General features: G+C 31.3%; 6 protein-coding genes and 3 non-coding genes across 12 annotated transcripts in view; 4 read left to right on the top strand and 5 right to left on the bottom strand.

Annotated features, from left to right (window-relative positions):
* Positions 1–5,457: 5,457 nt before the first annotated feature.
* On the bottom strand, positions 5,458–39,920 carry LOC139527033 (clustered mitochondria protein homolog). 2 transcript variants are annotated; one of them, XR_011665244.1, is made up of 36 exons: positions 39,615–39,920; positions 34,260–34,507; positions 31,749–31,920; positions 31,198–31,341; positions 30,557–30,669; positions 30,117–30,186; positions 29,705–29,789; positions 28,991–29,069; positions 28,636–28,786; positions 26,702–26,838; positions 26,351–26,442; positions 25,753–25,855; positions 25,271–25,391; positions 24,886–24,977; positions 24,536–24,576; positions 23,966–24,020; positions 22,306–22,384; positions 20,467–20,572; positions 19,673–19,763; positions 18,890–19,052; positions 18,279–18,406; positions 17,772–17,849; positions 17,227–17,297; positions 16,507–16,579; positions 15,724–15,885; positions 15,055–15,118; positions 14,139–14,229; positions 13,393–13,579; positions 12,749–12,940; positions 12,113–12,193; positions 11,485–11,610; positions 10,870–10,955; positions 10,324–10,453; positions 9,307–9,515; positions 8,374–8,875; positions 5,458–8,211 (listed from the first exon to the last, which is right to left on the bottom strand). XR_011665244.1 is itself a non-coding variant. In XM_071322280.1 (35 exons), exons 1-35 carry the CDS (start codon positions 39,718–39,720, stop codon positions 8,686–8,688), a joined length of 4,116 nt encoding a protein of 1,371 aa, XP_071178381.1. In that variant the 5' UTR covers positions 39,721–39,920; the 3' UTR covers positions 5,458–8,685. The 2 variants fall into 2 exon arrangements, 1 of the variants encoding a protein (XP_071178381.1); XM_071322280.1 differs by having other exon boundaries at positions 5,458–8,875.
* On the bottom strand, positions 15,429–15,502 carry LOC139529173 (small nucleolar RNA SNORD59). The gene has a single exon (XR_011665796.1). It is a non-coding gene; the product is annotated as a small nucleolar RNA SNORD59 (small nucleolar RNA).
* On the bottom strand, positions 21,968–22,041 carry LOC139529175 (small nucleolar RNA SNORD59). The gene has a single exon (XR_011665797.1). It is a non-coding gene; the product is annotated as a small nucleolar RNA SNORD59 (small nucleolar RNA).
* LOC139529172 (small nucleolar RNA SNORD59) lies at positions 22,617–22,690 on the bottom strand. The gene has a single exon (XR_011665795.1). It is a non-coding gene; the product is annotated as a small nucleolar RNA SNORD59 (small nucleolar RNA).
* Positions 39,921–44,384: 4,464 nt separating the features above from the next.
* On the top strand, positions 44,385–56,887 carry LOC139527032 (AH receptor-interacting protein-like). The gene is made up of 6 exons (XM_071322279.1): positions 44,385–44,537; positions 51,616–51,795; positions 52,939–53,119; positions 53,752–53,938; positions 54,733–54,875; positions 55,245–56,887. Exons 1-6 carry the CDS (start codon positions 44,439–44,441, stop codon positions 55,445–55,447), a joined length of 993 nt encoding a protein of 330 aa, XP_071178380.1. The 5' UTR covers positions 44,385–44,438; the 3' UTR covers positions 55,448–56,887.
* Positions 56,888–59,317: 2,430 nt separating this feature from the next.
* Positions 59,318–81,946, bottom strand: LOC139527028 (ras-related protein Rab-35-like). The gene is made up of 6 exons (XM_071322274.1): positions 81,814–81,946; positions 78,667–78,717; positions 77,802–77,925; positions 72,447–72,571; positions 70,888–71,012; positions 59,318–65,454 (listed from the first exon to the last, which is right to left on the bottom strand). The coding sequence occupies exons 1-6, from the start codon at positions 81,863–81,865 to the stop codon at positions 65,323–65,325; spliced, it is 609 nt and encodes a 202-aa protein (XP_071178375.1). The 5' UTR covers positions 81,866–81,946; the 3' UTR covers positions 59,318–65,322.
* Positions 81,943–92,294, top strand: LOC139527026 (sn-1-specific diacylglycerol lipase ABHD11-like). 2 transcript variants are annotated; one of them, XM_071322271.1, is made up of 6 exons: positions 81,943–82,121; positions 84,048–84,195; positions 85,061–85,234; positions 85,767–85,949; positions 91,154–91,338; positions 91,944–92,294. In XM_071322271.1, exons 2-6 carry the CDS (start codon positions 84,136–84,138, stop codon positions 92,086–92,088), a joined length of 747 nt encoding a protein of 248 aa, XP_071178372.1. In that variant the 5' UTR covers positions 81,943–82,121; positions 84,048–84,135; the 3' UTR covers positions 92,089–92,294. The 2 variants fall into 2 exon arrangements, with proteins under 2 accessions (XP_071178372.1, XP_071178371.1); XM_071322270.1 differs by having other exon boundaries at positions 82,035–82,217.
* An 8,048-nt stretch (positions 92,295–100,342) lies between these two features.
* On the top strand, positions 100,343–109,420 carry LOC139527006 (uncharacterized). 2 transcript variants are annotated; one of them, XM_071322222.1, is made up of 7 exons: positions 100,343–100,511; positions 103,532–103,843; positions 104,368–104,527; positions 105,849–105,955; positions 107,401–107,490; positions 108,014–108,056; positions 108,589–109,420. In XM_071322222.1, the coding sequence occupies exons 1-7, from the start codon at positions 100,448–100,450 to the stop codon at positions 108,638–108,640; spliced, it is 828 nt and encodes a 275-aa protein (XP_071178323.1). In that variant the 5' UTR covers positions 100,343–100,447; the 3' UTR covers positions 108,641–109,420. The 2 variants fall into 2 exon arrangements, with proteins under 2 accessions (XP_071178323.1, XP_071178322.1); XM_071322221.1 differs by having other exon boundaries at positions 104,368–104,532; positions 105,848–105,955.
* A 2,036-nt stretch (positions 109,421–111,456) lies between these two features.
* The window catches only part of LOC139527029 (uncharacterized), a 7,382-nt gene continuing 4,166 nt past the window's right edge, over positions 111,457–114,672 (top strand). The window contains exon 1 of the mRNA XM_071322275.1: positions 111,457–111,606. Coding sequence (XP_071178376.1) covers positions 111,543–111,606 — 64 coding nt within the window. The 5' untranslated portion in view covers positions 111,457–111,542. The remainder of the gene's footprint in view (positions 111,607–114,672) is intronic.

Here is a 114,672-nt window from a genome sequence, read left to right as displayed (position 1 = left end):
CCAAACTGTGTCATGACTGTTTTTGTGGTTACACAAGTTTTGTTACATAGGAACAGACAAATGTACATTGTAATGGATTATGTCCTGTTTGGTTATTAGTTGTATCCTTCACAATTTTAATCTTTTTTTTTCAAATTCTAAGAAATCAAGAAATTACAACTTATTTTTTGGTAATGAAGATACCAATATCCATAGCTAAAGAAATAGCTCAAATTTAATACTTAGGAGCTAAAAATATAACATTAATAGAATTGAGAGTAAATGGAAATGGGGAATATGTCAATTAGTCAGCAACCCGACCAAAAAGCAGATAAAAGCCAAAGGCCTTCCATGGGCTTCAGTGCAGCGAGAAAATCTTCACCCATGGATGGGCCTCAACTGACCCCTAAATAAAAATGAGTACTAGTTCAGTGAAAATGGATGTTATACTAAACTCCAAAACATATAAATGAACTTAATCTAAAAGTTTTAAGGTTCATCTTTTATTTAAATTAATTATGTAATTTTATAGTGACAACATTTTAGCCTTTTCAAGGACTATTCTTACAGTAGTACATTTGTTTTGTTCCAATAATGTTGCTAATGCTTGTTATTTAATTGTGGTTCAAAATGTGATATAAACAATTTGTGAATCTGCAATAAAAATAAATCTGTACTCTGTTTTTAATTTTTTAAGCCAATGTAACAAAGAATTAGGAGTTTTGATGCCATGAAAATAAGTTTAGGCTAAATCTGCTAAACAGAGGTATAAAAGTAAGGGTGCATTTGAAATATGTTATATAGTGCCAAAAAAAAAATGTTTGGTATAGGACGATTAAACATCAACCCGACAACACAATTAAGAAGCAGAAACATCTTGATTTAACAAGAGTGCACAAGCTTAATTTATTTGTCATTATTAAATTTCATATCACAAATATATTATTAAGACTATTTCTTATAGTTTCTGAGAAATAGACATAAATTTTGAACATTGAACAATGAACCATACAAATGAGGTCAAGGTCAGATGAATCCTTTAAACCAGCATGAACATCATGTGATCATTCTATAAATTAAATTTAGTTGACCCATTGCTTATAGTATCTGAAAGACATTGCCATAAAAATTGAACGTTGACTTAAAACCATAAAAATGAGGTTAAAGGTCAGACAAACCTTGCCAGACAATCATTCCATACACTGAGTATACTTGATTTTTATTTATAGTATCCAATGAACAGACAAAACTGTGAAGACGGAACACCAATGAACCATAAGGAGATCAACTGTCAATGTCGTATAATATCTGCCAGATCATTTCATTCACTAAATTAAGTTGCCAAATTTTTTTCACCAAATACCTGTATTAAGTTAGGAATATGAAAGTTGTTTTTAACTTGCTCAGTTGATTCATAGTTTTTGTCAGTTTTTAAGGACTTCCCAATTTTGACCTTGGAGTTTTGTATTTTTGCTTTACGTTTTGGCTGATAGTATCTGAGAAATAGACAAAATTGGAAAAATTAAACATTGCAAAAGAACCATGAAATAGGTCAAGTTCATATGAAACCTACCAGACAGACACATAGATCTTGCTTTCATTCTTTCAACCAATACAGCTGATACATGTATATTGTTACAAGTATCCAAGAAACAGACCAAGCCACAAATATGAACATCGACAAATGGACCATGAAAATAAAATCAAGACATGTACACCTTACAATAATTCCACACTAAATACAGTTGACCTATAATTACTTCTTGTATACTTGACCATGAAAACTTGACATTGTGATGCAAGAAATCAGGTCTAGCATTTCCATACACCAAATAAAGTAGATCTATAGCTAATGGTATCTTATATATGAACATGACAATGAAACTTAACCTTGTCCACTTGACAATCAAATGAGATCAAGGTCAGAAGAAAACTGTCTGAGGGGCATTCATGGTATGCACACACGAAATATTTTTATCCTTTCACTCAAAATAAAAGATGCATATGAGGGACAGTAACTTACTAACATAAAAACATCTACATACAAAGTATGAAGCATCCAGGTCGTCTACCTTCTAAAATATTGAGTTTTTTTTAATTAACGCTGCCGTCAGATCACTGTCCCTATGTCGAATGCAGGATAAGAGCCAGTGTGATGCATTTTCTCATTCATTGCTGGTCAACTTCTTGTTAATTTATAGTCTTACACATTAAATCTATGTATGAAATTTTCATCCCATTTTTCTCATTTTTGGCATCAAGTTTCAGGTGAGCATGTCCTACAGTGTGATGCAAATTCAACAGCAATCGGTTAAAACTTGATTGGTTCAACTATTGCAGACTGTACATTTTGAATGATTAAACGGACAACACAGATATGTCACTTTTTAGCTCACCTGGCCCGAAGGGCCAAGTGAGCTTTTCCCATCACTTTGCGTCCGTCAGCGTTAACTTTTACAAAAATCTTCTCCTCTAAAACTACTGGGCCAAATTAAACCAAACTTGGCCACAATCATCAATGGGGTATCTAGTTTAAAAAATGTGTCTGGTGACCCTGCCAACTAACAAAGATGGCCGCCATGGCTTAAAATAGAACATAGGGGTAAAATGCAGATTTTGGCTTAAAACTCAAAAACCAAAGCATTTAGAGCAAATCTGACACGGGGTTTAAATTGATTATCAAGTCAATTTCTATCTTCCCACAAATTTTCAGATGAATCGGACAACCCGTTGTTGGGTTGCTGCCCCTGAATTGGTAATTTTAAGGAAATTTTACTGTTTTTGGTTATTATCTTGAATACATGTATTATTATAGATAGAGATAAACTGTTATCAGCAATAATGTTCAGCAAAGTAAGATTTACAAATAAGTCAACATGACCGAAATGGTCAGTTGACCCCCTTTAGGAGTTATTGCCCTTTATAGTCAATTTTTAACCATTTTTCGTAAATCTTTGTAATCTTTTACAAAAATCTTCTCCTCTGAAACAACTGGGCTAAATTAAACCAAACTTGGCCACAATCATCTTTGGGGTATTTAGTTTAACAAATGTGTCGGGTGACCCAGCCATCCAACCAAAATGGCCACCACACCTAAAAATAGAACATAGGGGTAAAATGCAGATTTTGGCTTATAACTCAAAAACCAAAGCCTTTAGCGCAAATCTGACATGAGGTTAAATTGATTATCAGGTCAAGACCTATCTGCCCTAAAATTTTTAGATGAATCGGACAACCCGTTGTTGGGTTGCTGCCCCTAAATTGGTAATTTTAAGGAAATTTTGCTGTTTTTGGTTATTATCTTGAATATTATTATAGATAGATATAAACTGTAAACAGCAATAATGTTCAGCAAAGTAAGATTTACAAACAAGTCAACATGACCGAAATGGTCAATTGACCCCCTAAGGAGTTATTGTCCTTTATATTCAATTTTTAACAATTTTCATAAAATTTGTAAATTTTTACTAAGATTTTCAACTGAAACTACTGGGCCAAGTTCATTATAGATAGAGATCATTGTAAGCAGCAAGAATTTTCAGTAAAGTTAGATGTACAAACACATCACCATCACCAAAACACAATTGTGTCATGAATCCATCTGTGTCCTTTGTTTAATATTCACATAGACCAAGGTGAGTGACACAGGCTCTTTAGAGCCTCTAGTTTGTTATCTTGATAGTAAAATACAATTGTGGAAGTTACAACAGCAACACTTAAACATGTTGGTTAACATTCAGTCAATGAACCACGACTGAAGGCACAGACCAAACAATATCCATTGAAACCTGCTACCATATAGTAGGTTATTTTCGTGTGGTTTAAATTTTTGCTTAATTTCACAGAAAGAAAAAAATCCCCAAAATAAATTCATCCAATTTAAAAGTACACATCCAAAGGTATTGATAAAGTTTTGAATTCGCCAAAATAATAACCACCATAATATTCCATTAACCTTATTCAATGAATATATTCTCTATACAGTATTACAACTGCATACCAAATATCATTGACCCATCACTAGGTGTTGCCAAAAACTAATACGGTATTACAACAGCATACCAAATATCATTGACCCATCACTAGGTGTTGCCAAAAACTAATACGGTATTACAACAGCATACCAAATATCATTGACCCATCACTAGGTGTTGCCAAAAACTAATACGGTATTACAAAAGCATACCAAATATCATTGACCCATCACTAGGTGTTGCCAAAAACTAATACGGTATTACAACAGCATACCAAATATCATTGACCCATCACTAGGTGTTGCCAAAAACTAATACGGTATTACAACAGCATACCAAATATCATTGACCCATCACTAGGTGTTTCCAAAAACTAATACGGCATTACAACAGCATACCAAATATCATTGACCCATCACTAGGTGTTGCCAAAAACTAATACGGCATTACAACAGCATACCAAATATCATTGACCCATCACTAGGTGTTTCCAAAAACTAACCTAACCATAAACAGAAATAGCATACCTGTCTTCCTCTTCAACTATAAACAACCAAAACAAAATCTCATACTTTTTATATCTTTATTATTAAAAATCATATCCACTGAAGGATTTATTTAATTAGTGTCACAACAAATATGACAGAAATATAACAGAATCAGTCGACATTGTTGGGAAGCTTTGACAGTTTTCTTGTCCTGTATCTGTTTGGCTCTCAGAGACAATGGTGACAGATACCTTTGTGTTATAAAGGAGAAAACTAAACATTTATGTTTGATTTATTGGAAACTGAAAATTCTCTGGTCTACTTTCTGTTCTAACAACCTTTCGGGATCCTCATGTTTTATCAAAATGATACACACCTTCAAAAATTTGAAGGCAGAAATTTCATTGGTTGATATAAAAAAAATTTAGAACAGAAAGTAGGACAGAGTGTTATCAGGTCCTTGTAATTGAAGCTTGGGGCACAGGATCTGTATTTTAATCGGACTGCTTCATACTTAAACTAGCCTTCTTTCAAATTTACTGGGGTTTTGACAAAAATGAAAAGCTCATTCTGGTTATAAGTGTGAGTACATAAACTGAAGTCTCTTCTTAAGAGGGGGACTTCTAACAGTGTTAGACCTAGTTCAGGCCTATTTGAGTAAAAAAATAAATGTGAGAGGGTTGAGAAGTAACTTTTAAAGTCCCCCCATTTAATGATCATAATGATAGTATGCATAAATCTTTTGAGCATTGAATGCAAAAAGATCAAATACAACACATGCAAGAACTAGGAAGTTGAAATGGAATATCAAGCCCTTGTAAGGATACCATCACTCATTATCCAAGGAGGCGGAGGCAAGTGAATGTAATGGTTTATATAGAGATATATTTCTTTTGCTCTATTTTTTTTTTTTTTAAATTGTATTGATATATATATATTTTTTTTTTTCTTTTAATTATGCAATTGCATTTGTTTCATTTTCATTTAAATTTTTTAGCAATGCATAATTTATTTGATTTTTTTTTTATAATTCAATTTTTTTTTATTTTTTTTTTTATTATTCTTTTTTTATAAATATTTTTGTTTGTTTTTGGGGGACTCTAGTTTATGATTCTATAAAAAGAAATAATATCCATCTATAAAGTAACAGATACAATGATTACAAACAGAGTTATCTTCCCAATCAACCTCGACTGATTTATTTATATTTCCGTCCTCATTAACTATAATATCAAACAAACAAAAAAATTGTCAACTAATGTTGTTCTATCACACACGAATAACAAAACAATATTTACATATATACTAAATAGTGTATTTCTTGTTCTGTCTAAAATATGGATAATTGGCACAAAATGAAAAAATAATTGGCAAAACTATTTCACTTGCATTCATAATACTAGAATAATCACACACAGTAACATATATATTACATCTTAAAAGCAAAGACAAGTTTTCAGTATAAACAAAAAATAATTTAAGAAGCTGTTTTCTTTTTAAGTTTGTTATTGTTGTTATATATAAATTAAATATTTATCCGTTCTTTATGAGTCTCCTGCGTTTAATGCCAAAAAATGATCTGGTAAAAAAATACAATTCATGTAAATTCATCGCAGATGACCCCTCAGCAATTTATATGTCAACACTCGTGGTTTTTTTAATTGCTCTTGCTATTTTCTTAAAAATTACAAAATAAAAGTAAACTGGTTATCAGGTAAAACAGTCTTTGCTATAAAATAACTTGACTTTCTTTCTTCATAGTATTGCTATTTATAATGTTTTGTTTATATAAATAAATAATATTTGTTATGAAGATATTCTACAGCAACATCTTACCCTTTATGATGATCTATAATGATACATATATATTTTCCTCAGTACACCAGTTTTAATACATATATTTTCCTCATTAAATACTGAAGCTCAATATAATATAAATATTAAATTCTCAACTCGAGATCAAAGAAAGATATCGATAACAACAAAAACAAAACAAAAAATCAAATGCTTTGCTGAGCGCAGCATGATATCACCACAGATTTTTTTTGTGGTCGTATAAAAAGTTCAATGTGGCCTTTAAAACAGAATTTTTAAAACTATCTTATTTGCGGGTTGTTTGACAAAATGTTATCCCCAACAATGAATATAGAATATGAATCCCTGATGACATAAATGAATTGAACAAATCAGAAATTATATGAAACAGAATTTAATACAAATGCATGATTTTCCTGTATGAAAAAGAAATAAAATTTAATCACAAAACTTCTCATTCAAATCATCTCCCCTGAAAACTGAGTGACCTCCCCTTAATGATATTATATACATGCACACAAAGGAACATTGGGAGCACCAAACTGGGAATTCTGGGAATTCTGGAATGGAGGAATCTACACTACAGATCTACTAGATAAACACTAAATGGAATGAAGCAACACTTTAGCACTAATATCGCTTGGAATGTTTCATAAAGACATAATTAAATATAATGTCATCTATGAATTTGATTGGACGACTGGGTAAAATACACAACTAAAAATAATATAAATATGCACCATATTTGACAACACTTATTTTAAACAGATAATTAACTTTGTCTTAACAAGTTAAGTAGCAAAGTTATTGTATATATAATGATCATTTTATGGTTTATTTTTTCTTCAAGACACATTTTTATTCTGCTTTTTTCCATCAATTTCTTATTTACTGTGGTTAAAACTAATTATTCTTAACAAAATAATTTTGAAAAAAAACAGCATAAAAAATTGTAAGCTCCTTGCTTGAATATGATATTTTATCATAAAAAAAAGTTTGATTATAACTCCACAAATAGAGTTGAAATGATTAGAAATTAACCTATTATTCCATCATGTGTCCTATTGTTGCAATGATCATTATAACTCTCAACTATTGATCCAGTGGCAAGTAATTCATGCACAATACATTATTTCAGACTATTGTAAAAAAAATCTACAAGCTTTAATCATGCAACTATGCCTTGGAATAAAACTAATTAATGGTATATACATGCTTGGAAAGTTATTTACATATTTACATACTGTTTGAATTTTAAATGGTATTTGTGATTTATACTTCATGCACGATTTTGTTTAAGATGACGAACTTGATAATTGTATTAATGTTTATTGATAAAAAAAAGTGTATACAGGTCATTTGAATATCATACTACAAGTTACTTTATCTTGTATAATTTTAGGAAAATTCATTATTATTCTTTCTGATCTTCAGAAAATTGTACAATTCCAATATATTATATCTGGTTAAGCTCACAATGTATATCTGGAAACTTGTTTTAAGACAAATCTTAATGGCATGGATTTTATCAACTCTTAAAAGTTGGGTAGCATGTACTTTTTTTATTATAAGTTTAAATACAACAGCCATGAAGGTTTTTACTCCTTAATAGTTCAAAAATGTTTACAACTGATGTTTAAACTTTAGAAAGCTTCATTTCAATTCAATGGAGCATACATATACTTTATGTGAAATAAACCTTGAAATTTCAGTGTAAATAAAAAAAATTGTATGATATAGAAATGCAAAAGGACAAACATTTTCAGACATACTAAATTCAAAAACAAATACTTCATATATATCATAAATAAATCAAAATCATAATTCATTAATTAAATTGGACATCATACACATATATATTCATACACACTTCTAAAAAATCACAGCTATATGTATTAAATTTGACAACTCTCGTAGATAAATGAAAAAAACTTAACAAACCACACTTCTAAATACTGTAAATTCAGAAATTGATGCGATGTTTTTATTATTGCAAAAAATGCAATAATCACAATAATTAAATCGTATTTTGAATTTTTTTATATGAATTCAAACAATATTTTTCTGAATATCACAAAAATCAAAATAATAAATGCATGCATTAGTTTTGGGTTTACAGTAATAGCTAGTCATTTCTACTTCCTAAATGCTACTGTATACATTATTATCAAGTTATACAGCTTGCCAAAGTCTGATTAGTGGCAGTAAAAATGTTCAATATCTGTTTTTTTCTCAATATAAAACAACCGATCAGTTTTTAATGGAACAGCGGAACTGATCAGCCACAAATCTATGAACTGGTACATCATATTGTTTTTACACTTCACTGAACACGAATACATGACCAAGTTTGCACATTAATGTTCTCTGCATTTATTTTGATTAAATGCTTGCATATATGGCCACACCTTTCATTTGATCTCTGATCTTCAATCTAAGGGCAGAGCCATTTCACTATTGTTTGTTTCTAAACTGCCATTGGTCATTGTTCCATTTGGTAACTCCTCCTTCACTTCTTTGATTGACAGTTTGTCCTCCAGTTCTTTTGGTTCTAGTTCATTGTCCTTCTCAACTGATTTAAGAGCCATTTGTTTCTTGAATCTTTCAATATCTTCAGGACTGAAAAAAACAATCCAACAAGTCTTTATTTTACGTTCACTGAATTTTAATAAGTCTTTTAACAAGAGGTTTTGGATTTTAAGATTACATCACTCTTTTTGAAGTAGCAGTACAATTTCATTCGTTCAAATTGAGAATTTGGAAAAAATACAAACCATTGCAACAGCTAGCATGTTTAAAACATATGTGTCATAGTAAAATTATTCTGTAATATGTATACAATAAAAAATATTATGTATACAATGTACTAAATTATTGACTTCAATATCAAAATTTTCTCATACTGATATTTAATAACCAAGTTGTTTTGACATGGGCAATTCCTTTTTTTTGTTGTTGCAAGCTTTCAAATGGAAATACAGCTACCTTAACTAGAACAATTGCATCATGGATTAAATATTGGAGAAAGGGAGATAACCTAAGATAATTACCTGATTTGTACAAAGACGATTCCATTAACAACATTTAATGTTTCTAACACACTGCCAATAGATGGTGTTTGAATCTGTAATGGAGGGAATGTAATGGATTTTTCTCCTTTATAAATCTCGTTCATTTTCTTTTGAAAGACAACAGCCTGCTGTGTGAGATGCTTCAAACATTCTGAACTCTCCTTTGTTCTGTCATGTTCTTCTCCAAGCTATAAAGACAAAAAACTCAATCATATATACCGAGAGAATAACAGGTGTCTTTGTACCCAATTTGCCAGGTACTCGAATCTCGAGTGAAAAACAATTGAGGCAAATAGGTGAGTGTGACTCAATAAAACTATACTGTTCATTGCAGTACAACTTATAGAAAAATTCCGGTCAACTTTCATTATTGATTTTGGACTTTTGCTCAGTTTTTAGTTTTATATGATGCATTTTTTGGACTTGTAATGTTTTATGTTGCTTTTTTTATTTTTACTTATGACATTGTCAGTTTCTCTTTCACTTTTTAAGTTTTGAATATCTTCAGAGTGTCGAATCAAAGGACTGAAAATTGGATACAATTAACAAACTGCTTACACTAAAGTTAAATTTAATTTTCACACAATTTAAAAGTAGTTCCTTGGTTTATAACTGCTCCAAATAATAGTAATGGCAAGAACCTGTTATCAAAAGTTTGTCTTTCAGAAATAATTTCCACTGTCAAATTATTGTTTTTCAAGAATTCCGTTTGAATTTTGAATTATCAATCTGATCTCAACTATGTTCAGTCTGCACTTCATTCACATCTACATGTTGTTTAAATGTGCTATGCATACATAATTTTTTAGGCCCATTATGGCTTGCTGTTCGATGTGAGCCAAGGCTGTATTCTATGTTGAAGACCCTACTTTAACCTTTAAAGGTTTACTTTTAACTTTTATAAATTGTGACTTGGATGGAATAGTTGTCTCATTGGCACTCATATCACATCTTCTTTATTTTTTTTTAAATTATCTGACTAAAAGTAAACATTACCATATGTTTATAGATGGTGAAAGCTTCTTTTTCACTCTGTAAGGCTGCCCTGAAATCTCCCCTACAGGAATGTGTCCTGGCTACCAAGTGGTAATTCATAGCAACCTTTAAACTTTTAGCACCATGGAATCTAAGAAGAAGAGAGAAATTTAATATAGAACCAATTAAAAAATATCTCAATTTCAACTATGTTATGTCTATTTTCATGCAACTGAGAGAAAAAAATCTCTAAATTGTATGTTTGCATGCACAATTTTAGACCATCAATTGTGGAATTGATGCCCTAAAATCTGTGGCATTATCCAATACCCAATCAGCATGAATTTTACAAACAATGCTGTATTATACATTTTTTATTTTTCTTAAATTCAATAAACCATGCAATACTTTACAATCAAGATTTGTAAGTCTGCACATTTTTTCTTACAAGAGAATTAAATAGACATAAAATATTAAGTGGAGACTTTGAAACTGCATTCAATTATAATTTAACTATAAAGAATTATTGAATATTAAATTAAACCTAAAAATATGATAAAAACTTACTTAGAGTTTATTTGTAGAGCATTTTCTAAGAATCTCAATGATAGATCATATTCTTCTGCTGCATGTAAGATCAAACCTATATTACTCTGAAATCACAAAAAAGTATTCAGATTAAAAGGAATGTTGTCAAAGTTATCTAATAACTTTCCTATATCTGTACAGTTTATCATAAATTAATGGGTGGTTTTTTTAACAAATTGTTGTAATTCACACATTTGTTTTTGAGATTTGTATTAAAACAGGTAGTCTGTTGTGGAAATTATCTCATAACTATCCATATTTTATTATTTAGTGGTTTTTTGGTTTTTTTTTATAAATTAATGTTTTTTTTACGAAACACAAGAGATTACAGTTACTGCTGTATTTCTCACAAATTGTTTAAATGGTTTTGACTAAAAACAGCTATGAAATTTCAAGAAGTTCAAGCTGAAAAAAAGATAAGTTTTTGTCTTAAACTTTTGATATAAATACGACAGTTTGAACAGGTGTTGTATTAATTTGGTATTTCATTTATAAGTACTTTTAATCAATTAAGACTGACAAATTTAACTGTTTCTTAACCCTTGCTGCACTCTCATTACAATGTGTGTGTTAATTCAGTATAAATGTACTTACATCTATAAGAGCTACTTCTGGATGATTGTCTCCGTGACATAACAAGGCAAGATATCGTGTTCTGTACATTAGTCGTAAGGCAATAGACACCTGACTGTTGGCAAAGCAATACAAGGCAAGGTGTGCCTGAAAGTATACACAGGTAATATATAAAAGAGTTTGGACTGTTGGCAAAACTGTGCTGATAAACATGATTAATATAAAGGGATAAAAGTCGGTCCCTAGTGCTAAAATTAAGCAATAATTCTTGGAAGCCATAGATTTGTTGAAAATTAAGCAATAATTCTTGGAAGCCTTAGATTTGTTGAAAATTTACACATGGCCTAGTATTCAAATTTTATCCAAAGCAAGAGTGAAAATGTAAGGCCTCAAAGCTGATTACTTAGTAATGATTGACCTTACAAAATACAAATTATACTTCAGCAATTGAAAGATGTGAATCCAGGAAGGATGTATATCCAGCAAATTCTATTCCTATACAATAATTTGGAGTCCTAAAGAGGCTAAAATAACTGATTCCATAAAATCGGAGTAAAAGAAAACATAGCTTTTGACATTTTTTTTAAACTTTAATATGAATGTTACAAAATTTCTATTGACTGCTTTAGTACAAAATACTAATACTTACATATTCTGTAATAGTATTTGGATGATCTATACCAAGTACTCTCTCACTCATTAGTACTGCCCTTTGTTGGTATGACATAGCCTGAAATAAAAATTTAGCTATGAAATTTTCTTGCTTTTAAATTATGATCAAGATTAGACACACACATGTATTGTCATATTGAGAACAAACTGGGTTTTGAAATCATTCATTCGTCATTTTCAAAGCAATCAAGGGCCTTAACTCTTGAATGGCAAAATTGAAAATCATTACTTGATTAAAATTGTAATAAAATATGTAGAAAATTTGCAAAAAATTTGTACACGGATTATAAAATTAATGCAATTCCATAATGATTGGTATACTAATATACTGGTATTCTGTAAACTCAGAAATTATTGTGTGCATTTATTATTGTGATTTTTGAAGAATGGACAAAATAAGAGATTAATTATTGCGAAATTTACATACAGATATATTTATAAGATATCAGAATGCAAGTTCTTATTAATGCTATACTAACCTAGTTGCATTATTCGCATTAATAGAAACCTCGCAATAATTTCTGAATTTACAGTAAATGTGTCTTATTTAAAGATAACAATGTGTCAACTTTTTTTCAATTGTGAATTTTTTTTTCTATTCTTTTACACTCACCTCTCCATATTCTCCCATGATATAATTAAGTCTGGCCAGTAATCGTAGACAGGCAGCAATCTCAGCATGCATGGGTCCGTAGACATTGTTAAGTAAGTTCAAGGCTTCACTGATCAGTTCATAACCTTCCCGTAATAATCCTTGTTGTATCTTTGTTTGACCACTTGTGAAAAAGTGGTAAGCATCTGTGGCCTGCAACAAATATACATAGCAAATTATATCCAGTGTACATAAATAACACATGAAGAAACGATTTCTTTATAAATTTCACTTTTTAATGTAAAATGATCCAGCACTTGAAATTTTTGTACTTCACACTGTCCAAATGAATCATGATTCAAATAGATTTTTTTTTCTCTTCAGGTTACAAGCTATTATGTTTATTCTTCAACAATTTATTGGAGAATTTTTTGCAGAGTTTGAGTTGAAGGTCTATTTATGAAGTTTTCATTCACATCTTAAATGTCATTTTCAATTTTAGCAGATCAAACCAAGCACAAAACAAGAATATCTTCTTTAAAATGACCCAAAGAATGTTTTCACAGCATTATGTTTATGTTAGCTCTTGATACAATTTAAAATATATTTTATATAATCAGTTTCAACACACTGAACCAACAATTTTCTAGGCTAGTACAACATACCTTCGGATGAACATTTTTAACAATAGGAAAGACATTAATGATATCATCTTCATAGAACACTTGTTTATTTTTGGCATCCAAATTATACTCCTTCAATAAGATCTGAATTCCAACCTTCAGACAGAACTGTCTCAGCAGGGATACTCTCTGTAAGTTATACCTTTCTAAGGCACTATCTATAGAATCACTGAAAGGGGAGAAAAAAACAATGTATGGCTTATAAACAGATGTCATAGTACTCATCATAAAACTTACCAGTCTAATCTAAAATGATGATAATAATCCTTAATCTTACAACAAGTTTAGGTTGTAAACAGATGAAATAGTACTGATGTTATAATTTACCCCCATAAGAGTAAAATATACGAAAATAATCTTGAACTCCATCAAATATGTTAGGATTAGAAATAGATGGAAAAGTACTGATGATAATCTTGAACTTCATCCAACGAATGTTTGAGTTATAATGACAATAATCTTGGACTTCCTTCATCTTACCCAAGTATGGGTTTATAACAGATGGAATAATACTGATGTTATAATTTACCCCCATAAGAGTAAAATATACGAAAATAATCTTGAACTCCATCAAATATGTTAGGATTAGAAATAGATGGAAAAGTACTGATGATAATCTTGAACTTCATCCAACGAATGTTTGAGTTATAACAATAATCTTGAACTTCCTTCATCTTACCCAAGTATGGGTTTATAACAGATGGAATAATACTGACAAGAAAACTTACCAGTCTAATGTGTATTGGAAATAATCTTGAACTTCATCCACAACTTTCTTCCAAATTGTTTTGGGTGTATCATTGACCCATTCTGTGTTATCTGATAATAAAGGGACACAATAAATATATGACAAAACCTTAGAAGTTCCATGTAAATATAAGGTAAAGGGTATAAGTATATGCCTAATACTTCTATAGGCTTTCCAAGAAATGACATAGTTTTAGTTTAAACAATATTTATTCAGATAAATCAACATTAAACATATTATACAATGAAATAATTTTAAGGATTCAGAAACAAGCAATTTGCTTTTACAAATCGGTCTCCCTATAGTTTTGGAAGTGGTGGTCAGAAGGCACTTCTATAAAAATATTAATTAAGCGATAGGTAGTTTTGGTCCAGCATAGAAAATATTACAGAAAAAGTCCTTAAATTTGATCAATGATGGGGTTGAAGAAAATGTGCCTGATGACCTCAATGCAATTATTTCTGGAATACCTAATGGATAGTTGAGTGACTTGGGTCTAATTGGCGATCCTATCTCATCTCCTTACATAGATTACAGTGATTGCTTGTGAGAGAATACAGTATGAAATTTGCAATTGTTGAAGGCAGTATGGTGACCTTAGTTGTTAACCTCCTTTGGTCTCTGGTGGCTAGTTGATATTAGTCTTAACTGGTAGAATGTGCAATTTCAGGGTCTACTTAAAGCAACACAAATAGTATTCATAAAATATAAACATTAAGAGGATATTATACAAATTATTTGTTTTCTCTACAAGAATAGGAATCAACAGTATTTTTCTTTTGATGATTTTCCAAAGGTAGTATTGTTTCTACATATTTTTCTAAAAATTAAGTGAAGTCTTTTTTTCTGTAAAGCAGTCCTTGAACCACAAATGTGCAATCTACTTCAAAACTTACCTATACTGACTAATACAGCTTTATTTTTTCTGTTGTTCTTTCTTCTAGTTTTCTTACTCTGTAACTTTAAAAACATACAAATCACAATTAATGAGAAAAAATAGTGCAATATAATATTTAATTTTTATCTTCTTTTGAATAACTTAATCATATTCCAGAAAAAATGCTCAAGAGTTAGAGGGCATTTTTTTTTTATATAATTCATGGATAATGAGTAAGAACCATTTTCACTATACAAATACTTATTGATTTTTTTTTTTAAATGTAAGGATGGTACATGTGTGTCTTGCCTTTCAAGTCTTAGAAAATTCCATTTCATTTGTGCTAATAAATTAAATCAATCTCTCTTTTTACAGATGGTATAAATATATAGGTCCATTCAGAATCAAAATTGTCTTCATACCAAATCAGAAGAACGAAAGTCTTGATTTGTACTCATCATAATAGACCAATGAATTTTGATACATTTATATACTTTTTCACAGCTGTATTCAACATGTTCAATCAAATATTTCCAAATACAACAAAAACTTACAATAGTATCCTTGGTTAGATATCGATCTGACAGCAAAAACTTTCGTTACTACAAATTTTTCAAAGAATTTTGTAGCTGAGAATAAACAAATATACTCTTCTTCAATATCATAACTGTATACCAGTCAACCTTACCTCCTCAGCAGTTATCTGAGCATGTGGAGATGGGAAAGATCCCAGGAAACAGTTTAGAAAATGACTGACAGCAGACGACAGGCTCATCATGTCAACTCCCTGCATATAAATCTTAAACAGACGTTTAGCTGCCCTTGTAATTAATTCTGCTACAACAATATCCTGAAAAAGAAACCAAACATTTAAAAAAAAATTATTGTTTAAACCTACAACACACATTTTCTTCATAAATTCATCTCAAGCTTATTTTGTTGACTGGTTGTTAGCAACTTAATTCAACCATACTGGCTTCCTTCTTATATATTGAGTATGTTCAATTGCATAATTTTCATTCAAGTAAATGTGCAAAAAGGTAGCAAGAATAAAACACTAATTCATTTATCCAGCTATGACTTATGTCAGAAATACTGAATTGCATGCCTTACATTAGGACTACAGAAAAGCAGATAAAACATTCAGGTCCATTCAGAAATCAAAAATCGTCTTCACAACAATTCAGAAGACATTTGGTTATTTAAACTCATCATTATGGACATGAATTTGGATCTTTGGTGTACTAAGAACATGTGAAGTTTTTTAAAATAAATAGATATAAGAAGATGTGGTATTAGTGCCAATGAGACAACTCTCCATTCAAGTCACTATTTGTAAAAGTAAACAATTAAAGGTCAAAAGTATGGTCTTCAACACAGAGCCTTAGCTAACATCCAACAGCAAGCTTTAAGGAATATGCAATTTTTTCTTATCACTACATCAAAGTAGTTAGCCCGACTACATACTTACATATACATATGAAACAGATGAGTATTTGGACATGACATCGGCAACTTTACCAAGGTATCTCATATTTATACCCCTACAAATAAACAATTTGTTAAAATTTAACATGAAAAAGTGTCCACTGTAACAAACATTATATGCTAAATGCATTTTGCTGATTCAAAAAGAATCTCAAAACAATTTTGTTTGTATTCATTCAATTATGTTGCATGATTATAAAAAAGAAAATGTAAACAGTTTGGTTGAATTATAGCATGATAAAAGAACAAAGTTTCAAAGACCCCCATAATAAACATTTTTTGTCTGTTCAAGGGCATTTCGTGATGGCTAGTTTCTATTGAAAACTGAAAATCCTTGGCAAGTAAGGTTGGAGTTGAGTGCAGCTGCATGAGCAGGGTTCAAACTCACAACCTAGTGATTACAGTAGTTACTACACTAGACCACTTGGCCATGGAAGCCGTTAAACTGTTTTTATTATGGTATGTATTTGTAATAGGTACTGTTGTACATTAAAATATCCTTCATATACAAGTTTAACTTTTTAACAAGTCCATTCAGATAAAAAACATTAAAACATCAGATAAACAAAAGTCATTTACATATTTTTCATCACTATGGACAAATAAATTTTTTCAATATTAAGTAAAAATTGGTATTCCATGAATAACAATGATTACAGTTGGTGACTGCATAACAATCTCTATGGATTATGTTCCGACTTACTTGTTATGCATTGCTTCTGTCAAGGTCAGACCATCAATAGGAGAGGACGTATGATCCATACAGTCATTCACCTGTAGATTATAATATGTACTAATATAAAATTGATTGTACTTACATGTGTATAACATTTAAAATAAACTTAATACACAAGTTAAAACTTTTAACCATCCAATTTACAAAGTTAAGTTAGTTGGGAAATATCTCAATAATATCACAACACAAGTCCATTCAGAATAAAAAGATCATCAAGGATCAGAAGAACGAAAGTCATTTGTGTATTTTTCATCACTATGGACATGAGTGTATTTGTATTAAAAGTAAGCTCATCTAAACTTCAGTTAAATATAAACACTGTGATTGAGTTTTTTAAAATGCATATGAATATCAATGTGTTTTACCATTAAAAATATAGCACTAGTAGAGTCCTTACGATAAACTTTTTTTAATTTACATGCCTGAAGCTGGAACAAAAAATAGATTATATTGGTTGGTAGAATGCTGAGCCCTTGTAGTGATATCTGGCAATGATTACATGTTCAACTTACCAATGAAGGAATCTGATGAAGCACTAAAAATTCAGCTGCATCTTTGACTAGTTTCTTTTCTTTCTTGAACGTCTCACCCTAGTAAAAAAAAAAGCTATTTGGTGACATACCGACTAATCAAAGAAAACAAATAATTAACATACAAAATTTGAAATTATTTAATCAACTATGTCAGCCATGTAGTTGTGAGGAAAAATAAAGAACTGAAGAAGGCCAATGGCCAAAACATCTCAAAAAATTGGTTTATTGATACAATTATAATCAACTGTGCCTTAAATATCTTTAATTGTAGGAATAAAAAAAAAATGCAAATTAGAAATACTACACATTTTGTATAAGGGTGAAATATTTTGTGGTTAAGTTTTCTATGATCATGCAAGATTACAGGAAAATAAGTAGCCCAGCTAACATTCTCACAGAATTAGTTACATTTTGAATCCCTTTGATTGATCAAGCATAACTTTATTAAATTTCAATATTTACACAATTAAATAATCCATTATTTACCTCTGGTTCAGCATGTTTGACATGTGACTGAAATACATCGGGGTTAAAGGTTATACTGAATTCTGTATCACTAAGAGAACCAACAGCTTGAGCAGCTTTCTTCACTATATCTTTACTATTTTCTTCAACTGAAAAAAGAATCATTTCATAATGTTTATTGGTCATATTTTCCACAAGTTTTTAAGCAATTTCTTTTCTTTATCTTTTAAATTTTAAATCAAACCATTTTCCTGAAAATAAGAAACACTGTACACAATCACATATTTTTCTTACATTAAGAATGAAAATAATATTGTTTGACCTTTTTCAGCTCATCAAAAGCGATAGAAATTCTCTCCAGTTCTAGACTGAAACTTTTCAAAATTGAAAATTATTCAATGTTATCAAATACAAGTCCATTCAGAATAAAAAGATCATCAAGGATCAGAAGAACGAAAGTCATTTTATGTATTTCTCATCATTATGAACTTGTGCGTTTGTTCAATAGCATGCATTACAATACAAGTAAATTCTATATACTGATGATTGATTTTTTTTTTAGATATACATGGCTTTGTAGTTACATAAAGTTTACAAATTTTTGGTTTCAAGAATATATAAACTAAACTTACATGTTTGTCCATCACCAGCTGTAAGAGCTTCTACAATTTTCTTGGCCTCATCAGTTTCTATATCTTCGTCTTTATCTTCTGAGTCACATGTCTCACTATGTCCATTCGTCAAAGCCTTAGGTTCTATTGACTTCATGTCTTTAGTTTCTTCTTTCTTTGATTCCTAACAAGAATACATTTTTTTTTTTTACAATTTTGAATTTCAAAAACTTACTCTCTGAACCTACTGCAAAGAATTTCCCTGATCCTGCTTTTTAATTAACCATTTAAGAATTAAAAGCATTCTGATTTATATTTTCAAAAGTTTACAGCCAACCTTTGTGATTGGCTTACAACATTCTTAACCATGGAATTCACTCAGGGCTATTCCAGAAAAAAATGTAGGGGGGGGGTTTGGAAGGCAGTTTTGGTCAGCACCCGCCACCCAGACAATTGTAATTGAGAATTATAGTGCATTATAGTGTGAAAAGTTGCTCTGATACCCATCACCCATGTATTATTAATATAATGTGCCTTCCAACCCCCCAGTACATTTTTTTCTAGAATAGCCCTCAATAAAATGACATTTTTATCTTCCATTTCCATTTCATGTGGAACAGTACATATTTGCTTATAATTTTAGGATCCATAAAATTGTTTGACCCCAGTTTTTGCTTCTTCTAACAAATGAAATTTCAAGGTTTTTTATGAACATATGGTTTACTTTTATAAATTGTGACTTGGATGAAGAGACTTCTCATTGGCACTCATACCACATCTTCCTATATCAATAAATAAACTCACTGTTTGATCATCTGCTTTTTTGTTTTGTCTCTGTAACTGTAACTGCTGGAACTGGTAGGCTGCATGTCGTACAAAGGCTACATATCTAGTTCTATAAATAAATATTCAATGAATGAGATAAGTTTTTATAAGAAACAATTTTTCTGGGTTTTGTGAAAAATTGGTCAACCATGAGTTAAATTATTTAACAAAATATTAGTTTTCTTTAGTCTAGATTTATTTATTTTTTTCTATTTTTTCAGGTCTTGCCTATTAAACTGTCATTCCTTTCAAATAACAAATACTTTCTTAACCCACAAAATTAACAGTAACCTTCTCAAATTTCAAGCATATTTTCAAAGTATAAACAGTGGGAAATATCTCAATGTTATCAGAACACACAAGTCCATTCAGAATAATGTGATCATCAAGGATCAGAAGAACGAAAGTCATTTATGTATTTTTTCATCACTATGGACATGAGTGTATTTGTTTTAAAAGTAAGATTTTCAACTTATCACGTCTAGTTTCAGAGTAGTTAATAAAATTTGACATCTTCAGTTTAAAAGCAAATTAGGGAGACATTTTTGTCATCATTAAATTTGTTTTATAAGATTCATTTTAAACTTTACAAGTTGCACAAACTTCTCTGTGAACCAGCCATCTTTACCCAATCAATAAATTCCCAAAACTGTTACGATGTGCTAAACAGGAAGTAAATAGAAAATAGTATTTCTTTACTTGAAATATCACAATGATCAATTGTATACCTATATGATACACTTTTAATTCTTTGAATAAAAGACAACACTTACTCTACAAATGTTTCTATTAATTCTTGTCGTAGACAGGCTAATTTGTGTCTGAACTGACGTGGGAATCCCATCTCTGTCATTGTTTTACTTAATTCTTCATCTTCAACTGTAATATAAATACAACAGGTTATAATCAGAATAACTAATAATACACAATGTAAAATACACAAATGATGAGGACATCATGTTCAAAGAGTGTGTTCATTCAGTATACAAGTACACATCTATTGGTCATGAATGAAACTGAGAATTTAAGTCTGGAATATTTATTGAACAGTTCCATAATAGCAGGTGCACAACTTCAATATGTGTGCAATGTTTTGTGAAGTTTCAGGGATCTCTTTTACAAACTATCATGACTATAGGAGGAATTGATAATACAAAATAGGAATCCCCCTTTTTACTGGTTCTGACTTTATTCAACCCTGTTAGGACTAACTTATGACAATATAACTGATATATAGGTACATTCAGAATCTAAATGGTCTTCATAATAATTCAGAAGACATTTGGTTATTTGGACTCATCATAATGGACCAATAAATTATTGTGACCTTGGTATAAAGAAAATGAAAATATACATTGTGGACTCATTAACCCTTTCGCTGACGAGTCCCGGTTTACCGGGATTCACGCTTCAGACAGCTGACGATGAGTCCCGTTTTACCGGGATCGGAATACCTCTTTTATGTTTCCCGCTCAAACAGTGCAAACGTGGGTTATCTTTCTTTGATGGATAACCCGGATGAAAGTGTAATCATGGCGGTTCCGTTTGTTGAAAACCGTGTCAAATTCAGAGGAAATTTACGGAATTTACGAGAATTTGAAATGAGGGAACATTTTTTTTGAAAGAATATGGAAGAATTGAAGCCAAACTAGTATACTTTTTTGACATAAAAAGTCGTTTTATGTACAAAACAGTTGGAATGGACATCGATCAGTGTGAGGAATTTGTACAGCCTCATAAAATTTTTCAAAATTTTGCCGTTTTGGGTTAAAAAATTACGATTTGGGGTGAAAGAGTCGAATTTTGAGAATTTCACCTTGATAATGACGAAAATTTGAAAATTGAGTAGCTTCTGTCTGGGCAGCAATCGGTGAAAGGGTTAATATTTGTAGGATACTGATTTTCAAGAATTCTTTTGGTACCTACTAAATATAGCTTTATATATTATTTTTTCTGTTGTTCTTTATTCTGGCTTTCTTTCTCTCAGGTTTAGTATACATATCTCAATTAATGAAAAAAAGATGCAACAAAATATGTAATGTTTGGGTCTTTTTTTTGCTTTCCATTTTAAAGGAAGGCAAAGTTTTTTCCAACCCCCAACCCCTTGATTTCCTGAATTCAATCAATTTGTTAGCTTGATTTCCTATACAAAGTATAAAACATGTAAACTGTTTGTCTGGGGATATTTAAATCAAGTCTGCTTAAATTTAATCTTATAAATTCAAATAAATCTCTTTATTTTCGGTGCATTTAATAAAAAAAAATATATTAAGGTCCATTCAGAATCAAAATTGTCCTCATTATAACTCAGAAGAACGAAAGTCTTGATTTGTACTCATCATAATAGACCAATGAATAACGTAACCTAGGTTTTCTTTACTTATGAAAATATATACTGTACTGATTTTTCTAGATTTTGATGAAATTAATTTAACCTTTCAACAAATTTCTAATAGGCTTGATGTATCAATCAATCAAAAAAGATGTATCCACAAAAAGTATTGAATTCATAAGTAGATGTTATATGAATGCAAATATAGGTAACTGTATAGCCTTCAACAATGAGAAAAAACCATACCATAGTTTTTCTCTCAAAACAAGTTTAGACTTACATTTAAGATAGTTTGGATCTGGAGGAAAAGTTCTGAGCAAATCTAAAATATAATGTCGCTGGTCATTTCCAACAATACCCTATAAAAGAAAAAAAAAACATTTTCAGCATAATTTCAGGAAACAGAATTGTTTAAAATTAAAACTTTTGACCAGACTATTTACAGAAATTACATTAGTTTCACAGTAAATTATTAATATCAGCAAAGTTTAAAGGTGAGAGAACTACCGAATTGCTCCTTTTGTCCAATTTCAGAAATAAGTCAAAATATTCAAACTAAAACATAAATTAGACTTAAGAAAAATATTTAGGTCCATTCAGAATCAAAATTGTCTTCATTGAATCTCAGAAGAACGAAAGTCTTGATTTGTACTCATCATAATGGACCACTGAATTGTATTCTCTAGGTATTCTATGTGAATTTCAATATAATACCTTTTTTATATAACATGTATAATATATCTATTTAATATTAGCAACAGATAATAACAATGTGTTCTCATTTAGGTTCACAATTTCATACATGGTTACATTAACTTTGTGTGTCGATAAAACAAACAAGGATATTTGTCCAAGTTACACAATGCCCTGTTGAACAATGTTCAGTAATTTGTGAAATATAATCAAAACCATAATTTCGCTTAAAATTTTTAAAGTTCACATAATTAACCCTTACCATGCTGAATTGTTTTTAAAAAATGTCTAATTTTCGTTTATTTGCAAAAATATGCAAATTATATGCAAATGAGCTTAGCCCTGTTGCTGTAGCATATTGATTCCTTTAAATCTAATGTAGGTGATCAAGGGGTGGGCTGGCGGGGGTGATGAGGCAGGAATTTGCCCCAAAGTTGGTCATCAGGTGCAAAAAGCGTCAATTTTGCTGATTTTTCGTCCTTTCTCTTGACCCAGAAGACCCAGGAATGCTGGTACAGGTATCCAGCTGTAGCCTGCATGTAGAGTGGACCCTAGTAAACAAATTGACCCCAACAGTTGTTAGGTGGGAGTGAATCTGATCTTGGTTCAGAAGTCTTCAGAAGATCATTTGGACCAAAAATACGGAATTTACGATTTTTTACTTCAAATGGACGCAAAACCGGAAGTAGTCGTTTCCTATGTGTATTTCAATAATCTTACGATCAGTAGTTATATGGCCGTGGGTTTGCACTATTATCGCAAGTTTTATGCCTCTGAACTTCCTTTGTCAGATGTGAAGCCCACCCCTCCAGAAAACCGAGTTTAAGCCGATTTCAATTTTCCAAGTCCGTAGTTGTGCTCAAAATGCAACTTATACATAAGAAACATGAATATGGATAGCCTCAGGTTGACGGAACATTCATAACTTTTAAAATAAGTATCATAAAGTGGACTTCTAAAAGTATGGAACGCCATTGGAGCCAAATAACGGTGGTCTGAGTACGTCCGTCATATGACGGTCACCGCATGGTAAGGGTCAAGATGATCAATTTTAAGTTGATGATGTTATGGCCCCAAATTTATGTTGAACTTTTTTCAAACAAAAATTTTACCTGATACAGGACTAGAAAACAATTTGCAGAAGGACAAAGACACTGATTGATACACAGTGTTTCCCCTACTATTGTATCAATGTGTTGAAATGTATTTGGAACAACCTATCTATATTTAATACTAAAATTACAAACCTTGCACTCCAGTGATGAATATAACTCTACTGCCTCACTCTTTTCATTCAAAACACTACAAGGACAAAAATCAGTTAATTAAAATGAAAGAAAGTCAAACACAAATCAAGACTGTGCAATACTATAACTCTACTCATGTTTTAATCAGGGCTATTCCAGAAAAAAATGTATGGGGGTGTTGGAAGGCAGTTTTTGTCAGCACCCGCCACCCAGACAATTGTATTTGAAAATTATAGTGCATTATAGTGTGAAAAGTTGCTCTGATACCCATCACCCATGTATTATTAATATAATGTGCCTTCCAACCCCCCCCCCCCCCCCCCCCCCCCCCCCATACATTTTTTTGTGGAATAGCCCTCAGTTTTTCACTGCTGTTTCTTTTTTTAATCATTTGTTTTGCCCTGAAATTTATTATTGATTATGAAGTGGTTTTTACGACTCTTTTTTTGCAAGTTTTATTAAAACATTTTCTCTTACAATATGCAAATACAACCATTAGCATATATGTACAATTTTCATTCAATAATGCATTAATCAATTCACTTTAACAAAATGTAAATTTAAACTTACTTGTGAGGTCTTATTTTTAATTGACTAGATGTTTTCTTCAACTGAAAAGAGAACAGATAAAACTGTAAGCTATTTTTTTTATATCTGAATGAAACAACGCAATTAACAGAATAACAAGTAATTGCTGTGGTTAATTAATAATTTAACTGCAGCTTATCAATATTGCTGAATTAGAAATATCTTCAGGACTAATATTCACAAATTCTAAACTTGATAGTTGACACTGAAAGAAAAAAATAATTTGTAATTGTAAAGGATGATCTAGGACAGAATTTGTATTTACCACAATTAAATATTGATCAAATCCAATATATCGTTATCAAACACAGATTGAATACAAAAATACCTACCAGTTCTTTATATTTGTCACTGGTTACGACAGTTTTACCAAAGTCTATAGATCCATACACTACAGACTGCTCTTGTTCTCGCTCTAAAATACCTGTCAAAAAGAGTCAATATTTTTATTTACAACTTCTAAATTCTGTAAAAATGTTAACACTGGTAAAATCTCTTAAATCGTTATTTGAAATTTTTCGCAAAATTGGGAAATATCTTCCTTGAATTATAACCTGTACCTCAATTAAGTGTGATCATAGGGTTTGTCCCTGAAAATTGATAGGTATATAAAATCAAACACTCAAAATATTTTTGTGAATTACCTCAAACACAGCTAAACATTTCTGTTAAAAAGAGCTAGATGTAGCACACAATTACACTCAGGGGAATAACTACCTGGAATAATACTCTGAGCAGTGACCCTGTAACCTCTGTAGTCCACAACAACAGTTCCCAGGGTGTAAAGTCCTTCATTATCAACACTGAAGTAAGCTCTTACTCCCTGCAAGTCATTACCCTGAAAAATATCAATCAATAGAAATTTAAATTTACACATTATTTTCTATTAATAGGAACCACATTATAATAAAGTGTTTATGTTCACTTTTGAAAATAAGTAAATTATATAGTTGGAGGGAATAAGACAAACATTTTCTGACTAGTCAGGCTCAACCAGTCACAATATGAGATTAATGAAAGCACTATGGTCATTTTCATAAAAGTTTTAGGGGCCCCAACCCAATTTTCAGCAGCATTCCCTATTCAGTTGGTCAGAAAAAAAATTGACCTGTGATTTATATCATACATAAAACTTAACATGCAATACATTATAATCATTTATATCATTGTTAAAGTTATATATATAAATGTATACATACAGGGGCTGTATATGCAGCAGCATCACCACCAAAATCTTTGTAATGATCTCTGACATCAAATCCAAGACTGAAGAAAATGTTGTTCCAGATAAACATCTGCATTCTGAAATGTAGAAATTACAACGGTAAACAAGTATGCAAGCAATCAATTGGATTTCATACATATGAAATGAAGAACAAATTTGACTGCTGTTAAATAAAAGTATCAATACTTGGTAAGAGGTTAATAAAATTTCAATTTATTATGTCAAGAAATTACAAAATACTGTATTCATGATGTTTATTTGTTCGACATTTGATCTAGGATTTTAAACTTTACAACAATTACACCATCCCTTCACATATTAAAATAAAACTTGGGTTGCACTTTTTTCTATTCTTTCATGCACAATTTTTTTCTCTCTATTTTTCTTATTATTGTTCGGACAGACAATCCTGAAATAATCATAACCTTTGAAATAATAAGTGACAACTGACTCCCCATACAATCAAAGCTGTAAAAGCTCTTTGCCATTGACACCCAATATTTCATCTGAACAAATAAAAATAAAAATCTGTTCTTGACTTTAATGCCAATTCAATATCTATCAGGACTTACTTTGCCTCTTCCCCAGGATTAATTGCCATGACATTACCATCTATAACAGCTGTAGCACCTCTGGTGGCAGCACCAACAAAGTCACTGTGAACCTAAAATATAAACAACATATATTTATGAAAGACGTTTAGATATGAATCATTAAAGTAGTTTTCCAGTAAAGTTTGATCAACAAATAATGTATTGAAATATTTATTTTTCTAAACTTGTGTAAAAACAAACAATTTATGGATGCCTCTTCATTTACAAAGTGGTTCCCAAAGCATTAGATGGATAAAATAATGGTTACCGATATAAAAGGATTTGTTTCTAAGCATTAAATGAACAATATTGGGTTTGCGGTGTACTAACCTTAAATATTGCTCTTTCTCGTATCAGCCTTTCTGGAAGTGTTTTCCGTGGCAGTTCTCTAGTTGTTTGTATTTCTTCATTCCAATCTCTGGTTTGACCAGGAATATGTTCTTCATATCCTAACCTTGTGGAGAATGCTGTAAATAATGTACATAATCATTAGATGCATGCAATAGTACAAATCTGCAATCTGCCAAATGTTGTACAAATAACAGGTACACAAATAAATTTTTTCCTTAATTTGTACTAGTACAAATAAATTCTCCTGTTACCCCTCTTCCATATTAAGAAAGCAGTAATGTGGAAATTTTTTCTAGTGTACCAGTTAATTTTTGGGTCCTCTACGCGGTCCACGTTTTAACTATGTCTCCTATTTCTTTGAAAATTAGAGACAATGATAAAGATTTTAACAACTTAAGTTTTGATTTCTTTTTATCTAACTCCGGATTTGTTCTTTGTTAATGTATAGATGATTAATAATATCATTGTAAATTAATTATAACAGTTCCCTAAAATTAATTTGTACTAACAGGAAAAAACAATAGTTCTTTTGTAGATTCCTTGAATATTTGTTTATGTATGCATTTTCATTTGGTTTCAATTACCGTAGATACTCGCTTATAAGTCGGAAGTTTGGGAGTAAAATTCAGAATCCAGAGAGGGGTACCGACTTATAAGCGAGATCCAGCGACCAGAGGGAAAATCCAAGCTCGAGAAAAGTGGTCAGGAGTGAATTTCCTGGTCAAAACTACGTCGGTGATTGCCAAACCTACATAAATCCTTAAATTAAAAGTTTTGGTTGAAAATAAATGACTACAATACTGTCTTTATGTTTTATTTGTTCTCTGTTAACCCTTTTCTGTCAAATTATTTGTGTTGAATTTCCGACTGTTTCCGGTTTGTGTATTGATTTTCATGGTCAAATGGTTTGTGCATAAACCCAAAAGAAATAACCAAGAACCAAAAATGAAAACGAGATAACAATGTACCAACTATATGTAAAAGGATGTATTCAGCGGAGTTATTGTGTCATTATTGTGATATCATGGTATCAATTCAATACTTATAAATCATACAATAATCAAAAATAATTTTAATATTCATTCCCAAGATCAAAATATTATTCATTAAAATGTCTCAGGTAAACACAAAGATTACAAAATTGATTGGCAAGCCAACATAATCCATTGATAGCCCCTAATTAAGAGACAAAGAGTTGTATTCACTAAAGGTGTGAAAATATCAGTGATAGGTGAACAGATGACACTAATGAGTTGGGAGTTATTTTAATATAAAGTTGATTGGCTTCACTTAATTTTTTTAATCCTTTAATCATCACAATATAATAAGAATTATGAAGTGTACATGCTCCTTTAACACTGAGTTATGTGTGCTGTGAAAAATATTGATTGACTTTAAAAAAAAATTCAGGTTCATATTGGTTTATGTTCGCTTTTCTAAAACAATAGGTTGTTAGTCATACCCTACAAAATCATTGATGCATTACGTAAACAACACATGGCTAATCTGTAATCAAACAGTGAACAAAAAAACAGGAATACATACTTTTTTTATTATTAACAGCTATATAAATTATCATAATCAACATCAAATAAATTCAAACCAAACAAACATTCATGCAGAAAATGAATGTAATTCCTGGATTTGCATTGGTTTTACCGGCGTTCAGTAACTGTCAGCTGCAAAAAAAATGTCCAAATTTTGTCCGACTTATACGAGGGTCAAGACTAAATCCTCAGAATTTGGAGCTGAAAAGGGCATCCGACTTATAGTCGGATCGACTAATAGGCGAGTATCTACGGTACAGTATTCTGTCCATCGGTTTTGTTTTAGTTTGTGTTTATGTTTTTTGTTTTTTTTGTATACAAATGGTAGGTCCTTAAATATGGATGGAATTAACTAATAATACAAACCATCTTCAGCCCTGATATAATCTACACTATGTTCAGGCATAGGAGCCATCCAACTATACACTTGGTATGGTGTTGTCATTCTTTCAAATGGATGTTTATTGGCCCTCTTCTTTAACAATACATTGAAATTCTTTTTGAAAGCTGGACTAATCTGAAAATACAATGCAGAGAATGCTTTATTGCTTATATATATATCATGAATTTACCAGTAATTATCATTTTTTTATTATTTTAACGATAGATTATGGGAACACAGATTGCATGATATACTCAACATTTCAAATATAGTGTAAACTTTAATGCAAAAATTTGCTAAATAAAATAAAAGTAATTAAGACTAAATATTTGCTCCTACCTGACTAAGGAGATCTATGAGAGAATGTGATAAATATTTCTGTTGAGCTGATCTTGGATTAAATTCATCTTCTGTAGATCTGAAATATTGAGAATTCAGACTAAGCATTTTAAATCATATAAAAATAGACCAAATTTAATAATATTTTTTCACAATTCCAATTACAATTTCTATGGAGATTGATAAGTAGTTGTTGAAGTTTTATTATGGATAAAATCAGATGTTGACATCATTGTCATAGGCTCTTACTAAATCAGATAGGTTTACTGGGAATATAGTTATCATACTTCCGAAACTTCACTCACTAAAAATTAGTCAATAATAAAAGAATCTTCAAAAAGGGCCGGTCTCTAGACTGTAACTGTTCATTGTTAAAGGCCATAAAATCAACGTTTGAACACATAAAACCATAAATACTAACATCGTTTGAATAATAACAATGAAAATAATTAAAAATCAATGAATTTGATATCGTTTGTAGTTCTATTATATGAAATATCTGCACTTTAAACAGCCAAAATCAATCAATGAAACAGCACCATGTGTTATAGTTTTCCAATTTTCTCACTAAACAGTGTGATTTTTCACCAGTAAAAAATGTAAATTAAGATAACAGATTTACTTGTCAATCCCATATAACAAAAGATAAGCTATAAAGGGTAAAATATTAATTGTGCCATTAAAACTCACAACCCGTGATTGTCAATTACTTACTGATTTACATAAAATCCTCGAGTGGATGCAGTTATGTGGTACTTTTTTTCTTCTAATGTGAGAACATATAAATACAACAAATCACCTGAAATAAAAAAACAAAAAACATTGGAACTTATTAAATGCAAATAAAAATAAAATTGGAAGTTCAGTTTCACTTATCGTGTCTTAGTAAAACATCTGCTTTTTTCTTACTTATGTTTAATAATACTATATATAATTCAAAATTAACTATTTAACCCATGATGTCTCATGCATGGTACTTCATTTATCCCCTTTGCTCCATGAGACCAGACTCATTTAAAATGAAACAGATAAACAGACTTACAAAGGAGGAGAATTGCAGTAGGTCCTCTTGAACTTAAAATCACCAACAAACACTATTGTGATATCAGACAGAAATATAACTTACCATGCATTTTTCTGTTGCCTGGTGGTGGATTCCATCCACTGTAAGTCAATACTTTAATACACTGTGGACCCTGAAAACAAATTAATTAAAAATATTGTTATATTAGTGATTTTCTTACGAGTTATTTCCCCTTTCTTTACAATAATAACATAATAGGGGGATATGGCATGATTGCCAATGAGACAACTATCCATCAAAGTTTAAATATCAGCAATTTTAGGCAACCTTATTGAATAATCATCAATGTATCTACTTTCAGTTCTTGTGTAAAAGTCTTGGACCAAGGAAACTGTCATGAGGCAACTTCAGGGGTTTTTGTGTGTTTTGCTTCTTTTTTTTACTACACAAAAGTCAATATGAATGCTTTTAACTATAAATAATTTGAGAACAAAAGACAAGTATATAGACAAAAATAATTAATCATGTAGGAAGTATCTAACCTTAAGTTCCTTGATATTAGGATGTAGAGGTAACAGGGGCCTCTCTTTACTATTTGGCATGATAAAATCTGGTGGCGTACAGTCAATGGATTCTGGCTTTGTTCTTTTCTTATCTGAAAACAAGACAGTTACAATCTGGTCATAGTTTGAAAATATTTTTCATTACTTTTCGTGCATGTTTTTTTTTTAATTTAAAAAGTCTCACTTAAATCTTATTTTTATCTGAAATAGTACTAAAGTGAAGTTTGTTAATTTGTATATATCAATTCTACATGTTTTTTTCTGTTATGGTAACTGCGGACTTTAAAACCCTTGTGCATGTTGTGCGAATTAATTCATTTTATTTTTGATTTTACGTCTGTTTTACGGACCATTTTGCTCTATGAAAATTAAACTAGAGATATTTTCTAAGAATTTACATCCTCAAAATATTACATTTCAAAAACTAAATAGTGTTATTTCTTTCTTTTAATAAGATATTTCTTATAAATCGAATATCAGTTAAATATCATTAAAGAGATAAATTGTTCCACCCAGTTATTTTTTAAACTATCAAAGTGCAATTCTCTTAGAAAACCCCTGGGGTACAATCTTTAAGAAACATTAAGCTATTTCTATTTTGACAGATGTAATCTCCTTACCTAGAATGTCCCCAGATGTGACCACATTTAAGAAGGACATGGAGTTACAGTCTACACCATTGTAAGCATCAGCTGGGTCTATAGATTTCAGCAGATCTCTAATATGCCGGACATGGATTCTGGCTTCTCTTACTGTGTATGGCTCTAAAAGTTAAAAGGTTAAAATAAGCCATTTATTACATGTAAGAAGTAGGATTTCAATTACTAGAATATTTTTGAGACAACACACATTTCCACTTATGCACATTAAAACAAACTATATAGAACTTGCTAAAACATTAATAAAAGGAAAGCTGGTGATAATCAGAAAATTGTCTTAAATTTCATGAAGAAAATCAAAATTTGACATACATAAATATAAAAAGATGTGGTATGAGTGCCAATGAGACGTTACATACATTTCAACTTTTTTCTTTAACTCATTAAAACTTTAACATGCCTCAAAATTGATCAATGTAAATCATCACTATTACTGAACTTATTTTCATCACACCAAAAAAATATCTTGCTAAAAAAACTGAAGCACAAAAAATATTTTTTTTTTTTTATACCTTCAACAACTTTAATGATGGATCCTTCCTTCAAACTTTCAATACTTTTCAGTTCAGCAAAATTATCTAGCGTGGTTCCATCGAGCTGTATCGAGAAACATGTTCTGTGACAAGTATCTTCCCTGTCCATAAGAACTTGGTGGATTTCTTGTACCAGCTCCATAGAACTCACCTAGAAAATAAAACCGTCAAGTCAGCATAATTTACAGAAAGAAACTTAATAGGACCATTCCATTTAAAGGAAACCAGGGAGATAGTATTAATTTTATTCATCAAATATTTTTATGATTTGTTAATAACTACAGAGAACTAATTACAACTGGGCTGTTCCACTGTTAAAAAAAAAGAGTATTTACAAATTCAAATTTCAGTCTGCACGGTTAGCTTCTAGTCCGATGCCCCAGACTAGTAAAATTTCATTCGGACTAGTAATGTTTTTGGCCCAATAAGAAAAATGTCAATATTGGTCTTCGGACTAGTCGTTGTAAAAGTTTTTGGTGCAGACAGAATTCTTTTTGACTACTTTCAGTACTATTGTGCTTTTTTATGGTGGTCTAATAGAAGAAGTCAGAGTGCCTGGACTTATGTCAATGAGACAATAAAGCAAAAACACAAAAATAGAATATCTAGGCCTACATTTTGTAGTAGGAATGCTTTATTTAATGCACATATTTTCTTTGGCCTGCATTTAAATTTCTCTATAGCATTTCAACACAAAGAATTTTTCTTCTTAACATCTGATCTGATTAAAAATACATTTTTAAAATATTTTTAAGTGCATAGAGCAAACAAGCTACATTGTACCTAGTTACAAATGAGAAAACTTCTCATAACACTTTTCTTTGCTTTCATCAAAAAGAGTGCATAGGTTAACTAAACATAGTTATCAGTAAAATGATTGATCAGACTGATAACATCAACTTCACATAATACTTTGTTAGGGTCATTACCTATAACAGGTAAACACCAATCCCCAAGAGGTCACATCACACTTTTGTATGAAGTGACTAGTCATGCTAGTAAAATGACGAAAACTACATGTACTAAATAAGGTTGATACTTTACAAATTTAAGGAAACTAACATGTGGATGCATTTATTTTCATGGATACCATTTTTTTGTGGTTAAAAAAAAGTACTTTCATGGAAATTTGATTTCATAATTTTGCAAAAGTATGCATACAAGCATAGAGAAAATGTGTCAATGTACTTTGTTCAGCATTTCAATTGTTTTAAATCTATCCACAAAAAAATTGGTGTCCCATGAATAACAATATATCCACAGTATTGCATTTTACTCAAAGAGCACTCAGCTATATGTCTTAATGTTACTGAATAAATGAAATACAAATTTTAAAATGGTATTAAAAAATATTAATGAATTTAAATAACAGAATGCAAATAATTTGATTGGGCCCATCTGATCTATTTTTTTTAATAAAATTATGTCATTTTTTTTCCAGTGTAGTGAATCACATTTTAAAAGTTTAATTTGGTTAAATAAACAATTGCATAATAAGTACTTTTGATATCAAATAATGACCCAGGATCCTGACGTGACATATTATTCTCACTAAGCATCTTATTGAACGTCATTCCTCTTTATTTATAAAGAGGGCTTACACGGCAGGGTATCCCATAATACCTAAAATCATCGACTTAACATCACTGTGTATTTAATAAAAAATGTTTGATGTACCATAATAGACTAAAAAGTAAAGAGCTGTATTTCATAGATAAATGCTTGAATCAAATGAAGAAAAAAAAATCGGAATTAAAACATGTGACCTCAAGTTAATCTGGATTAAACGAGAATAACTAAATATCAAGTTTAGCTGGTGGTTCTTATATTTTATGTTAATCTTTTTTTTAAAAGATATGACCTTACTGGCTTACATGTGCGTCTGGACAAAATAGTTGGTAATTTATTATTGCATATCAGAGTAATCCTTGGAATTTATTTCCTTTGGTTTTACCTGTATTAAAATTTGTATTCACAAGTACACTAGTTTATTTCTTTTTAATTTACATCTGTTGTGTCAATCTGTTAGTCGGAATGATGTATAAGTATATGCGTTTACTGTACCCCTACCTACCCTTATTTTTATCCCCTACCCTAAAGTTTTTTGACATTTTTTTTTATTAAGTCACAATGTTGCTCCCATAGACTAAATGTATTAAATCCCTACCTACCTACCCCGTTTTTTTTATCAGCATGTGACAGTTAACACACATACCTTTTTTTGGGCCTAAATAGAATTTTCTTTCTAAGTAGGCCCTTGCCCAGTGGTATTAAAAACCAATGAGACCTGACAAAATATATTTCATAGGGTCCTTTCCCTTCTATTTTTGCTTTTTACTTCATTAAATTTATGCTAAAATTAAATTGATCATTTTCATCAGACTCTCTTCTAGTTAGTATCAGTAAAATGTCTGCCAACTTCAATAACAAATTGTCAGAAAAAAATCTAAAAATAATTTTAATATCAAACCTTAAACCATGAATACTCACTGGTAATTCTATGCTTTCGCTCATCCCAGGGACAACTATTTTGACATTAAATCCTGTATCTTGAATCAGAACCATCTCTTGTTCTTCCTTTTCTTCTTTCTTTGCATCATCCTCTGCATCTTTGTCTGTTTTTTCTTCTTTCTCTTTGACTGGGCTCTCGTCTCCTGATGAGGACGATGAAGTGGACTCATCACTCAGTCCGTTCATCACAGGACTACTTGGAGCCTGATCACTGTCCATTGTATCTCCTACAATAGTAAAGACCAATATATATAGACGGTCGGTAAAAATCAAAGAGGTTGAAAGCACTTAAAGAAAGACTGTATTCAAAACCAATTACCTTGTTCTACACATAGTGAAAGCATGAAAATCTCCTAAAAAGAAATGATTTTTTTAAAAGGTCCCCATTGTGACAGGACACGACAGGTCATTCATTGACTGTACTTCATGTACTTGTACATCCAGCAGTCAGAGAAGCCCCACTTTTGCCAGAGTTTTATTGCTGGTCAGACGAAGACCAACGGAACAATATTTCTATTCACCAGTCACCCTTGTGGTCGTAACTCCTGGAGAGTTCATTAAATTTCACAAAAACATATATTTTGGTCACTTTGAGATGTAAATGTCATTGTTTTTATTTGTACAAATTTCTCAACATGTATATTTAATATTTGGGGTAAAAAAAGACCATAACACACTTAGACCTTAAAACAAGCCACATAATGGACCTTTAAACTGGTTCAGAAAAAAGTTGCAAGGGATCCATTGGGTTTTCGTTTTTAATAAATCAAACAAGTATGAATTGGGGAGATATAGAACAGATAAACAGACTGGAAAACATGCTAAACCCTTCTTGCTTAGGCAGGACATAAAATGTCAGTGAAAGATGCAAGAAAGTAGAGCCAAGGTGTCATGGCCAAAAATATTTGCCCTTTTGGCCTATTCTGCATGTTTTCTAAATTATTTTATTTTAACACTGTTGCTGCCAAGTTTATGTATTAGCAAGGACAGAAAAACATGATATTTACAATCATATCCTATTTTCAGTGTACAAAATTACATTGGAGAAACTGGATAAAATTTTAACTTGGCAGTCCTCGTTACTTGTATGAAATATTCCAATATCATTTTCAAATCTAAAACGTGGTCACTTGAAGTAACAAAAGTACATCCTATCAAATATTTTCTGTAATAATACAATGAAAAGAAATAACTAGTTAAAAGTTTATTTTCATTTTTACGGAAATTTACACAAATTTGATCAACCATAATTTGCATCCTTCAAAGTTTAATATGTAAATATCCTGTTGTACAATTAATCAATAGTGCATTCAACTTTTTTAAGTTTTGAGTGACTCAGAAAAATTGTATAAAAATTCATTTAAAAAAAAAAAAAAAAACACAAAAAGAAGAATTCAAATCATGAAAAAAATCTACAATGTTACAAAAAAATCAGATAACATGTTACAATTTCTATGACACAAATCGTACAAACAAAAACAAAATTGTCAAGTTTCACAAGAAAACAATTAATTCATCACCTATCTTGTGGGATCATCTCTAAAATCACAAGCGACAAATTTTACCACCGAACTTCTGTGTCTGGCTCGTTACATTAAACAATGACCATATTTTGAAAAACCGTTACATTCCACCGATAACTTAATTGTCCCATTAAATCTTTTGTATAATATTGTATTGTGAGCTTCACACCTGTAATTAACTGGCCATCATGTGAATACTTTATAGCGTTTTAAATGAAATACAATATACTAAGTAACAACAGGTGTGTTCTTCAATGTAAGATATTAGGCCTAAAATTAATTATTGTTTGATTCCCCAATCCGACCAACCTTCAAAAAAGGTCCGACCCACAAAATTTTATTGTCAAAACTAAGTCAAATATTATTTTATTCATTTCCAATTTGCAAACTTGCTGGATTGACCAATATTGTTCCAGCTTTTAGGAAAAAATAAAATAGTTTCCCTACCTACCTACCCACACCTAGCTTGACAGGGTCTGGATTAGGGAAACAAACAATAAATTAATTTAGAAACAATGTAAGATAATAAAGCGGGTACAAAAACATTTGATGTCGTTTTTCAAGTTCTATTTTGGTCTGCTTGAATTTAAAGCATGTGAAGTAACCTTGTGATTTTTAACGGTATCTTTATAAGTTCTCCAAGTGTTCTTAGCATGAGGGTCCAAATGAAGGGGTCGAGGAGGATGAACTGAAATATTTGATACCAACCAGTGAAAAAATGACTGCTCTAAACATGCTAAAGTTTCGTCTAAGTCCCATCAATGTTAAAGATACAAAATCCTTGAAGGTGTAATAAATAAGATGTATAAATGACTGTTTTTAACAGGACATGATGGGGTTGTCTGACAGTGAGACAGCAATCCATCAACATGTACAAAACATCAAGACATTTGATTTCCTGTTTATTTATCAATAATGGTCTGTTCAAGTTTCAAGAGAAATCTGTTTCAATATATAATACTGACAGCTTTCCCAAATATTCTAAAGATGATTGTTCCTATATCTGTATATTATATATCATCAAATCATTATAGTCAATATGACTGCAAATAAACTGTTGAAGACGGATAATGCTGGAAAATCATCCTCACTGATATAAAAGAACAATAAAAGCACTTATCTTTGCTTTCAGTTTTTTCAAGTGCATGTATGAATTGTGTCTAAAGTTAATACAGAATATATCTAGTATACAAGTACATTTGTACCCAGCTGTCACCATTTTCAACCTCTCAAAGGTTCAGAGTTTGGGACACTTGTCCAATTAGTCAAAACCAATAAAATGCTTGTCTGACAAGTTAAATCACATTCTTCAATCATCAAATGTATAATTAAACATTAAAACATTTTTTATTACATAATTAAAAATTTCTTTGGTGAAATTTATCAGGCAAGTAAGTTGTTATTTTTCACTAAACTGAATGTCCAGTAAGCAGTCAACATGATCAAGCAACGTTCTAACCTTTCCAGGGTTATTGAAACAGATTAATGACAGTTATATATAGCAAATAAATGTTTCGAGTTCAAAATAGTAGTCCATCGTCATACAAGTGATGTTGAAATTTGGTACATGGTATATAATGACATCATACAATTACAAGTTTTATCATTAGACTCATTTTTATGAAGTTATCTAGCATACTTGCTTTATATGAAGCAGGCAAATTGTCAAGCAAATACGTATTAGTGTCTCAACGATGCAGAGATTAAAGTCTATTCGGGGGCAGAATTTCTTGCTGTGTTGAAGACCCTTGTGTGCCCATTGCTGTTTTCTGCTCTTTGGTCGGGTTGTTGTCTCTTTGACATATTCCCCATTTCTATTCTCAATTTTACCACGGTACTTGTCATCTTCGCTAGCCAAGATTAAGGATCTGTGTCGCTCCCAGTCATCCTTTGCAGGTTAAGTTTGATTTTGGGATCCAGAAGGTAATAATTTTTTTTAGAGCCAGTTGTTAGTTGCTGCATCCAATCAATAAGTGCCTTAAAGATGATCATGTGGAAATGTGGAAAATGTAAAACAATTGTCACATAATGTTCAACACTTCTATACCCTCCCCCCCTCCCCAAGACATTTGCGATACTTTGAAAGTTCTTCCTAAAATTGAAGATTTACATGAAGGCTTGCTCCTCATGAATACAAATGTAGGAATATTAACATAAATGTTATATGCTTTTTTCTGCTTCACACAATTTGTACACTGGATACAGACTTTTTACACCTCTAAACTAAAGAGTATTTTAAAAAGTACTATATATCACTGGTGAATTACAATGTATGATGTAGTAGAAAGTAAAATCACAAAAATACTGAACTTTGAGGAAAATTCAATCGGGAAGTCCCTAATCACATGGCAAAATCAAATGACAAAACACATCAAACGAATGGACAACAACTGTCATATTCCTGACTTGGTACAGACATTTTCAAATGTAGAAAATGGTGGATTGAACCTGGTTTTACAGCACTAAATGGTAGATGTGGTCGTGAATTCTTTCTGTCGCTAGATGGCACTAACCTATATAAGTTCTGACTTAATCTTCCCAGGGTGATGAAGAGTGGATCAAAACCCTTGGCTAGCAATCTAAGAGTACAAATGTGACTTTCAACCACAACTTGACTTTACAAAAATAAACTGACCAACTACCAAACTACCAAAATCAGATTTTTAAGACAATAATTACACAAGACAGCAACCCAAACACAAAAATGGAGGGCAACATACAGTTAATCATCAAACTCAAAATTGTCACAAGACAAGGCTATGAAATACTCACTGGGAAAGAAACAATCAACAAGTTAAGTGCCCATTCATGATCAGTACCCTGTAATTGTTTTAACATCTGTGTCTGTTGGTCTCAACTCTCATAAATTTGCAATCATATTAAATCTCCCTACTTTTAATATATAAACATGAAAAAACTCAACAACTGAGGTTATAGTTGGGTTTTTTTATGATCTCAAACCTCCCTTTCAATCATTATAAACAACCACAATGTTGACACTCACTGACAGTTGCATAATAGTGCAACATTGACAAATATGAAATAAACAAATATGTTGCACATTGTGTAATTTCTTGTCTGGAATAATTGTATTGCATTATTTCAAGTATTTAATGTTAAAAACACACAAGTCTATTTATTTGTTTTTGTAAAATAAACAACCCAATGGAGACCCCAACTCTTTTGAAAGCACATGGTAAATTTCATCATTAAAAATATTTTTTCATCAATGAAAAATGTTGCAATTATTACATCACTGTATCTAATAAATGTTTTATGAATAAAATAAACAAATTGACCACAATGTTGTTTCTCCAGCATTAAATTAAAGCTACAGATTTATTGACCTAGGTTATCAGCTGTTTATGGAAATGGGGTCACCAGTGGGGAGTAAATAGTTTTCGACCCTTACGACCTTGAACATAACCACACAAAACAATGAATGTCTACTGCAATAAATTGTGTTTTGCATGTGTAAACAATTCTAAACAATTTAAAATTTCAATACTGTAGACCTTAATGCCGGAATCTTTCGACTGACTTTAGAAATTACATAAAAAAAAGTTTCATAATGCTCATAAAAAGGGGGAAGCAACTTTCTGACATTCGGTTCCAATGTTTGAGTTGTCAATGCAGAAGTAGTACCAATAAAAAGATAGCACAAAGAACAGATCTTAGCAATATTAAGAAACAGAACTTGCTGTGAGTGTTTTTAAATGCAAATCGTCAATAAATGAAACGTTTTACACATGCGTCGTCTGCCCTTGATGTCACTTCTCAATTTCAACTGTTAATATTGCGATTTGCTTACCGTGTCCGTTAATGACTCTTTCTTTTTTTAATTCCGTTACTTTCTTTCTTTCTTGAGCACTATCAACATTATTTTCTCCATCCGTAACATCAGATATTCCAGCCATCAAACTACGATTTTACAACTCAACACGTGTGTTCAGTAGCAACTGTGTTCTATATTTGGAACTTGTAATCTCTAAATTAAAAGGTGACTTTGAAATCAACAAAATTGTATTACATCACACAAATGCATATACATAAAGATGATAAAGACTATTATTTTGTAAATTGCTGTTGATCTGTAGATATGATGAAATCCGTTTACAAGGATAATTCAAGATTAATATCCTGTTTATAGAGTATGCAGTTTTATTGGGGTTCGATATGGGGTTTTATCAGGGTTAAAAAAAAGTAAAAAAATACCGAACTCCTAGGAAAAGTTAAAACGGGGAAAAAAATATGAAAATACAAAATAAGAACAAAAAATGAAAACAACATGTTATAATTGAATGTGCCCGAAATACTTTTCTGGATTTACCTTCATCATAAACGTTTAAAGCCGAATACTTGAGCACGGATGTATAGTCTTCTGATAATACAGCTGAGGATCGTTGAAGAGGCAGCAGTCCTTTTGCGCCAATTACTGTTTTTCAGGGGTATCATTTGCGCCAAATTTTGTTTTTCAAATGTATCAATTGCGCCAATATTCGGAACTCATTTGCGCCAATTCACTTGTACACATATCTATCATAAATATTAATGACTGATATATTTTATTCTCATTTTTGGGCTTAAAAAGTATCATATGTTCGGCCGATATTTCACTATGAAGATGAGCATGTGGAGAGAAATGACTTGAAATGCATCAGACAGTCCGTGTACAGAGAGAGAATAATACTAATTGCTTTGCTGAATATTTAATAAAGATATACCAATAGAGAAAAAAATAGAAGTTTTTGCTGATCATGTTTTAGTCACATATGTTGATTACACAGTGTTTTGGACCCACCATGCGTATAGGCTTTGTTATTATTAGGAATTATTATGAACTGTTTTATGCATTTCAACCTTTAATTTTGTGTTTTTGGACAGTAAAGTGAAGTTACAAGCTACTACATATATTCAATTGGGAATTACCCATGCAGCAGTAGTAAAAGGAAGATGTGTTTCAGAAAAGGAAACATTTGCCTTGTAAACTGCCGGTTCCAAGTCCGAATAAAGGAGTAGGGAAGTCATTTTTCTTCTAATTGGCGCAATCGTATGTTTTATTTTTGGCGCAAATGATACCATGTAATTTTAAAACATGTGGCGCAAACGTGGCATGCATTGGAAAAAAAAGTTGTGACGCAAAAGGACGCATTTTTGGCGCAAACGGATTTCTCCCGTTGAGGAGCTATATTTCCAGTTTTGTATTTCTTTTTTACATGCACAATTAGTGTAATGCCTCTATTAAAGTGCATGCACAGTTTTACAATTATTTGTTTTTCACAATTCTGCAATGATTCAAGGATTTGTATAGTACAAATCCTTGAATGATTTACATGAGTCAGAAGTGCACAGATTTACAATTATTTACACAGTTCTAAAATGATTTCGTTCAGGTGCACAGTTTTACAATCATTTGCATAATTCTGCAATGACTTAATTTAACACTTTGTTGTTTTTTGTTTTGTTTTTTTCTACACCTATGTTCAATTAGAAGGAAGGATCTGTGCCAACAAATATATCAACACACCTGTTTCTTATGTATGTCCAAAGCCCGGGAACACGTTATTCGATGGTTGACATGTCAGTTGACTTATGTGTGTTTTTGAATTTGTTAATTGCTGTTGTATTACGCGGGCTATTTCAGTTGTGTTCTCATCTGTATTATTATTTTTTTTTAATTCAAATCTCGCATGTGGCAGGTGCGTTCGGACTCCCATCTCAATTTACTCGAATTGTTCAAGTAGTTTTCCTAACCGGCAGTCTGATTAAAAACCCCTTGACGTTGTGTACGATTGGAAGGTTGGTGGTGTTCTCTGGCTTCCTCTATTTATAAAAATTGACCACCACGAAAAAGCACAATAATTAGTGATGAAAGTAGCGTTAAACACTAATTAACCAATCAATCAATGTATTGTTTCAGAACGTGTTGTCTTACCAGGACCTTTTATAGAAAAAAACAAAATAACACTTTCTCTAAATATATTTAGTCCAAATTACTTTCCTGGTATTACGTTCATCAGTGATGGATCCAAAAGGGGGGAGGGTGAGGGATTGGAACCCCCGGCTAGTTTTTTTTTTATCAATGCATTTGAATGTGCACTAATGGTTGGACCTCGCCCGCCCCCCAACACAATATTGACTAAATTGTGAGAAAAAAAAACAACAGTTGAACGTGAGATTGAGATAAAAACTCCAATTTGGAATTAGAATTAGAATAATCATATTAAAGGGAGCACGTAGAACTAGGAAGATCACATACGTGTACTTAGTTTCAAGTTGATTGGGCTTCTTCAAACTATTTCAAATAGTGAGTTTTGAAAATTATGTCAGTAAAATTGAAATTTATAGAATCGGAGGGAAAAAGAGCGCTGAGCCAGGAAGACATATATACATTGCCTGAAATAGTTTGAAGAAGATTAATAAATTTATTAATGTTTTGAATGAACATGCACCACTGAAATCTCGAAGCCAGAGACAAACTTTTCCCACACATTCATAGGAAATTGAGGAACGACATTGAGAATTAAAAAGGGGAATGTCGAAGTTCAAAAAGACAACAACCACGTCTGAAGAGCAGAAAACAGCCAAGGACCATCAATGGGTCTTTAATACAGTGACATGATTCAGCGTCCGGAGGCGTGCTTTAATTGGCCCCTAAACAAAACTGTATACTAGAACATAAGAATGCTGTATATAGAAAATATCTGCTGTATTTTCAGTTTAAAAATAAAAAAGATAAAAATTGAGATAAATACAGGCAGCAGAGAAATTTTTGAATTAAAAAAAAAAATTAATGATGCTTACAGTTGTATAACATCTTTTATTCGACATCACATCCATATATATATATGCTTTTAGAAAGGTTCGTGAATGTCTGACTACACTGCTCAGATTATACTTGAAGACTAGCATCCAGCTTTAGATAAAAATCAATAAGATTGGATAAAAATAAAACAACATTTATTGTAGCTGTACTTATTGACCTTTCAAATGCATTTGATTATTTACCTCCTGACATTTTACTGAACAAATCATTAACGAGGGGGGATAGGAGGGGTCCTGATCCCGAAATCCCGGACTTAAAAAAACGAATTCCCGAGGTCCCGAATTTAAATAAAGTAAATCCCGATGTCCCGAAATCCGAAAAAAACGATTCCCGGATCCCGAAAGGGTCAATCCCGAAATCCCGAGCTTAAAAACACCCGATCCCGGAGTCCCGATAAAGGTCCTATCCCCCCTCATTAACTTATGGTGTATTTGTACATTAAATGTCCCTCTCGCATTCTTTAACTTTCTAACAGAAAATAACATATCAGCTAGGGTCACTTATGTTCTGAGCAATTAAGCTGACTTCTAGAAAGATATACACCCAAGGTTTAATTTTAAGCCCTCTGTTATTTATTGTTTTCATAAATGATATTTTTTACTGTGTGAGTTCTATATATAGTTATGCTGATTATAAAACCTTGTCTTTCATCAGTTCAGATTGCGATTTAATTATATACGTGGTGGAATCTAAAGTTCGAGTCTTTATTGACTGGTTCAAGATAAACAAAAGGAAGACAATCCAGACAAGTTTCATGTTATTGCTGTCGGAAAGAAACCTTTGCAAAAAGTCCAAACATTCAAATGCACGATACTGTTTTTTTTCTCTCTTGTGAGGAAACCGTCAAGCTGCTACGTATCGATATCGATTATCAGGGTTGAGTTCAATAGCGGCTATCAATATCTATGTAACAACTAGTCTATAGCTACACGTTCAATAGTCAAAATCTACGTAGCACTATGTAGCTGCTACGATACTGAACGCGGCCCAGCTGTGCCGAGAAAGTATACTAAATATAAGCAACTGAATATTATTAAATGTAAAATGATATTAATTGAGACCGATAAACTGAACATATTTCATACTTTTAAGCTTTAAGTAACTTTAATCTTTGTCCTCTAGGCTCAGTGACACTTCTGCATATATAGACACTGAAAATTGCTGAAAGTTTAGTTTATCCAAAATCGATTTTACATTTATCCATATTGGTCAATAATTTTTTTCCCACATTAAGTTAAGAGGGGGGAGGGTTGGGGTCAGTGAAAAAACTATTTGAATTAAGTTTTTTTTCTATCCTGCATTGAACTTTTGATGTCGTTCCTTAGTGTTTTTTCAGTTTCGATTTCCTGTAAATAAATCTATGGTCTGGATACAATAGTTCAGTACATTTTGATTAAACTTCAAGTTAGCTTGATGCCGCTGAGATTGCCGATCACTTAGTTTAAACACTCATGCTTCATTTTTTTTTTTTATTTGTAAAGTGACTTCGCGGATTATTCAATGTGAAGAGTCAAAAATTAGTTTTATGGTTCAATAAATTCAAAATAGATCTAATAGCCATTCATTAAATGTTTTAAATTATTTTTTTCTAGTACTGTCATATCTCAAGTGGCATTTTGCTGTGAAGTTAATAGTTTGCCACATCTCGCAAATTTGCTTCACGAAAACATGACAGCTATTTAAGACTTTTAAAAAATATGAATATCACAATTTATACATTTTTACCAGAGTCCCCATGGGAACCTCGGAGAGCAAATTTGGCAGGGGGAGTAACTGTAACCTAACTTCCGTCGACAGTGTAAACAAATCATGACAGATTTGATCGCAAAGTTATACGAACAAGGCATTGCCAAAAAACTTTTAGGTTGTGGCAAAGGTGACTTGCCTGAATATGCAGACGGAACAAAGGTTACTATAGGTCAAATGTAACCGGTTAAATAATTGATCCCAAACCTACAAACAGACAAACGGGGGACATTTTCTCAAATGATGATACAATCATTCAAGGTTAGGGACTGGTTATTTTATTCATTTGGGGAACCTGGCAGAGAAGTTCCCACCTGAAAAATATATCCTATTGAAAACTCCCATCAAGATATACCCCCCCCCCCCCAAAAAAAAAACCCCAACCCAAATTGCGGAGGGAGGCACAGGCATGGAACTTTAAGTTTATAATAATAATAATAATAAATTCTTTATTTAAAGAGGGAACCTCAATTAGAAATAGTATAATTTTCATTGAGGCCCTCAAACAAAATACATGCATACAGTTAACATTCATACATTCATACATTAAATTACAATATATATTACTAGTATATACACAATTCAATCATTGAAATATACAAAGGGTAATAAATGACAATATTTGATATTACACAGGCACTTGTTTCTATCCATTGGAAGACCCACTATTAAGGTATATTTACGAGAAACAAGTGCCTGCGGTTCATCATAACAAATGGACAAATATGGCCGTATTTTCACCTCAAAAACCACTCTGTGTATAGACTTACCTGTGCTGTTTGGAAAGTTTTAATGCCTAGCATCCACTAGATATATAAAGTTAAATGCATTTTGTGTATAAGAAAAATCTTTCTTGGTTTTTGATGGCATTTTTTTCCTTTCTGCAGAAGGTGCAAAATAAAACAAACACCTAAATTACTTTGATACTGTCCACTCACAGCTGACTCAGATAAACTCTTTAACTCACCTATAGTTGTGAAGATACCTCTTGTCCATGTCAATTAAGGACAATCAAAACAATAGAATAGAATAGAATATTTTTATTTCCCAAATTACAGGGCCCATAAAGGGCATAAAATCAGATACAATTGAATTTACATAATTGGTAACAAAACAATAATGGAGGCATATATACGTATATATTTGGAATATAAGCATTGGTCAGAATCAAGCTAAAAACCACATATATATTGTGAATAAACGAATAATAAAATTACATTATACATGTATATGTATTTATTCTCATATTATTTACTTGACTTAGTGTCAGTGTTCATACCTGATCTCCTTAATTCAAAACTGTCACAAATATAACAGCCCAGTTTTTCCATAAGAGTAACATTTTCTTGGGTCAAGAGCCATAAAAATTTAGAAGATTTAAATTTATAAAATTATAACAATTGTTAGAAATATCTTGAAAAAAATCATCCCTTTGAATATCATAAAGAGGGCATTCTAATAAAAAATGAAGCTCATCTTCAACTTTACCAAGTGAGCAATTTGAACAAAGATGCTCAGATCTTTCTATATGTTTTTTTGAATATCTGTCTGTCTCAATTTTTAAAGAGTTAGCGCTTATTCTTAATTTACAAATTGACTGTCTTTTTTTGAAGTCCTGTAATTCTAAATATTTTTCTTTTTTTAAAGAAAAATAAGTACCAAGCTTCCATTTTTCTTCAGTTTATTCCAAAATGTTAAATAACTTTTACATAGTTTATTTTTAACATGCTGACATAAAGAACCAATTGATGGGTCAAAATTTGGTAATTCAATCTCTCTGTGAATATAATCTATACTAGAATACCATGTATTTACATTAGAACTATGTAACTGCTTACAACATATACAAAATGTATAAATGCATCAAATAATAATCCTTTTTTCAAACGTTCCAGTCTACATGGTCTATGACAATATTTTAACATTGATAAAATTATAGTAAAATACATAGGAAATCTACCAAGCTCTGACATTACATGTACAGCTATATTACTTGACTTTCTGTTTACACCAAGAATATATTTCATAAATTTATATGAGCTTTTTCAGAAGAATTCGGACCAATTTTTTTTCTAATATATAATCATTATCTTTTTTACATGCAGCTAAATCAGTTCTAAACATTCCCCATATTTCACTGCCATATAATAGCATGGGTTTAATTGTATGATCATGAAGATGTAAAAAAAGTGGCAATACTAGGGTTAGATGATGACAAGCATCTCTGTAGCTTAAACATGCTTTTAAAGATTTGTTGTATAATTCATCTTTACACTGCTTGAATATACCACTAGATGTAAATGTGATTCCAAGATATCTGTATAATTTTGCACTTTCAATCTCTTAACCTCCAAAATGTAAACAGCATTTTAAAAATTTTCCTGGGTTGTTAAAAATTATACTTTTTGTCTTTTTTAAATTAACATCAAAACACCATTTTAAACAATATTCATGTAACATATTAATTCTCTTTTGCAAGTCTTCCTGTGTTTCTGAAAAAATTACTACATCATCATCATACATAAGACAGTCTACTCTATGGTTATTAATATTTACTGGATCAGGACAAGATAAAAACTTGTCAGGTAGATCATTGATAAATATTTAAAAAATATTTGGGCTTAAAACATCACCTTGTCTAACCCCTATAAATGATTTAAAACATGGAGTCATTTTATTATCAATTTTAACACAGAGGTCACTTTTATTATACATATCTTTAATGATAGAATAAAACTTTCCAGTAATATTATTTGTTAAAAGCTTATATCTGATACCCTCATGGATCACTTTATCAAAAGCCTGTTTAAAATCTACAAAACAGGCAAATAGTTTACCCCCTTTTTACTAATATATTTATCAATAATGGTTTTTAAAACAAAAACATGATCAGATGGTCTACTTTTTTTTTGAAAATCCAATTTGACATGGATTAATCACTGATTCTTTTACCAAAAGATTATCTAGTCTGTTATTCAAAACAGAGTTAAACAATTTACTAACACAAGAGTTAATGGCAATGCAACGATAATTATCTGTTTTACTTGGATCACCAGACTTAAAAACAGCAGATGAATAAACTGATGACCACTGCATTGGATATATATACCAGATGAAAATACATGGTTAAACAGTTTCTAAATTAAAGGATTTAGAACTAAACCTCCTGCCTTTAGCATCTCATTAGGTATACCATCCAGACCTGAGGCTTTACCACTTTTGACTTTAGATATTGATTCAAATATTTCTTTAGTAGAGAATCTATAATCTAATTCACAGAAAGATTTATTTTTTTCCATATTTTCTATTTTATAATTAATTTCTTTAATTCTTGCATTTGTCTCACTAATTGAAGGAGATTTATTCAAATCTGATAAATGATTAAACCAGACTTCTGGTTCTACTGACTTTCCTTTACTATCATCTGTAGACTCCTTTAAAAAATTAATGAGTTTCCAGTATTGTTTTGGATCAGAATCTCTTAAATTGTCAAGGCTATTCAGAATTGACTGTTTAAATGTGCGCATTTTATATTTACTCAATTTATTAAACTCTCTGTAGCGTTTATAATAATATGAACCTCTGATAATAGGATATGCCGATCATACGGAAATTTTGACAATAATTCTCCTTAAGATACCATAAGAATTTTCCTCTTTACACCTAAATCAGAATCAAACCATTTACAATTAGGTTTTCTTTTTTTAGATGATTTATGACGAAAAATATTTGCCTTTGTAGCAGCAACGTTTATTATGTTAAAAAAATCAGGAACTGCTCTCTCTAAATCTTCATTGTCATATTCACGATTCATAAAATTATTTAAAAGAGATTTGCAAACAGGGTGGCAAATTGCATCTTGAAATTTACTTGTTGATGATTTTGTCCACTTATAAATAACCACCTGGAAATGCATTCATTTTAAATTTATTAATAGATAAATTTGAAGAATAAGTTGCTAAAATTCCAAAAGACAGCTTACAATGACAATCTAAAAAATTTGGGATGAAACCTGATATTTTGAAAGATAAATTTTTAGGTAAAAGTGCCTCTGAAACAATAACATTATCTACTACACTAGATCCTGTGGGTTTATGGCATGTTAATTTACCATACAAATCTCCCAATACACTAGCTTCCATTTAAAATTCTCATTTTTGTCGAGCCTGCAACTTTTGTTGCAGAAAGCTCGACATAGGGATAGTGATCCGGCGGCAGCTATGGCGGCGGCGGTGTTAGCTCACTTCTTAAAAGCTTTATATTTTAAAAGGTGGAAGACCTGGATGCTTCATACTTTGTATATAGATGCCTCATGTTACGAAGTTTCCGTCAGTCACATGTCCAATGTCCTTGACCTCATTTTCATGGTTCAGTGACCACTTGAAAAAAAAGTTCAGATTTTTTGTAATGTTGAATTCTCTCTTATTATGAGTAATAGGATAACTATATTTGGTATGATGTGCATACCTTGCAAGGTCCTCATGCCCTTTAGACAGTTTTCACTTGACCTCGACCTCATTTCATGGCTCAGTGAACAAGGTTAAGTTTTGGTGGTCAAGTCCATATCTCAGATACTATAAGCAATAGGGCTAGTATATTCGGTGTATGGAAGGACTGTAAGGTGTACATGTCAAACTGGCAGGTGTCATCTGACCTTGACCTCATTTTCATGGTTCAGTGGTTATAGTTAAGTTTTTGTGTTTTGGTCTGTTTTTCTCATACTTTATGCAATAGGTCTACTATATTTGTTGTATGGAATGATTGTAAGGTGAACATGTCTAACGGACAGATGTCATCTGACCTTGACCTCATTTTCATGGTTCAGTGGTCAAAGTTAAGTTTTTCAGTTTTGGTCTTTTTATCTGATACTATACGCCATAGGTCAACTATATTTAGTGTATGGAAATATTTTATGATTAACATATTAGTCGCACAGGTTTTATTTGACCGTGACCTCATTTTCACGGTTCATTGCTCAGTGTTAAGTTTTTGTGTTTTGATCTATTTTTCTTAAACTACATTTATAAGTATTAAGTCAACTATATTTGTTTTATGGAAGCATTGTTAGCCGTACATGTCAGCCTGGCATGGTTCATCTGACCTTGACCTCATTTTCATGGTTCATTGGTCTTTGTTTAGTTATCTTGGTTAATGTAACGTTTATGTGACAGTTGTATAAATAAAGCTTTATACTTAGGACTATCAACATAATATCAATGATTAGTAAAGAAGGCGAGACATTTCAGTGTGTGCACTCTTGTTGTAGATATACATAAATCTAATAACTGTTTACCTCTAACATCAACCTTACTATCATAACTATGTCTTACATCTTGAAAAGTATCACAATCATAATCATTATATATAGGTAAATGAGTATCATAAACATCATTTTGTATAAAATCTGGCTTTGATCCTGACCAAGCATTCAAATCACCACATAATATAATACTATACAAACTGTTTTTTTACCTGAGGGTGCATCTCATAGTTGAACCACAACTTAGTTAATTTTCACACCTTTTGCATGAAGGAAAAAAATGCCCACATCAAAATCCAAAAGAGATTTTATCTTTCTGAAACACAAAATGCATTTAACTTTATTATATCTAGTGGATGCCAGGCATTAAAACTTTTCCAAGTTCACAGGTAAGTCTGTACTCAGAGTAATTTTTGGCATGTAAATACAGCCATATTTTTCTGTTTGTTATAATGAACCTTAAGACTTTGGCGATTGTAGCCCACAGCTTAGATTTGTAGCCCACATATATAGTCCTATACAAGAAAAGCAGGAGTCAATTTCACAAAATAACTTACGACCAAGATTTGTCTTAAGTCATGAACAATTCAGTATAAGTTATGATCAATCTTAGTCTTAAATATTTTTGAGAAATCGACTCCAGAAATTTAAGTTGACCACACCAAATTTTAGGGGCCATTGGCAAGTGGACCCCTTCTAATTTCAAACCCTGGAGGCGTGAAAAAAAGTTGTTTTTCAGGTTCACAATATACTTAACTCACATGTAGGTAAACCTTAACATATATTTTGTCCCCATCGTCACATGTTGGGAGACATTGAAATACTGGGTGTCTTTCTGTCGTCTGTCCATGTGTCTGTCTGGTCTTGTTAGCACTATCACAGGTATAATTCTTGCCAGATATTTTACCATAGCTGAATATAAGCAATATCTCTGATAAGTTCTCTAATGGTTGCTGATGACTTTTCCAAAAGAGTTATGTCCCTTGCAGTGTCATACACCAAAGAATAAAGATGTTTTCTGCTCTATGGTTTTGGGGGGGGGGGGGGGGGTTGTCTCTTTGACACATTTCCCATTTCCATTCTCACTTTTATATTTACAGTAGATTGCATTAAGTGTGTAGAGAAAGGTAAAATATTTGTTTAGCTTGCTTTTAGCTGATCCATGAAGTCAATATAAGGTTAAATGTAGGTAACCTACCCTTCTTTAAGACTAGACTAGTCCGACATAAAACCGATCTATATGTCTGTAAGACTAGACTACTTCGATAGAAGTACATGTATACTTTATCTGCTCTATGGTCGGGTTGTTGTTGCTTTGACACATTCTCCATTTCCTTTCTCAATTTTATTTACCTTATAATGACTTCACAGTTCAGCTACATGTAACAAGCAAACTAATCAAGTATTCTACAATGTACCTTTCCCTACACACTCAATGCAATCGGCTGTAACTGTAGAAATTGTAATTGTTTTTACACTTGTTGTAAACAGATATCTCCAAGAAAAAAAGAAAATCGGTTGTTGTTGATTAATTTATAAACGTTGTATATGTTAATTGACCTTGACCTACAAATACAATTTTCATTATTGTTTCATTTTTCATCATTCTTGATACATGTACATTTGCTAAAACCTTCATCTTAAAGACCACACGTATTATTTAGTTTTGATAAACTTTATGCTGGGAAGACATTTATATGTGGTATGAATGCCAATGAGATTATCCACCAAAGTTTAAATAAAACAGATATAAGCAATTTTTCGTGGATTGATGAAAACTTGTATTTTTCGTGGACATTTAATTTTGTGGTTTTGCCCAAGTCTGCATACACCCTTATATAAATTTTGTTATTCTTTGACCATTTAAAATCATGGGTTCACCTGTACCCATGAAATCCATGAAAACTTGTATCCAAATGAATCCACATCAATATGCAATATATTATATAAATTTATTAATATTTATATTTTTTTCCTCAGATTATCTTTCACTACAGAACCACAAAATGTGATGACGAGAAGACTGTTATTGATGACAGTAGAAAACATGAGAAGCCCATGGAACTGATTATTGGTAAAAAGTTTAAACTGGAAGTATGGGAAGACTGTCTAAAAACCATGAGAGATAAAGAAAGGGCGTTGTTCATTGCAGATACAAAAGTGAGTCACTGTAACCTACTTAACTCTCCTGTGTTAACTCTACAGTTTTAGTGATAGTTTATGTATATATCTATATACCAGTTTTAACCGTGTTTGCCATTGATTAAAATTAAACTATTTTCTATGACACTTTTAGGTAAACACTTTGATGTCACAGTCCAATATAGGAGTTTGTATTCAAACATTTCAAGGTCACCCATCTCAAAATTGATATCATGGATATCAGCCATAGAAAATTTCTGTAATAAACAAATTTCTATAACAAATTATATTTAATTTTTATTCAACTCAGAATTGATTGATATAAAGAAAAAAGATTTCAAATAATGGTCCTCTATAGGTAGTTTTTACAAATAATGGTCCTCTATAGGTAGTTTTTACAAATAATGGTCCTCTATAGGTAGTTTTTACAAATAATGGTCCTCTATAGGTAGTTTTTACAAATAATGGTCCTCTATAGGTAGTTTGTACAAATAATGGTCCTCTATAGGTAGTTTGTACAAATAATGGTCCTCTATAGGTAGTTTTTACAAATAATGGTCCTCTATAGGTAGTTTTTACAAAATTTATCATTTGTGTACAGGTGTAAATAGATGTGGTATGAACATTTGGTATGAGTGCCAATGTGATAACTTTCCATCCAAGTAACAATTTATAAAAGTAAACCATTATAGGTGCAAGGTACAGCCTTCAACACAGAGCCTTTGCTCTCACTGAACAGCAAGCTATAAAGGGCCCCAAAAATACTGGTGTATATATCAAACGGTGTCCTATTTGTTTTTAATTTTTATTTGAAATTGAATATTCTGTTTTAAACAGGACAGCTAAAGTTTTTAAGATGAAAGCAGCAAATTAAAGCATTTTTGTCACTTATATTTTTTGGGGGCCTTGATGACTGAGTGGTCCAAGTAGTTACTACATTATGTACTGTAATCACTAGCCAGTTAACAATGGGGTTGTGAGTTTGAACCCCCTCATGCAGGTGCACTCATCTCCAATCTTAATTGACTAGGATTGTCAGTTTTTCTCTAGAAGGTCAGTGGTTTTCTCTGGGCACTGGCTTTCTTCACCAATAACTGGCCACCACGAAATAGCCTAAGTGGCATTAAAAAATCAAAATAAAAAATCACTTATATTTTGCAGCATGTAATGGGATATCCTCATGTATCCAAGAGTTTAAGAGGAATCTTCGGGAAGGATAAAAACCATGAACATCATGAGGGTGGCCATTGTTGTGGCATGATGGCAATGGCAGAACAAGGCTTAGGTTATCCAGATCTTGACGATCTTGTTAAAAATCCTCAACCTCTTGAATTTACATTAGGTATGTCAGGGATTTGCTGCTATTCGTTCACTATGTACAACATGTTACTAATGTAATTAACTTTACCTATGGTTTGCCAAAACTTTTGTACAAGTAACATTACCTTACAAGTGCACAACTAAGATTTACATCAATGTGATTTGTATGAAACACATATCTTAACAGTCAAACCAAAGTAGTAACCTCAACCTTCATTATTTTGGTGCCGTGACCAGGATTTAAACCTTGGTTGAACTTTGTAAACTTAACCTGAGCAGCCATGGCTGTAATAAAGACATAATTAATTGTAGGAAAAAGAATCTGTAAATCATTAAGTTCATTGCATTGTTTTGATGAAATTACTTTTAAAATGATAAGAAATTAGTTCATATATCATTATGTACTATCCATCAAATATAATCTTAATGAATCAAAGAAGATGTAAGGTAAATGTCAATGAAACAGCAACTATTTTTAGTGATTAAAGTCATGATTTCAATTCTCAGTATACCAGAATGTTATTCAAAATTCATAAGTTAGGACAACACTGGAATGAAGTAATCCTTAGATCTAGTAAAATTAGGAACAGAACAAGCTTCATAAACAATAAATGAGCAATTATTTATTAAATTTAATCGCATTTTAATTTTTAGAAATTTTAAATGTGCAAACACCCAATGGTTATGAGAAAGACACATGGGCCATGTCAGAGGAGGAAAGAACAGACAGAATACCAGTTCTGAAAGAGGAAGGAAATGCTTTGTATGCAGAAAAAAAATATGGCGAGGCTGCTGAAAAATACGGGGAAGCTTTAGGATTGCTAGAACAGAAAGTTTTAAAGTAATTTAATTGTTATAAGTTGTATAAAACTTGTATAAAGAATAGATTGAGGTTTGAATTATCAAAAAAATATAAGAGAGTTATGAAAAAAAGAAGATGTGGTATGATTGCCAATGTGACAACTCTCCAGAAGAGACCAAAATAACACAGAAATTAACAACTATAGGTCACCGTATGGCCTTCGACAATGCTAAGTAGTTAAATAAAAAGTATGTAGAGTGATTTGGCTTGATTCAATAAAAGCTTTTTCTAGAAAATAGAAAATCATTTGTACAATTTTTTCAATAGAAAAAAAATTGATCGTTATACCCATTAAATAGATTTAAAGTACAATAGAATATATTATATCATAAGACCATAAAAATTAATAGAAAGAAACATGTGAATAAAAACATGAAAAATATGGATGACAAAAAAAATCATGATTTATAGAATAACTATAACATATATAAATCAAAGAATTCAAATAGAGAAAAATATTCAACTAGTGAGGGATACATTAATTCATGAATGCACATAGCACATGAGTCAATTATCAGTGTTGTTTGGTCACAAGTTATTCTTTTTATTACGTTGGGGAAGGGCTTTTTTATGCAATTTAAGTAGGAAATGCGTTTTTCTTTGCATTCATAATTTGTTTTGACTTAGGCATTATCATTGTTTTAACAATGCTTATTGTTGTATGATGTCAGTGTGAAATATCAGTTTTATTTCCCTAGAAAATCATTGTTATTCATTGCAACCAATGCAATAGTTTATTATGTCATTAAATCCATGCTTTATGTTACTTTTAGAGAAAAACCAGGTGATACAGAATGGGAAAAACTTGAGGACATGAAAAAACCATTTTTACTTAATTTTTCTCAGTGTAAAATAAATCTACAGGAATACTACCCTGCTGTAGAACATCTCTCTACAGTACTGAAAAGAGATCCGGGTAAGTCTGAAACCCTAATAACTGAAGAAATACTACCCTGCTTTAGAACATCTCTCTACAGTACTGAAAAGGGATCCAGGTGGTTATAGTTTATGTGTGGCTGGAATCTGTATATAAAAAAAATATTAACTTGATAAATGAATCAATATTTTGTTTAAGTCTTTTTTCAGTCCGAAGTTGTGTTGCTAAACCTCTTGTCATCAGTTTGACAGATTAACAGGGGATACGTTTCACAGCAATGCCTTACTGGTAAATGGGTTTAAAGCAATAATAGTGGATATGAGAGAATCTCATAATGCTCTGTAATATCTATAGTACTGGTGCTTACATTTTAAGCAAAACTATGTAAATATTTGTATTCTTTTTCAGACAATGTAAAAGCATTATTTAGAAGAGGAAGAGCACATGTTGGAGCTTGGAATCCAGTGGAAGCTCGAGAAGATTTCAACAGAGTTATAGAACTTGATTCCACTTTATCTGGTGCAGTGAAAAAAGAAATTAAGATTTTAGATGACAAACAAAAATTAAAAGACGAAAATGATAAACAAAAATTAAAAGGTTTATTTAGTTGATGATATTAGAAAATTAGAGTTATCTCCCATGTATTGTATTCAACTGGTTATTTCCAGATTTATCATAAGCTTAGGAAACCATCTTGGCTTTTTGATATGCTTTATTACAAATTGGATTGCGTGTAAGGTGAAGATACACATGCAGTGTTCACATTAATGTTAAAACCACAGAAAGCATAATAAAATTCCAGACAAATGATTTTACATCCACAATATTTATCATTAAGTTTTTATTTCAAGATGTTGTTGGATTTTTGTACTCAACAATGACAAACATATAATACTCTGATCAGGCTGTCTGTCTGTACATTTATTGTGAAAGCCACACCAAAGCTCAAGTTTGTATATTATTATTTTAAAAAAAACCCACACTGTTTGGTTTTATGTATGAAAGCTGCATTATGATTTTGACAGATGAATAGAAATGAGACTTTAGTAACTTTTTTTAACTGATTTTTTTTTCTTGATAATTCAAATTTATTTCCTTGGATCTTTCTGATTTTGATGAATTGTTTGTTTTTAAGAGTATTTACAATTTTATAGTTTGTAGAAGGCCTCATGATTTTTCTTTGGATTTTTCAACAATTTTCAACAATGTTTGGTTCTCTTTTCTGATTTTGATAGTTTTTTTGACTTTTTGTTTCGAAAGGCCTAACCTTTATTTGTGAAACTATTTGACATTTATTTTGTCAAATTTCTTTCACCAATTCAATTTTATAACATAATAACCAGTAAAGGCTACCTCCTTTGTTATTTAATTTTTCATATTGATAGATTTGTTGATCTGTAGTCATTGGTATATCATGCTCAAATGGCACACCTGTTATTTTACACTTTTTCATTACATAGTTTGAAATACTTGAAATATATATCATTTTCTACTCTCCTTTTCTGATTTTGAGCTTTCAACCCAATCCTTAGGTCGTTGACACACCTTGAAGACTTTTTCTTTTTAGTGTAAAACAAAATATATTAAATAGCAATGACTAGATCATATTTATTTATTAGTTGTTGTGCATGTCCAGCAGTTCCATCTTAAATTGGTAGAGTGACTGAGTCATAGTAATTTGCGTGAAGAAAAAGAGATTATAAGGACAATTGTAGCTAATTTTTGGTGTTTTTTTTTTATCCCATTTCATAAAATGCTTTCCAAATTATTTTTGTTTTCTAGAAGCTTACAATATCTAAAACTAGTAAAATTTTTCAAGAAATTGCGAGTTCAAGATAACATTTATTTAAAATTCTTAATTTTGATTTCATGTTTGAACACATAGGATACCAAATCAAAAAGCAAAATATCCAAGATGGCAGCCCTATTAATGTTCAGTTGAACTCGTATTTTATCTTACTTAAATTTAATTGGCCGATTTATAGGTGCTTATAGTTTTATTATTGAATATGTTTTAAGTTTTTGAAATAAAGTTTAGTTAAAAATATCAACATTGTCTGTTTTGTTATTGTTATTTATTAATAATCAAAGGTGACAAGTCAATTGAAAGCTTTCCATTTTATATAGAGGTCATTTGGTTTGTCCGATTGATTGAACTAAGAGACATTGAATATAATTTGAGAGATCAGTGTGTGAGAAATTCCAGATGATTCAACAAAGATTTGGAACAGTTAGTTCTACATAGATATAAGAAGATGTGGTATGAGTGCCAATGAGAAAACTCTACATTCAAGTCACATTTTGTAAAAGTAAACCATTATAGGTCAAAGTACGGACTTCAGCACGGTGCCTTTACTCACACCGAACCGAAAGCTATAAATGGCCCAAAAAAATGACTACTGTAAAACCATTCAAACAGAAAAAACAAGCGGCAACCACTGAACATCAGGTTCCTGACTTAGATAATTAATTGAGCAGTTTACATCTGTAAGCATTAAAAGAGAGGCGAAAGATTCCAATCGGACATACATGCTATGAAAAAAGACCAACGAACTAACAACAGTACACAAAACAGAACATAGAAACTGAGGAATAATAACACATAGTTGTCAATATAATGGAATTTTATGCAACTTTTATACAAGTGAGAGGTTTAGCTAGCTATAAAATCCAGTTTAACACACCATTTGCCTGTACCAGAGACATATAATATGTATTATATGTCTCTGCCTGTACCAAGCCAGGAATATGGTGGTTGTAATCCATTTGTGTCAAAGCATTTTTTTGATTTGCCATTTGCTTATGGACCTTCTGTTTAGAACTTGTTATGTTTTTGTTATCTTACTTTTTACATAAATGAGGATCACTTGTTTGTCCAAATCACCGAACTGTGATCTTCAGGACTATGCCACCAGACCTAATAATTTTAAAGGAAATTTTTGAAAATTGGCCAATCAGAACTGAAGTTTACACCTGGCTGCTATGTGTCTCATCCATCAAAAGGATACTGTTTGACTAGGAACGATGCTACAACAATCCTGTCAAATAGTTTAGAGAAGCAATAAAAATGTGTTTCCTATAAGGTTATGATGGAAACTGATTCAATGAAACAATGTTGAAAAACATTACTAGCAAATGAGGATGGTTTGAAGAAGCATCCTACTGAGATTCAAGACATTTTGCCCTGCTTGTTTTAAATTTGCCCAGTGGTATTACAATAGAAGATGTACATGTGAGTTTGCAGATTACAGACTATGATGACAGACTGTGCATAGCTCACATGGCTTTTCAGGTCAGCTGTGCTAAAAGGACACTGACTTTAGTTTAGTGTGTTCTAGTATACTTCTGGAGGTATATTTTAATAATAGACTAAGAAGTATGATGATTTTAGCATGAAGTTCCTGGTCATTTTAGTTTTCTCAAGGATTTGTATAGTATGATCTTACTATACAAATCCTTGGTTTTCTCAACAACCAATTTGGTACAATTTATCAACAGGATCTGCTTTCCCTTCCGGAGCACCTGAGATCACTCCAAAGTTTTTGTTTGGTTAGTGTTGCTCTCTCTTAAGTTTTTATGTTGTGTTTTGTATACCACTGTTTCTTTGTCTTTCTTTATTAGCCATGGTATAGACAGTTTATTTCCATGGCATAGACAGTTTATTTCCATGGCATAGACAGTTTATTAGCCATGGCATAGAGTTTATTAGCCATGGCATAGACAGTTTATTAGCCATAGCATAGACAGTTTATTAGCCATGGTATAGACAGTTTATTAGCCATGGCATAGAGTTTATTAGCCATCGATAGACAGTTTATTAGCCATCGATAGACAGTTTATTAGCCATGGCATAGACAGTTTATTAGCCATGGCATAGAGTTTATTAGCCATGGCATAGACAGTTTATTAGCCATGGCATAGACAGTTTATTAGCCATGGCATAGACAGTTTATTTCCATGACATAGACAGTTTATTTTTGACTACTGAATGTCCTTTCGGTATCTTTCTCCTATATTATGTGGTGATAAGTGCTAACTGCTTACCCTTCCTTATTACCAATGTTTATCCCTGTTTTTTGGCGAGTTCATGTTGCTCACTTATTAGTTTTATTGGCTGTGACTGTAACTATGTTATATCTTATGTGATGGCAAGGATTTTGTCAATTTTCCTCAACTATATATCTTAAAATATTTCTTGAACCGTATCTTTATTTTAATTGGATTTTTTGTCTATACATCATACCTTCCAAAACAGGTGGACAACTATTGCTTCCCAAAGAAATATAACATTTTCAAAAATGTAGATATAACCTTCTGGGAAAAAAGAAGTTGTAACCAGAAAGGTGTTTGCCATAAATTAGAAATATCCTTTGTTGTCTCATTGGTAATTATACTGCACCTTCTGTAATAACTTTATATTTGTGAAATAAGAAATTAAATCCAGAATGGCCACTTTTTGTTACTGTAAACAAAAAACAATATAAAAATGTCAATTTTTCTTTATTCATTTTTTTTCTATAAACATTGACATGATTAAGCCTATATATAGATTTTATCTAAAAATTATTATTGCTTAACAATAAATTTACAATACTTAATTTGTATACAATTTACAGATTATTTACACGGACATAACATCAACAAGGACCATAATGCCCTTTGGTTGTTTATAACTATAATATCTTACACTGTGAAAAATTGTTGCCTAGGAGGCCACACATACTGTAATTTCAGAAATTATTGCAAGGTTTTAATTATTGCGAATGATGCGACAGGGTTGTAAACACAATAATTAAAACTCGCATTTTGTAATATTTTATCTGAATTAAGCAGGATTTTTTTCAAAATTGTAAAAATTAAAATTGCATTTAAGTTTAGAATTACATAATCGTAATAATAAATGCACGCAATAATTTCTGAATTTACAGAATAGAATATTGTGGATTCATTATTTGTTGTTCGGTACTAATTTTTGTGGACTTCAGGGATTCTGGTGAACCAGGAAATAAAATATTCAATGACTTACAAATTTTACATAAGGTTTATGCAGACTTTGGCAAAAAGACGAAATTATATATCCACGAACATACAAGTTTTCATCAATCCACGAAAATTGGTACCCACAAATAAATCAATCCACAGCAAGGTTTTACATTTTTGCACAAGAAAATGATAACAGTCTCTACAAAATGATTAACATTAGAAAAGATGGATGGATAGGTAGGAGTTTGACGTCCAGCAGCAAGTATTACATACATATTCATGAACAAATACTTATGTTAGTTTTTGGTTTGACCAGGCCTGGGATTAGAACCACCGCCTCCTACACTAGTTGAGCGTGTTACCTTAAGACCACCATGGCTGCTCAAAAGAAAGCAGCCGTTTGTATTCCTATAGAAGTTCATCATTCAATGTATATGATACTCAGATTTTTTTTACCAAAATAATGTGTTTCTTTTTTAAATTAAAAAATATTAGAGGAATGTTTGAGCTAATTCATGCATATTTATGGTCAATTTCAATTCTAGTGATCACTACAAAATGAAGTAATCTAAGAAGTATAGCTACAACAGAGTGGTCTACAGTTTCTGGAGAATTAACTTCCATTAGCCATAAAAAAAAAAAAGAAGGATGTCTTCCTCAAACCACACAATGACTTTATAAAAGAAACAGTTAAACACAGTGTTACATAGATAGGACTAGGATGTGTTGTTAAACATTTGGTTTAATTCCAGAGTTTTCTGTACTAATACTGATTCCTAGTAGATTGTTGTTTCTTATAAGTCAGCTGAGGTCAATAAATAAGTACAAGATTTTTAAATAGTTGAAAGTTGGTATCACACAAATGTAATAAATCCATAGTATATGTTGGCTAGACGCTTATTTTATATATCTTGTGAAGTTAATGCAAGCTATTCCCCATTTCCATTCTCAATTTTATAGTTTAATTTTCAAAGAACAATTGTTTACACTTTTTTTCAGCCTTTCCCTTGATTACAATCGAGCAATGTTTATTTATTTACTTATTGAGGTATAATTTTGTTCAATTGGTTTTTTGTTTAGTTTCCTCAAAAAGAATATGATGAATTTCAATGTACAGTTTCACAAAAGTCTGGATTTCAACAAATTGTAAAATTCTTTCTTAAGTTTAAGAAAACAGAGTTATAGATTCCAAGTTTAAAATGATTGGTAGATGCATGACTCTTCAGGTCAACTAGATAAAATACACATTGACTTGTTTAGAAACAAATTTGAAAGCAAGCCAAGTAAGATATATTTTGCATGGAAAAATTCCATATTTTCTGATAAAATAATAATGTTTTTTTTCATTTTTTCTCACTTTATTTTACTGGTAAATTCTATGTTTAAGAGAATAATTACTGGGCATGCTCAAACTCTACAACAAAAATGTCCAAGGAGAATATGCATGATTATATTGTACATGTGACATAAAATGTAATATTCAACAAAATTCCTTCAAATACAAAATAATGAGCAATTATTACAATTATTTATGGCAATATAGTATAAAAAGACAAAAGAACAAACAAAATAAATAACACACATCATGTGATCATAGTTTTAGTGTAATGTAATTGTTATATTGAATGAACTACTCCATAAACTGGACTACCATGCATGTATGATTTTCTTTCTTTCTTCACTGGAAACTAATTACAGTTTATTTTTGGAAAAGACATCATAGTATATTGTTATATTTTTTCTTCATATAAATACCAGTGAAATGAAATTGTGTATGGTAGTAGATAGAGCAGGGTTTCCAAAGAATCCCTATTTTTAGTTTCTACATAAAAGAAAATCTTCCTAAAACTTCTACATAATTATGTTATTCTGAGTAAAAATACTTAAATTGATCACCAAAACCATTAAACAAATTTGCATAAAGTATAAAATAATATAAGTAAAAAAATAATTTAGAACAAAATATTAAAAAACTCAAATTCCAATCCATCTGCAACCGTCAACATTATCCTTTCCAAGCTATGGCAAATTTTGTTTCAAAATCAACATTTAAAAATTAGCAAAAATCTTTGCAAAAGGCATAAAAATGAAAATATATCAATAAATTACAGCATCTTGTATTATAATACTCTTCTTCAGTAATTGGCGGTTATATAGTTACATGTAGTACTGGTAATCATAAAATTACAAATTGTCTGTTGGGGCATTAAATTAATCAATAATGTCTGTCTACTTATGTTAAATGTGGGTATAACTCTTTGAAAGTCTAGATAATATGTTCAAGTCCCTTTCAGAAGATAGGAGCCAGGTTCATAGTGGTGGGTCTAGGGGATGTTTTAGGGTTAGAACCCAACCTTTTTTTTCTAAAAAAGTTATGGGAAAGTGTCATGGAGTTTAGGGTTTGGAACCAAGCTTTGGGTTAAAGACTGTCTTTTGTCATATCTTAACATGTTTTTTTCTTTGTTTACTTACAAATTGTTAAATCTACTTACTACTTGTAAGGGTGATGGACCTTTTAAGGTAATTTGGGTTTGGCCCATTTAATTTGTGGACAATCAAAAATAGTCAAATATAACAGGGGGATTTCAGAAATTTGGGATTTAATTATATTGTGAGATGAAAACAGATACACTTTTTTCACAAAAAAATCATAAATTGACATTTAAATTCAGGAGGAGACTGTCTCCTACCGTCTACTTAAGTTGACAGGATACATTTAGTGCATAATACATTGTATAGGCGCACATTGTGCATGGCTATTATGGTATAGGGTTTACAATTGATTTGGTTTATTTTGCATGGAGTCTTGTTGTCATTTTCCAAATATATACGTTTATTCCTATCTAAATCAGAAATAATAAGATATTTTGGAATGTAATCAGAAAATGTTTAATTAATATGCCTAGTAATAACACAAACAAACGCTCCATAGAGAAACAAGTGATATATGAGTATTTAAAGGTGACTCGCATCAATACTGAGATAGCACTAGATGTTTCATAGTAAAAGTATTCAAAATAAGCCAACACCAGGAACTCTTTATTCCATTAAAAGTATTATGCCATTAACAAGCACTTTTCAAAATATTCTTTGGATGAAATTAAGAAGTTACTAAATATCATAAAATGGGACTTTCTCATAAACTACACAAAAATATATAAGTGTCTATGAATGAATATATCCTAGCAGATTTACCATAACAAAAGTCATGTAAGAATAAAATGGTTGATACATATGAAATTTAGGAAATTACCTTTCATGAAGAATGTATGGTATGAATTGTATTTTAGATATTATACGTTTCAGAGTTAAGTGTGTCATGCATTTTTATTTAACTAGTACACATTTTTTAAAGGGCCAGCTGAAGCCAGCCTCTGGAGGCGGGATTTATTGATGTGTTGAAGAACCAATGGTGATGTTGGGCTGTTTTCTGCTCTATGACACATTCCCTATTTCTATTCTCAAGTTTAACCTCCTACTGCCCTGTATTTTGTCAAAGTAGGATACAGGAATGTGTCCCCAAACTTTTTCATCAGCCCTGATAATTATACAACCTTACTTTTATTGTTACCTTTTCTTACTGTGATTTTTTAAAATTTTTGTTTTACACTTATTTTAAGTAATTCTATACGGAGAGATTGTAGTATTAACAATAAAAAATATTTTAATTTCTAAAATATCAAACTTCAATATCTTAGAAATAATTTTTTTTTAATTCTAAGCTTTAAACAAATTGCATAAAAGCAGTGCTATGTATATAGTCTACACACTTAACCATAAATCCTATGGCCCAGGCTTGTAAAATTCTTCTCTACAAGCCAACAGAATCCAAGAGAATTTATTTGAATACTTTCTGTTAAGAGGTAACAAACAGAGTCATTTTAAATTGAAAATCAAAAAGAAAAAGAGAGAATACCAGTGAATACCAAAAGAAGGCAGTTTAAAATATTATACAGCAGTTAAAATTAAAGACAAATAATATTTGCAAAAATATCTGAGAACAATAAAGGATGTAAGACATTTTAATATGTGGGATAAAAGTACTAACTTGACATGGATTTCACACATAGCAACTCTGAATTAGAAATATGGCAAAAAATATTTCACATTCTTCAATTAAATCAGGAAAATTTATCTGTACTAACAATAGTATACACACATGGTACATGTTGTCAATCATTATAGGTTATTGTCGCTGGGCTTCCAAAATGTTGCATGTGACTTTTTTGTCAAATACTGTTTTTTGACACAAACCGTCTTTGGGGAAGGAAATCTTTGATATTCCAAAATAGAATACAATAAGATCAATCAAAACATTTCAAATAAGACAAGTTACAATATTGCCAATACCATGTTTGAAAAGGTTGCTACCAATATGTTGAAAATAGATTAGGGAATCAAATTCTTGTACATTTCTTTATTTTTTTGTGAAAAATAAATGAAGTTTTTAGGTAATCCAGAAATGTCAAAGTTTTTATTTCACTGCCATTGAAAAAAATGTTCAATTTCACATTTAACATTTTACAAGCTTTCATTTCGACCAAATTCTTAAAGTCTGTTTGTGACATATTTTTTTTGTTGAAAAATAAGTAATTTACAACATTTTGGAAGCCCAGCAACATTAACTATGTTTATACAATATGCCTTTATAAAATGAACCAGTCAATGTAAATGTATGAAGTGAAATTTGTTACATATGTCAACATTATATTTCTTCACCGAGAATGAGGATCAGCATTGAGAAGTTCTCCGTCCAAATCTTACTTTCAACTAAGTGATGATTATATATATCTCAAGACAACAAATTTGCTTTTTTAATTTTTCTAATTTTATTGATGAAACACATATATTATGAAATTCTTATATTTAATAATTTAAAAAAAATACATTGGAATGCAATCCATTCCTGCTGTCAAGGGCAATAACCTACACGTAAAAAATATCAATACTAAAAATATTCCCATTTACTTATATGAACCAGCATAAAGCAAGTCTAATTTTATAAACTCATGCACATTCAGCATGTTCAATGCTGTTTGCCATCATTTCTTTTATATTTTTGTAACCTATCTGGATTTTAATTTTTAGACTTTGTGCACACAACTATCATTGTAATTTTTAAATACCAAAAATTATCTTTTACTTTAAAAAATAAATTATCTATCTGGTAATATTTTGAGTAACAGACACAGAGTACAATTGTATAGAATGTTCGCAAATAATCATCAAATGATAAGTCTAACACTCAAGCATAATACATTACAGTATTCAATGCAAATAATTCTTTTAAATTTTTACATTGCATGATTTCACATCTGTTTTTTTACTCCAGAGCTGTTCCCCTTTATAAACAAGATAATTCTCATTTACTCTAGAGTTGTTCCCCTTTAAAAACAAGATAGTTCCCATTTACTCTAGAGTTGTTCCCTTTTGTAAACAGGTGCTTTCCCTTTAGACAGATTGCAGATACATTACAACAATAAAATACAATAGACTACCAACATCAACAACATTTTTTTGTCCGTTTGTCTTTCGATCTTCCATTAATTTTAATTGCATCTGATGGTTGATCTGCCTGCTTTTTCATTTGTTCTTTTTTGGACTGTAATACTAATTTTGTTATTGCAAGAAACATCTGAAATATAAGAAAAGATTATCAAAATAAAGAAAAAAAATAATAACAATGTTTTGGTGCTATAATTTGTATGAAGATGCTTCCATTGATATAATAAGATTGCAGTGTAAGATTGATTGATTGATTGGTGTTCAAAGCCACTTTCAGCACTATTGCACATTAGACAGTTTTCACCAGAGATAACTGTAGTGACCAGGAAGACCACAAACCTTTGGTTGAAAAAAAACGACAATCCTAGTTTTAAAATAAAGATTGGAGTTGAGCACACTTGCCAGGTGGGGGTTTCCAACTCTGACACCTCAATGTTGCATTGAAGACACATTTTACCGTATTTCAACTACATTTTTTTACTTATCTTATTTGCACTCACAAAAAGATAGCAAACTTCAGTACACAAAATGAATTTGAAATCTTTAAGATTCCTGTTAAATTAACAGTGTTAATAGACTGTCATGGTGGACTTCACTGATAAATGGGGACATAATCTAGGTGACATGTCACGATCATTTAATTGTGTCCATCAGGGATTTTCTTGAAGTTAAATTTATGTTCATCATGAAATCGAGGAATACACGTTTCCATTGCTGCAGTGTACTTATTGTTGCATAAGTAACAATTTTATAATGTAATTCTATATTATCTACATTTTATCGAAATCATGAAATAGCCCAAAAGTGGCACTTAAAAATGGTGTTAAAAGACCGAAAATCAATCAATCAATGATACAGTATATCCATGACTTAGACCACTCAGCCACTGATGACTCTTGCAATTTAATAACTGTATTACCTATCGATGCATTAATAACAATTTTATAATGTACTTCTGTATTATGTACATTTTAAACACTGTAACAATCAATAAGATTAATTTTTAAACATAAAACTAAATATGTAATCCTTTCCAGTACACTAACAAAAATGGATCAAATATAGATTAAACATTTTAATTTTATAATCTTTGAAGCTTAATTCAATAATAAATAAACACGAATCAAAACAATCTGATTTAAATGAATGTATAAAGACAAAAATGAATTGGAAAATTTGAATAAATCTCCCAAAGAAACATGTAAGTTGATAGTTTTTACATTTTATAATTTTTAACATTAATCAGTTTGGTCTCATTTGAATTGGTTTCACATTTTGAATGACTAAATAATTTATTCCAAATATATTATGTTTGTTAAAAATATTGATGAACCTGAAATTGATAGAAAAGCTGCTGAAATTTTTTTATCTAAAGAATTTTTATATATACACTATAAATTATAAGTATGAAAATTCATCAGATGCATAAGAAATATTGACAAAATAGCAAAACATCTCTTTATATAAATTTTTATTTAGACTAAGAGATTAAGATTTATATATTTTTTTAGGTTTGATGCCGTAGGTATGGTAGGATATTTTGCTAGTTGGAGTTATCTCTTTGGTACATCAGACGATGATTGGATAGACAGAATTAACCATATTTGGACTGTAACCTTATTAGGACTTTTTTCCATTGCTATAACCTCTGGTCAGTATATATTAGGGAACCCGATACAATGTTGGACCCCTGCTGAATTAAAAGAACAATTTATCCTTTATACTCACTCAACGTGTTGGATATCCAACACTTATTATGTTCCTATCTATGAAGAAATTCCGGATGATATTTCTGAGAGGCAAGAAGCTGAAATGACTTATTATCAATGGGTACCAATCATTTTATTATTTCAAGCCCTATTGTTTAAGATTCCAAATATTACTTGGAGACTTTTAAGTGGATACTCAGGTATAAGAATGGATAAAATGACCGCTTTAGCAGAAGACACAGTGATGTCACCGCCAGATGACAGGGAAAAGAAAATCAAACTAATGGCAAAATACATCGACTGCTGGATATTAACACAACAGAATTACAAACACAACCTAGTGGTTCATCTCCGCCATAAAATTTCTAGCATCTGCTGTTTTTGCTTTGGAAAACGTGAAGGCACTTTTCTGACTGGTTACTACCTGTTTATAAAGTTTCTCTATTGTGTAAACGTGATCGGACAATTTTTTCTATTGAATGAGTTCATGGCTATGGATTATAATAACTTTGGGTTTGAGATTATCCAGTATTATATCAAACATGGAGAATGGAGCGAGTCACCACGGTTTCCAAGGGTTACATTGTGTGATTTTATAATTCGACAAATAACCAATCAACAGAGATATACCGTACAATGTGTTATGCCCCTCAATCTACTGAACGAGAAAATATTTGTGTTCCAATGGTTCTGGCTGTTCATTCTAGCAACCCTGACGTGTCTGAATTTCGTATCGTGGATATATTACGTCAGTAGTCAAGAAAATAACTTCTGGTACATCAAGAAACATTTAAAGATATGCAAAGAGATACATTCTCGTAATGATGTACTATTGGCAAGAATGTTCACACAGGAACATCTACGAGATGATGGAGTCTTTGTTTTAAGGGTACTTGAAAAGAACTCCTCAACCTTTATCACATCAGATTTAATACTGAATTTGTGGACTATATTCAGACAGAGACATTATGAAAAACTTAAAATGATTACACAAACTGAAAATGCTGACCTAGGGGTTGATATCGGAGATTCAATTTAAATATATATGTATGCAAAACATAGATAAAACATTTAAAACAGTGAATCAAGTATCTTGGAGCTGTTTCATTAAAAGGAGTAGGTCCGGTAAGGACCGATTTTGGCCTCAAATTTCAGTTTCATCTGACGAAAGATTTTGACCACTTTTTAAACACTTAAGTGTCTATTTCATATGATGCAATTAATTTATGTGAAAGATTTTAACTTATTTAGTCATTAAAAACGATCCGATTCAGGCTCAAATATGAGAAATCTACCAAATATGCGAAAAAATGTCAATCTTTATATATGTTATGTATTATCATCAAATACAACTTCCATTTCAATATTTTGGATGAACACGAATGTGGCCACTTTCGTTTTACACGGAAACCGTCTAAAATTTAACTAAAATGCTGGAATTGTGAAGATTTCAGTAATTTAGCATGAATTAATGGTGCTAGTTCTCAATATATGTGCATTGTATTGTCAAAAAGAGCCCATATTTATGTAACAGAACCTTTCTACTATCCAATAAATGACTAAAAGTTTACATTTTAACAATGTTGTAAAACTGCTATATTTTGGGGCCAAAAAGGGGTCTTACTGAACCTACTCCTTTGCATGGTACCCAGAGAGTTTGAAAATGGGCAGGGGTAACCATCTATTCTGTACAAAACACAAACCCATAGATAAGATTTCAATGTGCATTGAATGGATTCCATAAAAATAAAAAGATGTACGATTTCCATTTAAGAAAATGTAGATCACTGAACAGCCTTCAACAATGATCAAAAGTTTAAACTCATACCACATAAAAGGCCTCAAAATGACACAGCAAGAACAGCATGATTTGTCATGTTTATGTACAAAACAATTCAAGACAAACAAATATGATAAACAGCAACAAACAACAATTACTTAATAGAATTAGGATGTAACTGTGTTCTTTTTTTAAGCTCGGCCTTCGTAAAACATAGATTTTACTGTCGCAAATTGAGTTTACTTAGCGATGCGGAGCAGAGCTAGGTAAACAGATATTTGCGACAGTAAAATCAAGGTTTACGAAGGCCGAGCTTAAAATACAACACAGTTACATACTAATTCTATATGTCTTTAGCATCTAAACAATGTGTCATCATACGTACCTTTGTATACTCACAATATCAAACATAAACACTAGAGCCATATTTATACCTTTCGTATGTTTCAGAATTATCTCAACTTTGACAAAATATTGAGGCTCAAAATGTGACTTTCATGTTTATCTTATGAGAAATTATATATCCTTGTTTTCAAATTATATACACAAAAAAAATCAGTTTTCAAAATGGTGGCTTTCTTAGTTACAGACTGGTAGAATGTGGAATTTACCCCTTTAAAATATTTGTCAACATCCAATGAAAAATATTGTTACAAATGAATTACATTAGAATGCATGTTTTCATAGAACAGTTTTATGATCAAGTTACAGAAGATGTGTCATGTCACAGATTAAAGGATGTTTGCTTCTCTTGGTTTTTAATTTTTGCCAGATTTTGGAATCCTCTGGTTTTATTCATTCAGTGCCATTAAAAAAAATCCCAGCTAACAACTATTTTTCTTTTCATAATTTTATTACATACAGTTTAAAAATCCATATTTGAAAATTCTATAAAATTCTTGTTACTTTTTTATAATTTCATAAAAAGGGTGCCAATGTTAAATTTATGAATAATATAGCAGTCTGCACTAAAAACTTTTTCAACTACTAGTCCGAAGACCAATATTCTGACATTTTTCTTATTGGTCCAAACAAAGTTTTGCAAAAACTCACTAGTCCTAATGAAATTTTACTAGTCTGGGGCATCAGACTAGTGGCTAACCCTGCAGACTGTGATAATGATTATAATATAGAGAGATTATTTCACGCCAAATATCCAATGTCTTATATTTCAAAAACAAGCCTCAGACCCTTCATTTTTCCTTCTTAACATTTTTAGTTCCTTTATTTGAATACTATCAGTTTATAACAGTCTTTATTTAAAGAAGCTTGTAATTTTTAAAAAGAGTATCAAACATCCTTAATCAAGTTTTGCAAATAATACAAAAAACAAATTCAGTGATCCATCCTGCTATTATTTTACATCACTTACACAAAATTTATGTTTTAACAACATATCAATTTTGAAAGAAAAATCTAAACAATTGGTAATTTGGAAGTTGATGATTTTCAGTGCTTTCTATACAATTGTTTATATATTTTTAGTAAATTATTCAATGATATTTACAAAACAAAAATGATTTTCAATTCCAGTTTTGCATGCAAAACATATCAAAGTTTTATGCAAACTTTTAGCAATTCTTCGACACAGCCCATTTACGTATCCTTGATCTTAATTCTTTCTCTGACACTTTTACAATACAATGCCCCTTACAAATAAAAACCGACCCGAGGAAAGTAGAGGAAGATTAATCCATATAATTGTAAGATTGATCTTTATAATGTTATAACTGTAACTGTCTTGAATTGTTTGTATACAAAAGCAAATAAATGTCAGATTGTACATTAAGGTTTATTTCAACTGATACAGTCGTCTATGAAAGCTTGAATTTTAAATACTCATACCAATGTATGAGGACAGTGAAGAATCAAATCTGACAGTTCTTATTTCTTAACATGCATATTTTTCTCATGGACTTTTTTTCATAATTTCACAACTTAGAAAGGTTTGTGTGAGTAAAACACTGTGGTATTATGGCAAATATTATAATTTCCATGTTCAAAGTAATACTTTACTAAATGGATATCACCTTAAAAGTTAGTTTTTTTCAAGGTCTGTTATATAACTACTTACTTCTTCTACATTTTTATTTTCTTTAGCACTTGTTTCATATAACTGTATTCCCATTTGTTCAGCAAATCTTTGTGCATCTTGTGTTAAAACAACCTTACGATCGGGATCGTCATCTTTGTTTCCAACTGAAAAAGTCAGACAATGTAAGACACATATGTTTGATTCATTGTTGGGTGCTGAAATTCAAGTGACAATCATTTTACATATATTTAAGTTGATGTGTATGGCTGTATGCTCTTTACAAGAGAATTACAAACAGTTTATATTTTCTTAGTATGCCATATCAGATGATCTATCCAGTCAGATTTGACAGATATACTATGGATTTATTTTCATGGGTACCAATTTTTGTGGATTTAGGAAATATTGTATTTTCATAGATATTTGATTTTGTTTGTATGTTGGCCAACTTTTTGTACTCAATATACTAAGTGATACATCTACAAGTTAGTGCTTGAAATCGACTCATGTTTTTTGTACCAATGTGTTCATCAATTCTTAAGCTTTGAATAACATTCATTGTCCAAATTTCTTGAAATTTGAGCAGTGTTCTAGCTACAACATTTGAACAGGGCGCAGTGCCCGCCCTTTTTTATTGACGTCCGTGCTATTTTTCTGTTGTTCCTCCAGCGCCCTACTGTTTTTATCACCGAAAAATCAACTTTAAAATGCCTAAAAATACTGGTAAATTTGTAATTATTCTATGAACAGGGTGTTCAGCTACTTGTTCAAGCTGTCATTTTAAGTGACCCATTAAGTTTATGGCTTTACCTGACGGCTTTGGTGTCAAACACATTGCATGTTAATTAACACCAATTACCTTAGCTTTAGGTCATAAATAATTTGTGAATTCCAAAAAAGTTTGACAAACAATTTGATTACTTCCCCTTATTTATCACATGTTCACAATATATTACTTAAATTTATGTTTCTTTTCGTAAAAAGATTAAATATAAAACAAATTGAATGCAAATGCTTATTAGAATATCAATTTAAATTATTTTCACTTGAATACACTTCAATGTGACACTGTGATTTCAGATCATGGACCCCAACTAGTACTTGGCCAAGTTCGGATGGATATCTGGAGTAGATGAAATTGACATGGTCATATATAACACCTGTTATGATTGGATATAGCTTTCCCGCCATTAACACTCGAGGAACCCTGGATTGTGGCAGGGTTCCTAGAGATCGACTCGATATCCTGGATGTTATGACGTCAATCCAATCAAATTTGAATGTAAACATATTCAGAGTAGGGGCCTTGTACTTCCGGTAATCTAGAGACCTTACTCTTCAAAATTATTTACTGTTCATATGGAACTCTAGTCAGAACTCTAGTTCCATCCGAACTTGGCCCTTGTTAAATATTTCATGCCCATCCAACAATCAATCTCTAAATTGTCAAAAGATAATGTTGTGATCAAACACGAAGTTTTGAATGAAAAAAATTATCAGTAAGGAAAAAGAAATAAATCTGATTAGATTAGGTTCAATATCGTTGTGTGATGACATCATATACACCTGATTTATGTGTGGAATACATGTACACTTACCTAAAATTCTATTAACTACATCACAATTCTGATCAATTTCATGAAGCCATCGTTTTACATTAGCAAATGATTCACCACTTGTCACATCATACACAACAATTACCCCATGTGTACCTCTGTAATATCTGAAAAATATAACACAACGCTTGTCATATATCATACACAACAATTACCCCATGTGTACCTCTGTAATATCTGAAAAATACAACACACACCACTTGTCACATTATACACAACAATTACCCCATGTGTACCTCTGTAATATCTGAAAAATACAACACACACCACTTGTCACATCATACACAACATTTACCCTACATGTGTGTCAATAATAATTGAAAATATAAGAGACATTGTTCACTTGTCACATCATACACAACAATTAATCTATGTGTACACCTGTAATATCTGAAATACTAATGCAACTAGTGTATATCAATGATTCTGATTGGTTAAGGACTCTAAATCGACCTAACTAAGAGAAGCTGGCATTCAAAATTCAGCAATGTCATGACATGTTATTCCTCAATTATAAATAAAAATCTCACATTTTTCTGAGTCAAATTTCTGAAGGTTTGTAACAAGAAGTCTTAAAACACACTATATTTAGGTTTTACACGAAAAGTGTAAATTATGAGCCTCAAGAAAAGAAACATCATTCAGAAGAATTTTTTTTTTATAAAAACTTCTCATTGAAAAATATTTATTGAATATGCATTAAAACTAAGAACTATCGTATATTTGACTGGGCCTACACAAAAAATGGGTTTTTGAGGGGTAAAATTCTGTTTAACATATATATATATGTAGCCCTGCTATGCATCACTATATGAACTCAATTCATGAAGGCCAAGCTCATACTATACAGTTATCTCCTAAATATAGAATTTCTCAGAATAGCTTTATTCTGAAAAGAACAAGCATTTTGTGAGTATTGCATGGAAATACCATGAATACATTGTCCCCTTGATCTTGAACTTGATCTATAACTTGTCATGATGTAAACTATATACATGTAAAAAATACAAAGTCGATATCTTCAAGCATGACGGAAAAAGTGTTGAAAACTGATTATTTAAGTGATTTTTACAAGTCCAAGGACTTTAACTCTAAACAAAATCATATGCAGTGTTCTCCCCAGGCCGTTTTAGCGTCGCGGTACCGCGACGCTATATTTTTTCACCGTGATGCTATAATAATTCCCGCGACGCTATAATTATTTTGAAGATGCTATTTTACTGGTCCTCAATTTTGAACTTTCATCTATTATCGATTATGATCATAAAAGTTATATCACCTTTAATTGTAATCCCTTTAAGTCGGACACTTAAGGCCAGTGGCGGATCCAGAGCGGTGGTTCCGGGGGTCAGCACCCCCCTTTATTTTAGCCGATCAATGCATTTGAATCGGGACATATGTTTGCACCCCCCCTTTGCCCTGGGCTAGCACCCCCCCCTTTCGAAAATTCCTGCATCCGCCACTGAAGGCAATTAAGAGATTATATAGCTAGTTGTTAATTGCCCTCAGGGTGATAACTGTAAAAGTCTTTGGATGCGAATTTCCCAATTTAAGCTCTTGTGACATGACTAATACCACGTGTCTGCAATCACCGATATCGACATGGAAAAATGCAATCACAAAACAAATCGAAATCAACGTTTTGTATTACGAAATTTCAGAGATTGAAACGATTTTTATTTTTTTTAAAAAGGTCTTTTATTTGTGCAACTCTCCAAAAATTACTTTCTTTCTCTTCCGGTAATACGAGAGCGAGAATTTTGGTTTAGAGCTAAAATAAGTTTAATACTTCTTTAAAAAGTTATCATAATTGGCTTAAGTTTATGTTTAATCCATTTAATGCATTAAAAGCGTCTTATTCATTCACAATCTCTTGTCAAACAATGTTTATTCTCGGACTCATTTTCGTAAATTTTACTACGGCCGCCATTGCACATTTTTGTGTAAACTACGGATCGGAACCGGACCAGATATGACAAAAATCCGCATTTTCACGATAATGACAACAGATGGACAGTAGACAGAAAAATTAAACCAAGAGAGAAAACTACGCATTAACAGACTATTTGTTAGATAACTTTGTTAAAAATACATATGATTTTGATGTAAAGATAAGAAACAACTGGGACTAATTCATTGAGTGGCATGAATTTCATAAACATGATAAAATCAAAGAGCTGATAGCTCTGAAGTGGAAGAAGGTGAATAAAAGGTAACTTGAATTACCATAAAAGCAGCCCCACTTACCCAGGCTGCTTTGTTCCATTATCGTTAAAATGTATTTTTTTTCTTCAAACAAGAAAAGGTCATAAGTACATGGATTTCCCATCCGTACAATCATTTTCTATGTTCAGTTGACTATGAAAATTAGGTAAAATCTTTAATTTGGCAGTAATTAAGAAGATCATATCAAGAGGAACACATGTGTACTAAGTTTCAAGTTGATTGGATTTCAACTTCATCAAAAACTACCTCGACCATAAACTTTATAACCAGAAGCAGGACGGACGGACAGACTAGAAAACATATTGCCCATAAATGGAGCATAAAAATAGTAAGACTTGTTACATACCTGCCAACTTTTGAAAGTTCCCATATGGGTTTTTACTGCACAACAACAATTTTAAAGGTTACAATTTTTAGCGACGTATTTTGCAAGATCTGGATTGTCTAGAAAAAGTGTCATATTTGTATGATGAATTTACATGCCTTTTCCTTAAGTCTGTTTGCATGATTCTAGTTATATATTAAATAGGTAGAAAAAATATACATGAAGCTAGCAGACCAGGGTTTATTTTCCAGATTAAGAATATTAGATGCTTGTTGAAATTTCCAATTTTGAATTATGCACAAAGATGGACCTTTAACAACACTCCAAATGAGGGTAACCTAACTGGAAGATCATCACAACCCACTGTAAAAAATGAGCACAAAAAAAGTCATTTATATTCATATTATTTGATGAAACTTTTCCCCAAGAACTATGCATCTATTAAGTACTGAATGGTCAAAACATCATGTTTTTTATCGACATAAATTTTGTCGTAAATGTAACCAAATGATGTAGAAATTGTGTTTTTTCTTCAAATTTCCATCAAATTGTAATGTTTATAGTCCCTTATTGCCTCTCTATTTGAATAAAATAAAATAATAAGAAGAATCTATTTCTTGTTTTGTTTTGTTTTGTTTTGTTTTTGACAAATGATTGTTCACTGCTTGCAAATGAATCATTATATTTATATATCTATTTCTGTATATATTTTTGTTCATGTCTCCATATCCTTATCATTTGTAAGTGTATAGACAAATAAGAAAGAAATAAGCTCCACATTTGCAACATCGTAAATTAATTAAAAAAATAACATACACTAACACTAGTACTGCATGGATTTTAAGCATTATAAAAGTCATATTTGTAGAAAGCTTAAAAAGACTTAAAAACAGTGTAAAATGTCTTGCTATTTCTTAGCTTTCACAATGAAATCTAAAATATACTAACATTTACAAATTTAAATTTCAAGATTTTACTAGGAATTAATCTAACTACTAGACCTTTTATTAGTCTAGTTGCACATATTGTATATTGACTTCTAATCAGTTATAAACAAATTTATGATATAAACTTCAATTTAATCATTGAAAGGAGGTCTAGATTGCTAAAATAATTTATAAATTTTAATTTTTTTATTTGTCCAAAATCATTTAAATTCATTTAATCAACATCCTTTTATGATTATTTGATTAAAATATTAATCATTTATAGTCTTTTTACAATTTACATTTTTAAGAGCAAAATAACTGAAAACAGGATAAAACAAAGGGAAGTAACAAAAAAGTATTTCAATATTCCCATTACACATCGTTTTGATAACACAACGGCAGTTAGCCGGAGGTAAACATCGTTGATTACCAGTATGTTTGACACCCAAGCTGTCAAGTGAAGCCATATAATTATACATCTTCTTTGATGTTCAGGTAAAATTTAACACAGGTATCAATTACACCCGTACAGTAGTAAGAAATGATCAAATATGGCGTCTGAAAAATTTCATACACAAGAGTTTTTTCTCCTAAACGGGAGGTTCACATGTATGTTACGAAGGGCATCTTATTCACATGACACAGGAAAACCATGAATAAAGACAACACTTTATATATCCTTTTTATTTATATAAAAACAAAATCATCTTGTCTGCAGGATTGCAAATTCGTAACTTCAAGGGCGAACTTGTAAACAGGACGAGTTGTCCCGATACCAAATTCACGCATGCGTAATACAAATATCTACAGTAAAAACATCCTGTTACAAGTAAACAAATAACGTTCATGTGGATGAGATGAAATCTAATAATTTACATAAATAAAAGGGTCATATTTACGATAGTGATTGTTTAACAATCTTAATTTACAAATTAAATGATTCAGATGCCTAATCATGTGTAAAAATCGGTTTCAGGAATCTAAGTTGTTTTGAAATTGTAATACACGAAATGAATGCGGCATACGGAGACTCAATGCCAATGGTCAGCCCCTTAAGTCTTCAGAAGACTTGACGTCTTTTTCCACTAAAAAAGTTTTTAAATTGATTTTTTTTTGCTTCTTTTGCTACTTTATCTTTACTTGATATAATATAAAAAGTAGTTAATTTTGTGTACTAGATAATTTAGTTTTGTATAAATACAGGTTGCACTGTAATGAACCATTCATTCATTTGACTTATTGTTGGGTAACTGAAACCACATATTTATTTTTATTTGGCACAAGAGGAAAAAAATAACTCTGTAACTATAAATGAATAAAGAAGACATAAACTGAAACAACTGTTTTTGTGGTTATAGTTTAATTGTATTCTCAGTTATGAATTGAATAATATAAACTAAAACATATAAAGGAAATAGAGCATCAACGCGACGCAACAAACAACATTAAAAAAAATACAGTTATTTTTTTTTACGCAAAATGTGATGCTATCCAAAATTTCTGGGGAGAACACTGATATGACCAGAAGAAAATTTGATCTTGATCTGTAACTTGTCATGATTAAACTATATATCAATTTTCAAATCAATTTCTTCAAGCTTTCCACACATTTCTTCAAGCTTGAAGATATTGATTTGATATTTGGTGTATTGTTTTATCAAGACAAGCTATAGATTGAGTTTAAATTTTGAGTCAAACATACTTGCCATATGCAGAGTTCAAACTCAAACTTCAGTGTTGACACTTTAGTAATGCAGAAGATGAACTTCTTAGACATTGATAAAATGATAGAAACCTTTCTCGATCTGTAATATTTTTTTGTGTGTATAATTTCAGTAGGTGGGTTGCTATACTTACGTAGATGTGATTGTACGGAATCTCTCTTGACCTGCTGTATCCCAGATCTGTAATTTAACTTTCTCACCAGCAACATCTACTGTTCTTATTTTAAAATCTACACCAATTGTTGTTATATAGGTTCCTGAAACATTTATATCATTATCATACAATGACATTTCTATGGTATCTTATGATTATAACAATAATAAATGCTACAGACTGATCTTCTATACTGTGGATTCATTAATTTTCGTGGATTGAAGGAAATTGGCCTTTTCATCATGGATATGTGATTTTATGGTTTTGAGAAAGTCTGCATACAACCTGATAGAAAATTTGTAATTCGTTAAACATTTAAATTGATGGTTCACCTGTTCACATGAAAACCTTGAAAATTGATAACCAATTATGAATTATAATGAATCCACAGTTTTTCACCGGCACCATCAAGAAGAAAAATTTCAAACAAATTTCTTTGTTTTCTTCTGATTGTATTCATAGGAATTTTCTTGAGTAGAAAACCTTATCATGACTGTGTGTGACTGCTTTCAATTCCAGTCATCAGCATTATAACCAGACCTAATTTTGTTTTCGTTTAACTGTAAACAATAAAGCAATATATTTAAACTTACTTTTAAAATGATTTTATTTAATATACTAGCGAGCAGAGCAACAACAACAGAAATGTCAACGTTGGATCTTCAGCGTTGTTCTAAATACAACTGACGTTGCAATTTCCATTGCGAGGTCAATCATGTGCAGCCCATGTTTTATTGAAATTAGAACATGGCTTTGTTTCCAAAGCGAAAGAAGGACATCATATTAAATCATGTTTATAACCTTTCATTTCACTATTTAAATCTAATTTTGATCCAGTACTTACCAGCAAATGTATTATCTGAAAACCGTAACAATAAGCTGCTTTTTCCTACACCTGAAATGACAACAAAATTATGTAATTCATTATTCAGTACAAATCATTTTGAATTGTTAAAAAAATCAGCAACCATTGTATATTATGTACATGTATCTAGAATCACTCACATACTAGTGTCAAAGTATGACATGAGTATGGTATGAGTCTTAAGTAGTTTGTATGGGTCTGAAAGAATAAATACTACTGGGAGAACTGATCGCCATTAAACTTGTTGTTGACCACTTTTTAATATCAGAAAACAGACAAAACACAGCCTCAATTACACTTTTTTCAGATAGTCAGACCTCAATTGGAATTTTAACTTTAAACTGGAAATCAGAGAATTACACCAAAGTCATAAGAGAAATTAAGAAAAACATGAAAGTATTAAAGATGAATGGAATTCCATTAAATTTTGAATGGACACCTGGTCATGCTGATATCCAAGGAAATGACATTGCTGATTCACTGGCCAAAAAAGGAGCTAAAGAAGCTGAAAAAATAGAAGAACCATCAGAAGTAACCAGGCAGGATATAAAACGTGCAGCAAGAGAAAGTGTTTTAAGAAAATGGCAGAACCAATGGGAATCAAGTCAACGTGGCAGAAATTATTACAACTATCATCAAAAAGTCTGTCAGAAAATACCAAAAGATTTACCATCCAAATGGTCGTTTTCAATTACTACTAGTTTGAGAACAGGTTATTGTGATTTAAATGATTATAAATCCAAAATCATACCATCATCAGACAAAAACTGTTCCTGTGGAGAGCCAGAAACTGTAGAACACTACCTTTTACATTGTTCTAACTATGAGGAGGCTAGAGAGAGGATGAGAACATCTATTTACTTTATTACAGGAAATATACAAATGGATTTAGACACCTTATTAGGAATCGATGAAGAAGACATTAATAGAGACAATCGAAATGAGATATTGTGCCATCTGGAAAATTATTTAACGGAGTCTGGTAGATTCAAAAACACTATACAGCAAAAAACACTATAAATCTATATCAAAATTAAGTCAAAATTTTTTAACAGCAGCCACAATTTCAATTAAGTACATGAGTGAACATTACATATGTGAAGAAACTACAAAAGAGGAAACGTACACAAGTGTTTACAGTGTCATTTGGGACACTTACTAAAGACTAAAGTTGTCTTGTACTTGTATCAGATTGTGTGAGTATATCTGTCGCGTATATGGCTACAATATGATGTATGATTTTGTAGAAGATGATGCAAGTTTTTATTCGCCTTTTCTCAAGAGTTGCCCAATTTAGTGTTTGCAGCATTTCAGTGACTGAGCTGGTGTAATGGTATCAGTTGCATGTGTACATGTACCTTGCTGCTCTGTGCTGGACCATCTCAAGTTGGTGTGTTTGTGATTTGGTATGTGGGTCCCAGCTATTCTAGCTTTGGTCTTACTAGTGCTATGTATGCTTTTTTTAAAACTGTAACCTTTAAATTTCTTTTAATGAAGTTCAGCTTTTATGTGGCTGCAGCTGTGATGTTGTTTACAGGTTTGTGACAGCAGATTGACTGTTAAAATTTTGGGACAACATGCAAAACGTCACTCATAACTTTAAAAATCAAAGAGCTGAATAGCTCTGAGGGGAAAGACGGCCCTTGTTTCTATTTAATTATTTTTTTTGGAAGGAAGGGGGGGGGGTATCTTTTGATAGTCTTCATATAAAGAATGAAAAAGAGAACAGCTAGAACATGTAGAAAGGTTGACAATATTGAAATTAACTGTTGTTTATGTAATTTCATTTCCTTAGTTTAGGATTCAATTAGAACCAATGGAAGAGATCTGCATCTTCTAAATCTAAACATTTGATTTAAGTTGATAGTTAATTATCTAAAATTCAACTGAATTCTGTCATTTCACAACAACTACAATATTTTTTTAAATCTTGATTGTGTACCAATGAACTGCAGGCTAGGGCCATTTTCCATTTTTTGTGACAGTACTCTTGGATTTTAAAGTTTTTTCTTGAGAAAGTGTGGACTGAAAAATCTATTCAGTTTTAAATTTCCATTGATTGTAGGAGTTCCCAGTTACAACTCTCATCAGGTACTGATAAAAAAAAACACCAATATGATTGATGTAAACTGTGTGAAGCTTGTTTCCACATCCTAAATTTGAAATATTTGTGAATTTCATGAATAAATAGGTTTAAACTACAAAATGCAATTTTTTTTTTCTTTTTTTTCCCCCATTACAATGATTGTGTTGGTACACAAAAATTTAGTTATAATGGAAGACTACTAATCCAATGAAATGTCACATTTTAAGTATTTAAATACATTAACTTTTATTTTAGTGGATAATATTACTTATCAATTGAGGTGCTCCTGAATTGGAGGAAGATTCTCAAAACAGAACTTTTACAGAAAAAAAATAATAAAATCGTTTCTCTCCCCTATCTCATGTAACCCCACGATCTTTGTTTACTTTGAAAGCTGGTGACCTACAAATTAAAGTATTGCATGTTAATGTTTGAATCATCTACAGCAGACATTATTATGTTTAGATTTAACAAATACCAATTTCTAATTAGTGCACGATCTCTGAGAATGATATAAATAACCAGTGAAGGATATCCCTGATTCTGCGTAGTGTGGCATTCCAAGAATGACGTCACTATTAAATACAATGTATGTTGGATATATTTAGAATATCTCGTCATACTGATTTTTCCGGATTGTAAAAGAAACGTAAATAGTGGAAAGGAGAGCTCAAAATACGATAATTTCGTGAGAAACAGAAGGGAAATGTGTAAAAAAGTGTTTAAAGTCAAACTATTCATTTCTGGGTCTCCTTCTCTTCAATCTAAGTAAGATTTGTTGGGGGGTTTTCCACACTATAAAAACAAAATGAATGATGTGAGGGAATGTCACTCTGGTCAACCCCATAGGGGATTGACGGCTTGAAGCCGTCTTTCCCCAATAAACAGTTTTCGTTATGGCCCAGTTTCTGAAAACATTAAAATTATGTCATACAAGCTGTCGCCAACAACTTTCAACTTTGACAACAATCAATGACTTCAGCAAAAATCGTGCACCTACTTCACCAGAAAATTAATAAATGGATATTTCGGGTTCTTACCACTGTCACCAATGATAAGGAGCTTGAATAAATGGTCATATTCTCGAGCCATAGCCCTGTAATTGTTTAAATACGGACTGAAGGCTCAGTGTCAAGTGATTTTAAAGTCGGAAGTAAGGGATTTTGTATCCGGAAATGAGGCGTATGCATAGTTATGCGCCTGCGCCATGTGCATCATAATCTTCAATGTGCTTATCATTTGGTGTTCACCGATTTATTTTCAAGCACTAAATTGACGCAGACATTAAAAATAGCAGACAGCTTTTTAGATGTCATTTCCACATTTAATGACACTTTAACAACACCAGGTTAATTTCAAATTTAATGGCTTTTCGGAGGTCAATTTGTAAACCATCAAGCCTGTTTTATTTCGCTATAAGACACAAGTCAACTCAAAAACCCAGGTAAACTCAAAAGATTGTAACTCATAAACAGCTGCAGTTTCACCATTTTTAGATATGACATTGACTGTGACATGACTAAACTTATGTCTGATGTAATCCCTGAAACAAACCTGGCAAATTTAAAAATTTCAATTTTTGTGAATGACATAAGGCTTCGATAAGGTTTAAGGCTTAGCAGAACAGTTATTGAGTTGTTTTTTCTTTAATGAGGCCAAATTTATATTCACTAGGATTCAATATGAGGCAGGCATAACCTGTGAAATGAGGACGAAGTCTGTATGTAATATGAGGCAGGCATTACCTGTGAATGGGGACAAAGTTTGTTTAAATTATTTTTTATAAATATATTTGTTAAAAAAAAGAAACAGAAATACCGTAACGTTTCCGATTTTGGTTCTGTTGTTAGGGATTTTACTTGTGACGTTATTTAAGTTATGACGTCATGTTCAATGTAAACAAAGAAACGCAATGCATCAGGTAACATTTATTCATACCAAAGTTGAAGAATGATTAAAAATGAAATATTGGTATTATGTTCCTTGAGTTCCTATATGTTACTAGACTAATCAAAGTCTCAAGACAACAAGACCAGAAGAAGGAAGTAGAGTTATGTGTTCTGCGCAGTTCCGGAAATTAAAAAACGCGACAAAAAAAAATTAAACGATTTTGAGTTCATTAGTACAACATTTGACGGAATAGAAGTTCTTTCATAATATAAGTTCCAAATGGAAACAATATTCTGGAATATTATTTCCACTGGAATAAATATTACAGTAAATGTTACCAACGGAATAAATGGTATATAGAATATTTGTTCCAACAGGAACAGATATTATGACATTGTTTATAACAAAGTTTCCATTGGAACTTCTGTTAGGTGGAACAAATACATGTATACGTTGACAGGATTATCTGTTCATCTGTTAGAGGTTTATTACCAAAAGGGAAAAATATTTCAAAACAATAACTCACCTTGTAAACACATTTTTTCTAAGGTTGTTTTACCAGAAAACTTTGATACTTTATTGCATTATTTTCCATCATATGTAGGTGACTTTGATAAATCTTTATCTTGATTCCATCAATTTAACAAGAGCAATTGTACTTTGTAAGTTTGACTACTTTTAGAGACATTTTTTGGGAAAGCAAATTACTCTTCTGAAACCATTTGGTATCTGTCATACTGGATATGGTTTTCAATCAGTGGCGGATCCAGAGGGGGGGTTCCGGGGGTGCGCACCCCCCCTTTATTTTTGCCGATCAATGCATTTGTATCGGGACATATGTTTTGCACCCCCCCTTTGCCCTGGGTTAGCACCCCCCCTTTCGAAAATTCCTGCATCCGCCCCTGTTCAATGAGCATTGTACCATTATTAATCAGTTAATTTGATAATTATAATCAGAGTTATTGGACTTAACATTATTTTGACTATTTAATTTCTCATTTCTCATGTTTATAGAGAGCAAAGGACATTTTAGTATGGTATAGAAATGTCTTATCCATACCTGCCAACTGTCACTATTTACGGGGGATTTCCCCCATGAAAGCTCCGATATGGAAATTTTGAAAGAGCAATTTTGTCAACAATCTTGATCAAATGTTAAATAAAACAGTTAATTTTTATAAATGCAATAGGCTATTAAAAGTATGAAGAAGCCAAAAAACAACATTTAAATGCATTTGAAGGCCCCCTTGAAGGTTTTTTGGGACTACAAGAGTCCTCTTGCATGTAAAACCCCCCGTGGGCATTCTGAAAAGCTGGCAGGTATGCTTATCATTAAATTATGAAATTATTTATAATATATGATACATTTTAGTTTTCATTGCAGTTTTTCAGGTCAGGGAGTATGTTTGTCATACAGAAATTATCAAGAGCCTGGCAGTTCTGGTCCCCCTGTAGTTATTACACATGGTCTTATGGGAAACAAAGATAACTGGCATTCTTTATCAAAACTGTGGAGTAAAAAGGGAAGACAGGTATACAGTCTAACAAGCAAAGAAGTTGCCTTAAAATTCATGTCCATTGGTCACTGGGTAATATTTATCTCATTGGCAACCATACTACATATATATCATGTATATTGAGTTTAGTTGTGACATGTAAGCTGAGAAACCATACATCCATCAGACAAATTACAAAGACACAAAAAAACATTAAGATATCTAAAGTTAAAACACCTTTAATTTTTATGTTAACCTATTTTTGAGAATTGAAGAAGGCAAATTTTTCGTAAAATTTGATGTGGATTTACCAAAGCTGTAATCAAACCTTAAGAAACCATGTACTTCATTGAAGATTGGTATTCTAAGAATAATAATGATTGTTGGTGTTTTAACGCCACTTTTTGGCTATTTTGTGGCAGTCAGTTTTTATGGATGGAGGAAGCCAGAGTGCCCTGAGAAAACCTTGACCTTTGATAGGATAACTGACATCCTAGTCAATAAGATTGGAGTCAAAAGTGACTGCACAAACGGGGTTCTAACTACCAGTACTTAGACAACTTGGCCATTGAGGCCCCAAGAATGGAAATGAAACAACAGTATTATACTGTATATAATTACTGACAAATTTCTATATTTGGATCATACTGTGTATTGATTTATTTTCGTGGATACCAATTTTCAATGATTGAGGAAAAACTAGCATTTTTCTGGATAATTTATATTGTGTTTTTTCCAAAATCTGTATACAAGCATAATTAGGAAAAATTGTAATTTGTTGAACATTCAAATTTATGGTCCGACAAAATCAACAGATATTAGTAATCAACAAATTATAATGAATCCAGTGTATACTTTTTGTGACATTTATGATGGTACATTTATTGTATTTTTACAATAGGTAATAACAGTTGATGTCAGGAACCATGGGGAAAGTCCACACACTCAAAGTATGGACTATTTTTTAATGAGTGAGGATATTATTAACCTATTAGATGAATTGTCAATAGACAAGGCTTGTTTACTGGGACACAGTATGGGTGGAAAAATGTCTATGGTCACAGCTTTACAACATGTAAGTACATATATTACCCCTTTAAGAAGATTATTTAAAAACATAAATTTAGATACATTTGTAGCTTACATGAATGCAGAAAAAACACTCTAATTTATTGGGTGTTTACAAAAAAATGGAAAACATTTTTGAACTGTGAATTGTTTGAATATAGAAAAAAAAAATGTTTTTTTATGAGCTTAATATATTTTTCAGATATAATCTAAATATAATGTTGTGAAAACTTGTGATCCAAATGCACTGTTTTTGCACAAGAGTAAAGACCACTGTAGAAATATCTCAATTGATGACAAGGAAAGTATATGAACAATGCTTTCCACAGTGGATACATTTGAAACTGAACTTGACATATATTTATTTTAGTCTTTGCAGATTAGTTTCAGTCAAAATGGGTTTGTCAGTTCAAAATTAATTTATATATATAGTTTAAATTACATTGTTATTTGAACTTTTGGTACTTGTATTTCTTACTGTTACACATTATAGTTTTGTTCAGCAATGTTTTAATAGATTTCTTTATAATAATTTTCAGCCAGAGAGAGTAGATAGTTTAATTGTAGTAGATGTTTCACCAACAGTTAGTCCAAGAGCTAAGACATATCCAGCTTTCTTACAAATGATGCTGAAAATTCAAGTACAGTTATACATGCAGCAAGATCTTCCTGTATCTGAGGCTAGAAAGATTGCTATCAATATGTTAAAGGAAGTAGAACCTGTAAGCAAGTTATATCAATAGTTATCTCCCCTTTAAGTTATCTACTGACAGTGACTTATATCAAGATTTTGCAATGTTTTTTAAAATCATTGCCAAAAATTGCAAAAAGAAAACTTGCATTATAAATTGTGAAATCATTATTTGTATGCAGCATTTCATGAAATTGATCTCATTTGTTGTTGTTCAAAAAGGGCAATAATGAATGCACTAGAAATGGCAATATAATAGATTGCACAAAAATGCAATAATGAATGCATATAAATGATAAAAATGAATGCACACAAAAAAATCTTTATTACCAACATTGTAACTATTTTTAAAGACTAAGTATGAATATTTTATATTTTTATTATTGTATTGGTCATATTTGTTGAAGCGAGTTATGGTAAATAAGTCATATTTATTTACACAATTTATTTTTGCATAACAAAATAACAAAAATAGGACTCAGCAGAAATTCATGCTGACAAATCAAACTAAATATATTCCTTATCAATCTAAGATCTTAGATTAACATTATCAACAGAACTGAGCATTATTTCATTACACATATTCATTGTGTAAAAGTGTGATAGAAAATGTATTAGTTACAAATGGGAGGTAACTCTGGTAAAATCAATATTTTGACATCAGAAAGATTCTTTATGTTTTCCACGAACATGAAAAATAACTTGTTTTTATACGACCGCAAAATTTGAAAAATTTTTCGTCGTATATTGCTATCACGTTGGCGTCGGCGTCGTCGTCCGAATACTTTTAGTTTTCGCACTCTAACTTTAGTAAAAGTGAATGGAAATCTATGAAATTTTAACACAAGGTTTATGACCACAAAAGGAAGGTTGGTATTGATTTTGGGAGTTTTGGTCCCAACATTTTAGGAATTAGGGCCCAAATAAGCATTTTCTTGGTTTTCGCACTATAACTTTAGTTTAAGTTAATAGAAATCTATGAAATTTTGACACAAGGTTTATGACCACAAAAGAACGGTTGGGATTGATTTTGGGAGTTTTGGTTTCAACAGTTTAGGAATTAGGGGCCAAAAAAGGGCCCAAATAAGCATTATTCTTGGTTTTCGCACAATAACTTTAGTTTAAGTAAATAGAAATCAGGCCTGGGGTAATGGTAATTTGTAATTGTAATGCATTGTAACATGGATTTTTCTAGCATTCCACAGGGTCCGGTTTTCGGACCCATTCCCAACGGCAAAAACCCTACATTTTTCCCAATTTTGGGAGTAAAATTCCCAAATTATCACAAAATTTATTTTCATCTTTATTATTCATGACAGAGATGTTTATTTTATTCAACAGCTAGCTTTATGTCAAAAATCGTCAACAAGTAATGTGTAAATCCAAGTTGAAACATATTGAATGACAAACAACATTTGACAAACAATGGCTGCCATGAATAAACAGGAAGTGTGGGAAAATACTAAAACCAGATCAAATCCGGAAACGAACAAGTATATAATTCAGGGTTTGTCAATCAAATACAGTTAATAAAAAATGAAAAGAACCAAACATGTGACAGCTATCATAGCAACACTAAAATTGAAAAGTAAAAGATATATATAAAAGAAAATAGAAACAGGATATATTTTATACAGAACTGAAAATATTTTAGTTCACAAATTTTCATGTCAAAATAAAAAAAAATAACAATCCTTTAAAAAGTTAGAACTCATTATTTTGATACTCAAATAAACTTTAATGCCATGTTGTTATATTTAAAAACAAATTTAATTAACTAAACACACTAAAACTAACATCTGGTATATTGGTTGTTTTTCCCAATTTCATTGAAAACTGCGCTAAAAAATTCCCAAAACTGGCCAGGGTCCTTTTTCCCAAAATACCCAGATAAACCCCTGTGTAATATTACTTTTTTTGGATGTAATGCAAAGTAATTTGTAATGCACATTTTCTGCATTACAATTACATGTAATGTAATGATTACTTTAGTTAAAAATTGATGTAATGCCTCCATTACAGTACATTACTTTTCATTACAAATTGGTAAAATACATAAAATTGAAGAATATTGTATAATAAAAATAAAATATTAACAAAAACAAAAGAAAGTATGGAATAAAATTTTTGTCACAGTTAATTACTGTATTAAATAAATTACACCAATCTTTAAAACACACATTAAGGTAATAAATATAAAATGGTAAAAATTATCAAGTCTTGATTTTGGTTTCTGATATTTGTTTAAAATGATATTAGGAATATTTTGGTGTTTGGTGGTTTGGTGTTCAATGAAAAATCTTAATTGAATATTGAATATGTCAAACAACATTTTTAAACCAAACTGTGGTTTGGGTCCTGTCTGTGTTGTTATTTCACCTAATTAATATCAAAATGTTTTTATTGCAATCAAATCTTCTCAACTTATGTTTGTCCTCACAGAGCCCTTAAGCATTTCAAAAGATAATCCTCTAATGACACATTTATTATCTTCCTTTGAAATCCCTTAATGATGTCTTAATGATTAAGTGATCAATGTAAGAAACAAAATGATATGATAATTTATTTATTTTTTACCACCACCTAAGAATCTTAAAAGTGACTTTTCCAGTTTCATGCCTCCTACTACTCCATCAAAGAGTATAGACACAGGTATGGTGCAGTACATGATGTTGACATCTACTTGTCTGAGCCATGTGAAGAAATTTCAATCAATGCACTGGAATGATGGAAGTCAATTCAGTGTGCCTTTCTTTTTTGGCTAATACAGCTATCAAGTATTTAGCCATTTCACACACATCAGGTGCTGTAGAAAGGCTTTTTAGTATTGCCAGAAAGGTGTACAGAGCTGATCGCTGTTTTCTTAATGACATCACTTTTGAACCTCTTATGATAATAAAGTTCAATGGACATATTAATTAACCAGTATTTGAAGTCTATGTCACTAACACTGTATATATATCTACATATACCCCTGTAATATTTATCAAATTCTTATAAAAATCTGTTTTTTGAAATGTCTTTAGTTTTTATATTGAAAAAGTAATGTGTAATGTAATGCATTACACAGGCAAAGTAATTGTAATGTAATGCATTACATGTGAGAAAAAATGTAATTGTAATTGTAATTGTAATGGAAGAATCACAAAGTAATTGTAATGTAATGCATTACATTGCAATGTAATGGCCCCAGGCCTGATAGAAATCTATGAAATTTAAACACAAGGTTTATGACCATAAAAGGAAGGTTGGTATTGATTTTGGGAGTTTTGGTCCCAACAGAATAAGGGGCCCAAAGGGTCCAAAATTAAACTTTGTTTGATTTCATCAAAATTGAATAATTGGGGTTCTTTGATATGCCAAATCTAACTGTCATGACTGTGTATGTAGATTCTTAACTTTTGGTCCCGTTTTCAAATTGGTCTACATTAAGGTCCAAAGGGTTCAAAATTAAACTTAGTTTGATTTTGACAAAAAATGAATCAGTTAGGTTCTTTGATATGCTGAATCTAAAAATGTACTTAGATTCTTGATTATTGGCCCAGTTTTCAAGTTGGTCCAAATCGGGGTCCAAAATTAAACTTTGTTTGATTTCATCAAAAATTGAATAAATGGGGTTCTTTGATATACCAAATCTAACTGTGTATGTAGATTCTTCATTTTTGGTCCTTTTTTCAAATTGGTCTACACTAAAGTCCAAAGGGTCCAAAATTAAACTTAGTCTGATTTTAACAAAAATTGAAATCTTGGGGTTCTTTGATATGCTGAATCCAAAAATGTACTTAGATTTTTTATTATGGGCCCAGTTTTCAAGTTGGTCCAAATCAGGATCTAAAATTATTATATTAAGTATTGTGCAATAGCAAGTCTTTTCAATTGCACAGTATTGCGCAATGGCAAGAAATATCTAATTGCACAATATTGTGAAATAGCAAATTTTTTTTTAATTAGAGTTATCTTTCTTTGTCCAGAATAGTAAGCAAGAAATATCTAATTGCAAAATATTGTGCAATAGCAAGATTTTTTTTTAATTGGAGTTATCTTTCTTTGTCCAGAATCAACTTAAATCTTTGTTATATACAATATACAATGTATATTCACTTTTTACTACCAACTGATAAATTAAAATAATCTTTACCATTCAGTGATAACAAGCAGTTTTTTTACATCTTAATATTTTATGATGTATTTAAATGAGTAGTTATTGTTGCAAACTCCATTAGAAATTTTAATTGAGATTAGTTTTGGAATAAGGGAAAGGGGGATGTGATTAAAAAAATTGGGTTCAATTTTTCTCATTTGAAATTTCATAAATAAAAAAGAAAATTTCTTCAAACATTTTTTTGAGAGGATTAATATTCAACAGAATAGTGAATTGCTCTAAGAGAAAACAAAAATTTTAAGTTCATTAGAACACATTCATTCTGTGTCAGAAACCTATGCTGTGTCAACTATTTAATCACAATCCAAATTTAGAGCTGAATCCAGCTTGAATGTTGTGTCCATACTTGCCCCAACCGTTCAGGGTTCAACCTCTGCGGTCGTATAAAGCTACGCCCTGCGGAGCATCTGGTTTATAATTGTAAATGTATTTTTCTTATGATAGATAGATTTTAATTGAACATCAACCAAATTTTCAATCAACATCACTTCATTCATCATGTTCATCCTATATCAAAATCTTTTTACTGGTAAGATACATCGGTAGATATTTTTTATTATTGAAAAAGTCATATTATTTCAGCATGGATATTTGACAACATCTAGATTATTTGTAGAAAGATGTCTCATTGGCAATCATAACAACTCTTATTTTTAAAAATAAAAATTTCTTGTGACGAGAGTAAACTTCTTAAAATGTTTAGAAACAAGTGACAAATTTTTTTTAAAGTTTTTTTTATGCATCAAGCTCCTTAAACAAGGTTTCTGACTAAATGCTATGATTTTCTGAAAAATTTACTTTTACGTTTAAATTCAAAAGGTTAAATTAGTTCTTTGATTTCATGGTTTGAAAGTTACGTCACAAAAACAAGACGCAATTTTTTTTTAGTGAAATGTTTATTCTTTTGTATAACAACATAATTGTAAAACTAGCTATATATTGATAAAGAATTTATATAATTTTAATGCATCAAATAATAATTTTGGAAAAAATTCAAATATTTCATAATTTTGTTACTTTTTAATCAAAACAGTCTTACAAATGATAAAAGAGTTGATACTGTACCTTTGCAGGAATCACTTGTTAGACAGTTCCTAGCATCTAACCTCATACAGAAAAATAACAGATTTGTGTGGAAAGTGTACCTGGACAGTATTATAAACAATTTCAGTGATATTTGTGGTTTTCCTGAGTTTACAAATGTGCAATATGATGGACCTACTTTGTTTGTGGGAGGATCTGAATCTAAATATATAAGGTATGTTAATCCATGATACCTGCCAACTTTTCAAAATGCCCATGGGGGTTTTGCGTGCAAGATGGCTTTCATAATTCTAAAAAACCTTCAAGGGGGCCTCAAATACATTTTAATATTGTTTTTTGACTTCTTCATACTTTTATAAGCCTAAAGTTATTATAAAATTAATTGTTTTGTTTTAAATTGTGGACAAAATTGCTCTTTCATAATTTCAATTTTGGAGCCTCCATGGAAATGGGAAATCCCCCGCAAATAGTGACATTTGGCAGGTATGGTTAATCCAGCACTTACGGCCATAACACTATACTCAGTACTCGGACCCACAAATCCAGTATTTTGATTGGTTGTTTACAGAGTCTGAGAGTAAGCTTATTGTGCTTGAAATTTGTATGACTGCAAAAACATAATTTAATGCATTCATCTGACACTATCACATTTTTAGCACAAATACAGACTGCAATAGTTTTGGAATTTAAAGTAATTTGTTTGAGGATGTCAAATATTCAATGAAAGTAAAATTTGTACTCATTCCACGAAAAAATAAAGGAATCCACAAAAATGCAGAAAATATCAGGAGTTAATTTTTCTTCTTTTCTTTTTTTCAGTGAATCAGAAGAACCAGAAATTAAAAGACTTTTCCCTGAATCTCAGATACAACATATAGAAGGTGCTGGACATTGGGTTCATTCTGATAAACCGTCAGCTTTCTTAGATGTAGTTAACAAATTCTTAAAAGAACATCAGGAATAATTTTTGTATCAAACATTTTATGAAGTGAGCTTATATACTTTGTAAAAAATACCAATGGGGGTCTCATAAACTTTTTCTTAAAAGAAAATAAGGAATAATTTATATATTTATTAAATTTTTGTATTTAACATATTACATTTTGTGTAATGAGCTCATATACTTTGTATAAATATCAATGGTAGTCTCATAAAATCTTACTTATAAACGATGAAAGTTGTTGAAAATGATAAATCTTTGCTTGACTATCAGGCCTTGAAGGCATAAAACTTTGCTCAGTGCAAAAAATTCATGCTTGAAACATAAAATCCAGCAATTTGATGGGTTGATTTTCGAGTCTGCGTACAAAAATCATGCTCGAAAGTTTTATGACCGTGTTATACCAAGATACAGAAAGTTGAACCACAAATATAAATGTTCAGGTGTAAACGTTTCCATAGGCTTAAATACAGACTTTAGAAAACCACAAAATTCAATATCCATGAAAGTACAAGTTTTCATCCACCCACAAAAACTGGTACCCCCTCAAAAAAATCCACAGTATTACAAAATGGGGATAAAACTAGTGAAGTTTCAGGTGATAATGTTTCTGACAGTACCGGTACTCAGTGAAGATGACTACCTACAAGTTATTTTTTTTAAGAAAAGGAGCTTTCTTGTAGAGACGAATTTTAGAAGCCTCAAAGCTATTTTTACAAGCCAATGCCGTAGGACTTGTGGCTAAGCCTGAAGACTGCAGATGTATCAGTGAATTGATGGTTGAAACAGGTGTATCAGGAAAAAGATGGTTGATACAGGTGTATCTGTTGAAGGATTATGGGTACTGGTATTTTGAATTAAGCAATAGTTAAAACAAGTGTATCAGTCGAATGATGTAGGTACAGGTATATCATTTAAATAATGGTTGGAACATATGTATCAGCCGAAGTATAGCTGGCTAAGGTCTGATTTACAAAATGGTTTGTACAAGTGAATCAGATGAAAAAGGGTGTGCACTGATCTATTAGATAAAAATCCAGGTGTATCAGTTGAAGAATGTTCGAAAATAGATTTTCAGTATAAGAATGGTTGGTACAAATGTATCTGTCTAATAATGGATCGTACAGTTGTATCAGTATAAAGAGTGTCGATACAGGTGTATCAGTCGAAGAATGGTTATTGCAGATGTATTAGTTGTAGAATTGTTTGTACAGGTGTATCAGATGAACAATGGCTGGTAGATGTATGTCAGTGAAAATATGGTATGTACAGATGTATCAGTTGAAGAATGATGTATACAGGTGTATCAGTTCGTAGATGTGTATCAGTTAAAGGATAGTTTGTACAGGTGTATCAGTTTAAGGATTGTTGGTACAGGTATATCAGTTGAATAATGGCGTGTAGAGGTATCAGTTAAAGAATTGTTGGTACAGGTGTATCAGTTAAAGGATTGTTGGTACTGGTGTATCAGTTAAATAATGGCTCGTAGAGGTGTATCATTTAAAGGATTGTTGGTACAGGTGTATCAGTTAAATAATGGCTCGTAGAGGTGTATCATTTAAAGGATTGTTGGTACAGGTGTATCAATTGCATAATGGCTCGTAGAGGTGTATCATTTAAAGGATTGTTGGTACAGGTATATCAGTTGAAGCATGGTTTGTGTAGGTGTATTAGTTGAAGAATGATTGTACAGGTGTATCAGTTGAAGCATGGTTCCTACAGGTGTATCAGTTGAATGGTTCGTACAGATGTTGCAGTTTAAGAATAGTAGGTACCTATATATCTGGTGAAGGATTGTTGATACATGTCTGTTAGTTGAAGAATGAGTCGAACATATGTTTCAGTTTAATGTGTTGATATAGGTATATTATTTTAAGGATGAATAGTTATCAAAGGTACCAGAATTATAATTTAGTACGCCAGACGCGCGTTTCGTCTACATAAACCTCATCATTGACGCTCATATCAAAATATTTATAAAGCCAAAACAAGTACAAAGTTGAAGAGTATTGGTTTGCATTGAGTTTCGTAGTATGACTTCGTAGGTTTTAACTACTGAATGTAAAGCTAGCCTCACCATTTAAAAGATATATAGACTAAATAATGCATGCTTGAAAGTTCAAAATAGCATAGGATATGTTATATAAATGACGTCAGTTCGATAGACTAGCTATGTAGCATATCGTTGACACAGAAAGATGTCTCGAATAAATCACCTATACTATGAACGGAATTCTAGTGTCATTTGTTGGATTTTTTATACAGGTATAGATGTGTCAATTGTGGGATGACTGGTATACAGGATTGCGTTCAATATTGTAGCAGCTAGTATAGTCGCTATTTCTAAGACATCTATCTACCTTGATCGATGTGATACGTATCAAGGCTATCCAGTTTACGTCATAACTAGTAACGCCATTTTGCATTCTTTAGATAGCATGAATTTGTTAAGCTAAATAGATCTACTTAGCGGCTAGGCTAGCCTTTCGTTCAGTAGTCAAACACTACGAAACCCTACGAAGCATCTGTGTATATCGTATTGAAAGCGCCCCAGGTGTCTCTCTGATGTATGATTTCAAGTACGTATAACTATTGTATAAATGGTTTGACTGGTACAGTTGTATATATTAACAAGTTAATATAGTAAGTTGCGGCAAAGGTAGATCAGTTTTATGGTAGTGAATGCAGTATGTTTCACTTATGGTATGGTAATAACATTAACACATTGTATAGAAATATAATATGCAAACTGATATTGGTTAATTTTGGTTGGTACAAGTGTATAATTTTATAATTTAGCTGTAGGATTGATGCTACACATAAGCCATCTGAATCACCGTTTTTATATAATTTAAGATTTATGTTGTTGCATGGTTGATACCGGTTGGTATTTCCGAATCTAAGGTATGAATACTGACAATTGTATCGATTGTAAGATGGTTGGCACAATATGTATTATAAATTGAACGTATGATGCTTGGTAGCGTTATTTTAGCTTTTATGATTATTCATACTTGTTTATCGTTTTGTTATTGATCATATTTATGTCAGAGATGTTAAAGAAATCAGAATATCAATACATCTTCTATTAGTTAGTGCTATAGAAAGAAACCATCAAATTGGTGATACATAAAGGCAACAGTAGTATACCGTTGGTCAATAGTCATAAATCGATAAAGCGAAAACAAATCCGGGTGACAAACTAAAAACGAGGAAACAACATCAACTTAAGAGGAAAACAACAGAAACATTGAACTGCAACAAAAACAAACGCCGACATACATAGACACAGGCTATTTGATAACAACTACCATATTCCTGAATTGGTACAAGACATTTTAAGAAAATATAGAGGGTTGAACATTGTGGCTAGCCAAACCTTCCGCTTATATATGACCATGTTAAACATATCGCTGAAATGACAACATTACGTGACAAGTATACAGTACAAATAACCGATGCATGAACACTCTGTCTCAGGTCAGAGTAAAACATATTACATGTATAACATTTATGAATTTGGTTTTGATGTTTTATGGATCTACCTTATAAATCATCAAAAACGCAAAAAATCTTAAAATAAATAAATTGAAAGACAAGCCTGAATATATTCATGAATTCCTTAGGAGTTATATGATTAAAGGGTATAATAAAGAATAGACAAATCTCAAAAGATTTTAGTGTGATATCGTTCGAAGGTTGTTTCTAAAAATAAATTAAATTCATCATCTAAAATAAAAAGACTAGTATATATTGATTTCAGATATATTTAAACTGGGTGTAAATAACTGTACACTTATATATGATGTCATCAATGTTATTACCTTACCATATTAACCACCAAATTCAGAAAGAAAGAGTTTATTCTTTCATTAAGTTACTTCAAGCATTAACGTATTCGTGTGAAAATTTGAGAAATATAGGTAATGGATTGTCGCCCACTTAACCATGAACTATTGTGTTCTTCCATTTGAGACAAGTCGTGTACAATGGTGTACTTATTGAATAATGTGTAAACTACTTTTAAAAAGGAATGTTAATTGTATCAGTGCATATATACTTATATGTATATGGGTTTATGTGTAAGATACAAATAATATATAAATTATCGTACTGATCAAAATTTTAAATAAAGACAACGATCTTTGGTTTTTTCGTAAACTGTATTGTATAAATGATGTACTTAGTTTGATTTTTTTACATTTTTGTCGGAACCTCTCACATGTTTCATAGCTGACTGTATACGGTATGAGTTTTCTCATGGTTGAAGGCTGCTCCAGTGATCTATATAATAGCTTAAATCCTCTTTGTCATTTAAACATGTTGAACTCTAACGAAAATTTGTCTCATTGGAATTCAGATCACATCTTCTTAGTTATCATAATGAACCTAAGAAGTGTTTTGGGTCACGGGACTTCTATTCTTGTACATGTAGTTGTGTATATTGCATATCGATATGAAGTTATCATTTGTTGCTCAATTATGTGATAGAAATATTTTTGTCCTTGTGTACTGATTTTAAAAAAGTGTCTATTTTTATTTTAGTGATTTACTATGGCAAATTAACGTATGCACCAAAGTGTTCATGCTTACTTTCCTGATAAATTTGGCTATTTGTTAAGGTCCTGTTTAGGTTAATATACATTATAATACACATCAAACGAATGGTTGTTGTCCATTCGTTTGATGTGTTTTATCATATTATTTTGCCATTTGATTGGGAACTTTCCGTTTTGAATTTTCCTCGGAGTTCAGTATTTGTATTATTTTACTTTTATTGGCTTTCAAATATTCGACATTGAACGTTCCTGATGAAGGTAAAGCGCTTCGGACGCATGCAATTTATAACTTTCTTTTTTACTATACCGTATACTGTTAATAAAGGCCTTTATATTGCTTGACTATTTAGTTATTGATGTTTAACGTAAACATACAATCACATCCGAAATTGGAACGAGTATCAGCTGCCACCTGAAAAATGCATGTATGAAGAAATGTTGTAAGTCGAAAAGTAAGAGCATGAGCTCCCAGGGATTATACCATTAAAAGTTTAATGCTGGATGGGGATATATCGTACTGATAGGGACGTTGCAGTCTCAAAATGCATGTTGTTTGATTAACTCTTGCAAAACCACAGTTCCCACTTGTGATGCCTTGATCTGTAAGGTTTGAGAAACTATATGAAATATTTTTCCATTTCTATAAATATTTTCTTTATCGTGTTAAAAAGGGTTAATACAATTCCACTCAAATATTATTATTCAACAAAGAACATTCATACTATTTCTAACTTCCTATACATATTTTGCCGGTTTTATAAAGGGCATGAATGAGATTTGTTTTCTATTTTGATTGTTATAGATGTGTAAGCTTGTCACATGTGGAGCAGGATCTACTTACCCATCCAGAGCATTTCAGATCACTCCTAGTTTTAGTGGGGTTCGTGTTGCACAGTCTTTAGTTTTCTTTGTTTTGTTTTGTGTACTCTGTAATTCTATTGATCTTTGTTTTAACCATATCGCGTTGTCACCCGGGGCAGTGATAGACGTTATAGCGCATACAACACAACAATACATAGAAAATTATATGTTGCTTTTGGCATATCTCAAAATATCGGTACAAGGCACAAAAACAGTTATAGCAGCATAAACATGATATATAAAAACTAAGAAACAAAGCATCAATTTGAAAATAAAATAACTAGTAATTACTGAAAGCTAGTTCAAAGCCAATGCAGTTAATCACAACTGATAAATAAATCAAATCGTTTACTTTAACTATGCAGTATACGTTAAGGTTTTTAGAAAGCTTGTCTGTGTTTTTATTGTACGTTAAACAGAAATAAGTAACTTAGTGTGGAGATTACTATAATATGAACATATTGGATAAGTTTACAAAATAAAATGAGTTTCGACTACCATGACTACCTTGAGTAGAAAAAATTAAGACCCTAAATTCAGTATTTTAGTCTCCACAAGACATATTCCGTACTGCTAGGATATTGGCACTCTTAAAGCGCATGTTGTTCTTCACTCCCTCCCACCAAAACCAAATTCCTTACTCGTGAATGGGGCCAGTAAGAATATGGAAATCCTTCACCGAGAAATTTCTATATACACATATAATTCCATTATCTATAAATATTATCTATATCGTGTTAAATATGCTATAAAACTATCCACTCCAACCTTTCTATATAGATAAATATTATACAATTTAAGCTTCCCGTATTTTTGCAGGTAATCAAATTGGTCTGAACCAGGTTTTCGTTTCATAGTTATACAGGTATATGAGGGGGGGGGGGGGGGGGGGGGGGGCAAGGGGTTTAACTGTTATGCTGTTATGGAGCATTTTAATTCTTTGTTATCTGTTATTCTGAAAATATATTTACTGTTAGCTGTTATTGTCTTATTCTTTGTTAGCAGTTATAGGACTATTATCTATTTTGTTATCTGTTATTGTGAGAATGTATTTGCTGTTAACTGTTATTGAAAATTGGAATGTTAGCATTTTGACAGCCAATCTTCCGTAGAATTTGAAGATAATTGAAAATTGTGATTTGAATGGATACTAGTCTCATTGGCACGCTTACCACATCTTCTTACAATGTATATCTATTGGGGTCTTTCTACTGGTAATATTGGGTGGCCCTGTATTTGCAGAAGAATTTCAGTAACATACATCACATAAACATATTAAAATCAATTGGACCCAGGACCATTCCAGTATATATTATTATTATACTTTGTAATAAATTCCATTGTCTGTGAACATGTAGCATTTTGTACAAACTAGATATCATTGAGATGGGAGCCATCTCTGTGGGCCCCGCTGTGAATAATGTGCATTAAAAAATTGTATCTTTACCATAGGACATGGGTTTGTCAACTGAAACCAAAGTTTTTGACCTTGAACTTTGACTTGGCAGTCGTTCATAAATTATGACACACCCTCTGGTGTTTTAGCATTTATATTAAGTGCTACTCCCTCTCTTTTCATTTATATGAAAGAGAACCCTGACCACCATATTTTTAAAAGCTTTTTAACTGCTTCACATGGCGAAAATTGAAGCTGTGAAACCATTGATGCAAATAAAGATGTGTCTTCACTTTAATTTTTCAACAAATACCCTTTTTAAAATCCTACAGCTTCTCCAATGCTGTACCCAAATTTTCCATATTCTATAATTTTACATAAGATGCATGATTGGTGTTTCACTTGGTGTCATCCAAATTCTATTATACTATCAGAATTGTCACTTGAGGCAATTTCTATTATCAGAAGAACCATAACTGGCATGCGTGTTTCAGTTACATGTCCTGTCTCCACTTATCTGGGTATTTTTGTATTTTATAATGAGGTCATTAAATAAAAAAAATATATTGTGCATCAATGTTTTTTTATTACTTGTAAAGTATATATATTGCTTTTCAGAAGAAAAAAATCTAAAAATCAAATTTATAATAATGTGTCACTGTCTGCACTATTTTCAAAAATTAAATAAACAAACCTAAATCATTAACAATTGATCCCTCAAATTCCCTAGATTAAAAATATCCCTATATCAAAAACAGAAACTAGTAATTTCGTTCAGAAAAATTCAACAATCATACTATAACTTATTGTACAAGTTACGGGAAAAAATCAACCAAGGCAGAACTGCCTCAACGGCCGAAACGTCTTGTTTACACAAATTACAATTTTCTAGGTCCATACCGCAAGCTATGTACTAAGATCTACGAGTCAACTTCTGGATTGGTCCTGAGCAGATTTATTTTCATATTTCATTTACTGTTATCTGTTATTATCCCTTTTCAATTCCTTGTTATCTGTTTTTCACCAAATCAATTCACTGTTTTGCTGTTATGGGGACCCCCCTTGCCCCCCCCGTATATGGTTGTCACGAGTTCTAATTATATGACTAATAAAAGTAAACAGGTTTTATTTATACATGTTATTATTAGTAAACCCTAACGTTTGATTGTTTGTCACCGTCCGGTGGCAAATATTTCATATATATTTTACGACGATACGTTAAAAAATAATTTGAAAATATATTGAGGTACAGTGACAAATAATCGCCCACTTTTTCAAATACAACTTAGATGGAAAAGACCCAAAATTACACAGTATTATTTCTATTCAGTGATTTACAAAAAACCTAAAATGATCAGAAATAGATTTTTTTCTCACTTTTATTTTTAGAATCATGTACATTCCATTCTATTTAAAGAATATGAATACATTATTAATACAGGTAAGTATATATAGTATAGTAAAGGAAACAGAAACTACGTGGAAAACCGATTGACATACTGTTTGCAAAAAAATATTATTGGAAAGATTTACCTCTGAAGTAAAAGCGACGAAAACAGCAAGGGAAATGGAAACAATTGAATTTACATGTTTTTTAATCGTAGGATTGTTACAGTTAAATTTATGTCAAGGTAAACTTTATCAAGTTATTTAGTTAATTGTATTGTAAAGGTCAATCAGTTTTGTCTGTACATTTTTCGGTAGATAAGTCAAGGTAAAATACTTGTAATTTAATTATTTATTTAACAGTTTAACAAGGACATTTAAATGTTAGGTTACAGTAGTGTTTTCGGAACGCCGCTTTATGCATGTGTCTATGCTGGATCTGGTATTCATGACTATGCAAAGATTGTTTTATAGTGTTAAATCTCACTAGCAGCTATGTCTATAATCATTCCAGGTCTACTGTGTCACGTACATGTTGCAATCATCCAAGTGTCATCCAAATTTATGTAATTAGCAACAAGTCTAATGATTATATCTACAATCTGACCCCTATAACAGTCACAAAATACTTCAGTACATTTTGACATTGCACAAGGTCATACTTTTCTCATTCTTAACACTAAATCTGATGGGTGTGCTGCAGCTTGTGCTTGATATTTTTTTTTTGCAAAACTTCATTTATGTATGAGTTGTAATTAGATTTGAATTAGCTTTTGGGAACTGATATAACCTTGAGATCAGTGCTATGCATACCTTTTTTCTTTCTGTTGGGTCATAATTATATGCTTCCTGAAAATATCATGGGTCAACCCTGTTCAACTGATTTTTACAGTTTGGTTTCTTATGTGCGATTTATGTAAGTACGCATATATCTGAAATAACAAGATCTCTCAAACCTAAAATTAGGATAACCGAAAAATTTAAGACATTGGGGTCTACTCATATATCATTCGTATATAATCATTCAAGATGCCAGGTTTGCTACATAAAACGGGACATTCGATTACTAATTCTTATTTGGGCAAATTTGGAAATATTCTGTTTTCCTCTGAGAGCTACACATTTTTTAATATTAGCTACTTCTTTGCTAAAATTTTTCTACTTTGCGAAATCAATAAATTGTTGTACTAAGATCATTTGGACCAATGTTTACATGGTATGTTTGATTTAGTTTTTTTACCTGGTAGTCAGTTGTAACAGTTTTGAATGGATTTTTTTTTGCATGTGATGTATATATACTGAGTTTTGGCTGACGCATCCCAATTATTGTCACATTACCTTACTTTAAACATATTTTATTTCAAAAAATCATGTACATGACATACACATATAAATACAGTGATACAATATTACAAAGGGATTCGGAAACAAGGTTTCCCTTATATTAATCCGTCTCCCTGAAGAAAAAAGATAAAGGGAAATAACTGCAAATAAAAAAGTTGATTTTTTTCGTCAGATCTTTCCTATATATATATGTACCGGCGGCGGAGTGTGTTTACAGGACTTTATATAAAGGCAATAGTAGTATACCGCTGTTCGAAAGTCATAAATCGATTGAGAAAAAAACAAATCCGTGTTACAAACTAGAATTTGGGGGAAACACATCAAATATAAGAGGAAAACAAAGAAACAACAGAAACACTAAAGTGCAACAAAAAGCCCAACGACAATGCAAAACACACATTAACGCCATTTTCATGACTTGGTTCAGGACATTTTAAGAAAAAAAAAATGAATGTTTAGGATGCTTACCCATTTTATCAATACAACAAATGATAAACAAGTCTTATACAAACGGCAGGTTTAGTTGGTTATAAAACCAGGTTAAATCCACCATTTTCTTTGTAAAATGTCTGTACCAAGTTAGAAACATGGCATTAGTTTTTCACCTGTTCCGTTGATTAATAGCGTTTGCTTTTGAAAGTTTTTCTTGATTTTATGGACTTCCTCCTTTCTGAATTTGCCTTTGAGTTCGGTATTTTGTTATATTTTTTTAAGAACCTCTTTTGAAATTGTTCTTTTGATTTTGTTCAACTGAACGGGTGTGTCTTCAGGGGCGGATCCAGCCATTTTAAAAAGGGGGGGTTCCTAACCCAGGACAAAGGGGGGGGGGGGGGGTTCCAACTATATGTCCCCATTCAAATGCATTGATCGTCCAAAAAAAAAAGGGGGGGTTCCAACCCCCGGAACCCCCCCCTCTGGATCCGCGCCTGGTCTTTAAACACTGATTAATTCAATATATACTGTTATTGATTACATGAAATTATTTGTGTTTAGATATTCGTTTTCAGGAAATAAAAGAGATTACATGAAGTCATTATTTTGGGGCGATTCAGAATATACATATAAATTATGTTACTGTTAAAAGATGAAATAAAACACCACAGCCTTGACCAAAGATTTTAAATTCGTGCATATCTTAATGCAAAGAAATATATTATAAATGATGACAAGCTTTATATATATATGATTTGGATTAACATTTGGAAAAAAATCCTTGTAATATAAAACTTAAAATGAAATGCATTCAAATCATATTAATATTTGTTTGTGTGGTTTATTCATATGTGCAGTCGAGTGCAAAGTCCGGGTGCAAAACTTTCAATTTTAAGAGGAACACACTAACAGTGGTTGTTGTACGGTTTTAAAAAATCTATATTATCACATTTCGTTGAAAACACTTTAAATTTGTGGTTACCGTAAACACAAGAAAAAATCTTTCATTTTAAATGTACAAATACTGCTAGTTAATATTAACCGTCAAAAACTTTAAAGTTGTGATCGTACAAAGTATGAAAATTCCCTTAGTCATAATGTGAATAAATTCTGGCGAAATATAATTTTAACCATCGACAAAAAAATACTTTCATACTTCACTACACACATTGGCAACTGACTAATTCAGTTATAGCTTTGCTTATAGATAAACTCATCATACATACCAGGACTAAAATTTTACACTTACGCCAGACGCGCGTTTCGTCTACAAAAGACTCATCAGTGACGCTCGAATTAAAAAATGTTCAAAAGGCAAAATAAATTACGAAGTTTATGAGCATTGAGGACCAAAATTTCCTAAAAGTTTTGCCAAATACGTTTACTTGTCTTGTTTCGTAAATCAAGAGAACCTGACACATGCAAATTTGACACTTCATAGAGTTTTAGTTATTTATGTTACTTATTATTCTTTTGTTTTTAATAATAGGTATATCAATTGATGTAAAGGAAGATGAAGTTTCCGACTGTGTAAATCCTCCAGTAAAAATCATCTGTGAATTCACCTCTGATGAGCTTAAGGCTAACAACAACGAGCTTATAATTATGCATGGTGGTTTGACGATGGCAAATTGTAAATCAGACAGTTTGACCTGCACAACAGCAGGCGGGAGATACAACGTGACAATTGGGAATGGTCGTGCTGTGCTTACAATCTCAAACATGGATGTGTATTATGCTGGGACTACGTGGGGTTGTCATGCTGGACCAAAAATGGCCTCACTTAAGCTAAGATACTTTCGTTAGTTTTATTATTTACATATTTTCTTTTTGTTGATTTTACGTTTTGGTCTTAAATTATTTCGCAAAAATGTTTTTTTGTAGATGATTATTGTTTTTCATCATGGTCCTAATCCTAAACAAAGTTTAGCTTTTCAAAATGTGACAAAATATTTCGAAGACTTTAAATTTGATAACGAACAATGAAGAAAAAAAGAACCTTTGATATGTTTTTTCTTATAGTCTTATTTTTATTACAAGTTGGGTATTGCAAACATCCAAGAAAGTGCTTTCAATACAATGTTTTTGTGTTTTCTCATTGCATAGGAGAAGCACCATATATTTGCTTTTATAAGGAAATTACAAATAAAAAAGATTATGCTTTAAGAGTATAATCTAGTAAAAAATACTCATCATAGATACCAGGCTTAAAATTCTGTACCCCAGACATGCGTTTTATCGACAATTAAAGACCCATCGGAGTTCAGTAGTTTTGTGATTTTACTTTTTAGGTATATAATTATGTTTTATTTTTCATATGTATAGGAGCAGCAACAGAGAGTTTTTCCTCCCAGTTCCTGTCTCTCCGGCAGATCAGTATTGTTGATGTGGTGACACTATTTATAGTTATCACTATACTGTTAGTACTGATAATCAAAGTTGTCTGTTTAAGTTGCTGTCGTGGTCAGAAAGAAAAAGAAAAAGAAAAAGGTAGGAATTTTCATTGGACATCAGCATGTTTTGTTTAACGATTAATTGTTGAAACTTACTGGTGAAAGAAATTCCATTTTTACCCAAATTTATATTTGTTTTAAAAACCGACGCCCGTTCGAAAACTAGAAACTAAAAATCTTAGCTTAGCACAATTAGCACTATGCGTCCCGACGATGTCAGTCTGTAATTATAATGGTTAAAAGATTATTTTTTTTAGCGCCACTTTTTTACATTTTGAAAAATGTCAAAACGAAAATCAATTTTTTAAGACACAGTTACGAGGATACAGATTACCATCGCGATCTAAGGCGTCATGTTTATAAAACAAAGTGGATCGCGTCATTCTATGCGACCATCGTCCCATTGTAGGGATAACACGCTTTTCATATATTTTCAAAAACAGATTGGCAGTAATTTGTCTAAACTTTACCTTTTGAATCTATGTTCAATATCTTCGACAGTCGAAAAACCTTTTATTTGATGCAAAAGAGTAAATTATAATTATTTATAAGAACCGAAACAATTGAAGAGCTATATGACCAAAAATAACCTAATTAAATAGTCAAATTCATCTATAAGTCAAATAACAAAAATACCGAACTCTGAGGAAAATTCAGAACGGTAAGTCCGTAATCAAAAAGCATAATCAAAAGCACAAACACATCAAACGAAGGGATAACAACTTTCATATTCCTGACTTATCTTGAGGGTTGAACCCTTAGTATCTTTATAATTTCAAAATTTATCAACGGACAATTTTAGAAAGGATTGTTATAAATCATGTCAGTACCGAAGTTTTGACTACTGAGCTGATGATTACCTCGGGGATTTTTAGTCCAACAGCAGAGGTATCGACCTAGTGACAAAAAAGTAAATCATCTGGTTTAATTAATTAATGCTTTCGAAACGCATTTCTGGATTTACCTTCACCATAAACGATCAAAACCAAATACGCGTATGCCATCAGCATTGGATTGACATCGACGTATGAACATAGAGCATGGATAATTTCATCTAAAATTAATATCTGACCTAACGATTTGAAATCTTTTGTATTATATTGGTTTATTTGTTAGGATAAAAAGGACACGTTTAAAAGTGAATCGTGACAAATTGCAGATGGTCCAATTAATTCAATGTAAAACAATAACAAAATAAAAACATTTTTAACTACTAGTATTCATAATTTTACTGTGCATACTATATAATATTATATAAAACAGCTTTCAAAACAGTTTGATTTGATTTTGAAGTCAAATGAAAATAAAATTCACAAAAACAAAAGCATAATTTATCTTCATTTTGTTCACAGATGTTGAGTCTTGTTCCTGTTCATGTATAGGCGATTTGTTCAGCAGACGACAGAAGGAACCAGTGAAAACTGGTTATACTGGGAAGAAATATGATGTCAAAACGTCATGTATGTTTTATTGTTTTTTGCCGTAAAGGTTAAAACAAGACACAGGGTATTCAGCAATAGAAAACTGTTAATGAATCAAGATACAAACTCGATTTTTCGATTGTTAACAGTCCATTCATTTCTTATACAAAACACGCAGTATCTATAATAGTATAGTGTGAAGTATCTGTGTCGCAGGTTACGAAAAAATTACCTCGCCCATTTCTTTTAAATCGAGTTCTTGTAACTCTCTAATTTTTTTTTATTAGTCAGCTCTTCTGTCATCGTTTTATGTCGCTGGTGAGTTGAGACATATCGTTTCTCTAATTTTTGTGCTATTTTCATATTTTTTAGCGGTTTAAGATAAATATTTCTTCTCACTATTGTTCTTGGCAACTGATTGGTCGAAATTTAATTATGAATTTCCCATTGTGACATCCTGAAGACAAAGGCGACCATGCCTAATATCGTTACATAAAGAACATATTTTTCTACAAATTTTTGAAAAGGACGGATAAAAATCAATATAGAAACAGATTCCACCACTAGAACTCGTGTATTACGATATTTCTCCACTCTCAATAGTTTAATTTGAATTATGTAATGCATAGTCAAGCTTCGCGCTTTAACTATCGAAATTTAACCAATTCGAGTGGAGAAGTATAGTTACACATATGATGCTGCGGTTTCTCACATCGTATTGGTCAACCAATTCATGGTGGTGATCGTAAAACACAAACACGCAAAATGCAGATTGCTGTATTTCTGCCTCGTAACTCTATAATGGCATTTTGTTTTGTGTGCAAGGACCATACGCCTGTTAATGAAACATTCACGAGCGTAACGTATCAATTGAGATACGTAAACGGTAAACGATGGATCACTAGTTATGTTTTGGATTAGAAATAGAAAGTTGACTGTTGAAAAATTGAAGAAAAAGCGTCTGCTAACTCTGACAAGATGTATCTTTCAATATTTATCCTTGGTAATCAAAAATTCTTAAAAATATTTGATTCAAATAATCATGCGGAACAGTTTGAAGGTATTAAATGCCACGATATTAAACACCACATACTTTATGATACATAATTGTAAATGTGATTTTTTTTAAGAGAAATGAATACTAGATAGCTGACAAATTTCTTATTTGCAAAGAAATATTGTTACACTTATATCTGTACATCATTTGTAGTAGGACTCTATAGATGATTATACAGGATAGTAAGTCGGAGGGCTTTATGTTTGCACTTTGTCTGTCTGTCCATTCGTCAGTTAAACAAATTAGTTTTCCACATTTTTTTCTTCATGCTTAAAGATGTTGATTTCAAGATTGGTATGGAGTTTAATCCTGACAAGTTACAGATCTAGTTCAAATTTTGTTCCGATCTGATGATTTTGTGAAGTTTTATAGTCGTTGAACGTTTAACTTTTAGTCAACTGAAATAACGTTTAATTGTTTCTCACAGATGTTATAGAAGACCCACACCACATTCCTGACGCAAGCTGTAAGACTGGTCTAGATAGGAAGACAGAAGCTGAACAAGCATGTAAAAATGGTAATATTCTAGGTTATCTAGCCTGTATTACTTATACAATGTATACTAAAAGTTATAGAGCATAAGACTAAGACACAGAAAAAAATGCTATAAGTAAAGTAAAGAAAACGGTAGTATACCGCTATTTAATAGTTCTAAATCGATTAAGCAAAATCAAATCCGGGTCACAAACAAAAACCGAGGAAAACATATAAACTAGTGTGGTAGGTCTGCCAATGAGACGAATCTCGATCTAAGTCGCAATTTTTAAAAGTTAACCATTATAGGTCAAAGTACGGTTTTCAGCACGCCTTGGCTTACACCGAACAGCAAGCTTAGAGGGCCCGGAAAAGACTTGTGCTAAACCATTCAATCAGGAAAAAAGAACGGTCTCATCTATATAATTTAAAACGAGAATTGAGAAACACTCGAGAACCACACCAACAACGACAACCTCTGATCAATAGGTTCCTGAAGTATGTTTTAGCATTCAGGGGTTTGAGGGTTTGGGCAAGGTGATTATAGTTGCCTTTTTATATTTCAGTTCCCGAAGAAACTAAAAAGGTTGCAGCAGAAAAACTCACTGAGTAAGTATGTTCTGAAAATTAAAAAAACAAGGGTAATCAAAGATTGAAAGTTATATCAGAAAGGATGGAAGAGGTATTTCTTGTCAGTGTTGCTGTTTCAAAATACTGGAAAGGACAACAACAGACCGTTAACCATGTATGTCAAAAAGATAATAAATTTAACAATTACTTATCTTTTGTTAGACGTCATGATTTAATATCAGATAACGGAAAACAATCATGGTGCTCGTGAAACACCTAATCAATGAAAGACTGGGAAACATTGTTTCGTAAGTCAGCAATATTTCCTTTGCATACTCAGTGTAATAATGATTTCACTTTGTAACATATTTATGCTTCTATTCTTTATAATTCGAAAGTTGGCTTTTAACTTTTTTGCAGTTAACAATTGTCTTCATTTTGCAAATTGTCGACCTGTGTAAAACATCATTTATTTTAACGTTACAGAAATCATTCTAAACAACTTATTCAAGAAAATTAAAAAAAAGGGGAAAATAAGAACTGACATTCTTTTCATTCTTTATTTTTTCAGATATGTCGAGGCCAGAAAACCACTGATGTCTACGAGTGATGTCAAAGAATAAAAAGTTTTTGTATTTTGCTGTATCTTACGATATCTGGATATTTATTATTGCATTATTGGTTGTTCTTTTATAAACATTGTCAGACAGTTATTTAATAATTAATATCATCTTTATAAAACTTCTTCCAACCGCTTCATCTATAAAAGAATTTAATGAACCAATACAGAAAAATGTGGATAATATTTGAAATGTTCAGAACGATAAAATCGCACAGATATGATATATCATCAACCCCAATGGGCATTCAACATTAAGATGCACGTTTCTATCGTGCAATTTGACACTGCCTAAAATATCACTAAAAATATCTGATAATAATATATATGGCTGTGATAACATATGTCTTATAACAGTTCTATTGCATTTACATTATTATTCATATTGTCATTTACATTATTATTCATATTGTCATTTACATTATTATTCATATTATCATTTACATTATTATTCATATTGTCATTTACAAGATATTTGTGTTTTTATTAAAAAGGGAAAGTTAATATTCACAATCAAACTATGTGTATTTATGTGTGTAAAATGTTTTTTCTTAGGGCTTAGCGTCAGTTTTTATTCTTTGAAAGTTCATTGTTAGTGCATTTGTGAATTGTATTTGTCTTCGTCATGTTTTCTGGAGCCAAGCTTCAGTTTTGTCATTTCAAATTTATATATAAGTGTGTGTAATGATCGCATTTAGATTAGTTTATTTCAATATTTCTTGTTTTTGTGCTTTTCGTTTGAATTGCTGTGTTTCGGTAGAAGCCTTATGTTGGCATTGTGTATATACATTTGCAAATATATATAAATTGAATTTGAATAAATCACATGAAAAAGAAAATTAATTCTTTTAAGCTTGGTTGTTTCAAATATATAAACATTGGAAAGAATCACTTGATATATATAATGAAAGCTTTCATTAAGATGAATTATTGAGTATAGTACTTCGTATCTTATACGACGGTAGTAGGTTGGTTTAACTATGTGTATACAATTGGTATCTATATAGCTACATGGTCGTGGTACAAAATGGCAAACTTGTGGGTGAATAATAGTCACTAATGCTATTGCCACCCGCTAGACTATTTTTACGTCGTCAGAAGACAAGTAAGTGGCGCTCAAATCAATTCAGTCTGAAAATAAAAAAAATAATTTACTTTTAAACTGAATTAAAAACCCAGTGGTACCAAATTTGAAGGTGAAATATGAATGGGATAGAAACACCTTGGTGTTTCAGATGATTTTAACCACTCACGAAAAGTTGATTTCGAGTAAGAAACCGAATCAACAACGAATACAGTAACTGTTACAGAGTAAGAGTAAAGGTGAATTTGTCGACACTATTTGTTAGGAATGATAAGTTACATGCTACTGATATATCAATTTGTATGTCACATCAGACAACGGTCGCAACGCAACTAGTATGAATGACAATCGGAAAATTGTAAACTACTGTTGTCCAAATTTATTACTACACAATTAAAACGAACTAGACGTGATGATGAACATAACATTTTTGTGGTTGCTTACTGGTTTAGACTGTGGTAAGACTATCATAATAATAACCAGATAAATGTACTGGGGATACATTTGTTTGCGTTGGTATCATTTTTTTTGTAGATATTGGAAGTTGTGAGACAACTCTCCATCCAAATAACAATTTATAAAAGTAAACCATTATAGGTCAATGTACAGCCTTTAACATAGGGCTCACAACGAACAACAAGATATAAAGGGCCCCAAAAATTACTAGTGTAGTTCCATTCAATAATGCCTATAAAGGATAATTTGATAGGCAGTTCTTCGATACTGACATGGTCGGTTGTATATCTTTCGTTGGTGAATTAACAAATTTATAAATTATAAAGTCCCTCATGTAAAGTTGGCCTTAGACGGATTTAACTATCACGTGGGCAAAAATAATCACGAATATAATGCATTCCTATGTTGAAATTACAATCAAATGTAGCTTGCATTAAATTATTCCGATTCTGATTAGGACAATTAAAATAAGTATAGAGCGTCTGTGGTGGCTCTTCCATAAACCTACATGTTTTTGTTTGTAACAATCAGACGACTGGCAATTTGTTTTTGTAAAAGGGAGTTATGAATAGCCAGCATGAACGTTGTCGTACATAGGTCAAATATGTTAGTTGCGAATTGTAACACATTGTAGTCTTCAAATATGTATAAGTAACAACATTTAAGAGTTTGAAAGTGTTTTAAGTTAATGAAATATATTAAATGCATGCCAATTTGATTTTTTCTACAATAGTCAATATACGCATGTGCAAATAAATTTTATTGGTTTTCGTGCATGGGTTTATTAACAAAGCGAAAGAAGCACGTCGTATTAGACTATTAATTCAAGTTTCGTTATGATCATAAAGCGCTTCAACTGTTTTCTTTTTATCCTTAACATCATTTGGATTTCAAATATTCGCCTTTAAACATTCATGGTGAATGTGAATCAAGTAAAACGCCTCTGATTCAAACAATTTTACTTATAAAGTGTTATTTTCATTGCTAAAGTTGGCTTTCCCTTGTTTTATCTGCAAATTTAAGATAACAAATTACCAAAACTCTCTAATTTGTTGAAGGATTACATACGATGAAAATAAAATCTATACAGTAATCAATTAACCTTTTTCAAGTACCACCACGCAACTGTATTTTGAGAAAAATCTTCTATAAAGATAAGTAGGTTTTTTGGTTCTATTTCTAGAACCGTGCCAATGATTTAATTTTAGAATTTGGTAACTCCAATCTATTTTTAACATTAAATGCGAAATACAATTGATCAGTATTGCAAAACGAAAATATGTGGAAAACCTAATGACACATTGCGTGATAAAATTTTTATTGGAAGGACTGACTTCAGAAGTGAGCGAAGAAAACAGACAGTAAAATGGAAGAAATTAAGTGGACTTGTTTTTTATTTGTAGGATTATCACTGTCAGAATTATGCCAAGGTAAGTCATACAAATAAATGCAACAGTAGTATACCGCTGTTCGAAATTCATGAATTGATGGAGAAAAAAACAGAAAAAAACAAACAAATCCGATTTACAAACCAAAACTGATGGAAACGCATCAAAATTGAAATTTAAGAGAACTATGACACACCATTAAAATGTAACACACACAGAAAGTCAGTATTTTGTTGTCAAGGCAAATCTGCTTTGCGTGTATATATATATATTTCGTTACTCGTCAGCTTATCAAAACTAAGTTAGATCAAATATGTGTAATTTATTTATCTACAAAGAAAATCAATTTAAGGTAATTTTTTTCGTCGCCTTCCTTATGCATGCATGTGTGGTATTTCTGAAGTTTATGACTGCACGATGTCCTATAAACACATCAAGAACATTGCTGAATTCATTTATGAACAAGACGTGTCTTTCACATATATCAGTCATTATAAAATTATGTTGATAACAATAGACCAAAGGCGAATATGGTATTTACATTCTAACTCTTATTCTTATATATTTTAACACCCAATTGCGTATATGTCAAGTAAAATGGACTTCAGCAGAACAAACAATAAACGTTAACATGGTTAGACGTCGAAATTCATTTATATGTATGTAGTCATTTTGTCATGTTTGCTGCTTTCAAAAACATATCATACATAAATTTGTGGTTTCTCAAAACAGAACTTTCCCGATAAAAGCTTGATTATTATTATTATTATTATTATTACAATTTTTCTATAGCGCTAAATCTAAAACAATATTACTCAAAGCGCTTTACATCACATGTTAAACGAAATATACACACAGACAGTGATAAAAATATAAAACATGAACACACAAAATAAATATTTAAGTGTTAAAACTTTTCTAGATAAAAGGATTAATAATGTGGATTTTTTTTTCAAAAAAAAAAATGGAATATATATATCAATGAATCAAAATAAAAAAAACGAGTAAAAAATTATACTGAATATAGTTGGTAAAATAAATAGCCAAAAAAGTCTAAAACAAGATTGCTATTACAAATTATGAAATACAATGTATAAGTTAAAAATTTGAAAACGTATTCAAAAGATGAAAAAGGAATATTACCATGTAAAAATATAATTACTGAAATGAAAAATATGTGTGCTACTAAAAAAAACATACAATGTACATATTATAAATGAAACATATCTCCAGTTAAAAGAAAGGTTCGATAAATCAAAAGCAGGCTAACGTCTATGGCACAATGTATCACAGAAACGAATTTAAGGGATTAAAAATGCTTGTCGAAAAAAGTGAGTTTTTAAGTTCTTTTTGAATACAGGCACCGACTTTGCATTTTGAAGTTTTTTTGGTAATGCATTCCAAAGGATGGCCGCTGCTTGATCAAATCTTCTATTGCCGTAGGTTTTGGTTCGCACAAAAGGAGTTACGAGTGTTAAGTTGTTTTCAGACCTTAATGATCTTGATGGCCTGTATACATTTACAAGTTCACTAAGATATAATGGCGCTTCATGTTTCACGGACTTGAATACATATAATAATATTTTGTATTGCACCCTGTATTGCACAGGCAGCCAGTGAAGAGACTCAAGTGTCGAAGTAATGTGTTCGTATTTCTTTTTTCTTGTAACTACTCGCGCAGCAGTGTTCTGAATCCTTTGTAGTCTCTGAATCATGTAAGCTGGTAGTCCATAGAGTAAAGCGTTGCCATAATCCAATCGAGAAATGATTAACGAATTGACCAGAGTTTTACATGCATCCTCGTTGATGTACGGACGTATGCGGCCTATATTTCGTATTTGATAAAAACATGATCTCGAAACTGAACTGACTTGTTGGTGCATTGACAGAGTCTTATCAAAATGAACGCCCAGATTTTTAATACACTCAGAACTTGTAATGATGTTTCCTTTAAAGGTGAGATTGCAATCCTTCAAATCTTTCACTCGGTTTTTCGGAGCAAATAGCATCAGTTCCGTTTTGTCCTCGTTCAGTTTAAGCATGTTCACACACATCCAGGAACTTATATCGATTTACTATAAAAGTAAGCAAAGTTATACTAAAGACCAGATATGTACACATATCAAGACAAAGGCGCTATAATGAGCCTTTCTGACCCCATCTATAAATTTCATTTAATTGTTCGTGTTGTAACTTTACACCACATACCTTCTAAAAAGGTGGCATGGTGGGTCTATCTCGTTTATTTCGTAGTCTAGCAACCATTATAATGTTTTTGACCATGATCATCTATATAAATCCGCACGTCGTCTCACAATGATAAAATAATCTTATAAAGTTTGTGCATACGAACAATTGTTCATGATAAAAAGACTAATGGTTATCGTTGTAAGAGTTTAAAAAACGACAAAGCTTCTGTGGATATCAAAATTTCAATATTATATTCCAGTGACAGTTAACACATCACATTTCATCTAGAAGGTTTATTTTTCACAATTACTCTATAATTGTTTTTACAGAAATCAACAAACACCTTTTACTAAGTTATATATTGGTCAATAGTTTTACATCATCTGTGAAGGGGTTTCATTGTATATGGACATATGTAAATCCGCACAAAACAAAATTTAATTTGTTCTGTTTTGAGTTAGATCACATTTTAATGACAAAGAGTCATGAACATTGATTAATCATGATAACTATATATACATAACATAACGGTTGAATAAAGAGACAAATCTCAACCTTGATCAAAATGTATAAACAAAACTTATGTGTGCATGGTTGTATACAATGAAATGTAAGATCATATGATAACAATCTAATCTGATTGGGATTAACATGAAATGCACACATTAAATAGAAAGAATTCTTTCAAGACAATTTTATCAGTTTGGCCCTACTGCTACCAAAATATGTGCAATAGTGTAGATAAACCTTAGGAAGGCAAATAATTCAACATTTTACAAACTGTGAACTTATAGAAAATGAACAGATTTGTAATGATATTTCATATTGAAACAAAAGTGCTAACTATTAAACGAGTGTAAATACAGGTGCAATACTTATATCAATGACGTACAACCAAAGTAGTTGTAATACTTTTTC

This window comes from Mytilus edulis, chromosome 6, assembly GCF_963676685.1.
Source record: "Mytilus edulis chromosome 6, xbMytEdul2.2, whole genome shotgun sequence".
NCBI classification, from domain to species: Eukaryota; Metazoa; Mollusca; class Bivalvia; order Mytilida; family Mytilidae; genus Mytilus; species Mytilus edulis.
The sequence above is the reverse complement of the archived record's forward strand: the minus strand, read 5'-3'. Positions and strand labels throughout refer to the sequence as shown.

What these genes read in the sequence shown, in the direction of transcription:
- LOC139527033 (XM_071322280.1), bottom strand. Translation starts at nt 39,720, where the DNA reads ATGGCTGGAATATCTGATGTTACGGATGGAGAAAATAATGTTGATAGT. An exon ending in TTCATCAGATTCCTTCATTG is followed by an intron (nt 17,298 to 17,771) that starts GTAAGTTGAACA and finishes TATAATCTACAG; the next exon opens with GTGAATGACTGTATGGATCA. An exon ending in ACAGAAGCAATGCATAACAA is followed by an intron (nt 16,580 to 17,226) that starts GTAAGTCGGAAC and finishes GTTTATTTGTAG; the next exon opens with GGGTATAAATATGAGATACC.
- LOC139527032 (XM_071322279.1), top strand. Translation starts at nt 44,439, where the DNA reads ATGACAGATTTGATCGCAAAGTTATACGAACAAGGCATTGCCAAAAAA. An exon ending in AATATGCAGACGGAACAAAG is followed by an intron (nt 44,538 to 51,615) that starts GTTACTATAGGT and finishes TTTTTTCCTCAG; the next exon opens with ATTATCTTTCACTACAGAAC. An exon ending in AGTACTGAAAAGAGATCCGG is followed by an intron (nt 54,876 to 55,244) that starts GTAAGTCTGAAA and finishes ATTCTTTTTCAG; the next exon opens with ACAATGTAAAAGCATTATTT.
- LOC139527028 (XM_071322274.1), bottom strand. Translation starts at nt 81,865, where the DNA reads ATGGCTCGAGAATATGACCATTTATTCAAGCTCCTTATCATTGGTGAC. An exon ending in CCTTATCATTGGTGACAGTG is followed by an intron (nt 78,718 to 81,813) that starts GTAAGAACCCGA and finishes TTGTCATTTCAG; the next exon opens with GTGTAGGAAAAAGCAGCTTA. An exon ending in TTCCGTACAATCACATCTAC is followed by an intron (nt 72,572 to 77,801) that starts GTAAGTATAGCA and finishes TATATTTTTCAG; the next exon opens with ATATTACAGAGGTACACATG.
- LOC139527026 (XM_071322270.1), top strand. Translation starts at nt 82,138, where the DNA reads ATGGCTTTTCGGAGGTCAATTTGTAAACCATCAAGCCTGTTTTATTTC. An exon ending in TGTTAAAGGAAGTAGAACCT is followed by an intron (nt 85,950 to 91,153) that starts GTAAGCAAGTTA and finishes GTACCTTTGCAG; the next exon opens with GAATCACTTGTTAGACAGTT. An exon ending in TCTGAATCTAAATATATAAG is followed by an intron (nt 91,339 to 91,943) that starts GTATGTTAATCC and finishes TCTTTTTTTCAG; the next exon opens with TGAATCAGAAGAACCAGAAA.
- LOC139527006 (XM_071322221.1), top strand. Translation starts at nt 100,448, where the DNA reads ATGGAAACAATTGAATTTACATGTTTTTTAATCGTAGGATTGTTACAG. An exon ending in AGAAAAAGAAAAAGAAAAAG is followed by an intron (nt 104,533 to 105,847) that starts GTAGGAATTTTC and finishes TTTTGTTCACAG; the next exon opens with ATGTTGAGTCTTGTTCCTGT. An exon ending in ATATGATGTCAAAACGTCAT is followed by an intron (nt 105,956 to 107,400) that starts GTATGTTTTATT and finishes TGTTTCTCACAG; the next exon opens with ATGTTATAGAAGACCCACAC.